This window comes from Artibeus jamaicensis, unplaced genomic scaffold (assembly GCF_021234435.1).
Source record: "Artibeus jamaicensis isolate MK-2021 breed Jamaican fruit bat unplaced genomic scaffold, CSHL_Jam_final contig_548, whole genome shotgun sequence".
In the NCBI taxonomy this organism is placed as follows: domain Eukaryota; kingdom Metazoa; phylum Chordata; class Mammalia; order Chiroptera; family Phyllostomidae; genus Artibeus; species Artibeus jamaicensis.
This window is the reverse complement of record NW_026521883.1, coordinates 20,498,142-20,614,988: the sequence shown is the minus strand read 5'-3', so window position 1 is coordinate 20,614,988 and position 116,847 is coordinate 20,498,142. Positions and strand designations below refer to the sequence as shown.

At 39.4% G+C, this 116,847-nt stretch overlaps 1 protein-coding gene and 2 non-coding genes across 3 annotated transcripts; 1 reads left to right on the top strand and 2 right to left on the bottom strand.

Moving 5' to 3' along the window:
- Nucleotides 1-16,618: 16,618 nt before the first annotated feature.
- LOC119057640 (U6 spliceosomal RNA) lies at nt 16,619-16,725 on the bottom strand. Its single transcript, XR_005084121.2, has one exon. It is a non-coding gene; the product is annotated as a U6 spliceosomal RNA (small nuclear RNA).
- Nucleotides 16,726-29,405: 12,680 nt separating this feature from the next.
- Nucleotides 29,406-93,612, top strand: AP4E1 (adaptor related protein complex 4 subunit epsilon 1). Its single transcript, XM_037156504.2, has 21 exons — nt 29,406-30,145; nt 31,972-32,043; nt 34,186-34,309; nt 39,006-39,079; nt 40,127-40,248; nt 42,482-42,641; nt 44,222-44,388; nt 48,715-48,788; nt 55,408-55,530; nt 55,632-55,741; nt 60,261-60,400; nt 61,541-61,653; nt 61,765-61,883; nt 68,228-68,530; nt 70,367-70,481; nt 75,855-75,978; nt 79,978-80,236; nt 85,769-86,311; nt 87,494-87,684; nt 89,392-89,549; nt 90,556-93,612. Exons 1-21 carry the CDS (start codon nt 29,996-29,998, stop codon nt 90,714-90,716), a joined length of 3,402 nt encoding a protein of 1,133 aa, XP_037012399.2. The 5' UTR covers nt 29,406-29,995; the 3' UTR covers nt 90,717-93,612.
- Nucleotides 52,961-53,104, bottom strand: LOC119057638 (U4 spliceosomal RNA). Its single transcript, XR_005084120.2, has one exon. It is a non-coding gene; the product is annotated as a U4 spliceosomal RNA (small nuclear RNA).
- Nucleotides 93,613-116,847: the final 23,235 nt, after the last annotated feature.

Genomic DNA, 116,847 nt, shown 5'->3' with positions numbered 1-116,847 from the left:
TAACTACCAGGTCAGCTTTTAATTCCTGAGACATAGACAGAGTATTAGGCCTACTTCCCGAGTGGGCAGAAAGCTCTCCTTCTGGAACAGCTGTGTTGCCGTCCTGTGCAGAGGCAGAAAGATGGACATGGAGACCATTCAGAGTCCCCTCCGGCCCATCAGAAATGGTGGACATATTAGTGGGTGGTTTTTGTGATTTCAAAAATCCTGCAGATTCCATTCCCCCTCCTTTTTGTGCCTTTGTGCACGGTTGGTTCTACTGTAAAGCACCTCAGAACCACAGGGCAAACATTCTGAGCCAGCAGCTTGTTAAATGCAAGGTCTCTAGAAGCCACACTGCTGTGTCACTGCATGTGGAGAGCAACCATTTTAAAGTAGCTGTCAGGTAGGTGCAAGGACCAGCACAGCAAAGGGACAGAACAGCCTCTGTGGTGCCCCCTCCTGCAGCCATTCCGATAAGAAGTGTGTTCCTGTCAGGAACCCGAGCAGGAGCTCTGGCCAGGCGGCCTCTGTTTGGCTGGAATCCTGCCCCAATTTAAGGGTCGGATTGCAATTCTCCCAAAAAATTGCTCTGTAATAGGCTGCATTGCAGGAGTTGAGAATTCCAACAAAGCACCAGAATGTCTGTGATAAGAGAGCTCTTTGTAAATTAAGGAGAAAAATAAAGGACATCAGCATAATCCTATCTCTAAGCCAAATCTAGATAATGTTAAAGGACTTCCAAGTAACAGTATTTAACTCCGTCTTTGCCAGAATACAGGAATCTGCACTGAAATGGAGGTGTCTCTTTTTCTCAGCAAAGCAAGCAGCAATACCTCATGAACTTACTATTTACACAGTGCAAAAAGGAGAAAAGTGGAAGTCAAGGCTAAGTGGAAAGACAGCAAGGAAGTGACCCCCTCTTGATGCCCCCAAAATGGTAATGCCTGTGTTTGCTGCAAGAATTTTCTCAGCACCACCAGCACCTCTCCCCGCCTCACCCCCATGACCCTCACTTTCCTCCTTCTAGGCCGTCCATTCACGGCCCTTGCACACACCCCCAGTTGGGTCACCCCTTCTTCCTCTCATAGTGCTTGCCTGACAAAATTCTAACTCATTAAAATCAACTCTGCCTGCTTCCCACTTAAAAATGCTGTCTAAAAAGATACAGCCATGCCAGCTGGACTCCATTAAAATTCTCAATCATGAAGAGCCCTCTGGCCCTCTGTGCGATCTGGCTATTCCGTCCACTGCCCACTCCTCCCTGATGGCTAGTTCACACCTGCTGCCCCTTTATACTCACCTTGCTTACTATTTCCTTACATGAATAATCAGGAAACTTCATGTGTTCCCATTACCCCAATTCCTCCATGACTCACATCTCTTAAGCCCTTGGAAGTTGGGGCTCAGCATCGTGTTCATGTTCCTACTCTAGTCATTTACCTAAAGGGCAGAATAGTTACTAGAGGCTAAAACAACCTGAGCCCATCAAGACAGCACTGTTCTGGTTCTGCTCTCTGGTGGCACTGCCCCTTTGCTTGTGTTGCTGTATCTGTCCTGTCTGAAGCTTCCATAAGTGAATGTAAGCCAATCTAAATTGAACTACGGACTGAGTGAAGGTCCCTACACTTTCTGCTCAACTTTTGGGTCATATGCCTCCTTGAGCCAGCCCTGAGAGCATGCTAAGTGTACGGACTGCTTTTGTTTTTCCCTGCTGTTAACCATTTCTAGTTGCCACCCAGAACCCTGCTCCAGGTTTGCAAGTGCACACCCCCAGGCTAAGGTGGGACTGCATAGGACAGTACCTGTATAGAGCTGCCACTGAGAGCCGAGCGCTGCCCTGCTCTCTGCCACCTCTCCTGATGTCCGCCAGAGGAGGAGAATTTGGTGGGACTTAGAAAAACAATATTGGGTATATTCACACTAGCTACCTTTGTCAGTATCTGTTATGTGCCAGAAGCCTTACATGCATTAGCTTACTTAATTCCCACAACCATATTCCAAGGTAAGTTTCATTGTCCTTACTTTGTAGATGTGAATACTCTGCCACCTCTGAATCTTTGGTTTCAGATTTCTAGGTAGCACTTTCTCTTGCAAGAATACACTCTCCCCACCCCACCCCCAGGTACAAGCAAGAGGGTTGCCTAATCCACTTAAATTCAATTACAAAGAAAAGAGACATTACCTCCACCTCCAAAGTAACAAAACAGGCAGAGATAAAGCACAGTCTCAGAAGTTAACAACTATGTTACCAACAAGAACAACTAGTCCAGTTCTCAGCTGGGCTCATCTGTGTTTAGGTTTCCTCAAACTGCTCTAGTGACCCAGGGAGGCTGAGTTTCATTCCCTGTAAAGGGTCCAGCTGGTTCATTTCACCCCGAGGAAGGGTGACATTGATGAGTAGTCGAGTTTTTACCTCTTCCTACATGGAAAAACTCTCTAGCTTTAAAACATTAGCTTTTCCTAAAACACCCCTGCTTTAAAAAAAAAATCTTATAATTTGCGGGCTGCTATTGAAATAACTGCATCCCAAAGATGAGAAGACTGACATTTAGAGAAGCTTAATGTCTTGCTCAAGGTCAGCCAGGACCTGAGCCCAAATCTTTAGAGATATATATTCCATGCATTCTTCACTATGGAACACTGTAAAATCGAACCACTCTAAACTCACAAAGACGAGTGAGACACATTCCTCAATAAGGTCCCAACGTTGAATACGCCCCTGTGTATTTCCCCCCCTCCCTGTGGAAAACAAACTAGCCCTGAGTCTCCATGTGACTACCACTGAAAAAATAAATATTGATGAAGTCTACCTCACTGGAGCTTAGAGTGGTAAGCATACTTTAGATATTACTTATTACAAATTCATCATAAATTTAAAGTATAAGGAAAACCAGAATAGCCCTATTTAAAATAAAAAAGTGCCTTTAGAGAGATATAATGTATTTTCATATACCTTACTGATAAATTTATTGAGACAAAAATTATTTTAGAATAAGATGTCTTTGAGGCCACACTAGTCTTTTTATATTAATAGCAAATTAATATATGAAATATATGTTTGGATAAAGGTAAAAAGCTTATTTTATGAAGACTATGAAAATACAATGAAAGTTTTGGCTTTCATACAAGGTTTGAATTTGTTTTGTAGATTCTTCTTTATAATTAGATCTAGGGTTTAGATGATCTCATGTGACTTTATAAAAATAGAAGTTTTAGCCAAGCACTGACAGGCAAAATATAAACAAAAACCTTTTACTTCAGGGACTAGCCTAGCTATAGTTTTAGCTTGGAAGTTCAGTAATGCATCTGCACATACATGGTAATTAAATCTAGCTTCTAACAAACCTAAGGTTAAATTTTAATGACTTTATAGCTGGATAATAAATTGTATGTAAATGAGTCATAGATGGAGACCTTAGTTTATATAAAATGTCAAAAGACAGTACCGATTGGTATAGTACAAAGAAAAAGGGCCTTGGGAATGTGGTCTAACTCTGCCACCAAGGGCCCTCAGCCAGACCATTTAGCTTCTCTGGGCCTCAGTTTCCTCACTGGTAAATATAATGGTTACATGTGGTATTGTAAGTAACGTGCGTATAGTGCTTCATTATCCAAAGCTTTCTTCTGCATGGTCTACCTTAAAGAATTAAGGTAGACCTTTACTTCCTGTGAAGTAAGGACAGATTATTTCCCCTCATTTTACTGATGAAGAAATTCAGGCTCATAAAGGTACAAGTATGTGGCCAAAGGCATCCCATTTGCAGGTGGTAGGGCTGGGATTCCAAGGCACTGCCCAGCAGGCCTGCCACCTCTGAAAGTCCGGTGCGCTGAAGTCGCCTTTAGTCATTACTTGATTATAACCAGACTTGTAAAGCCCCTTAAACACTATTCAACAGGTACAACATGTTCTCTAGCCTACAGGGCTGAATGCTCTTATGATTCCACTGTAGGAGGATCCAATTAAGTGCTAAGTTAATAGCCAACTTTATAGCCAAGCTAATAAGAAAAGCCACATTATACTGGCTCCATCTTGTCAGGCTAGGCACTTTTAAGACCTCGTGCTAACTTATGTCCCCGGGTTTTTGTTGGAACCTCTAGGTTACTGTAAAAAAACAATGCTTTTTTCCAGTACTCTGTTCTCACAGTAGTAGCCTGACCCCTTGTCAAGTGAACAATGCCTAGTATTCAACAGTTTAAGAAACGATGCTAGTTAAGTGTCTCTAACTTCTTTGCTCAGATATCTGATGCCAGGGATTTGTAAATCCTAAGAAGCCATCATTTCAGCAGTCCTTGGTTTCTTCTTGAAGTAAGGCCAAATATTACATTTGCAAGGCACATCTTTGTACTTTTCAAAGGACTTTCACATCCGCTATTTTGTTTTATCCTTATTAAAATGCTAATGTGTAGGCTGAGGTTGTTCTCTGTGGTCTCTAAATAGCTATTCATTTATTTAGTCTCTGATTTTCTGTCTGCTTTTAGCCCATTGGGCATTACAAATGTCAAAGAATGAATACAACAGGAGGGTCACAGAACGTCCATGAAGAACAGTAGAGTGTGCTAGTCCCCCCCCCAAGGTCAGTAGTGCAAGGAAGCAGCAGTGACAAAATACAGCAACATGTGTTCCAAAAGTTGTAGGTCAATTTAAAAAATATAACCTGGGTTCAGCAATCAAATGTGCAATCTGAAAGGTTAAGAGAAAGTTGGTAGGAAGTGGCCCAAAATATCTGGGGAGCAGAAATGCCAGTAACACTTTAAGAGAAGGAGGCCAAAATAAATTATTTTTAAATTAATTATCTTTAAAAAGATAAAATAAATAATTGAACACAACTTTACCCAAACCCATGAATGGTCAAAGTAAGAGAAGAGAATGTGGTGTGAGGTTAACAGGTATCATGGTTCAATCGATAGCCCTTTTTATAATAAAGTTTAAAGATGACTTGAAAGAGTTGGCTTTGCCCTGGCTGGTGTGGCTCAGCGGACTGAGTGCCAGACTGAGAACCGAAAGGTCATGGGTTCAGTTCCTGGTCACCAGCCAGGTCCCCAGTTGGCGGTGTGTGAGAGGCAAACCAATAGATGTTTCCCTTCCTTTCTTTCTCCCTTTATTCCTCTCTCTCTAAAAGTAAATAAATAAAATCTTTTTTAAAAAACAGTTTTTATAAAGAGGAAACATATGCTATATGTATTTAGGAAAAAATATGTGAAGGCATATATATATTTTTTTTATTAGCAGCAATTGTCGAGAGAATATTTATTTGTATGGACCTTAATGTGAACTCATACAGAAGTTTCCAAGTGTTCTTGAAATATGTGAGAGTCTTCTCTTTCATAAGACAGTAAGCTCAGTCTCTTTTAAAAATTCCAGCTGGAGAGCTACTGATCTGCTTGTAAACTACTGTCCCTTGAGACATTTTTAAGTCAGCATGTTTCAATCTCCAGCCCATCAAAATCTGGCTGTGTGTCTTTCTCATAAAATCTGATGGATGAGGGAGAAGGAAGGGAGTAGTGAATAAGATCCAGAAGTAACAAGATGGAGGATAAAATATCATGGTTGTATTGAACTTACCCAGAAGCAGAGCGAGGAGCATTTGAAGTCTAATGCTCTTCATAGTGTATTTCAGAATATTCAGGGCCTCCTCCCCATTTCACCTCTGGAAAGGCTCCAGAAAAAGCCCAGTATGATTTATTGCCACTTGGGGACCTATCCCTGGCTCTGGGGAAGGAGTTGTCCTCATCTGTCCACTCTGAGTGCACTTAAGTGGCCACCTAGTGACCGGGTTGAGAATTGCAGCTTTGCTACAACGGGAAGTTTTGTCTGGATTCAGATGTGCAATGAGAGAAAATCTCCCTAACTGAGACCGCCTTAACGACCCACTTTGCAAGTCTGTCTCCTGGTCCAGAAGCATTTCTCAGAGAGCCTTAAATTCTCATATTACCTAACCGGGGTCACCAAGGGGGTAAGCTGAAATTACATAAACTGGAACATATAAACATAGTTTTTAAAAAATCAGTGGTATTGTTTTCGCTGGTCAAACTTTTAAAATAAGTCACCAAAGAGCCTTGTTAAGTGCAATTATGCCATAAAGTCAGAAATGTGAAGGTAGGCAGACTTGAGACATTGATCCCAAGAATGAGGAAACCGAGGCTCCGAGAGGTGAAGAGGAGAAGTGCTGGGGAAGGGAAGGTGGACAGGACACTCTGTCTGGAGGGGAATCGGAATCAGAAGCAGGACTGCAGCAGTGCGGTGGCGAGCTGAGCAAAGGGCCTGCTTGTACCAGACCGGTCCACGGGGGACACTGGGCTCCATGTAAGTCAACACACTTGAGAAAGCACTCAGAGTAAACAAAATGCGATACATCTGTACAGTGGATTATTATTTAACTTTAGAAAAAAAAGAAATTCTGACATATGTTACAACAGGAATAAACCCTGAAGACATTATGCTACGTGAAATAAGCCAGTCGCAAAAAGATGGTGCTGTATGATCCTGCTTATACGAGTTTCTCAGAGATGGAAAGTGGAACAGAGGCCACCAGGGGCTGGAAGAGTGGCAGATGGGCGTCAGTGTCCAGTGGGTCCCGGGTTTCAGTGTGGGCAGATGGAGCAGTGCCGGTTTCAGTGGGCAGATGGTGGTGATGATCACACAGCACTGTGAGCATACTTAATACCACTGAACTGTACACTTAAAAGTGGCTAAGAAGGTGAATTGTGTGTCATATATATTTCACCACACTGATTTTATTCCTTTTTTTTCCTTATCACATTTTTAAGTACACAGAAAACAATGAGAATGGACCAACCACGGCTGCATGCAACGTGACATGGAACTTTCACAATGCTGAAAGACGGAAGCCAGACCCAAAAGGGTGCAGACTGTGTGCTTCCCTTAAAAGCCAGGGTAGTGGTCACCTCTGGGGAAAGCAGAGATGGGATAGCATGGGATTCCAGGTTCTAGTAAAGCCTCATTGTCTTAATCAAGGAGTGTTGGCTTTGTAAACATTAGTTGAACTTACGTACTTACAATTTGTGCAGTTTTCTATGTGATGTTAAGCTTCAGGTTTTTGTTGCTGCTGATTTATGGGACATAGACAAACTAAAGGGGAATTGGTAGGATAGTGAAGGGTCTTGAAACCTTCCTAGGAGGAAAGGCTGACTGTTTTCAGGATGGTCAGAGCAGTTTGCAGTCTTCAAATATGTGAAGGAGTGGCATGCAGAAGAGGAAGCTGACTTTGCTTGCCCTACCCATGAGGGATAGAACTTGGGGGGGGGGGCAGAGGCAGAGGAGGACAGAAACAGCAACATCATAAAGGATGCTTCAATTTCAGGGTTAGAATGGGGTCTCTCAGGAGATCACACAGTTAAGCAGATTAAGCACTGACTTCCAGGGCAACTGTAACCGGGTATGAACCCTAGCTCTGCCCTTTACTTGGACTATGTCACTCTATGGAGTCTCAGTTCCACACCTGTTACATGGGGCCAGCACCAGCTCCCTGGCTGGGCTCCTTTCAGGCAGGATTAGTGATAATGTCCACGATACACCTAGCACGGTCTTTGGCCCATAGGAGGTTTTCAATAAGTGGTAGAAATTACTTTTAGTAGAAAATTAAGTAGAAGGTAGATAACACCTCAGTAAGATGCTGGGATATGTATTCAATAATTGGTCTCTTTCAGTCTCAAGAATTTATGATTCTTTGTAACTTTTTTGTAACTTTCTCAAGATCACATAGCTACTAAGTGGCAAGGCCTTCTGTTCCTGAGATCAATCCACCTTAGTGGGCTTCCTTGGGCAAGGGGGTGAGCGAAAGCCATTGGTTAATCAGTTCATCTCATCGGCAATTGGCCCCAAGGAATTCTGAGTGTGGCTGGAAAAGTTCAAAGAGGGGAAATCCTGGAATGGTTTTAAAGTTGTGGGCTGTGAATACACAGGCTTGAGGATACCAGGAATGGGGGCGGGGGGGGGGGAGAATGGGGATATTGTTTTTTAAAAGTGGATTAAACAAACAAAAAAAAAAATGGAAGACAAACTTAGCCTGTCTCACTATTTTTTCAGGGTCTGGCTCTTACTGATTGAATTACAAATCACAAGAGATAAATAAAGATGCTACTTTGAAAACCAGTTTCCTTATTGGCTAGGAAAGCAATACATTCCATCCAGATAGACAAGAAAAACCTGGGTTAGTGTAGCACCCTGGGTTACCTTTTCCCAAAGCCTTTTTCTTACCCTGACTCTAGGCTTCTTAATCCTTATGTTCCCCAAAGAAATGATTTGCTGGAGTGGGGCTTCTCAGTTTTACACAAAGACTCCTTTCCTGACCTCTGTCGAATATTCATTTTTGCCCTGGAAACAAGGAGCGGCCCTGTGACCAGAGACCTGAGGAAACAGACACCTAGGAACAGTCTCTCTTTGTTTCGGGCCTTGTACACTCTAGGCAGACTCACTCTTGGAACTTGCTTATTCTCTACGGCTGCTCAAATGTTTTATCTTGGACCATACAACTTTCATAGTGTATGAAAAATAAATGGTATGAATTTAGCTTGCTATAGCTTTGGCCTTAATTAAAGGACGGAAATACCAGCAGCTTCCTCTTGCAAGTAGCAACTTATTTTAGCATTTCCCTTGTTCAGACTAAAACCTTTGGTAAAAACCAACATCGCAGCCCAAGCCCACACCAAAACCTCAGATTTTAGTCATATGTCTTGCAAGGATGTTACATCATTTCTTAGTTTGCTAAACGGAGACATTTCCTAAAACACAGACCCACTGCCAGAGTTTGCCTAAAGGATTTGGGAAGATTTCTCTTACTTGCCTACCCCATTAGCAGGTTCCACGGCCCACTGCCCTTGGACGGTGGGCCTGTCCTTTTCACAGGCAGAATACAAAGCTGTTGGTTGTCTCATTCTGACATCCCAAGAAGCCCCGAGTGGACGATGTTAGGCTCCTGAGGAAGTGGTGGCACCCTCAGAATGAGAGATTTGAGGAAAGTGTAACAAAAGGACTATTTACAAAGGTAAACAGGGTGAGGGAGGGGACGAAGGACTGGATAGTATCCCAGCAGTTAGTAGCTGGAGCCAAGGAAAGGGAGTCGTTAGTTCCAGCAGTGGGTTCAGACTTTTGCATCAGGACCACCTGGAGGGCTCGTGAAAGCAGCATGGCTGGGCCTCCCCCCCCCCCCCCCCGCCCGGAGCTTCTGCCTCAGTGGGGTTGGGGTAGAACTGGTGCGTTTGTGGTTCTCACAAACTCCCTGGCGACGGTGAGGGAAAGCAGAGTTTGCCACCCCAAAATGTGCTTTTGGGGATATTCATTATTATTGTTGTTATTATTATCCTCACCTGAGGAGATTCTGTCATTGCTTTTAGAAAGAGGATGGGAGAGGGAGAGAGAGATGTGAGAGAGAAACATCGTTTGGTTGCCTTCTCGTATGAAGCCCCAACTGGGGATGGAATCCACGACCCGGGAATGTGACCCCATCAGGAATTGAACCTGTGACCTTTCAGTCTACAACACAATGCTCCGACTAACTGAGCCACACTGACCAGGGCTAGGATGTTGATTATTTTAAGTTGGTTATTCTTAGGAAACAAGAAACTCAGGAAGAACCTTGACCCTCTCCCTTACCTGCCTAAAGCAGTTTAAATAGAGACCTTACTCCAGGGAACTATGAAGATAAACTATAGTTTAATATAAACTAAATGTGATAGACAGGGAGGGACCTAACAAGGTTGATCAAAGTTCTCTCTGTGTCTCAGTGTTAAAGATGGCCCAGCAAACATTTGTTTACCAAACTCAATTGAATTGCCTTCCTGCTCTTTGAAGTCCCAAACTACACCACCCCCTTCTCCTTAGCTCAGGATGTTAATTTAAGCCTCAGCTGCCTGATTTGTCCTCTGCCCCATATTCTTATGGAACCCTTATATGTACATACACAATAAATTTGGTTATTTTCTCCTGTTAATCTGTCTCATGTTAATTTAATTATTAGACCAGCCAGAAGAACTTAGGAGGGTAGAAGGAAAATTAATTTTCCTCCTCCACAAGAGCAGTGCTGCTGACGTGGGAGAGAACTGTGTGGAGAAGGCAGTTTGCATAGAGCTACACCCTCCACAGAGAAGTGCAGCCCACTGAGGAGGGTGCTGGGGAAATCGAACCCAGTCAGAGGAATAGCGCCCTCTGCAACCCCTTCTGTTGCTGCTCATTGAACAAACTCAACCAGCGGCCAAAAGGCGAGGGAGCCCATTGGTTCAGTTCAAATCAGAGTGGAGAGTGGATCTGGAGGAGCAAATGGAAAATATCAGCACTTTCACATCAAAATCTCTGCAAGTACCTTCTCCTCACCAATTTCTACATTATGCTACATCCCTGCCATGTTTTCCAGTGTATGTCAGCCTTCACTTACAAGATACACTGTGATTCTCACAGTGAACCTTGATACTTACGCTCACTTACAAATGAAAAAACAGGCTCAAAATGGTAAAGGCTGCACATTGGGTAAGCTGGGACTTTAACCCAAGTTTTCTTGGTCTCAGTTTGGGGCTGTTCCCACCACTTCACACTTCAGCTACGAGGGAATCTGGCAGTGACACTGGTCTCTTCTCTTCAGGCTCCTGCAAAGCTGTCTCTTCACCCTCCTGTGCAGGCCCCTCAAGCTACGTTCTCTTCTGGGAGAGGTGGCTCCCTTCCTACCCGAGGAGCTCAAGGGATTTGCTGAATTTAGTCTCCCGCTGGAATGATTTCTTTGAGTTATTTCCTGGTTTTCAAGGTTTTCAGTGACAGGGCTACTTAAAATCTTGACTTGGGGTCTTTGAAAAGTGAAGTAAGTGCAGGGCCCATTGGAACACTGAGAAAGTTCCCATGGTTTCCTTCTGAGACAATCCCTGCTTATCAAATCTAGAGTCTATCTCTTCTTCTTGTCCAGGATTAGGTAGACTATTGGGAAAAGTCCTTACACAGATTTCCTGGGAACTGGATTTTTAAAACAAATGTCTGTGGGAAAATACTCTCCAAGTAGAGAGGGGGCTCTGTTTTTGCCTCTACTTATTTCTCAAGCTCCTTGGGGAAAAGAAAGTACTACAGGTCAAATCTTTTTACAACTGAGCTCCATGGGACTGTGCAAATACATGGTATGGATTGGTTTTGTTTCATTGACGAAAGCTGGAATTAGGTAACATAAACAGTCCTGTGGGACTCTTGGTTAAAGATTTTCATTGTGAAGCAATTTGCTGTGGAGGAATTTACCTGGTAAACATAGATCCCCACCAACTGATGTTTTCGCCAGGCCGATTCGGAGTGGGGACAGGAGTGGGGAGCAGGAGTGGGAAAACATTGTGTACACAGTCTGCTGGCTGGCAGTCAAGGCAGAGGAAAGAAAATACAGGCAAAGGTCTGTGTGAAACGGGAATCTGAGTCACAGAGGGAGAGGAAGAAAATAGCATGTGTCATTCTGAAAACCCTCCTCTCAGGGCAGTTTCTTTTGGCTGTACCGGCTGCCTCGCCCCTGGAGAGGCAGGGGCCTCACTGGGCCCTTCCTGCCCTGCCGCATTTGCAGACTCAAAAGGAAGCCACCTCCAGGCAAATTGCTTCTCCTGTCCAAGGAAAAATAAAATAAAAGGAAATTGAGTGTCCTGGTCTCTCAAGAACTTGGGTTGGGTTTTGAACAAACCCAGAGTGCCCTGCCATCAGGGGCTGAGAATGTCTACAGTCACAACTGAGGCTTGTTCCTCTGGCGCCCCCTTGGGCCTGAAGGTAGAACTGCGTTCTTTAAAGTTGCCTAAATCTCCACCGTTTCAGTCCCTGGAACTCTGTCCAGTTTGTCTCCTTTTCTAGGCCTTGCCTTTCAGCCTGGAGAATCTCCTCACCAGTTTCTAGCCATTACCAAGGTTCCTCTCTTGAAGGTTTTCTCTGGTCGCCCAATTGACCCTCTTCAGTGTATTAATATTTCTAAACAAATTCTCTCTCTTTCCATTTCTTTATGTATCTCTGGTCGCTAAGTCTCAGAAAAAGCCTGTAGCAAACTGTCAATCAATAATGGACACAAATACTTGTATATTTCTGAAATTCACTAAAAAATTTTTACAGTTTTATTAAAATGTAATTTACATACATTAAAATTCACCAATTGTAAGCAGTCAATAATTTTTAATAAATTTATGGTGCTATGCAACCATTGCCACCAATGTGTAGATTTAGAAAATTTCCAAAATCTTATAAAGTTCCCTAATGAGGATCTGCAATCAATCCTCATTTTCACCTCCAGTTTCAGGCAGTTACTGACCTGATTTGCCTTTTATGGTCACATGAAACAAAATTATAAAATATGGCGTGTTTTGCAATTGGCTTTTCCACTTAATATAGTGTTTTTGAAGTTCATTCATGTTATAGCATATATTCATGCTTTATTGCTTTTTATGGCTAAAATAGTCCATTGTATGGCTATACTGAAATGGAAAAAGCTGACATTTGTGCTGCCTGTTACTGTCAGAACCAATAAGTAGAGATAAGGACTAAATCTTTACCGGCACTTTATTCAGATGCTGGTGATCTGAGAAGATGGCAGGTTATGTTCCCTCAAAACCATACTGACATCTTATCTCAAACTGACCTTTTTATAAGGAGAAGAAAAAGGTAGGTAAGGGGTTGGAAAAAGGTTAATCAGATAAGAGTTGCAGTCCAGTCATGACTTCCTAGTATTTATCTACTAATCACCAAGTCTTTTTCTGTGACAGATGTTCCCTCCCTTCAACATAATGGCTCAGCTACCTTCTCCATGGCTTGCAGACCCCCAAGGGCACAAAGGTTGAATTGGTTGCCCACCTCCTGGAGTCACATAGGACGGGCATTGTAGTACCTGGAACAGCAGCTTTCCACACACATTACTCACTTAAACCTATCAACTGTAAAGCTAAAATCTTTCACTCTTGAGTTCCCCTATCAATACCACATTTTGTTCATCCATTCATCAGTTGACGGACATTGGGTTGTTTCCAGCTTTTGGCTATTATGAATGGTGCTGCTGTGAACATTTATTTACATGCAAGTCTTCGTGTGAACATATGTTTTCATTTCTCTTGGGTAGATAGCTAGTAGTGGAATTTCTGGGTCATATGGCCATTTTTTTTAGCTTTAAAAAAAACTACTTCCCTGACCGATGTGGCTCAGTTGATTGGGTGTCCCAGGAAAGTGAAGGGTCACTGGTTTGATTCCCAACCAGGGCACAGTCAGGGAGTGTACGACAGGCAACCCATGGATGTTTTTCTCTTGCACATTGATGTTTCTCTCTCTCTCTCTCTTCCCCTCCCTCCCATCTTTCTAATAAAATAAAATAAATAAAAAATAAAATAAAATAAATTACCAAGATTTTTTTTTACAGTGTGGCTGTTCGTTTTACACTCCTGCCAGCAATATATAAAAATTTTCCCATATCCTCTCCAGCACTTGGTGTCATCTGTCCTTTTGGTTACAGACCTAGTGGGTGTGTAATGCTATCTTATTGTGGCTTTAATTTGCATTTCCATAATGACTAATGATGTAGAGAATCTTTTCAAGTGCTTTTTAGTAATTCATATATCCTCTTTGGTGAAATGTACATTCAAATATTCCACTCAATTTTTAAATTGTTAGACTTCCTATTGATGCTAAGAGTTCTTTGTGTATTTTGGATACAAGTTCTTTACCAGATACATAATTTGTAAACATTTTTCTTCGTCTGTATCTTGTCTTTGCAACTTATTAAGAGTATCTTTTAAGGCACAAAAGTTTTCATTTTGATGAAGTCCAGTTTAGTAGTTTTTTTTTGTGCAAACTGTGCTTTTGATACCATATTTAAGAACTCTACCTACCCCAAAGTCATAAGGACTTTATCTATGTTTTCTTCTAGAACTTTTATACGTTTACATTTAGATCTAAGACCCACTTTGAGTTAATTTCGTCTATGGTGTGAAGTAAAGGTCTAAGTTAACTTTTCTGCGTATGGATTTTGAATTGCCCCAGCATCATTTATTGAACAGACAGTCCTTTCTCCATTGAACTGTCAGCTAGTTCCTTGAAAATCAATTGACCATAAATGTAAGAATTTATTCTGGACTTTAAACTCTGTTCCATTAATATATATGCCTATTTTTATAGCAGTACCATGCTGTCTTGATTACTGTAGGTTTACAATAAGTTTTGAAATTGGCTATTGTAAGTCATCCAGCTTTGTTGTTCTTCTTCAAAATTGTCTTGAATATTCTATATTAAATTTATAATCAGCAGAGCACACATTCTTTTCAAGTGCTGATGGAATACTCTCAAGGACAGAACACATGTTTAGCCACAATACAAATCTTCATGCATTTTAAAAGGCTGAAATCATATACATATGCATTTTTCTGACCACAGTGGAATGAAACTAGAAATCAATAACAGAAGGAAAATGGGAAATATGTAGAAATTAAACAACATACACTTAACCAATTAACAGGTCAAAAAAGAAATCACAAGGAAGATTAGAAAAAATACATTGAGATAAAAGAAAATGAAAACATAACATACCAAAATTTATGGGATACAGAAAAACAAGCTGAGGGAAATTTATAACTTTAAATATATACATTAAAAGTGAAAAAGGATTTCAAATCAATAACCTTACTGTACATATGAAGGGCCTAGAAAAAGAAGATAAAACTAAACCCAAAGCTAATAAATGAAAGATCTGAGCAGAGATAAATACACTGGAAAACAGAAAAATAGTCAAGAAGTCAATGAGACCAAAATGTGTCCTTCAAAAAGATCAACAGAATTGTCAAACTAGATTGACCAAAAAAAAAAAAAAGAAGGCCAGGAAAACTAAAATAAAAAATGAGCCCTGGTTGGTGTGGCTCAGTGGGGTGAGTGCCAACTTGTAGACCAAAGGTGTCTGGTTTGATTCCTGGTCAGGGCTCAAGCCTGGGTTACAGGCCAGGTCCCCAGTTAGGGTGTGCGAGAGACAACCGATGTTTCCCTCCTTCTCTTTCTCTCTCCTTTCTCCTCTCTCTAAAACATAAATAAATAAAATATTTTTTAAAAGAAGAAATGAACAAGGGGATAGTACAACTGATGCCACAGAAATAAAAAGGATTACGAGTATACTATAAACAATTGTACACCAACAAACTGGATAACATGGAAGAAACAGATAAACCCCTGGTAACACAAATACTGAATCATAAAGAAACAGAAAATCTGAACAAAACCATTATTAGTAAGGAGACTGAATTAGTAATTAAAATGTCGCAACAAAGAAAAGCCTAGGATCAGGTGGGGTCATTGGTGAATCTACCAACCTGTAAAGAGTGAACATCAATCCTTTTCAAACTCTCTCAATAAAAGAGGGTGTACTCTTGTAAACTCAAATCAGGAAACTGGCATTACCTGGTACCAAAGTCAGACAAAGACTCTATAAGAAAAGAAAACCACACACCAATATCTCTCCTCAACACTGATGCAAAAATCTTCAACAACACACTAGCCAACCGAATTCAACAGAACATGAAAAGAAGGATACACAATGACCAAGTGGGACTTATTTCTGGAATGTAAGGGTGGTTCAACATAGAAAAACCAATCATTGCAATACACCACATTAACAGAAGGAAGTAAGTAACTCATGGAGATTTAATAAAATTATAAATATGGTTCTATTCATGCCCGCCATTTTGCTATTTGTTCTCTATATGCCACATTTTTGCTCCTCTTTTCTCATGTTTAATAAATCTTTTCTTGCATCTCATTTTAATGACTGCGTTTTTTCCTACATTTTTGTTATTTTTACGTAGTTGTGCTAGAAATTACAATATGCACCTTAATTTATCACAATTCATTTCAGATTAATAGTAGCTGGGATAATAGTAATATTCCACTGAAATATAGAAACTTTGCTTCCATAGAGCTCCATTTACTGCTCCTTTCTTTGTGTAAATATTGTCATGCACATCGTGCTTACATATGTTATAAACCCAACAATACAGTGTTATGATTTACTTTACAAAGTCTTTTCTTTTTTTTAATTTTTAATACATTTTATTTAGTTATTTTTCAAGTACAGTTTGTCTATTTCTCCCATCCCAGCCTCCCCGGCCCCTTGCTCCCACCTCCCTCCCATTCCCACCCCCCTTAGTTCTCGTCCCTGTGTCCTTCCTATTTGTTCCTCCAAATGCCTCCCCCTTTTTCCCCTTAACTTCCCTTTCTTCTCCCCTCTGGTCACTGTCCCCTCGTTCTCTATTTCAGTGTCTTTGTTTTTTTTTTTTTTCTGCTTGCTTGTTTGTTTTGTTGTTTAGCTTCCTGTTAAAGGTGAGATCATATGGTATTTTTCTTTCAGCACTTGGCCTATTTCACTCAGCATAATGCTTTCCAGTTCCATCCATGTTGTTGCAAAAGGTAGTAGCTCCTTCTTTCTCTCTGCTGCATAGAATTCCATTGTGTATATGTACCACATTTTTTTGATCCATTCATTTACTGATGGACACCTAGGTTGCTTCCAACTCTTGGCTATTGTAAATTGTGCTGCTATGAACATTGTGGTGCATAGGTTCTTTGATATTGATGTTTTAGGATTCTTAGGATATAATCCCAGCAATGGAATTGCTGGGTCAAAAGGCAGGTCAATTTTTATTTTTCTGAGAAAATAAAAACATGGAACACTTCACGAATTTGCGTGTCATCCTTGCGCAGGGGCCATGCTAATCTTCTCTGTATCGTTCCAATTTTAGTATATGTGCTGCCGAAGCGAACACCAAAATCTTTTCTTTTTTAAGGGACTTTTAAGAAGTAAACAGAAAATATATATCTATAGTATTTTATAGTTACCCAGATAGTCACCATTTTTCTATGCTCTTTGTTTCTTTGTATAGTTTGAATTACTGTCTGGTGTCATTTCATACTATCCTGAAGAAATTTATTTAGTATTTCTTCTAGGGCAAGTTTGCTAGCAACAAACTCTTTGATTATGTTGAAATGTCCTTATTTTCACTTTCTTTTTTTTAAACAGGAGAAAAGCATAAACATTTATTTAATATAAGTTTTGCATGACATGGAAGCCTTCAAAAGAAAAGACCTTCACTTCCATTTTTAAAGGTTTGTTTTGCTGGATATATAATTCTTGAATTTTCAGTTTTTGAATATATTACTTCACTGCCTCTGATAAAAGGTCAGTCAGCCATTAATTGAATTGCTTCTCTCTTCTACATGATGAATTGGTTTTTTCTTGCTGTTTTGAATATTTTTTGTGTGTTTTTTTAAATCAAATGTGAGAAGGTTTTCATATAGGGAACCTATCTTCATGGAGTGGCAAATGTAACCCAACCCTATCAGAAATTGATGGGCGTGAGTCGGCACACAGGGGCCAAGCTCACAGATCGACTTTTCCGTAAGAAATCAGGCCTGCGTTATACCTGGGCTGCTTTGAGGCTTGCTCTTGCTAAAACTCCCTCCTCACCGTGAGTTGAAGCAGAAAATGCTTAGTACATATCTTTAAGGTAACTTCCTGAAGTCTGTGCTGATTCTCCCAAGGACAGAGTATAACCAAACCAATCACTCTTGCTGTTCCCTTGACTTGCAACATTTTTCCTTGTTAATCTGTAGGAAGTTATCCATAACATCCTTTCCTTTGTCATCTGTATAAAGTAATCACCTAAAGCAAACCTGAGCATAATGAATGAGAACCTTCTTTGATGTATGCTATTAGAAAACCAGTAAAAGCCTGTCAGGGAAGGGTCGAGGCACTCTCTCTCTCAGAGAGTGGCCGTGCTGTCCCTGTTCCTCCACAGGACTTCTGTAGTCCATGTGAATTTGTTCATTGCATCTACACCACCACAGACACTACTGGCCAGAGTCTGCATCATTTTCAGCCATTATTTCTTTATGTATTCTTTTTTTAATGTTCATCTTTTAAAAATATATTTTATTGATTATGCTATTACAGTCGTCCCATTTCCCTCCCTTTATTCCCCTCTACCCTGCATACTCCCTCTCAATTCCCCCCTTAGTTTATGTCCGTGGGTCATACCTGTAAGTTCTTTGGCTTCCCCATTTCCTATGCTATTCTTAACCTCTCCCTGTCTATTTCGTACATACCATTTATGCTACTTATTCCCTGTACCTTTTCCCACATTCATCCCGCCACCCCTGCTGATAACCCTCCATGTGATCTCCATTTCTGTGAATCTGTTCCTGTTCTATTGTTGCTTAGTTTTTGTTTTGTTTTGTTTTTAGATTCCATTATTAACAGCTGTGAGTTTGTTGTCATTTTACTGTTCATATTTTTGATCATCTTTTTCTCTCAGATAAGTCCTTTTAACATTTCATATACTATGGGCTTGGTGATGATGAACTCCTTTAATTGACCTTATTTGGGAAGCACTTTATCTGCCCTTCCATTCTAAATGATAGCTTTGCTGGATAGAGTAATCTTGGATGGAGGTCCTTGCCTTTCATGACTTCAAATACATCTTTCTGGCTCCTTCTTGCCGGCAAAGTTTCTTTTGAGAAATTAGTTGATAACCTTATGGGAACTCCTTTGTAGGTAACTGATTCCTTTTCTCTTGCTGCTTTTAAGATTTTCTCCTTATCTTTAATCTCAAGTAATGTAATTATGATGTGCTTTGGTGTGTGCTTTCTTGGGTCTGACTTCTTGGGGATTCTCTGAGCTTCTTGGACTTCCTGGAAGTCTATTTCCTTTGCTAGATTGGGTAAGTTCTCCTTCATTATTTTTTCAAGTAAGTTTTAATATCTTGGTATTGCTTTTCTCCTGGCACCCCTATGATATGGATGTTGGAACGTTTAAAGTTGTCCTCGAATTTCCTAAGCCTCTCCTCATTTTTTTGAATTCTTGTTTCTTCATTCTGTTGTGGTCGAATGTTTATTTCTTCCTTCTGGTCAAAACCATTTATTTTAGTCCCAGTTTCCTTCCCTTCACTGTTGGTTCTCTGTGCATTTTCCGTTATTTCACTTTTTATACTCTTCACTTTTTCCTCTATTTTGTGGCCATACTCAACCAATTCTGTGAGCATCCTGCTTACCAGTGTTTTGAACTATGCATCTGATAGGTTGGCTATCTCTTTGTCACTTTGTTGTATTTTTTCTGGAGCTTTGATCTGTTCTTTCATTTGGGTCATTTTTTTTGTCTTGTTGTACCTGTTGTGTGGTAAGGGGTGGAGCCTTAGGTGTTCACCAGGGTAGGGCAACCCGTGCTGCCTTGTGGTGCTGTATGCGGGGGAGGGGTGCAAGAGGGAACAATGCCGTTTGCTCCACTCTCTGCTGGCTTTCAGTCACTTTCCCCAAAACCCACAGCAAACTGGGTCCTTCTGGTGCTGATTCCCAGTGGGTGAATTTCTGTATGTTTTAGGACCCTGTGGGTCTCTCGAACAAACTTTCATGTGAGGCTGGGAGTTTCTCCCACTGCTGCCTCAACGCCCACAGTTTTTTCCACTCAGAGGTTTTGAGGCTTTATTTCCCGGTATTGGGTTGTGTGGTCTGTCAAGTTCCCCAATTGTTACTCCCAGTTTATCTGCATGCAGATGTGGGGCTACCCGCTCTACCAGCCACCTCCTCGCCCGCCCCCATCCTCTAGTCGCTGCCTTGCGTCTTCTCCACCTGACTGCTGGTCTCTGCTCCACCTACTGGTCTGGCTGATTGCTTCTTCTTTAACTCCTTGGTTGTTGGACTTCCATACAGTTGAATATTCTGTCAGTTATGGTTGTTTTTTGTTTTTAAATTTGTTGTTGTCCTTCTTTTTGCTGTGCGAGGAGGCATAGTGTGTCTATCTATGCCTCCTTCTTGGCCAGAAGTCTCTTTATGTATTCTTTTTTTTTTAAAGATTTTATTTATTTGTCTTTAGAGGGGAAGGGAAGGAGAGAGGGAGAGAAACACCAATGTATGGTTGCCTTTCATGGGTCCCCTGCTGGGAATTGGCCTGCAGGGAACCGGCCTGCAACCCGGGTATGTGCCCTGACTGGGAATCGAACCTCGACTGTCTGGTTCGCAGGCCCGCTTTTTATGTATTCTTATTACACCTTTTTCTTTTTCCTCTTCTTGTGGGGCTCCTATTACATGTATGTTGATGTTCTTGATGGTATCTCAGAGATCTGAGGTTCTGTTTATTTTTCTTCATTCTTTTTTTCTGTTTTTAAGATTAAATAATTTTTATTGATCTATTTTCAAGTTTACTGATTATTTCTTCTGCCATATCAAATTTGCTTTTGAATTCCTCTAGTGAATTTTCAAACATAATTTTCAACTTTTTGATGTTTAATTCTTTAAAAAAATAAATTCTATCTCTTTATAGAGATTATTTAAGTCATTGTTGTCATATGATCTTTTAATTCTTTAAACATGATTTCCTTTGATTCTTTGAACATATTTATACATGCTTTGAAGTTTGATAAATCCATTATGTGGGCCCTCTCAGAGACAGTCACTATTAACTGCTTTTTTTAAATGAGTATGTGTAATATACCTTCCTGCTTCTTTGAAGATCTTATAGTTTTGGTGTGAAAAGATGGACAGTTTAGATAAACTTCTGTAGCAAATTTGGTTTCTGATTTTTACCCCCCCAAATAAGTTGTGTTGCTGGTTTTTCTTTGGTAATTTGCCTGGACCAAGTCCACGGATCAGTCTCTCTCATTGTGTGGTCAGTGAGGTCTCTGGCTTTCTAAGGGTCACCTTTGTGTGTGTAAAGCTTAGTAGTTGGCCAATGATTGGTCAAAGGTTGTGCTCAAACACACAGAAGCAGTGATGACTGCCATCCTCTGCTAACAGATGTGCATGTGGTCAGGGGAGAACTTCCACAGTGTAGGCAGTGTTCAAGTCTGCCTGACTTAGTTTCCAGTGGGTCCTGTTGTGTCTCCTTTGTGCGCATGCAGCCTCTGGTTCCTGATCTCCCTTTTAAATTACTGGCTAGTCTGTGGTCTATTGTTTACCCCAGTCGGATCTGTATCCCCCAGGTTAGCAGATGTACCTGGATTCTTCACACTGGTCTCTAAATCAAATGAGCTCCCACCAGCAGTGAAGTTGGTTTCATAACTTGCTTTGTTCTGGTAGATCACAGCACCAACCAAACTTGGAGGGGGTGGGGCATGGAGGGGCAGCCCCACAGAGGAACGCCACAGATTCCCTCTGCTTCGATCTAATGTGGAGCCCTTTTTCATGCATTGACACTTCTCAATTTGTTGTGTGCCTTTGGTTGACTTCTAGAACACTAAAATGAGTGTTCTTGATCCTTCTGTTTTTCAGTTGTTTTCCACAGAGATGACTTGCTGATCTCCTTTCTCCTTCATGTGAGAAGTCCTGTCCTGAATCCATTGTTTTGTGTTGCAGTTTTTTATGAGATACTAGATTGTGGTTTGATTTAAAAAATTCATATTTTGCAAATGTTAGGGAAATGCTTAAACAATATTAAATAGAGTTATTATAGGACTTCACAGGGTCATGACTATGACCAGATGCACTTCACATCTCTGAGAGCAGGGTTGTGAATAGAATACAAGTGTGCAGCATTGTCCAGTTAATTTTGCCACAGATTACCTTTTATAATAAATATCTATTAGTGACTTAAACACTTGAAGAACATAGGTAAATCCTGGGATCAACTCTTTAGACCTTGCGACTATACAGGGTGGGGCAAAAGTAGGTTCACAGTTGTGAGTGCACAAAACACAGTTTGTGATCATTACTAATACTGTAGTATTTTCCATATGAACCACTATAAACCTATTTTCATCCACTCTGTATAGGAGATTGGTCACAGTAGAGATGGTCGTCAATGGGAACTTCTTTAAATTCCCGCTGATTTACGAATAGTACTGGGGAACAAATAACCAGATGCCCTCCTAGGACCTCTTTCTCCTTATGATTCTTCCTCTGGTTATGCTTTAACCTCTGACACTCTCAGCTACCACTGGTCCCATATCTGAGGCAAACCCATATCATCTACCCTGACAGAAAAGGTAGAACTGGGCCTTGAATGGGCCTCTGAGTTCTTGATTCATTGCTTCTTCCTGAATAGTTTTACTTTATAAAATTAACATATTATTTTCAAAAATTCTTCATTCTCCTTGCAGGTATATTAAATACCTACAAGTATAAAGACACACATACAGAGTGATAATAATTCCACCATACTAGGCAACCACCTTTAACATTTGGGTATTTATATTTTTCTCTGTGTACTGTTCTCTCCCACTACATGCCTGCTTTAAGAAATGTACAACAGGTGCTCATTAAGTGTTAGGAAAATGGTCGTGAATGCCTGATCCCTGCGCTCGAGGGGTATCCAGCTTAGTGAGTGAGAAAGACTTTAAGTAAATAGGGCAAATAATTTTATATCGACCAATTGTGAAAAATATGAGATTGACATGTATTTTGGTTTCAAGTTTCATCAATATAAATAGAAACCACCTTGAGGGTCCTTACTATCAGAAAGTTGCAAAGAGCTTACTCAGAATGATATAAAATTCTTATCTGGAAATTAAAAACTCAGAAACTCGAGGTGTTCAAAGCAACACCTACTCATTAATAATGAAATCAGATAATAACAGAATATAGATATAGGTATAGATATAGATGTAGTCTGTCCAGAAGGTATCCATCCACATAATATGAAAAATAGAGACATTTATTGAAGAAGATACAAGATACAAGAAACACTGTACACAGGACAATGACACCTCAGTCCCCTTCAAAGTAGGCTCCTTGGGACCTCACACAGTTCTCCCAATAGCCATCAGCTGCCCTGTCATATTTTCTTGAATCTCATTGATGGTCTGAAGTCTTTTCCCTTTCAAAGGTGATTTTAGTTTTGGGAAAAGCCAGAAGTTGCTGGGTGCCAAATCTGGGCTGTGGTGGGGCTGAGTCATCTGGGGATCTGATGTTTCACCAAAAAACTTTGCCGTGATCCATGAACAGTTGCGTTGTCGTGATGAAGCTGCCAATCACCAGATGCCTGTAGCTGCAGCCTTCTGAATCATTTGAATAGTTTTCACAGGGGAATGTTCAAGCTTAACGGAAAATTTGACACAGATGCATTGCTCTACTTATTCATTTTGAATGTGAAAGCCACACAATACACATGCTCACTCAAAGGTATCTACCACCCCCACTGACTGGTACAGTGAAGTCATCATTGTTCATGAGTGATCATTCCTGCCCACTCTCCTTGGCTGCCGGTTTACACTGATGTCATGCAAACTATTCTAATTACATTAACAATGGCTAGACTTTTTCCAGACAGACCTGATATATGTTTCATAAACTGTTTTCTTCACTTATATCGGTGTATCATGAGTATCTTTTATGACATTACATATAGGTTCTGTGCTAGAATTGAGAATAACAAAAACATGCTCCTATCCTTGAGGGTTGAGTTCTAACAGGGGAGAGAGACAGGTAAATAGATCATTTGAATTCAATTTTACTGGAGGTTGTATAACAGAAGGTGTAAACCTGGGGCAGAGATGGCTTCATAGAGGAACTGTTGTCTGAGTTCTCTTTTAGAGGATAAACAAGAATTTTCCAGTTAAGAGTGGAAGAATATTCCAGATAGTTAGTGTGTGCAAAATCATGAGGAGTTAAAAGCTTGGTATATTCGGGGAACTGTTGGCAGCTTAATATCACTAAAAGAAAAAATGCTAACTTAAGTCTAGTAGGTGAAGAGGTTAGAGAGGTGGATGATGGGAAAGTTATCAAAGTCCAGATCTTAGGAGTTTGCATTTTATCCATTAGACTATTTGGAACTGAGAATAATATGATCAGATTTTTAAGATAGAAAGCTCACTCTAAAGGATTAGTTGAAAAGAGAAGTTAGTAATAACGGATGACCAATTGCAATCTCTTTTATAATAATCCAAGACAGGATGAAATACTAAAACAAGTTGGTGGCAGGGAAAATGGATAAAGGGGGTCATATTAAGCACGTTTCTAGGGGTAAATGAAGGCAATTTAACTAGAATGGGAAATCAGGATCATTGGGAAAGCTGACAAGGGCTTCGCAGGGAAAGTATTGCCAAATGCTAAACCCAAAGAGCAAGAGGATGAAGAAACCTAAACAGAGTTTAGACATTTAAGGGGCTGGGAACAGAACAGATGACTTGGAGCCTGGGAGAAAGAATCTGGTGGGGGATGAGGGTGAGAACTGGATGGGTCTGTGTGTGGCCTGGAACTCCCCTTTCAGGTGGCTCCCAGGCAAATTCCCAGGATGGCACGGCAACTCTGGAGTAAGTGAGCATGAACAACTGTTGTCTGTCTTCCACAGCCCCATCCAGCGAGGGCAGAAAGTTCCAAAAGCCATGTTACATAAAAGAATGATTCCCTGGAGGTATACACTGGAAAAAAGTGGGCTGAATTTTCTGTGGACATGGAGTTGGAACCTAAGGCTTTCAGAGAGAAGGCTAATGTTAATGTAGAAAATATTTCTGAAGAAAGAGATTATAGTGGTTGCCTTTAGGGAGATCAAGCGGGTAGCTGGGGGATGGGAAGGGATAAAGACTTTTCTCAGTATAAATTTTTGTACATTTTGAATTTTTAATAAGGTGAGTTTAACATCTACTCAACATAAAAGATTTTTTTAAAGGAAGGTTAGGAAATATACTGAAGAAAAAAAATTCTGCCCTGACTGGTGTGGCTCAGTGGACTGAATGCCAGCCTGCAAATCAAGCGGTCACCAGTTCAATTCTTGGTCAGGGTATATGACTGGGTTTTGGGCCTAGTCACCAGTTGGGGGCACGTGAGAGGCAACCAACTGATAATTCTTTCCTTCTCTTTCTCCCTCCCTTCCCCTCTTTTTGAAATTAAATAAATATTTAAAAAATTTTATACCCTTTAACACATCTGTATGTATTTCCAAGTGAGACAGCCCTACTTGGAAAGTTTGTGGTGAGGCTTCTGATATTCTTAGGGGAAATAAACTGTTATAATTTGTCCTCCTGCTGTCCTAGGACCACTGCATCTTCTTAAGGTACATGCGCCTCACTCAGATGCTGAGTCACTTCTCTGCCCTATTTTTAGCTCAGCGAAGCCACCCTCCTTCCTGACTGGAAGAGACAGAGGAAATCAAGTTCTAGAGGGCGTAATTTAACAGGTTCAATCCCTGAGATAGTATGGCATTCTGAGTGAAATTACCTGCGACAGAAGTAAAGATGGGAAAAGAAGAAGGAAGAATCTATATTTATGGGAAAATGGACAGTTCAAAATTATAAGCTTAAAAGAGAATATCATACCCCCTTCATTTAAGAGCAGGGCTTGGAGCCAGAGTCCCCAACAGGAAGCCACAGGCCACCACTTCCCTGTCAGTGCCATGGAAGAGTGGGGGAGGGGTGGAATGCTCCAGGCTCAACGTCTAGCCTTAGGGCTACAATTTCAGTTCTGCTCCCAAGCTTGTGTGACTTTGGTCAAGTGGCTTCCACAGTCTAAGTATTGGTACCCTTTTCTACAAAATTAGGTGACTAGATGGGTTGATGACCTCCCAATTTTCTCCCAGTCCCCATCCTATAATTCTAAATCATAGAAAGTCCTGCTATACAATTTTATAGCTTTTCCTATCAGGAATTTCACTTCTGGGCTTTTGACATTTGTTTCTTGGCTGTATTTTCAATGTTTAGCTTTACAAAGCAGAAGCTAAAGGAGGAATGGTAGGAACTGGTGAGAATTCAACTATCATTGTGTCTGGGTCACTGAGTAGGAAGCTCTGAAAGTTGCTGCAGCAACTTCTTCATAAAATGATCAATTGGAGATAATTTGTCTCTTTTCTAAATTGCTCTTTTCTAAGAACTCCTCTGTCTTTTCTTGCAACCATTCACCTTATCCCTAAACTCTTTTGTTGTTGACTGGCCTATACTCATATGCAATTGATGTGAGTGAATAATAAACATAGTGATTATTTCAACACATAATTGAGCACCTACTATATATGACATAAGCAGTCTTCAGACTTTGTGATCTCAGGACCTTCTACATGCTTCAAAATTACTGAGGGCACCCAAAAGCTCTTGTTTATATGGGTTATATCTATAAATATTTACTAAATTAAGAAGTAAAACTGAGAACATTTTAAGCTATTAATTAATTCTAAATTAGCACAATAAACCCACTACATGCTTACAACATAAAAAAAGTAAAAAATAGCTATATATTCAAAACAAAAAAAATTTAGTGAGAGGAGTGGCATTGTTTCACAATTTTGCAAATCTCTTTATGGTCACACTTAATATGACAGTGGGATTCTCATGCTTGTTTCTGCATTTAGTCTTCTGCTTTAGGGTTTGTATTAGTTTCCTGGGGCTGCTGTAAGAAATCACCAGAAAGTTGGTGGCTCAAAACAATAGAAATGCATTCTTTATAGTTCTGGAGGCCAAGACAAGTTTCACCCAGCAGAAATCAAGGTGTGAGCAGGGAAGTGCTCCCTCTGGAGGCTCAAGAGGGAAAATTCATTTCTTGCCTCAGCTTCTGGTGGCTGCTGACATTTCTTAATTTGTGGCTGCATGGTTCCAATCTCTGCCTCTCTGTCTTCACCTCAACTTCTCTTTTGCATGTGCTACCTAATCTCCCTCTGATTCTCTCTCTCTCTTTTTGATTTATTTATTTTTTATTGAATTTATTGGGCTGACATTGGTTAATAAAATTATATAGGTTTCAGGCGCACAATTCTGTAATCCTTCCCCTGTATATTGGATTGTGTGTCCATCACCCTAAGTCTGCTCATCTCTTATAAGGACTTTGTTGTGATGGCACTTGGGACCATTTGAATAGTCCCGGATTATCTCTTTATCTCAAAATCCCTAATCACATCTGCACAAGTTCTACTTTGTGAGTTAACATTCAGGAATAAAGCCTTGGGACTTGGCTTTATCTTTGGGAGCCATTATCAGCCTAACACAGGGTTGTTATTTTGTTTGAAGTTAACAAAGAAAACCTGGTCTCATATAGATACTGTAGTTCAGGAAAAACGTCTTCTAATAGCCTTTTCAAGTAATTGTGAACATTCTTCTTTGATATAACACCACAACTCAACAGTAAGTTGTTTGTTAAAGATTTGTTGCAATGTGGAATTTGAAAACATGGGTGAACTTTTGGTGCTGGATTATATTAAAATCATTGGTCTGCAATACACTTTCAATGGATATTCAGTCCACACATAATTTTATAACATCATACATTGATCATTTGGAAAATATTGATCACTGAGTTATACAGATCTTCCAAATGTTAACACATTTAATTACACATTATAAAATAATAACATTCATTAACATCACCAGCAATCTTGTCAGAACATTGGAAAGTTATCAAATTCCTGGTGGTAGATACACATTTTCTAAAATTCTAATTTTCATGTGAAAACTTGAATTTCATCAGTGGCAACAAATGCCGTCATTTCTTTTTCTTGAAGTGCAGACTGGCTGTCCATTTTCAAGAAGACCACTGTTAGTTAACCACTATTTCAATGGAAAATTAGGTTGCAGGAAGAAAAGTGGCTTTTCAAGTCAAACAGCTGCACAAGTATTTTCCTTGAAAAACTTTTGTCGTGCATCAGAACTGCTCTATGTGTTCTTTCCATTTTTCACACACATTTTTAAAAGAAATGTCCTCAAGGATGGAGATTTATTGAAATTAAGATTTCTTACTGTTTCATTAAAGATACTCTTTGGCGAAACTAGATTTTTTTTTTTTAATGTGAGTGTGCAGTGGTCAAGAGCACGGTTTGGAGCCTCTGCCTTGGTTTTGTCAAGGTGCCAGTGGTTTTCATACCATTAGTGCAAATAGAGTAGTTGTTCCGGGATAAACTATGAGATTTAAAAAAATTGTTCAATTCTTTATTTCTGCACCCCTGTGTTTAGGGCCAAGCACTTATACGAAGGATCTTCCTCAAGAATTAGTTGGTGCTGACACTGGATAGATACAAGCAAAGAGTGAGTCTAGTCAGCTCTCGAATTATATAATTGTTGCCCGTCTGGAAGGCAGTATAATTCTGCAGATGAGATGGCAACTCGGTCTTTGTGTTTGAAATTAATTTTCTAAGGTGGTGAGCGGCTGCATCTTTGGACAGCAGCACAGCCGTGATTTCTTCGTCCAACTTTCCCACGCGCAGGCGTTCACTGAGTCCCGCGCGGGCTTGAGCAGGGTCTCAGCTATTGAACGCCCTTCTCCAGTCAGTGCCACACACTAATTTAACCTGTAAGATGCTCCAGCGGGCTTTTCATTTCTAGTTTGAAAAGTGGTAGCAAAAAAGCTTTGGATTTTAAAGATCTTATCTGAATGAAGATCTCATGTCTAAAATATTAAGTTGCCTTTCCTTTAAACTGAGGTCTCAAAATGATTCCTCTACTTAATTGGCACCAAAATAGTATTTGAAAACGTTCTGTTGGTAAGACAAGATAAAGCGAATTATTAGCATCTCTAAGACCAAGGAAAAGAAAGGAGCTTTCGTTCCGCGTTCCTTGTTCCTTACGTCTTTGCGGTTTCAGGCAGATTCTTCCCTTTATCCTAATGAGAATCCTTTTGATGCTGATACCAATCAATATCACCTCTTTCAGCATCTTTAGATGTAGGAGGGTTGAGAAAGCAAGTTGTCTAACCCCTCTTTTGTAATGCAATGATTGATCCTAATTTTTTTAATTGTAAACAAAAATTCATTTTAGAATAAAATATTAACGTCTAAAAGAGTAAGTTTTAGATAATATTTAGAAAAGTTTTCAATAAATTTAAAACATTCTCGCAAACCAAATCAAGAAAACGTAGCTTTTTCTTGTGTTTCTGCCCAGGTACAAGGACGACCGTGTGTTGGAGATGAACGGAGACTACCTATCAGTGAAGATAGCCCATGAGCACACACTGGACGCACTGAACACAAAGTGAGCTGATCTCTGAAGATGCACACATGCATTTTCTAAACCTTAGAAAAGAAAACACAACAGTACTCAAGCACACATTCCACCCGCCCATAGAGCGATTGTATGCTCTCCATTCTCTTACAAACTTCTCCGGACACTTTCCGAGAGGGTGAGCGTAAAAACAACAAACAGCATTTAAGAGACACGAGCACAGTTTTGATTTCGTGGGTCCGCGGCCACGCTTTGAGAACCGCTGTACCGGTTTCTGTCCTGGGTAGAAACCGGGGCAGCAGCAGCGGCTTTCCTCTCCATAGGAAGGTAAATGTTTATGGGGTGGCGCCGGGATGAGCTCTACAACGGGAAAGAACGGCGCCCTGACGGAGAAGAATAGCGACACCCACCCTCCTGTGTCTCCTGGGCCGGGGGTGTGGGGTGTGTGTGTGTGACCTTTGAACTGCCGCCCTCCTAGTAGGAGGCGGGGGTGGGGGGAGGGGCAGGGCCTGGCCGACCACTTCCCTTCCTGGCTGTTTCCCAAATCCCAGGAGAAGAGGGTGGATGAGAAGCGGCAGAGTCGCCCCTATGCGGCGAACTGCGAACCCGCAGGATGGACCCGCAGGACAGCAGTCACTCAACACCAGGTCCCTAGCACCGCGTGGACCTGGCCAGCGAGGCGCCGCGGCCGCTTCCCTCTGGTCCTTCGGGGTGTGGCGGATGGAGGGGAGGTGGCAGACTGCTTGTGGTCCCTCGGACAGTGAGCGGTGGCCGAGTGGGGGCCAGAAATCGGCACTTTTTCTGTCGGGCAGCGCAGAGCCGGCTAAACAGAAAGGGAAACCTTGGAGGATGAAGTGTAAGTGGGACACGTCCGAGTGCCTACCTCAGGAGGACTGACTCACAGATGCGCCAGACCCCCGGATGCCATTGAAACCGGTCCTGTCCGGTTGGTCCTCCTATTCCTTCTCAGGTCGGATTCCGAGCCCGCTGTTCGAACGGCCTCTCGCACCACCACGGGCTCTCGCGCCCTCCCGTGGCCTCTGTTGAGAACTACATTGTGCTCGTCAAGGACGGACACGAATAAAGATTTCTTCTTCAAACAAACAGGAAGTGCGTACGGAAGCCGAGCAGGCGGCGGGGCAGCGGCCGGGCATGAAGCCGGGCGGCGGCCGAAGCGTGGGCGCTGGTCGCGGCGATGAGCGACATAGTGGAGAAAACACTGACGGCACTGCCCGGACTCTTCCTGCAGAACCAGGGGGGTGGCGGGCCCGCGGCCGCCAGGGCGTCCTTCTCCTCGCGCCTGGGCAGCCTCATCCGCGGCATCACCGCGCTCACGTCCAAGCACGTAAGTGCCGGGCCGCCAGGAGGTCGGGGACACCCAGGGAGGCCCCTGGGCTGCGAGGCGCTGGTCCCGCCGCGAGCCTACGGGGCCGGCCTTACGGCGGGGCTCGGGGACGGCCTGTGTGTCGGTCCATCTTTGCGTCTGTCTGGAAGTGTCACTTTCCTGCCCTACTGACAACTCGGAAGGCCGGGTTTCCACAGTCGAGGGCCAACTCAACTGTGGAAACCAGCTAGGGACCTGGTGTTGAGTGACCACGGCTGTCCTGCGGGTCCATGGGGGTCAGGGCGACACTGACCCCCATGATCTGCGGGCAGATCTCTTTAACGTTTGAACTTCCATTATTTCCCGAGCGTTGGAGTAGGAAGTACCAATGCAAAGTTCATAGGAGGTTTTGAGGATTAGATGAGACCTCAAGCAGGTGACAAGGTTGATAGAAGTGTCAGCATTCACCTTCTACAAAGTTTCTTTCCTTACTCAGGTTCTTCCTCTCCCCGAGTTCTTTCAACTGCTAAATGTCACACGCGGGACCAGACCCTGCCTTCTGTACCTGTTGTTGAATATCTTCGGGGAGATGGAGGCTGTTAGTTAGACCAGTGGGCAAAGAAAGAAGGATTAATTCCTCCAACATGTAAAATTTGCAGAGTAAGTCACTGCCTCAGACGGACTTTGAAAACGAGTAGTTATTTCACAAGTTATTAGGTTCCCACAGACTTTTGGTAGCTGCACAGGTTGTGTAATATCCTGATTCAAAACTCCAAAGAATTTGTATCTTTAAGAGTCATGTCGTAATTAGTTCAGAAGATATATACGGAAGAGGTTATATGTTAGACACGGAGGAAACAGAAAAACACATTATCTTTTCCCAAGGAATTAGTCATTCATCTTGGGCTTGTATAAGCAATATACAATCTAGTTAAGTGCCAGGAGAGAAGAAAAGACAAAGCGAGAAGGTACTCTATGTGTTTAAAATGTTTTTTCAAAACAGGTAAGATGATGCTGTACTGGGGAGAGTCTGCTTCACATTCAAGATTTATTTGTGAACTTACTATTATTTGTCCTAATATTTTGTCCTTTGCTAATTTTTATGAGATGATGAATGAAATTTAAAAAATAGTTTTGGTTCCAAATTGCAGTTCGAAACTGTATATAAGGTATCTGTATGTGGCATTATTTTACCAGTAGTTCTGGATTAGCCTCCTGCTGGACATCTGCTAATTCAACGTGTACGATTTAATGATACCGTTCTATTAGCCAAACATGAGGCCAATTATCAAGTGCTTTTAAGGAGGTAAAATATAATGCAGAGAGTAGAAGTGACCACCTTGGTGTATTTGTTGTTTGTTAGACAGGTGGCAGGTGGGGGAAAGGATGTAAGGAATAAGGAGGAAAGGATAGGGAAGAAGAATACAGTGTAAGGGAAAGACCAACTTCTGTTTCTGCCTTCTTACCCTATTTTACTATTCCATGAAGACTTTTTAATTTTAAGGGAAACATGTGAGAACCTTATCGTGGGCCAGTATATGAAGATTTTCTTTTCTTTTTCCCCCACCATTAATTTTTTTAAAAAACATTTCCTGCTGAAATGTCATTAAGGAGACAGTAACTGAGTGAAGAAAAGAGGAAGGCGAGTTAGACTGGAAACATTTATTCTTTCCAGGAATGATTCTGAGTGTTGGAGAAATGCCTTTAGGCAAATCTTAGCACATAATTTTTATAACTCTCCTTTAAAATGTTTCTTTTATTAAAATGTTATAAATATTTTCCTTTTAGAAATACTTAACTGTTTTGAGAGAGTTTATTCATGCTTTCATATACTCTCACTTTTTCAGGAGGAGGAGAAATTAATCCAGCAGGAACTGAGTAATCTGAAAGCAACCGTCTCTGCTCCCACAACTACGCTGGTAAGTGTGTACAGTCAGTGCCAGCATATTTGGGCTTTCAGATCTGTCCACTGTGGACTCCATAGTGACACCTAATTGACCTCTTGCTAAAATCCAATTTATAGTGTTCACAGTCAGTTACGGATGGCAGCAAGTCAGACATTAACTTGAACCTTTTATTGTTGACTGGTTGCACCAAGCAAGACTTGCTTGGCTGCTGTCAGCTTCGTGCCAGTGTGGGAATAATTACATAAATGTGGCAATGCTCCTGGGACCCCAGTGCTGATCTTACTGTTTTAATGTTGTACCCTAGGGAAAGGTGAGTACATATCATTTAAAATAATATTTTCAGCCCTGGCTGGGTAGCTCACTTAATTAGAGCATCATCCTATACACCAAAATGTTGAGGGTTTGATCCCCACTCTGTGAGCATAGGGGAGGCAACCCATCAGTATTTCTCACTCACATTGATCTTTCTCTCTCTCTCTCTCCCCACTTTCCTCTCTCTTAAAAAATAAAAAATAAATAAACATATCTTCAGGTGAGGCTTTAAAAAAAATGTTTTCAGGCCTGAGTTGACATATTGTGGATCTCATTTTATTGTTATACATTTTGGAGTATGGGCTGACTGACTGACAAAGTGGAAAAAAAAAAAAAGGTTTTCTTGCTGTAAAACCAAGTATATTGCCCAGCAGCTAATCAGAATCCAGTTTTTAAAATTGGTGTCATATAATTAGATTTTTCTGAACAACATTCATTTCATCAACTTTTCAGTGAGTAGCTGTGATATACAATGCAGGTCATTTGTAGGACTGTTCCTATATGGTTAGATTAAGCCCTAGTTTTTTTTTCTTTCCTAATTTTAATGTGGTTTCACATAATGAAATTTTTCCAAGCAATATTTATTCAGCAAAGATTAGTGAGTGTCTTCTGTAAGTCATTGTGCGAGTGTTCTCCCTCCTCCTCTAATAAAAATAGTGGGTGATCACTTTGCACGAGTACATGCATGTACATGAATAACACTTGTAAAGTCTGAGGAAATCTGTATATTACCTTTTATGATCACAATGTTATGTGGGCGGATGAAACTTCAAAGCATAACCTGATATATCTCTGTGTATGTATGTATATATGTTTGTGTGAGTGTATAAAATTATTGTGCTTCATGGTACTTGATAGAAATGTTAAGCAACCCTGGCCAGCATGGCTCAGTTGCTTGGAGCGTTGTCACCTACAACGGAAAGGTAGTGAGTTTCATTCCCAGTCAGGGCATGTGCCTGGGTTGCAGGTTTGTTTCTGGTCAGGGAGCCTATGAGAGGCAACCAATTGATATTTCTCTCTCTCTTCCCCCTTCCTCTCTCTTCTAAATGAAGAAATGTCCTTGGGCGAGGGTAAAAAAATTAAATTAACTTCAGCTGTTTAAAAAACAGTGTTAAGCAGAATGTTTTCCTCTTTTTACTTTGTTAAATTTCTATTTTCTGTAATTGGCGTCATTAAATATAATTTCTCTTACTGCCAAGTATAAACCTGGTTAGAGCAGAACTGAGACAAATAGAAGTTAGGAAGGAAGATTTTATAGTTGTGGCCATCCAACTCTGGACATGCTTTACAGAATACTATGTCCCTGTGGTGGTCACGAAGAGGTTGGATGAGTGTGTTGGAGGATGGTAAAGAGAATTCCTGCAATGGGGAATGTACTCATCTAAAAATAAGAGCATAGTAATGTATGTAATATAATTTTAAGTTCATAATGACTGTTGAAAATCTCTGAGATAAATGTTAAAAAAATCAGGGTAGATACTTAATAGCTTAAACGAACAATTTCACCGCTAGTGAAAAAGAGTGAAAAGAGAAGCCTTTTGAAGGAGGGCTTCCAAGATCTTATTGTATCAACTTGTTTTCTCAGTACTTAGTAGTCTTATCATGCTAATGAATTACCTTGTATCACTTTAAACACAAGTAACCTGAATTAAATCTTCTTCCCCTAATATTTTCCTATGGCATCTTTTTAAATATATATGTATTTATATTTATATTTACTTATTTATTCCCCCCCCCCCCAGTTTCAGGATTAAATGATTCTCTTGTTAAATGATTGCAACATAATAAAAAAATTAGAACATTCCATTTATTTACACAGTTACTGGACATTTTGCTTTTCAGAAAATGATGAAGGAATGTATGGTAAGACTTATATATTGTGAAATGCTTGGATATGATGCTTCCTTTGGCTACATACATGCAATCAAGTTGGCACAACAAGGAAACCTTCTAGAGAAAAGAGTAGGTATGTATGTATTTAAGACTTAATATTGTCCTTAAAGTTCTAGCTACTGTATAAAATGAATTATGGTGGGTATATAGTATGTTTTTTAGAATATTACCTTGTAGTTTCCAGAGCTTTAGGAAGGTAATAGTACTTCAAAAACTCAAAGCTTATAAAAAAGTCAGTTTTCCTAATTTATAGAGAAAATTAAAGTTACAGAGAAGACGATAAATTGCCTGCTTTTGTGATGGTGGTTTGATGACTGTATATATTTTTTCAGATTCATTAAACTATACACCTAAATATGGGTGAGCCCCAACTGGTGTGGCTTAGTTAAATGTCCCGCAAAGTCGGGGATCGCTTGGTTGATTCCTGGTGTTGGAGTGTGCCTGGGTTATGGGTTCAGTTCCAGTTGGGGCATGAGCATTATTTCTCTCTCACATTGATGTTTCTCTCCTTCTCTTTTTATCGCCTTTGCCCTGTCTCTAAAAATAAATAATAAAATCTTTTAAAAAATGGGTGAATTTTCTCATATGCAAATTATTTATATCTCAGTGAAGCTAATTTAAAATGTCTAACCTCATCAATTTAATGATCAGAAAATGTTTATAGAATAAAACTGAAATTGATTTGAATAATTTTAGTACTCACCTGAGCATATGTTTATTGATTTTTAGAGAGACAGTAAGGGAGAGAGACAGAGATAGAGAAACATGATGGGTTGCTTCCCCTGTGCACCCAGACTGGGGATTGAACCTGCAGCCTTCTGGTGCATGTGACAACTCTCCAACCAGCTGAGCCACCTGGCTGGGGCTTGACTTGAATAATTTTAAATATCCTGAACTTAGTTTCACAAATGTTAGCTATAAGACTTAGAAGCATCTTTTTAAAATTTTTGTCTCTATAATCATCTTTTCGGGCTATTAGGAAAAATCCTTTCAAGGATTTACTCATATAGATTCGGCTTTAAGTCAGAATCCCAAGACACTTCAGAATAATACAGGACTAGAACATGGTCTTTATTGAAAGGGGTTGATAGTGTTGTGTTGTCAAGGATCAGCATTCTTCACAAGTTACACTGACTTATGTGGTCAGATGATGGGGTGGAGGTGGGAGATGTCTTGGCAAAGATTCTCTGATTGTATGCGCACAGTATTTCAGTTGTTGCATCTCATTCCACCCAAAATACTCTTCCAATTCTAGACTTGTTTCATTCTTCCCTCTAAGCAGAATGTCCTCTGGCATCCTGTGTCTCCCTTTTCATATTTCAAATCACGTTTGAACTCGTCTGTGATCATTCAGGTGGCTCCTACCATCTGTTATCTTACAGTGTTGTCTTTTCATATAGTAATGTTTTAGCTCCCAAACTAATTCTAAGATCCCTAAAGGCTGGAAATTTTGACATCACTAGATAGTCAGTAAATATTAGCTGGTTGGTAGTGTAGTTATTTTGCACAACTGCTTCTGTATTTTCCTTCTTTGAATTTCATGTAATGTTTTTTTCATTTTCAGTTTAATTTCCTTTTTAAAATATGTGAAATGTTACATGGTTTAAAAGTTAGGACCTTTTTATTGGTATAGTCAGAGAAGTCTCACATTCTCATCTAACCCCTCTACTCGGTCTGCTTCTTCCCCTATAGGTAACTATTTTCATTAGTTTCTGATTAATTTTTCTATTCTTTCTTTAAAACAAAAAGAAGCAAATGCATGGGTACGTACACACACTCTTAAACAAAAGATGGCATACTGTGCAGATTATTCTACACCCTATTTTGTCATTTTCATACTTCAGTTTTCATTGGGTGGATGGGCATATCATAGTTTTTTCAGGCAGGTACGTATTGGTGGACATATGGTAAATAATGTTGCAGTGAATAACCTTGTACATGTATTATTTCATAATTATGGAGGCTAATCTTAAAAGAGACTTCACCGTAATTTTTACTGAGATTCATGATCTCCCCTGTGGGGGAGCTTTGCCTGCAGAACCCTCCATCCTCTGCAGAGAAGAATAAGTCTACCAAGACATGATCTGCTTTGGGAGGAAAGGTGGCTGATCTCTTAAAGGAGAAGGACCAGGAACCTGTTCCTCAATGGCTTTTATTTGGTTTAATTTGCATAGGAATACAGGGTGTATACGTAAAGCTCATCAGTCATTGTCACGGAGTAATGATCAAACAATGGATAATATTCAGAGAACTCTGAGGGCTTATTTTGAGTCAGGGTCAGATAGCTAAAGGGCCATAAAACTTTGGGGAACAAACTCATTTCATACTTGGACCCTTATCAGAAAACAGGACATTCCTAGCAAAGCAGATTTCACAGGATTTTATGCATTCTTTCTTAGGCCTGACTGCCCCTAGAAACTGCCCTTTTCCAGCATAGGGCCACACCCACCTCTGTCATTGTTTTAGGCTTAAGTCAGGTAGGAGAAGTAAAGCAGCCAAGAAATTAGGAGACTTCTCGAAGAAAGAATGAGGACTCAGGCTATGTCAAAGCCGAGGGGCGAGGGTCCATCACCCTCTTTCTCCATGGCCCCCTAAGTCCTTCCCTGAGGGCCCCCTTGTGACCAGGCCTGTCTTAGGTCATCCCTCAAGGAATCTTACTTATCATTGGCTAATAAGTCATGCACTGGGGGCCAGGCAGGGTGGAGTGAAGTGGGCGTAGGCAGTGCACCTGCCAGGGAGATAAGCTTTGTCTCCTTAGTGGCTTATGGTCCCAAGGTCTCTCACTCAGCCTTAGCCCTGGGGGGGGGGGGGGGGGGGGGGTTACAGCTCCTGAAACCAGGCAGGGTGGTTCCCTACACTTCCCTAAGAAAATACTGCCAACTACAGAGACATATACCTGCAGGTATCATGTTCTTTATGTGTGCTAGTGAGTGGAAGTTGTTTTTTTATGATAGCATTTAAACCTTTTACACGTCTTCCTTTGGTACTTTTACCTCATTAACTATCCTGAGATTACTAAGGCTAGTTTTGGTGCTTTCTCTAATGAAGAGTGCCTTCTGCTTTTTTATGTTAGTATTGTTAAATAAATAAATTTCGGTACCCATAAAGTCGGGCATTGTGTTAGGTCTTTATCTTTTGAGATAGTATTTCATTGTACAGCGGAGAAAACTGAGGCTAAGAAAGGTCAAGTCACTCGTCCCAGGTCATAGTGCTAATGAATGGTGGAGCCAGCATGTGAACTCAGGTTTCTCTGAATCAAAGCCTGTGTTCTTATGCTACACCTCACTCTCAGTCATAGCAAATATACTCTATAATCATAGTTGTTATTCTTTGTTTTCCTGAAACTGTTTTCATTTTTGTTTTGGTTGCAGAGTATCTTTTTCCCTGTTTCCCGATTGTCAAAACAAGAATTTTTTTTTTTGTAACAGAATTAACAAAAAAAAATGTCTGTTACATTTTTTGTAACAGATCATCTCAGAATTGAGATGATCTTTGGATTAGCTTGTTGATATTGTACTTTCATATTGGTGACTACGGTGTGGGTGATTGGTAACTTAGTTGAACAGATGAGTTCTTAGAAACCTGATAAGACCTAACATTTGCTTTAGTGCTGTCTAGGGTTTTTCTCATCTCTTTCTTGGCTCTGGTTAGTTCTTTTTTCCCTTTCTTAATTGTGAGAGTAATAGCTCTTCTCTGACCTTCCATGAAGATGTTGCAGTGGATCACACTGCTACTTGGTTGTGAGAACAGAACTTTCTACATTTCCCCCGTGTTTCCTGATACAGACAGTGTGGACACTGGGTAATGATGGGGATGGATAATATTAAAGTCCCTAGTGAAAGAATTGAGAAGAATGAAAAACAATGAAGGTGGGATTCGGGGAAAGGGCCTCAGGTAGTCTGTATGGAAAGACAGAACAGCCTAGGGGTTAAAAACAGGAACTAACTCCCGCTGGTTGGGTTTTAGCTCCACCATGCACTAGCTGTCAACAGTGGGCAGTTGCTCTTTTGGGGCGTCAGTAGGGTTGTGAGGATTAAAGGAGGTGAGACTTGTACTGTGCTTGACTCACAGTAACTGTCTAACAAGTTATCAGTATGAAGGGTGGCAGGAAAATGACATGAAGCATCTGTATTCCATGTACCTGGCATTTGTCTTCGTATGAATGTATTTGCTCAATCCTAAGATGTACTTTTTTTTATGTTTTAATATGGCTGAAATAACAATGCTTACTTAAGTCAGTGAATACATTTAATGGAGTAGACAGTTTTTTTCAACAACTGTTATTCATTCAATAGTACATTGAGAAAATAAGGTATTGTTGATACATGATTTACATCATATGGCTTGGTTTTAGGTGGTAGCTCATTCAAAACCACAATTAGCTGATAGCTCACTATTACTTATAGCAGCTGTTAGTTTTTAAGTAATTCTGTGTTTTGCTGCAGGATAGAAAATGTTTTCATTGATTGTGTTGAGATTTGCATAGAACATAGAAGTATATTCCTAATGTCATTTTTAACTCTAAATGGGTACACATAGCCTGTTTTCTGTTTTAGGTACATTCCATGAAATATAAATTCTGGAAGATTTCAGGATGAGGAGCACCTGAAATCTTCCTTAATAAATGTTTTGAACCTCATATTTTGCAGTTGATGTTTTATATTTACCTATAACTGGTATCTTTGATACTTAAATTTTGGAATATATTATTGCTTTGTGTAACTTCTTGGGAAATGTTATAATGAGATTTTCCCCCTCAAATTTTACAGGTTACTTGGCAGTTTCTTTATTTCTACATGAAAGTCATGAACTGTTGCTTCTCCTTGTGAATACAGTTGTAAAGGTATGGTATTGTGTGTTGGTTATCATGAAGTCTTAAATTATTTCTGCAGGCATCTGACATTTTTCCCAGTCATACTGAATTAGATATTTTTGGAAGAAGATAGGATTATAGAGTGGGCTTAGAAAGATCTTTTAGATCAGTTTTCTGTATCTGTAAAATAAGGCTGATAATAGAACTTGACCAACTTGTGAGGGTCAGATGAAAAATACTGTGTGAAGTAGTAGTTACTATGGCTGTTGTTACTGTTTCATTTGAAAAAGCAGCGTCAGACTTAGAACTGGGTCTCCAGACTATTTCCATGCTCTTGTCTGTTTCTCTAGAATCTGTTCTAAAGGGCTAAAACTGTAAACTGAATAATTTCAGTGTTTTAAGTTCTAAAAGTCATTTTAAAGGAGCCTGGAGTATAGAATGTACAGATAATACAAACACAATTTAATCCATACAGTATTTTTTCTGTTAAATTTTTAATCAGAGTTGGTAATGAAGTATAATTGAACTGTTGGGCTTTTTCATGTTTATCTGGTGTTGTCTGCGGATTGTATGTGTGTGTGTGTGGGGGGGGTACTTCCTGAATTTTAAGTCATGTGCTCTATTAAGATTACTAGTAGCTTTAATTTTTTCAGACTTTCAATAACACATTTTTAGTTCCTATTATGATTTATAAAATTTGTACGTATGTATGAATGAATGCATGCATTTTATTGTATGTATTTGAGAACTACTTTCTTTTAAAGTTCCATACATAGTATTGATTAACAGGAAAAAATTCATAAAATTGGTTTGTTATTAGTTTAGAAAAATTTTAAAAGCTGTTATAAGGAGACTCCTTTGGCCAGTGGCAGAACAGAAATATGGTTTCCTTTTGGATCAGTTGGTTTCTGGCTGTGTTTATCTATTGACTCTGTTAAGGCAAATGAAATAGGGATACTCTATAAAATAAAGTTAGTAGAAAACTGTTAAGTATGTGGGACCATTGCAGTGTTGAGCTCGCTACCCCTTATTTTGAGATTCACACTGAGTATTTCCTTTGCTTTATAACTATGCCAGGACCTGCAGAGCACTAACCTGGTGGAAGTGTGTATGGCGCTTACTGTTGTCAGCCAGATTTTCCCTCAAGAAATGATTCCAGCTGTTCTTCCATTAATAGAAGATAAACTTCAACATTCTAAGTAAGTAAATTCTTTTTGGATAGGTGTATATACCGTATATTTCAAAACAAACATTTATGCACAAAAATTGATTATAACTAAATGCTACCAAGACAGAGCATAATCTTTGTCAGATAAAATGCAAAAATCCCAAATAACATTGTCCTTATTTTTACGCGGGTTTAGAAGAATATTAGGCAGCTTTCTAAAGTGAAACGGAGGGACAGCGAGGATATTAGTGTCAGGAATCCTTGGCTTTCTCCCACTTCTGCCGCTAACCAGCAGTGGTCCTGGTTTTCCCTTGGCTGTAGGGGTTGGCTGAAGCCACGGTTCTCACAGTGTTTGGAATAAAGTGAAATAATGGAAAACATTTGGGAAATAATTCAAGTGTTATGAGTGCACAGATCTTCACTGTTTTGGGGATGCTTTTTTTTTATTAAAACTTCAGCATTTGAATTTTGTTTTAGAATATGTCCTAATAATCCTTAACTTACAGTATTTTGATAATCTTATAAGGTTCCTTAAGTCCTTAGTGCTTGGCTTATTTTTTCGCCACACTGGATTTTGTTTTTGAACACACCCCTTAACTTTGTGACCTTTAAAGCTCAGACTTGTTGTAGTGTTTTGTTCTATCAAGTCTGTATTTTGAACAAATGATGGGTATTGATAATTAATTATTAGAGATAAAATAATAGCTTTTCTTAGATAATTATAGGTTGATCTGATCATAGCAGAGCATATTTTTATATGAAATTTCCATACCACCATTCTTTTGTGGTAACATACTTGCTGAATCTGTGTGAAATTCTTCTGAGAATTGATTTTTTTTCTTATTGCTTCCCATTTACCCTTTCAACTTTCTTCTCATTGCTTTCCATCTACTCTAATTTTAAATCTTGGACTCCCCATCTACTCTAATTTTAAATCTTGGACTCCCCTGTTTTCTACAAGTTAGAGTTTTGAAGCTCTGTTTCTGCAGTGAAGGCTATCTCTAATTCCATGTTACAGAGTGACGGGCTAGAGAATATGGGACAGCACTGCAGGTATAGGGATTGGACTTGACTTCGAATTTCTGGCTGTGTTTCAGTGCACCAGATGTAGAGCCTGAATAGTGCTCTTGACAAACGTGTCAGTGCCATCACAGAGGTACAGACCTCGCATTCCTGAGCCTGTTCAGAGTTTGTTTTTCCTGACCTCGTTTACCTGTTCTCTCCCAGAACTAATACTGGTTAATACCCAGAGCTATACATTAGGGTGTCGTTTATAGTCACCATAGTATTAATACCAATGGCAAATTCATTGTTACTTCCTTCTATGTGAAAATAATTTTGTATCATGGTATCGTTTGCCTAGAAGATAGTAAGTTGCTTGTTAGTGGAATTTAGCAGAAGTTAGAGAACCATTTGTTAGGAATCTTACGAAAGAGATCCTTAAGTAGAACACAGGGTGGCATTGAATAATCTCAATGTTGATATTATATGATTTTAAGAAACAGCAATACATAAAAGTAAAAGTAAACACTTTTGTGACATTTGCTCCTGCTGTGAGCAATGCCAGCAGTCCGAACATGAGTTAGGTAGAAATGGCATAAAAGAATAATAAGGAATATGTATTCTTGGAAACCACATTATGAGCATAGATAGAATAGCAACTCTATTTTTACTTCATGTATGCTACACATTATCTGCGCTTTTCCTCTTCATTGTAATGAGGCAAGGAGAGGAGTAACATTGTTAACTGTGAATCCTGTACTTACCTGCTCCCTTAAAATATTTGGAGGATGCTTGTCCATGATATAAAAATATATATAAAATGCTAGAATGTTAAAGAGACTTTTAACATTAATAAAAAAATTCTTTAATATGACTAGCTGTAATTATACTTTACTGATTTAAACTTACTATTGATTCTTTTCCCAATTGCTATAGATATGGTTTCAAAATAGAATTAGGGAATTAAGGAATTTATTTTTCTTGTTCTGGTTTCAAAAGTAATATATGCTTGTTAACAGAAAATTCTATAATTAGATAAATGTATAACTTGGGCAGTTAAAGTCTCTTGACATCTTACCTCCTAGAGATACCACTTTTTATAATTTGGTGTATTAGAATAAAGAAATTAATGATAAATGTATAATTTTTCTTTTTAGATTAAGGTGATAGCTGTTATATTGAAGTCATTTGACCCATAATCTGTTTAAATTAAATGCCTGTCAATTGAGATGGTTTGTTTAGATTTCATTTTTTATCTTTAGGGAGATAATACGAAGAAAAGCTGTTCTGGCTTTATACAAATTCCATCTCATTGCTCCCAATCAAGTACAGCATATCCACATCAAGTTTCGGAAGGCACTTTGTGACAGAGATGTTGGTGTCATGGCCGCTTCCCTGCACATATACCATAGGATGATTAAGGTAAGCTGGACATTTCAGCAGGTACTAAGTGGTTGTCAGACAACTACTTATGGATTATAAGTTTGGAATTTAAAAACCTCAGATTTTTCAGTCAAAGGCATAACATTTTAAGTTTTTATTATTGACTTACAAATAGTAATTTTTGCAAGTTGTTGATAACATGAGTTGTAAGCGCATGACAATTATTCTTTTTTTAATGCCTAAAATTCCTTCATGTTACTCCATAAACATAGAAAAATGGTAGGTAGGAAGGAGATGGATATTTATAGATTTGTGGGTTTTCATGCAGTAATAGTCTTTTATGCAGCCTTGTAGAATGATGCATAACCCCTTGTAGAAATGAGGAGAGCCCTTAGAGGTTGCACAAGGTGTGGACTACAGTGTCAATGCCATACATCAATACTGTGTTAGAAAAGCTAGGAGGGTTAATGGTGTAGTAAAAAAATTTTTTCTAAATGGAGACATGGGTTTATACTAAATCAACCCCAGTGTGTTGCCTGAAACTTTTTATCAAAGTACATGTTTGTGAGGGATCTCATGAGTACCTCATAACGAAATGGAAAATGCTGTTGAATTCAGTTTAAAATTATAGAACTGAAGTTATCTTCACTTTTTTGCATTGTGTTCCAAAATAGTATGATACAAATAGATATTTGATGTTATATTTTATTCTTTCTCTAACATTTACTAAACTTTGAAAGAGCTATTATTTCCTTTCTAAAAATTTGTCCTTGATCTACTGCATAATAAAAATTACAATGATGAGCCCTGGCTGGCATAACTCGGTAGATTGAGCACGGGCCTGCGAACCAGAGTATTGAGGTTCGATTCCCAGTCAGGGCATATGCCTGGGTTCCAGGCCAGTTCCCAGCAGGGTGATGCATGAGAGGCAACCATACATTGATGTTTCTCTCCCACTCTTTCTCCTTCCCTTCCCCTCTCTCAATAAATAAATAAAATATTTTAAAAATTACAATGATGAATCTTTATTTTGAGCAATGTGTATTTAATTTCCCCAGTCCAAGAGATTAGTTGGATAGTCAAGGTGCACTCATTCAGAAACAGGAACATATTTAAGTATTATAGGGTAAATTAGTTTTTAGCAGACAGATTCACTGCTTTAGGAGGGCTTAAATGTTTGAGTAGTCCTGGGTGTGTTCTGTGCTTTTCCACCCAGAACAAATTTGGCTCGTTTACATGAGAAGTCTTTTGCAAACAAAGTTCAGAGATTGCAAACAGACCTAAACTTTCATCAAAACTAGAGATGTTACAGCCCTGTTTCAGTATGCCAGTTTTTTACTTTTTGATTTAATTACTGGTGTTGACTATTAAAGGTTCTATATAAGATGTAATTATAAGAACTTTTGAAATGTGGTTATACTGTGTGTGAGAGCAAGTAGGGAATGGTGGATGATTCAGTTTTGGATCTAGTAGCCAGAGCAGTTTCATCGTGGAAGGGACTTCTAAGTTGGTATGTATTAAGTTAGATCTATATGGCATCCAACTCTTTTTTATATGTATTAAGACATGGTTTTTAACAGAAAAAAAATTTTGTTTTTTGTTTTATTTTTTGAATGTAGGAGAATTCATCTGGATATAAAGACTTGACTGGGAGTTTTGTAACAATTTTGAAGCAAGTGGTTGGAGGGAAGCTCCCAGTAGATTTCAACTACCACAGCGTCCCAGCACCATGGTTACAAATTCAGCTCCTGAGAATACTAGGACTTCTAGGGAAAGATGATCAAAGGTAAACTAAGTAAGTGTGATAGCCTTAGGCTCTGGTCACCTGGAGGTTTTAAGATAAGCCATCTTCTCCCAATGCTTAATTGGCTTTCTAGTGATAAGTAAACCACTTTATATAAACAACTTTATTAGAAGTCTATATATATATAAAAAAAAAAAAAGTAGATAGATTCAGGTTGCTGGGATAATCCTGGCCCTCTGCTTATCTAAATCCTGCTCACAGTGAAATGTCCCTCTGAAGCTTTATATCTTCTGTGAAGCTTTCTTAGTCATTCTAGTTGACCTGTTGGGAAATTTTCTGTCAGGGGCCAGACAATAAATATTAGGCTTTGTGAGCTGTATGTTATCTGCTACTCAGCTCTGCTGTTGTATAGCTCAGAAACAGCCATAGACAGCATATAAATAAGTGAGTGCAGCTAATAAAAGAAAACTTTTTATGGACTTTGAAACTTGAATTTCATAGAGTTTTTGTGTTGTGAAATGTTATTATTTTGATTTCCCCCCAACCATTTAAAAATGTAAAAGCCATTAATAGCCAGCAGCCGAATAAAAATAGACAATCAGCTAGATGAGGCCTTCACACTATAGCTTGCTGACTTATGCTCAAGTTGGATGTGAACATTTTACCTTCTTAATTCATTTGTTTGATTCAGCCAATAATTTATATTAAAATTTTTATGGGTGTCTTTCCAATTACACACACACACACACACACACACACACACACACACAGTAACTTTTTATTTTGCCTGTAGATTTTCAAACTTACAGGAAAGTTCTAAGAATAGTCCAGGAGCTCTCTTTTACCTTTACTAGATTCATTAATTATTTGCATTTGCTCATTCTCTGTATACGCATGTGTGTACACATTTTTATTTTTAATTTTTTTCTAAACTGATAGCAAATCCAGCTAGTTCCCTTGAGAGCAAGGACCATGGCTTGAGTCTCTGAACTATTTGTCTTAACAAAATATTTGCTCACCATTGTTCTGACTTTATGTGATATGGTTCTCTTTTATGCAGTAGGATTCATCTATATTCTAATTCTTAGCCTAGCTTTATGAAAGGATTGGCCTCTAGGCTGTTGCTCCTAGTAACGCCTTGTCAGCGTCATGCCAGCATCCATTTGCCCGTGTGCTCCTGATAAATGCTAACTGGGCTGTAGCACTCTTGGTATGGCTCTTTACATTTTTCTGTGTTTGTGAACCTCAACCCCTGATTGAAACCTGCAGTGAAAACCTGGATGTCATCGAGAAGACCCACACGCATTAGAAATGTTTACCCTAATTGTATTTTATTTTATATAACCCATCCTATCTTACTGTGGAGCTCTAGTTGGAGTTCCCTGGAATTCTCTTTTAAAACCACAAGTTTTGTAGTAATGCATCCAGACCTTACTGGTCTCAAAAGACACAGTGCTATCATATGTTGTCAGAAAGTGAAGTAACTTTTAAAAAAAATTTTTTTTAAATATATTTTATTGATTTATCATTACAGTTGTTCTATTTCCCCCCTTCATTCCCCTCCACCCTGCACACCCCCTCCCCCACCATTCTCCCCCCTTTAGTTTATGACCACGTGTCTCAAGTTCTTTAGATTCTATATTTCCCATACTATTCTTACCCTCCCCCTATCTATTTTCTATCTAACCATCTATGCTACTTATTTTCTGTACCTTCTCCCTCCTTCTCCTTCTCCCACTCCCCTGTTGCTAACCCTCCATGTGATCTTCATTTCTGTGGTTCTGCTCCTGATCTAGCTGTCCTTTTAGTTTGCTTCTGTTTTAGATGTGGTTGTTAATAACTGAGTTTGCTGTCCTTTCACTGTTCATCTTTTTTATCTTCTTTTTCTTAGGTAAGTTCCTTTAACATTTCATATAATAAGGGCTTGGTGATGATGAACTCCTTGAACGTGACCTTACCTGAGAAGCACTTTATCTGCCCTTCCATTCTAAATGAAAGCTTTGCTGAATAGAGCAGTCTTAGTTGTAGGTCTTTGGTTTTCATGACTTGGAATACTTCTTTCCAGCCCCTTCTTGCCTGTAAGGTCTCTTTTGAGAAATCAGCTGACAGTCTGATGGGAACTCCTTTGTAGGTGACTGTCCCCTTCTCTCTTGCTGCTTCTAGGATTCTTTCCTTCATTTTCATCTTGGCTAGTGTAATTATGATGTGCCTTGGTTTGTTTCTTCTTGGGTGCAACTTCTTTGGGACTCTCTGAGCTTCCTGGATTTCCTGGAAGTCTATTTCCTTTGCCAGCTTGGGGAAATTCTCCTTTATTATTTGTTCAAATAAGGTTTCCACTGGTGGCTGTTCCTTTCCCCCTTCCGGTACCCCTGTAATTTGGATGTTAGAGTGTTTAAAGATGTCCTGGAGGTTCCTAAGTCTCTCCTTATTTTTTTGAATTCTTGTTTCTTCATTCTTTTCTGGTTAGTCATTTTTATCCTCCTTCTGGTCCACTCCTTTGATTTTAGTACCAGTTTCCTTTCTATTACTATTGGTTTCCTGTGCATTTCCATTCATTTCAATTAGTTTAGCCTTCATATGTTCCTCTAATTTGTGACTAAAATGAACCAGTTCTGTGAGCATCCTGATCACCAGCGTTTTGAACTGTGCATCTGAGAGTTTGACTATTTCTTGGTTGCTTAGATTTATAGGCTCTGGGGCTCTGAATTGTTCTTGAGCCATGTTTTGATCTGTTCATGCCTCTTAGGTTAGAGGAGCGGAGCCTTAGGTGTTCACCAGGGTGGGGGCCCCCAGGTTACTGGTTTCTGATGCTGTATGTGGGGGTGGGGTCAGAGAGGGACAATGGCGGTCCCCTCTGCTGCTTCCCGCCGCTGGGGCCTGCACGGTCTGTCTTGCTGCTCGCTCCTTCACTGATTTATGCTGGCGCACCTGGGTTGCTCGCCTGGGTCGGTCTGGTGGATCTTTCCTGCCCGCCCCTGCTCTGCTGCTGGCTCTTCCCCTCTTACCAGTTTTGCTGAAGGGTTCGTTGTTGTCAGACTTCCGTGTAGTTCAATTTTCTGTGGTTTGGCTGTGTTTTTGTTGCTAAAACTTTGTTGTTTTTTAACTTGGTGTGCAAGGAGGCGCAGTGCTTCCACTTACGCCTCCATCTTGGCAGAAGTCTCGTGAAGTAACTTTTTTTTTAATTCTCTCTTGAGGATATGTTTGTTGATGTTTAGAGAGAGAGGAAGTGAAGTAACTGAGGCTTTTAGTGAATTTACTAAATGCACTAACTTACTATCTTCCTTCTTTCGCGGATGAATTTGGAGAATACACGCAAAGTTGACTAAAAGAGCGCTTACCTTCATCTTGAGCAGCTGTCAGTCTCTTTCGTGTCTGCAAACTTCTGTGACTATTTGGTTCCTTAGTTTACTGTGTTCATTAGATTCCACATAAAAGTGAGATCATGCAGTATTTGCCTTTCACTGACTGGCTTAATTCACTTAGCATAATATTCTCCACTTCTATCCATTGTTGTTGCAAGCTGGAAAAGTTTCTCCTTTTTCACTGCTGTGTGTAGTATTTCATTGTTAATTTTATCTTTTTGCTTGTTTGCTTTACAGTTTACTTTCTCTGCAAGACTACTGTGTATATTCTATGTTGAGGCAGTTTTTATTTCTATTAGGGTTTTTTGAATTTGTAAGACATACAAAAATACCAGCTGAGAAGCCATAGTTTTCATGTTGGCATCTTGGAGGGGACTTTTCTAGGCGGGAGGATGAATACTACAACTCTGTAAAGCGCTGCATTTTCTCACGGCATCCACTTCAGTCCGGCTGTTGTAACAGTAATCAGTGATCATAAAGACATAGGAGTGGTATTTTCTTATATTTCACATATTTAACATAAATGAAAGATAAAGTTTTCTTTCTGAAGAACTCAGTGCTATTCATAGAAAGAGTAGTATTCGAATACTTTAAAACTTAAAAAAATTATGTGGTTTAAATACAGATAATGTACTGTTTGGATATGTGAGGTATTACTGTAGTAATTTGAAACAGGTAGAAATATTTTATTCCAAAGAAAATGATAAAAGATAGTATGTTCAGTTGAATAAAAACCTGATTTGTAAATTAGGTGCAGGTTGAGGAAAGAGTTGATCGACTTATGTTTATCTTCATTGACTAGTAAACTTTGATAAAGCAGGACGTAACTCATTAAAAAGAGCAAATGGAATCTGTAAGAAGTGAAATTCCCATAGCTTCATAAAATGAAATTTTTTCACTTCTTTTCTGTAGATCCTCAGTTTTAAGGAGAGAGAAGTTTGAAAAACTGTGTTTTATTGGGTTATAATACTATAATTCTACTGCCAATAAAATATCTTTTAAACAGGACAAGTGAATTAATGTATGATGTTCTTGATGAATCCTTACGAAGAGCCGAGTTAAATCACAATATCACATATGGTAGGTAATGTGTAAATACTACTCTAATGACTAACAGTATTTTTTAGTAGTATAGCTGAATCTGTGTTAGAGTATTAAACATTCCAATTGAATTTTATATGTCAGTTTTTAAGGTGATTCTTTGGGTTATTATTTTTCAGTGGAAGCATTAAATAACTAATAGAAATAATTTGAACTTATGGCATTCTTTTAAGTGTTGACCTAATTTCATTATTATATTTGTCTCTCTTTTAATACTTTCTTTTTAAGAGAAATTATCTCTCTATTGAAAATATTTATCAACTTAGTAGACCTGTTCCATACTTAATAAAATAGTTCTTAAATACATCAGTTAGTCAACTAGTTGTCAAATATTTCTTAGCTTTCTGTTATTTGTCGAGTACTGTGCAAGATACTTGGAATACAGCTGTGAATAAAACAGTGTTATCATTGCCTCAAAGACTAGATAAATACAAAGGGCCGGGTGCTGTAAATGTTATAAAGGAGAATTACAGGGTGCTGTGGGAGAGTATAGCAGCTAGTCTTAGGTGAGGGGGAGAACAAGGAAGGTGTTTATGAAAAAGTGATATTTAAGAACACAATTGAAAGTTGAGTATGATATAGATAAGGGTATATAGGATGTATATGTGGAATAATAGCATACTATTTTTTGAAGAGACAGATCTTTATATATAATGTTATATAATTTAAAAAGTAATTTAGTGATAAGAGACAAGAATACATTGGGGGAGAAGAGCGGGGAACTCAGAAAAGTAACCAAAAATACTTCCAACTTAATAGCCAGAGGCAGGAACGATTAGTTCTTTATCGATCAGTTTGAGAAAGCTCTGTGAAGAAATTGGGATATTTGGAGATGTTTACAAGGTAGAAGTAAGACAGTTTGAATTTTGCGTGTGGTGGAGAAGAGTAGGAGAAGAGGCACTGAGAGAGACTACTCAAATAAGTTGTTTCTTAATCTGATGAAGTACTGGGAGGAGCATTACTGGTTCTTTTAGATACTGGTAAACCGCAGAAATGTAGGGTAGTGGGCAGAAATTGAACTAGTTTAATTGTAATAAAAGTACTTGACAAAGATGCAGTAGGAAGAAGGAGGAAGGATTGCATTGGGTTAGTAAATTTAAAAGGATAGATTTACATTTTGCATGTGTGAATGGTGATTAAAGGCAGTAAGAGTGGTTTATTCATTTCTCTAGCCAGTATTTATTGAATTCCTACAAAACAGAACTTTGATTAGTAAACTAGGTACAGCTAGAGGAAAGAGTTGATTGACTTATATTCCTCCATGCTGAGTGTGGGAGATTAAAGGAGGAATAAGGTAGACACAGCCCTTGCCCTTATGAGTGTATAGTATAAGAACAGTTGATATTATGTAGGATCCTTGCTATTGTAATGAGAAGAGTAGGGGGCCGGAGGTGAGGATGGCAGTTTGGCTCGGGTTGTTGGAAGGTCCTGAGAAGTGTCAGAGTTTTGGTAGGTAGCTAAAGTAAGTTAAAAGGTGGTGTTTGAGATGTAATCAGTGTATAGGATAAAAGTTTGAAAGCCTCTTGAGGACTTTTGTTTAAAATTAGTTAAGAATCTTGTTTTTCTTGTAGAAAGTTTTTTGGGTTTTTTTTGGTAACTGCATTTCAGCTTTAATTTTTTTATTTTTTTTGAATAGGTAATATATGCACATGGTTCAAAATTCAAAAGGTACAAAAGGGTATACAGTGAACAGTAAGTGTCCCTTTGATCCTTATCACCCACCACGCAGTTCCCCTTTCTAGAGATGGCCACTGTTATCGGTGCCTTTTGATTGGGAGGATACTGTATACCCGATGAAATATTTTCCCCCAGGACACCTTCTCTTACTCAGATGGCTGGCACCAGGCTGAGTGCCGTCAGCTCCAACAGTTTGTTTCTTTGTAGGCCATCAGTCCAGTGCTTCACTGCCACAGACACCTGACAGTTTCTGTTGTTTTGTTTCCTTTATTCATCTTTCCATCATTATTGTTTTATCCCATATTTGTATTGCTATAATTTGTAGGTAACATTGATTTTACCAGTAGTAGAGTATTCTCTAGTAATCTCTAAATAAATATTTTGTTACTTAAGAATGTGAATTTTAAATTATAAACTTGATAAGGGAAGGGACTGTGTCTGTCTTATTCGCTAGCTTATCCCAGTATGTGGCACTGGGTTAATCAGTGAGTAATATGTCTTAATTGAATGGAAGGAAGAGAAAGTCAAAGTCATTTTACTTCTGTCAGTTATCTAGGTGATTGAGTTTTAGTCTTAATACTTCCTAAACTGTATTTTTTATGAAAGTTCCATTATTATAACTTTCTTGTCAAATCAAGAAATAAATCACATCAAAGAGATTTATTGAGTATTTCCTATGTGCCAGGCTTTGTATTAAAGTGATGTAGAGAATATGAAGAAGTATAAAATGTAGTTTTTGGCTTTAAGGAATTTATAATATATTGGAAGAGATAACTTAATTATGAAAGCATAATACCAGTATAAGGCAGAACTTGAAGGGGTGGTACAGGAAGTAAGTATGGAAGGAGTTCTGAGGTGGTAGTGATCATTGTGATTTATTGATGTAATAGACTGTAAGGTGGGTAGAATTTGCATGGCCAGAAGGGAGGTTGAGGGGAGTTCTGGAAGAGGCAACATGAGAAAAGGTGTGGAAATGGAGATATTTAGAACACTTTCAGAGAACATTGACTCACCAGCCTGAGTGGATCATTCATAGTAAGAGCAGTGGAAAGGCCATGATATGGATGGAGGTCTTTGCATGGCAGCCAAATGAGTTTGGACTTCACACTGTATGAATCTGGAGGTGTGGGAGATTTTTTTGGCAGGGTACTGAGAAGATGAGAATGACATTTTTAGTAAACTAGTAAATTGGGAGAATTATATAAAATGGAGTACAAAGGACACAGAACCATTAGAAGTAGATAGAGGTACCTTTCCCTCTTTTTTATACTAAGTATTCCTAAAAACCCTGGACATTAAATGCGAAATAAACACAAGAGTCTGAAGGGTGGAGAAATAAAAGTAGGCTGGTTAGGGACCTCGGGACACAAGGCACAACACCACGGTGAGTACCTTGGGTTTTTTTTCTTGCCTCACATTCCCCAAACTGGGTACTGGAGAGTCAGCAACCTGGAAATGCCAACAGGTACAGACAAAACAACCCTAGAAGAAAGAGCAAGAGCGAACTAGCAAGGTAGAAAATGTTTAGAACAGCCCCTCTATTCCAGCCAAGCACCATACAGAAAAAGGTATGAATCTACCCACTATAGCAAAAGCTTAGTGGAGAACCTAGATTTCCTCCCTCACCAGGTATAAGAAGGAGCCCCAACCCTCCTAGTGGGCTGGTGGCAGAGAAGCCCAAGAGGGGAGCAGGAATTTCATCCCTGCCATGTGTTAACAGGGGCACCCTCTTGCAATGTCAGTAGAGATGATGTGGGAAGCATGTATTTCACAGTATCTGGGAGCGGGTAGTGACAAGGTACCCTTCCCCCTCTTTGCTGAGAAGTTAGAAGGAGCTAGTGGAAAGTCAGGGCAACCTAGGGAGCAGTAATGAGGCACTCCTCCCTCTCCCAGGCAGGACAGTGTCAGCAGATTCCTGCATCTCCCACCTGCGAGAAGCCAGGATTCCCTCCTCAAAGTGTCCAAGTGGGCAGAGCGAGCAGAGACCCTGGACTTGCACCCCTGTTAGGTGGTGCCTCCATCTCTGCCAGAGTGCTGTCAGTAGATAGATACCCAACTTATTTAAAATTGAAGTCTAGTCTGAAGGGTAAGATAGCAGTAAAACTTCTTTGTGCACATTCCAACCCAAAGTATTTATGGTAAACCCATGGTGTCACAGATGTTAGAATGTTACTAAATTTTTAATTTGGGAATTTTTTTCTTGGTGATATTTTAGTGAGGACCTGTGTTCCTCCAGAAGTGTAAAGTTCTGTGTTTAGAAATCCTCAGAAGTGCTTTTCATTTAGCCACTGTAGAGGGAAGACAGCAGAACGCTGCTTTTTTACTCATGAACTTACATTCAGACTTTCGCAGAGTTGGAGAATAAAGGGACTTACTTCTAGAAGGGAAAATAATTTAAAACTCCATTAAGTTCATTTTCAGCTAATTTACACCAAAGTCAACCAGCAAGTACAGTTTTTAAACTATTAATTTTTACCTAGAATAGCTTTCCACAAATCTTATGGTAATCTATATATAAAAGTTTAGATTTTAGAAGAGTAATGAGAAGTTTTTTCAGTTAGCAATAATTGTGCCTCAGATAAACCTCATTGGCTATGATACTGCCACTGTGCAAAGCTGAGAAGTTTTTTTATAGTAAAACAATTTGATAGCAAGAGAGTTCTGAATGACAGGAATACATAAAGGCAAATATGTCAGTTATGATAGAAAATGGAACATCATAATTTTAAATCTTGCTTAGGATTGTCACATTAGTTTAGGGTTTGGCAAACTTTCTGAAAAGGGATTCAGATAGTAAATATTTTAGGCTTTGTAAGTCACATAAGTTTCTGTCACAGATTTTCCTTTGTGTTTTTGTTTGTTTTGCTTTGTCTTTACGACCTGTAAAAAATGTAATTATACACCTGAAAGTAATATAGTATATGTCAATTACATCTCAATTTAAAAATGTAAAACCCATTCTCATTTATAGGCTTGCAAAAATAGACTGAGGCCTGGATTTAGTGGTAGTTTGCCCACTCCCGCCTTAGTTGATTATTGATTAGTTAAGACTCTCTTTGTTTAGTTCATAAAGTTGCAAAGTCAACTTGTTTTATAGAACAGAGTAAAGACATTTTGTAGTACAACATCTGAATATACAAAGTGTCTTTTTAGGTTCAGTTAACTTTGTATGTTTTCCTTTAATTAAAGTCAGTTCCCTTCTTTTTAAAAAAATTATTTAGTAATTTGAGGGAAGAGAGAGAGAGACACACACACACACACACACACACATCAGTGTGTTCCACTCACCTATGCATTCATTGGTTGATTCTTTGACCTCCTGACTGGGGGGGTCAAACCAACAACCTTGGCATCTCTGGACAGTGCTCTAACCATCTGTGCTACTGAGCCAGGACCCAGTTCCCTTCTTTTTGTTCCTTGTGATTTTGTTTTTATTGGGATGTAGGTGGTGGGTCACTGTGGGTGGTTATACCCCACCAGGGTACCACTGTCCATTCTGATCTTCCTGGGAGAGGCTTGTACATCCAGTACAAATCTCCAGTCTCATAGAAGGACAGCTGCTCTTCCACTCATTCTTGAAGCTTCTCCCCAAATACACTTGTGGGCACCTCAAAGAAGCAATCAGTTTGTGAGGCAGTACTGCATGTGTTTGTCAGGTGTCTGGAGACGCAGCCTTCGTTCTTGGCAGCTGCTCAGCCAATGAAGGTGGAGTGGAATGAGTCCCATTTTGAGGGTATTACCCCTTGTTTTCAGGGTTCTGGAAACTTGGTCCCTTTGCTGAGCTCTGGTGGTCACTCAGACATCAGAACTGACCATCCAGTTTCCTTCTTAATGAGTAATTTATATTTCTGATTTCTTTTCTCTCTCCTTTTATAGAAAGGGTATATATAAAGTTTTTACACAGTATTTATGTATGCCTCAATTGATGGGCAGTTTATTGTAAACCATAGCTAGTTGAATATTCAGGATCTATCTATACTGTATACAAAGTGTCTGATTGTTATGTTTTAAGCTTTTGAAAATAGAGAAAAAGTGTTTTCTATCAAGGACACTTGGTAGAAATCAACTCGTATTAGAACTGTTTTTAAGTCTGATGATTCTGTCTCCCTCCTCATACTGGGATTGCATAGGACATGCGGGCTTAATGGTGCCTCAGTGATTCTCCTTTACCATGGCAGAGCTCCAGCTCCCGACTCATGCATGCTCTTTCAGAGAGTTTGGAAAACAGTTTTGGTGTCCACTTGGATCATGTGTCAGAGTTACTAGATCTTTGACTGTATGAGAAAATCATATTGAACACTATCAGGATGTTCAGTAGATTATTGTATATTCTACGAGATTAATTTTAAAGAAGTAACTTGGAGGTTTTTAAGCAGTGGCTCTACTTTGAAATCAATGCTAATGCATTTTGAAGTGATAATATTAGAATAAATCACATACAGTTTTTGTATACAATTGGTAGAAATAGCCTGAAAATAAATTATTTTAAAGCATTCAAGAAGTGTTGGAAATACCTATTTATGTAGGAACAATGAATATATTTCTTATGTGTCCATTGGAATGTGAGCTTCTTGAGAGCAGGGTTCCATCTGTTTTGTTCATTGCTGTATCCATAGTACTGGGACAATGCCTGGCACATAGGAGGTGTTCAGTAAATACTTTGGCATGAAGGAATGTATCACTTTTATCTGTTACTATACATAATTGCCTTTAAATTATACTGTGGTGACATAATCCTAATAACTGTGTAAGCCTGAAAGTAGTCAAGTTCGAAAATTGTATCTTTGAAAAATTTCCATAAAAAGATTTTGACAAAAACTGGCCTTCCAATTTGTTTTGTTATGAGTTCTACATGTTATGAGATATGTTCTTTTAGTGTGCCTTAACATGATCCCTGATATTTTTATGTTTTTTTCTCTAGCTATTCTGTTTGAATGTGTACATACAGTCTATTCTATTTATCCCAAATCAGAATTACTTGAGAAGGCTGCCAAGTGCATTGGAAAATTTGTCCTATCACCTAAAATAAATCTCAAATATTTAGGTAAGATGATTGTTTTTTTTTGCCAGAAATTACAGAGAGCTTTTGAAATCTGATTGCTCCTTATTTCAAGTCACTTAGTATAACGTGATCTTTGTTTTCAGGACTGAAGGCTCTTACCTATGTTATCCAGCAGGATCCCACCCTGGCTCTTCAGCACCAGATGACAATAATAGAATGTTTAGACCATTCTGATCCCATTATTAAAAGAGAGGTAAACTGGTATTTTGAATTGTGTATGTGAAGTGTTGTACTTTTTAAACTTTTTGTTGCTATTAATAGAGATTAAAGTGGTGGGCAGTGTGTATGAGAGTGTGCACATATATATTTTAACTCTTTTTTAAAAAAGATTTTATTTATTTACTTTAGACAGAGGGGAAGGGAGGGAGAAAGAGAAGGAGAGAAACATCAGTGTGGGGTTGCCTCTCATGTGCCCTGAACTGGGGACCTGACCTGGCCCACAACCCAGGCCTGAGCCCTGACTGGGAATAGAACTGATTTTGGTTTGTAGGCTGGCACTCAGTCCACTGAACCATACCAGCCAGGGCTATATTTTAACTTTGAGAGCATTTTATTCTTTCTACTATAGTTTAAGGAACTTTTCTAAAATATTTTGTGTCATTATCTACAGGAATGATTTTAAATTACAAGTTGGAAGAGTTAGGTCCAATTACCTATATGGACTTACCACTATCTTTTTGATTCAAGAATTGTATCAGTAGAAGACCTGGATTGTATTCCCAGTTCTTTCTTTTAGTACTATTTTAAGGTGCATTATATAATGATTAATAATTTTTCATTATGCTCTGAAACATCTGTGAAATGGGCTAATGCATTCCCTATTACATATGTAGGAATGTTGGAAGAATAAAAGCATTCCTAAAATGATTTTAGCTTTTTGAAAAGAAAGTATAATTTATTTTAAAAGTTTTCAGCTTTTTCCTTTTGTAAAATTGCTTGGTTTTCTATATAAGCATATCTGTTAATTCTCACATAGAGAAGTCACTCTATACCTTAATTTAAAATGCTATGTAGGACCTATTTAAGAAGAGTGATAGTTTTATTTAATTTTAAAAGTAATAAAGTTAAAAAGACGTACTAAATGTTTAAATTACTTAATGAGTTAAAACTATTTTTTGAGAGAATACCGTATTGCATTAAATGTAATTTTTAAGAGATAAGATTATGAATTTTGAATTTTAAAAGGTATTATTTTTGAAACAAAACTATTTTTGGTAAGTTGCCATCTGCATGTGTGTGTGTGTGCATGCACACATTTTGCATTAATGTTTTCAGTCTTCAGAAATTATCTTCTTCGAATGAATCTGGGAACTTTATAGATGTACTAACTTCTCTCTGTAGGCATTGTAGAAAATGAGAAGGTACCAAGGGACAATAACATATGATTGTACAGCTCTTCAACTTTGAACAGATATAGAGCATTCATTTTTTTCGTGTTGGTGACTACTAAATTGGACGTGGTTGACTTAGGTGCAGTTATCGTATTGTTATATTTAATTATTGGGCTCTCATTTAAAAATCAGAGTCAAAGGGAAAATAGGTGACTATTAAAATGATCTGTTCTGATATGTTCGGCCTAGTACCTGCAATGAGAAAAGTAGCTTGAATTTAAAAAAAAATTTTTTTTTATTTTATTGATTATGCCATTACAGTTGTCCCATTTCTGTCCCTTCATTCCCCTCCACCCTGCACACCGCATCCCCACCATTCCCCCCCTTTGGTTTATGTCCATGTGTCACAAGTTCTTTAGATTCTATATTTCCCCTACTATTCTTACCCTTCCCCCTGTCTATTTTCTACCCATCATCTATCTGTGCTACTTATTTTCTGTACCTCCTCCCCCCTTCTCCTCCTCCCGCTCCCCTGTTGCTAACCCTCCATGTGATCTCCATTTCTATGGTTCTGCTCCTGATCTAGCTGTCTGCTTAGTTCACTTTTGTTTTAGGTGTGGTTGTTAATAACTGTGAGTTTGCTGTCCTTTCACTGTTCATCTTTTTTATCTTCTTTTTCTTAGGTAAGTCCCTTTAACATTTCATATAATAAGGGCTTGGTGATGATGAACTCCTTAAATTTGATCTTATCTGAGAAGTGCTTTATCTGTCCTTCCATTCTAAATGGAAGCTGTGCTGGATAGAGCAATCTTGGATGTAGGTCTTTGGATTTCATGACTTGGAATACTTCTTTCCAGCCCCTTCTTGCCTGTAAGGTCTCTTTTGAGAAATCAGCTGACAGTCTGATGGGAACTCCTTTGTAGGTGACTGTCCCCTTCTCTCTTGCTGCTTCTAGGATTCTTTCCTTCATTTTCATCTTGGCTAATGTAATTATGATGTGCCTTGGTTTGTTTCTTCTTGGGTGCAAGTTCTTTGGGACTCTCTGAGCTTCCTGGATTTCCTGGAAGTCTATTTCCTTTGTCAGATTGGGGAAGTTCTCCTTTATTATTTGTTCAAATAAGTTTTCCACTTGTTGCTCTTCCCCTTCCCCTTCTGGTACCCCTATAATTCGTATGTTGGAGCGTTTAAAGATGCCCTGGAGATTCCTAAGCCTCTCCTCATTTTTTTGAATTCTTGTTTCTTCATTCTTTTGTTTGGTCATTTTTTTCTTCCTTCTGGTCCACTCTTGATTTGAGTCCCAGTTTCCTTTCCATCACTGTTGTTTCCCTGGACATTTTGCTTCATTTCACTTAATTTAGCCTTCATTTGTTCATCTACTTTGTGACTAAAATCAACCAGTTCTGTGAGCATCCTGATCACCAGTGTTTTGAACTGTGCATCTGATAGGTTGGCTATCTCTTGATCATTTAAAAGTATTGGCTCTGGGCCTTTGATTTGATCTTCTGATTGAGCCATTTTTGGTCAGGTCGTGCCTGTTACATATGAGGGGCAGAGCCTTAGGTGTTCACCAGGGTGGGGCAACCCAGTCACTGGGTTGTGATGCTGTATGTGGGGGTGGGGTCAGAGAGGGGCAATAGTGCTTGTTTCACACTCTCTCTCAGATTTTGGTCCCCTCCGCTGCTTCCCGCAAGCAAATTGCGCCCTTCTGGTGCTGGTTCCTAGGTGTGTGGGCTTGTGCACCCTCCAGGACCCTGTGGGTCTCTCCAGCGAACTCTCTGTGAGCCTGGGAGCCTCTCCCAGCACCTTGACCCCCAAAAGTTTTTCCAGTTGGTGCTTTATTAGGTTTTAATTCCTGGTGCTGGTGCCCTGGTTTGCATGGTCTGTCTCAGTGCTTGTTTTTTTTGCCTGGTTTATCTGCTCACGAATGTGTCACTGCGGTCAGCCAGATGCCTTGCACCCTCACTGGGTCTGCCCGTTGCCACCCCACGCCCGGGATCTGCCAACTGCCTCCTGAGCGCCTGGGTTGGTCCAGCTACTTTTTCCTGCGCCACCCCTCTCAGCCAGTCACTGACTCCACCCCTCTTACGGGTCTGGCTGAATGGTTCATTGTTGTCAGACTTCCATACAGTTCAATTTTCTGTCTGTTTTGGTTGCATTTTTGTTACTAAAACTTTGTTGTCTTTAAACTTGGTTGTGCAAGGAGGCACAATGTTTCCACCTATGCCTCCATCTTGGCCGGAAGTTGTCTTAAGTCAGTAGTTTGAATTCTTTGTGGAAGATACTGAGTATCAATGGTGCCTCAAGAAGTCACTGCAGTAGGCTCCTCAGTGCCATTGTTACTTCTAACTTCTATTGGTATGGCAAGAACTTTGGTCCTTGGGTATGGACTGACTTGGTGCTTGGGGCTGGGATTTCCTTTTATCTGGTTAAATTGCCTTTCTTTTATACAGGGAGAAGGAAGACAAGAAGGAGCTAACAGCAAAGACCTCTATTCATGCAATTCCTACTACCATACCTCATTCAGTCCTAGAAATGCTAAATTTCATGGTGTTAGAGTAGGAAATAAATTTGGTGTAGATTATCTAAAAATATGTAACATATAATTTAGAGTCTACAGGGAGCACGTCTGAAGCAGCTTCTTAAATTGAAAGCTGTTGATGGGGGAAGCTATATATTTATAGACTTTAAATAGAGTTAAGGATTAACTGAAACAGCTTTTTAAAAAAATCTTTCAAAATCTGTTATAACTTTGTACTTGAAGTCCTGGCTATGAGGATTGAAAAATTAGGAAGGACCTGAAGAATATTTTGAACAAGCTTTGACAAGTAGGATATATGGAAATTCTCTTGCTGCTAATATTGTTGATCTTAAAACACCAGTATAGGTGTTGCAACACTCAGTATTGCCCTTGGTCTCATGTTGATTTCTGAGAACTGTGATGTTTTTAGAACCTTAATGTAGGGCCTTAGAAAGCCAGCCAAATGGGAGCTTACTTTGGTACTGGTGTTCCTTCATCTTACTTGAGGCAGCAAGACGTATGTTCCTCAGCACTGAGAGAGTAGCTGTAAAACAATTCTTGGATACCTGAGATTCTTGCTATGCTTTGAATCATTTAAGTCATCAGCCTTTGTGCATTCATCAGAGGCCCTTTGCCCTTAGCTGACTAACCCACTGACATCCTATTCCCTGTTGTTTGGGTGGTATTTATTTCTAACAGTTACCTTTATTAAGTTCTGTGCATTTCTTTAGCACCTATTAACTGGCCTGCTCAGGTGATCTACGTAAAGTGAAAGAATCAACTGCATTATAAATATATATGTTACTGTATTTATTGGTGTTATCATGCATAATTTTATAATACTCTATATTTTTCTTAAACAGACTCTGGAACTTCTTTACAGAATTACTAATGCGCAGAATGTGACAGTGATTGTGCAGAAAATGCTTGAGTATTTACATCAGAGCAAAGAAGAATATGTTATCATCAATTTGGTTGGCAAAATAGCTGAACTGGCTGAGAAATATCCTTTGTTTGAACCATAATCATAAAATACCTTTAGTTATACAGTAATTTTTAAATGATTGGTATAGATATGTTCATGTGCAAATTGAGTTCAGAGGCCTAGCAATAACTTCCATTCCTGATGTACGAGCCTCTCTTGACAAAAGCAGGAATTTGTGTAGACTTCCTAGGGGATGGCTTTTTTCTTGGCTCTTTTCATGAATGAAAAGGTATTGGTCAGTATTGTGAGCAAGAAAATACAGGAACTGCTGCTTGATTTCTCTGTCATTCCCTCCTTGTCTTTGATTTCTAGATTCTTTTCTGAGTAAAAGTTCTTGCTGCTGTTTTTTTGGGGGGGCAGAATCAGGATGTCAAAATTTATTCTTTACAGGGGTTGGCAAAAGTAGGTTTACATTGTATGGAAAATAATACAACAATTAATAAATAATAATACAAGAATAATCTCTGTGTTTTGTGTGCTTGGTTTTGCTTACCCCTGTATTGTTTATATTAGAAATTGTCACAAGAAAGTATATAGTTGGGAACTGTATTCATGTGTTACTTTCCTTCACATTAGTTATTTACAATTCAGGGGAACTTCTATAGGTCACAAGGATATTCCATTCTTTTTTTTTTTTTTTTTCAAGATGTCTGTCTTAAAGCTAAGAATGAGTGAATACTGTTAATCAAATTATGTTGGAAATTGCTTTAGTTCTAGCCAGTGCCACAGCTCTGGCCAGCATAATGACAGAGTATTAGAACTGAAGGGGAACAAACTAGCTGGAGGTTAAACAACTTACTTGTCCCAGTAGACACAGCACAACATTGAGTCTCTCTGAAGTGAATATCGTTTTTCATTATTTGTCTGTAATTCACTGGAGCATTTCTTTCAAATATTTTACATTTATTTATTGGATGCCTGTTTGTACAAGGCAGAGTGCTAGATAAAGCAACTTGAATTGTTTTAAATTTATTAAATAAGATTTACTGAGCACCTATTTTATATAAAACTGGAGTACAGAACAATTTATTAGCAGAAGTTAAAGGTAAAAATGCCAAACTAGGATGAATTGGGGCTTATTTTTAAAAGGTTGATGCAGAAAGGATAATTTTAATAAGTGACATTTGGAAGTGTACTTGTTCTTAACACTGTGGACACATATGCTCCTGATAATGCGTGGTTTATTCAGACAATGAATGCTGTGTTTTCCGTGGGAGGAGATGTAATGCATCCTGATATTCCCAATAACTTCCTGAGACTGCTAGCGGAAGGTGAGTAAACTATTGCATTTTATAAAGTAAAGATTTTAAAATTAAATGTTTTATTACAGAATTTTTAGAGAATTTAATGGAAATTAAAATGATATATCAACTTCTTTGTAGGTTTTGATGATGAAGCAGAAGATCAACAATTAAGACTTTATGCAGTTCAGTCTTATCTCACTTTATTAGATGAGGAAAATGTGTTCTATCCACAGAGATTTCTTCAAGTTATGAGTTGGGTGAGCAAAGTACATTCAGTCATAAATGTTACAACATTCTTTTTTATAAAACTAAATACAGTATATTTCCTTCAGAGGTCATTCATTTCTGCTTGGCTAACTCCTTCAGCTGTCAGTTTTCCCCCAGTGATGGCCTTCTATCACTTAGCTGTTTACTTGTCTGTTCACTCTCCCTGGCACCTCAGTTGTCTAGTCTTTTAAATTTGGGTATTTGTTGTGTTTCCTTTGTGAATCTATATTTGAATGTGTGAATACTCATGTATTTATGATATATTAGTTAACAATTGCTGCAAAATGTTACCACAGACTTAATGCTTAAAACAACATAAATGTATTATCTTATAATTTCTGTGAGTCAGGAGTATAGGCATGTCTTAGCTGGGTTCTCTGGGTCAGGCCTCTTAGGGTTGCAGCCAGGTTTTTGGCAGGGGCTGCTGTTTCATCTGAAGCTTGACTGGTGAAGGATCTGCTTCCAAACTCAGAAATCAGTTTCTTTGGCTCTAAAACTGCAAGTTTGAAGTTCATACTGTCAATTGTAGGTTCCTCGAACAGCCTTTTAATTTCTTGTTATGTGGGCCTTCTAACATGGCTGTTTGCTTCATCAAAGCCAGCAAGGGAGATCATCTGTTTGTAAGATGAAAGTCAAAATATTATGCACAGGTAATTTGATCCCATGTAATCACATACCTCTCATCACCTTTGTGTATTCTTTCTTGTGTATATGGCTGAGCACGTCTTTATGGGGGAAATTTGGAGAAGTGCAACTACTGGGTCATAGGATATGCACATTTTAATTTTTTTTAAAGATTTTATTTATTTATCTTTAGAGGGGAAGGGAAGGAGAGAGGGAGAGAAATATCAATGTATGATTGCCTCTTGTGTGTCCCTGCTGGGAACTGGCCTGCAACCCAGGCATGTGCCCTGACTGGGAATCGAACCGCGATTCTTTGGTTCGCAGGCCCGGGCGCTCAATCTACTGAGCTATACCAGCCAGGGCCACACTTTAATATTTTAAGTTTAGCCCAAACTTAGCATGTTAACTGAAATTTTATCCAGACTTTTATGTAAGAATTTTAATTTTCTCATCTATGGGACAGTTGAAAGACTAGTATAACATGTACCCCTGTACTTGTCTTCTAGATTCCCAGGTATCATTTTTAATCAACTTTGCCTTAATGTTTCAACACCTGTATCTAGGTCTACTGGTATACACAGTTCGTTTTGCCGAACCATTCAGAATTGAGTTGCAGACATCATGACACTTTACCCCCCCAAAATTCAGCATGAATCTCATAAGAATGACATTGTTCTAGATAATGATAAAACTACTATTGTAATTAAGAACTATAACAATAATTTATTAATATCACATAGCATACAGTTCATATTCAGATTTATTTAGTTGTCCAGAAAAATGTTAGGGTTGTTTTTCTATCCCTCTGATTCTAGAGCCAGTCAGGGCTTACAGATTGTATTTAGTTATGTCTTTTTAGTCTTTTTAAAATTTTATAATGAGCCTCAGTTTCTTTTCGTTTGTTTCCATAACATTGATTTTTTTGGGATGAATACAGTTGACTTATAGAATGTCCAGCATTTCTCAATGTGTCTGATTATTTCTGGTTCAATTAAACATTGTTAGCTAGACTAGTACATCAGCAATGTTATGTACTTCCCAGTACATCATATTAGGATGCATATAATTTCAGTTCCTCCAGTTATTGGTGATCGCAAGTTTCTTTTTTGGGGGTGAAGATGTTGACCTTGAGATCTGTCCATTTAAAGGTGCATTTTCTCCTTAGTAATTTATACCCTATCTGTGAGGTGATTCTGGGAAGCTGTGTGAATGTTTCTTCCTCAGCTCTTGTTTTAGCATTGATAATCCTTGCCTAAATGGGTTATTGTATTCGGTGGCCTTTTTTTTCTTCCATGAATGTGACATATTCCATATATTTGGAGCATTTTTATTTCTTTCTATAGTGTACAAATCCTGTACATGTTTTGTTAGCTTTATACCTAAGTATTTTATTTTCTTTAGAGCAGTAATGTGTGTATGTATATATTTTAAAGGTTTTATTTCTTTATTTTTAGAGAGAGGGGAAGGGAGGGAGAGAGGGAGAGAAACATCAATGCCTCTCGTGCACCCCCTACTGGGGACCTGGCCTGCAACTCAGGCATGTGCCCTGACTGGGAATTGAATGGGTGACCTTTTGGTTCACGGGCTGGCACTCAATCTATTGAGCCCCACTAGCTAGGGCATATTTTTAATATTTTTTTCTGTATGTTTGTTGCTACTAGTATGTACAAATGTAACAGATTTTTATATTTTGGCCTTGTACCCTGCAATCTTGCTGAAGTCACTTATTAATCTAGGGTGTTTTGTAGATTTCTTGAAACCTTGTCAAGAATTTTTGCATCTTTGTTTAGGAGGGATGTAGGTCTGTAGTTTTCATATTTTTCTGCTCTACATACTTGGTTTTGATATCAAGAGAATACTGGCTTCATAAAATGAGTTGAAAGTGTTCTTTCCTCTTCTGTTTTCTGGAAAAATTATGTAGAAGAGAGTTGTTTCATTTTTTTTAACATTTTATTTTATTTATTTTTATTGATTATGCCATTACAGTTGTTCTATTCCCCCCCTTCATTCCCCCCCGTCCCCACCATTACCCCCCCCTTTAGTTTATGACCATGTGTCTCAAGTTCTTTAGATTCTATATTTCCCATACTATTCTTGCCCCCCCATCTATTTTCGATCTACCATCTATGCTACTTATTTTCTGTACCTTCTCCCCCTTCTCCTCCTCCCACTCCCCTGTTGCTAATCCTCCTTGAGATCTTCATTTGTATGTTTCCACTCCTGATCTAGCTGTCCTTTTAGTTTGCTTTTGTTTTAGGTGTGGTTGTTAATAACTGTGAGTTTGCTGTCCTTTCACTGTTCATGTTTCTTTAACTTCTTTTTCTTAGATAAGTCCCTTTAACATTTCATATAATAAGGGCTTGGTGATGATGAAACTCCTTAAATTTGATCTTATCTGAGAAGTGCTTTATCTGTCCTTCCATTCTAAATGAAAGTTTACTGGATTGAGTTATCTTGGTTGTAGGTCTTTGGATTTTATGACTTGGAATACTTCTTTCCAGCCCCTTCTTGCCTGTAAGGTCTCTTTTGAGAAATCTGCTGACAGTCTGATGGGAACTCCTTTGTAGGTGACTGTCTTCTTATCTCTTGCTGCTTCTAGGATTCTCTCCTTCATTTTAATCTTGGCTAATGTAATGATGATGTGCCTCGGTGTGTTCCTTCTTGGGTGCAACTTCTTTGGGACTCTCTGAGCTTCCTGGATTCCCTGGAAGTCTATTTCCTTTGTCAGATTGGGGAAGTTCTCCTTTATTATTTGTTCAAATAAGTTTTCCACTTGTTGCTCTTCCTCTTCCCCTTCTGGTACCCCTATAATTCAGATGTTGGAGTGTTTAAAGATGTCCTGGAGGTTCCTAAGCCTCCTCTCATTTTTTTGAATTCTTGTTACTTCATATTTTTGTGTTCGGTCATTTTTTTTCTTCGTTCTGGTCCGCTCCCTTGATTTGAGTCCGAGTTTTATTTCCATTACTATTGGTTTCCTGTGCATTTCCTTTCATTTCAATTAGTTTAGCCTTCATATGTTCCTCTAATTTGTGGCTAAAATCAACCAGTTCTGTGAGCATCCTGATCACCAGTGTTTTGAACTGTGCATCTGAAACTTCGGCTATTTCTTGGTCGCTTAGAAGTATTGGCTCTCGGGCTTTGAGCTGTTTTTCTTGAGCCATGTTTTGATCTGTCTCCGCCTGTTACATATGAGGAGAGGAGCCTTAGTTGTTCACCAGGGCGGGGCCACCTAGGTGGCTGGTTTCTGATGCTGTATGTGGGGGTGGGGTCAGAGAGGGAGCAATGGCGGTCCCCTCTGCTCCTTCCTGCACTGGGGCCTACCTGGTCTGTCTCACTGCTCACTCCTTTGCTGGTTTATCTGCACGCAAATGTGTGACCATGGTCAGCCAGCCACCTTGGGCCTTCACTGGGTCCACCCATTTGCTACCCCACACCTGGGATTCGCCCTTGGCTGCCTGGGTTGGGGGATCTTTTTTGCCGGACCTGCTCCGCTGCTGGCTCTGCCCCTTTTACTGGTCTAGCTGAGTGGTTTGTTGTTGTTGGACTCTGTATTATTCAGTTTTCTATGGTTTGGCTCTGTTTATTGTTTCTAAAACTTTGTTGTTTTTAGATTTGGTTGTGTGAGAAGGCAAAGTGTTTCCACCTACGCCTCCATCTGGGTGGAAGTCCTGAGAGTTGTTTCATTTTTAAGTGTTTGGAAAATATCCTGTTATCTTTCCTGTTACTGATTTCTAGGTTGATTCTATTGTTAGAGAAAATACTTCCTTTAAAATTGTTGAAGGTTGGCTCTGGCTGGTGTGGATCAGTGTATTCAGTGCCAGCTTGTGAACTGAAAGGGTGCCGGTTTGATTCCGAGTTTTAGAGCACATGCCTGGGTTGCAGGCCAGGTCCCCAGTTGGAGGTATGTGAGAGGCAACTTATTGGTGTGTCTCTCGCACATTGATGTTCCTCTCTCTCCCTCTTCCTCCCTTCCCCTCTCTCTAAAAAGTAAGTAAATAAAATCTTTAAAAAAACAGTTGAGGTTTGATTTATGATCTATGATATGGTCTGTGGGTTCTTGAAAAGAATGGGTATTTTGTGTTGTTGGATCGTCTGTTCTATAAATGTCGATTAAATTCTTTTGGAGATGGCACTGAGACAGGGTGTTGAGATTAATCATGTGACCTCTACTGACACTCTGAAGGGGTGGCCTTGTGGCTGAGCAGTGGCGAAAATCATGAGTCTCCACAGGCTTCCCCTGACACCACCCTAGCAGAGAGGGGAAGGAACACCTCTTTATGCCAGGTGGAAGTAAAGTGCAGGCTTTCTGTGTGGTCTTCACGGACACTGCCGAAGAGTGGGCCTCTACAGCTTGGTGGGGGTGGAAGTCCTCACCCCCCACTCGGCCTTTTCAGACACCATCCTTGTGGGGACTTGTGGTTCCTGTGACAGCGTGGTAGGGTTGAAGTCTTGGCTCTCCACTCTGTCTTTGGGCTAGGGTAGGGCTGCAGTTTTTTCTGTGTGGTACTTGACTGGAGTTGAAGGATTGTTGTCTGAAAGTTTTCTGTCTTCTTGGCTATTTAGCTAAAGGAACAGGCTTTTCCTGGCATTTTTTTGTTTGAGCCTATTGGTATTTCCAGGTCGTTGGAAATACCCCAGTCTGGGGTATATGAGGCAACAGATAACTCACTGTATTGTTCCTTAGGTCCCAAGGTCCTTAGCGATATGCCTTATTTTTTCACCTTTCAGAGTCTCTCTGTGTGTGTTTTATGTATGACATCAAGGGTTTTTAGGTGTATTTAGTGGGAAGAATAGGAGGAAAATGCTTTTACCACCTTCTCACACATATTAATTCACTGATTTTTGAATTGGAATTAAGGTGACATGCTTTTCTAGAGAGAGAACCACTTTTATTAAACCACTCAAAAATGATCTTCCTACTTGGGGGATCGAAGTTAATGAGTCCTGCTTCTTTTTTGTCCTCTTCTTGTGACTGACTAGCTGTACGTCTTCCCTTGACTGTCACCTCTTCTCCCTTTTTTCCTTGTTGCTGCCACAGCAAAGATATGGAAATGCCTCACAAACACAACTTAGGAAATGTCTCGCTCTCCATTAATTTCAGTTTACTGTGATCTTTAGAGCAGTAGGATTATATATCACCTGGATAAGGTAGGTGTGAGAAAAAGGATATGTGACATGTCAGCAATAGAGCAGTGTTCCTTGAAGTTCATGGATCACCTCTCTGAATCAGGTGATGCTTGTTCAAAATGTATGATGTAGATTATCACTGAACATACTAAATCAGAACATCTTTGGTTAAAGCCCAGACACCTGTATTTTAATGAAACACTTCAGATGATTCTTATGTGTATTAGCATATGAGAACTACTCATTTAAATGCTTATTGGAAAATAATAACAGAATATGAAAGTGCTTTTAAAACCAACAGCCAAAACTGGAAGTTCAGAAGAAATCTAACCTGTAAAGATGTCTGTTTTATATATTGTTAGTGCTAAAGATGTGGAAAACATTTTTGTATTGGTTCCAGTTCTTCACATAATTTTGAACCTAAAATGTACAATTGTATCTTTAATAATTTCTTTACCATGAGAATGCATGTTTAGTCTAAATTAAACTCACTTCAGCAGTAGCCACTTTGTTTAGATCTCCCAGTGTAGTTTACTGTGTAACTTGATACTTGTATATAAACATCTCCTTGTTTTACTCATAGGTATTAGGGGAGTATTCCTACCTCTCAGATAAGGAAACACCAGAGGAAGTTATAACCAAGTTGTACAAGTTACTTATGAATGACTCCATTTCTTCCGAAACAAAAGCCTGGTTATTTGCTGCTGTGACCAAGTTGACGCCTCAAGCACACTCATCTAACGTTGTTGAGAAATTAATCCAGGAATTTACTGTGTCTTTGGATACTTGCTTGAGACAGCATGCATTTGAATTAAAGCATTTGCAGGAGAATGCGGAATTTATGAAGAGTTTGCTTCCAGTTAATAAAAGTTGTGAAGACATGGTGGTAAGACATCTGTGTTCTATCTTTTTAAAAACTGCATAATCCCTAAACAGAATATATAAAAATACTGTTTCTGTAGCACTTGAGATGAAGATTAGAATTTTTCTCATATTAGTGTGAGAGAGAATTTGAGAGCTTCAGTTTAGTAGTGATTCTAAATAGTCAGGAATTGAAATGTGTTTTTTCTGGAGAACTTCAGTGAAGGGATTTATAGTTTTTGACAATCTCTTTTAATATGTAATAAATCAGAATTTTTATCTCCTTTGAACTTCTCTGTCATTTTATTATATTACTCTCTCTGAGAATGTAAAATATAGCTTTTCATTTTATTTTCCCCTTCTGCCATCTAAATTCTTCACTACTTTGGAACCTGACCACCTACCTTGCTTTCTCCCACCCCTCTTAACCCCAAACACTCGGTTACTACTCACTTTCTGACTTTGTACTAGTCACTCCCTCTGATTATTGATATAAATCAGAAAACTTCCAAAAGGAAACCAGATTTGCCCCAATTTTTATGTGTTAGATGTCATGTAGTTGATAAAGAAGAGAGGGCGGGCAGTATTCCACTAATTCTGAATCAGATTTTCATGACTTGTATTATTTTAAATCTTGATTCATTAGTTCTTTCCATAGCTCATTAAAGACAGAGGTAGACATGTGGTAGACATTTCAGAGACGTTCATGGAAATGATGAATAAATATGCTACATATAAAATTAAACTATGAAATAGCTACACTTCCTGTTTTTGCCAAGAGTCTTGTTGAAACTAAACTTTTCCAAATTCAGATTGTGACATGCCACTTAAATGTTTGAGAGTTACCTGCTATTCTAAATTATCTGGGCTGTTTCGAACATTTGGCTGAATCAGGAGAAGCAAGTGTCTGGTTTCTGAGGTCATCACTGCTATGTCCTCCTGTGTATATCTCATTTTCCTTTCTCTCCTTACTTTTTCTCTTCTCCTTTTCCCCTTACTGATTCCTCATTTCTTTTTCATTTAAATCATTCTCTTGTACTTTTCTATTCCTGCTGAAATTAAGTAGTTTTCCATAGATTTGTGAAAAAGCATTTTCAGGTAGAAAAGAATTGAATAGTTAAGGACACTGTGGGACACCAAATGATAGCTTCCCAAGAGGTCCACATTTCAATCCCTGGAACCTGTATGTATGTTACCTTACATGGTAAAAGGTACTTTGTAGGTGTGATTAAGTTAAGGATTTTATGATGCAGATTATATCCTGTATTATCCAAGTGGGCATGAGATAATCAGAAGGGTCCTTAGAAAATGAGACAAGAGTTCAGTGAGGAGAAGGCAACATAGCAGTAGAAGCAGAGATCAGAGTGATGTGGCCATAAGCCAAGCATTGCTCAGAAGCTGAAGTAGACAGGAACTTACTCTCCCCTCGAGCCTCCAGAAGGAACTAGTGTTGTTAGCACCTGATTTTATCCCCCAACAGCAGGAAACTAATACAGATTATAGCTCATAGCGTATGTATCTTCTCCTCTGGTAGGTTACAAGTCTCATGAAGGCAGGAACTGTGGCTTCCTTCATCTCAATCACAGGACCTAATTTGATGCCCTAATATATTGGATGCTCAAAAATGTATTCCTCAATGCAGTGAAATTAATAATAATTGCAAATGACTTTGCTGAGTGATTTGATTATAGATGTTTCAGAAAACTAGAAAGTTAGGTAGCACTTTTGGAATTGAAGTTCTTTTTTTCCCCTAAAAATTGTTTTTAGGGTATATATGGGCTAAAAGTAGATACACGAATGTATAGTCTATTGTTTAGGTTAAATTTTTATAATTCCTAATTTTTGCTTCAATTTGATACAGGTAGACGCTTCCTTATCTTTTCTGGATGGTTTTGTGGCTGAAGAACTCAGTCAGGGGGCAGCACCTTACAAACCTCACCACCAACGGCAGGAGGAAAAGCTTTCTCAGGAGAAAGGTAATTTTGTATAAGTTTATAAGCTAGATTAAAGGGACATCTGGTTTTATGCATGTAAGTAAGTAATTGAAGATATTTACTGTTATTTTCCCTCCTTAACTCTGTTTGTGACTTGTTTACCATGCTTAGGCACCATGGCAGAGGGCTGACAGATATTAGTGTGCACATGTCTGTGACAAAGTTTCAGAAGAAACTCAGGTTGCTGGGGACTAGTGATTTTTTATTTTCATTATAAACAATCTTGTGTATCTTCAGTGTGTTAGAACACTTCCTTCAACAAAGTATCTGATCGGTGAAGTTCGGGACAGCTAAGAAAAGAAAGAATAAAACTATATTTAAGTAATGTAGGCTGTCAGGGAAAGGTTTCTGTCATGATTTTAAAAAAGAAAATTACTGCGATATTTGGATGGTGGATGGGAAGTATGCCTGTGAATAATAGGAGACTGTTCAGTGTTATCGGTATAGGAGTTCAGAGTGTTAATACTGAACAATTTATTGCTGAAAGGTCTTTTTTGCTTCTAGTCATCATTTAATGCTTTTGTTGAGTACTGAGTAGTTTCCAGGCTCTGTGCTAGGCATATGAGTACAACTAAATGGCTGATCCTAAAAGGAGACCAGAAGGTATAAACACTAATAATAGGGTTGATGTTATCTTTTTTAGGAGTATTTGCTCTTTTAAAATTACTGACGTATTATTTATCACAGCGATACCAAATGGCCTAGAAAATTCAATTTTCTTTCAAAGGGTAATCAGTTTCCTTCTCATTAACTCCTCATATACAGGGGTGGGCAAGGTTTTACAGTTGTGCATAGCAAAACACAGTTTATCCTTGTATTACTATTTATTAATTATTGTATTATTTTTCCATATGAACAACTATAAACCTCTTTTCCCCACTCTGTATTGATAAATTATGTGAGGGGGAAAAATTAAGTTTTGAAGTTAAAATTGCCCAATCTGTGACTCCAGTGCATATAGAGGCCTTATGATATCCAGAGTGGAAATCTGGAGTTCCAGAGTGGGAGACGTGGTCCAGTTCCTGTATTCCTTATTTTCAGTGTGTCTGGGACCATCAGTTGTTACTACTGCTCCTCAAGGGTGGGGTAAGGAAGGGGAGGTAGGACAAGGAGCCTAATTCCCGGCACTGCCTGTCTCCTTTCTTAAAATAAGTTCATTGGCTGAGTAAATATAATAGATAGTCCTGGAATTCCCCAGCTAATGTATTCCTTTGCCAAGTACTCTTTTTCCCATAGAACCATCATTATAAATGGGGTTAAGCTCTCAAATTAGGCTCTTCCCAAATCTATTTTTCAAAAGTTCTCTAAAGTAAAAATTTTAAATTTCTTGAGCTTAGACTTTCTGTTACATCATGGAAAAAGAAATCAGTTATGAGACAGGACATAACAAGTGCTTAACAGATACTAAAGGAATAAGCGATACAATTATATATCTTACAGTTGGACTGGCTATAAGACAGAAAATACAGAGTATGGGAAAAATAGGTATTTTTGACCTAAAAAGTTGTTAATTCTAGAATCCTTCAAGTATCAATCATTTCTGATACTGATCTTACTTGATATTTTTATAAGTCATTTGCAGAGAATAGTAGTTAAATGTCACTTTTATGAATGATACTTAGCTGTCTTGGGTAGAAAAATGCCAGGTTTATAATAAACTTCAGGTAACTATTGTAAGACACTAAGAATTGGCAAAAAAAAAAAACCCAAAACAGATGGGATGGTAGGGAACAAACTTTTATTACCAGTTTCCACCCAAGAAAAGCATTTAGGAATCATTGTGGATTATTCTATTAAGACAATATTCAGATATGTTGTATTTGAATATGTTGTAGCCCCAATGTTAAATAAAACCAGAAATAGCAAGGGGAAATAGCAGTATAATCTCCTGTGTACAGAATTCTGGCTTTTAGAAAACCAGATTAAGTTAAAATTACTAGTCTCTCAAAAACAAATTAGCAGCTGGGCATAACCAGAGAAGTAGAGCCAAATAATTGAACATAAAGAAACTGCACTGTAATGGCATAATCAATAAAATATATTTTTAAAAAGGATTAAAAAACACGAGGAGAGGCTTAGGAACCTCCAGGACATCTTTAAACATTCCAATATCCAAATCATAGGGGTGCCAGAAGAAGAAGAGGAAGAGGAAGAAATTGAAAACTTATTTGAAAAAATAATGAAGGAGAACTTTTCCAGTCTGGCAAAGGAAATAGACTTCCAGGAAGTCCAGGAAGCTCAGAGAGTCCCAAACAAGTTGGACCCAAGGAAGCACACACCAAGGCACATCATAATTACATTACCCAAAATGAAAGATAAGGAGAGAATCTGAAAAGCAGCAGGAGAAAAGGAGACAGTTACCTACAAAGGAGTTCTTGTAAGATCATCAGTTGTTTTCTCAAAAGAAACCTTGCAGGCAAGAAGGGGCTGGAAAGAAGCATTCGGTCATGAAAGGCAAGGACTTACCTCCAAGATTACTCTATCCAGCAAAGCTGTCATTTAGAATGGAAGGGCAGATAAAGTGCTTCCCATATAAGGTCAGTTAAAGGAGTTCATCATTACCAAGCTCTTATTATGTGAAATGTTAAAGGGACTTATCTAAGAAAAAGGAGATAAAAAATATGAACAGTAAAATGACAGCAAACTCGCAGTTATTAACAGTGGAACTTAAAAAAAAAACAAAAACAAACTAAGCAAACAGAACAGGAACAGAACCACAGAAATGGAGAGCCCATGGAAGGCAGGGAATGGGAGGGGGAGGGAAGGGAAAAAGGTACAGGGAATAAGTAGCATAAATGGTAGGTAGAAAATAGACAGGGGTAGGTTAAGAATAATATAGGAAATGTAGAAGGTAAAGAACTTACATGTGAGACCCATGGACATGAACTAAAGTGTGGGAATGAGGATGGGAGGGAGTGTGCAGGGCGGAGGAGAATAAAGTGGGAAAAATGGGACAACTGTAATAGCATAATCAATAAAATATATTGAAAAAAGAAACGGCAGTATAAGGTAACATGAAAGAGTGTTGAGATTGTAACTGGAGTTTTGGGGGGTGATTGCTTTGTAGTGTGTACAGATGTCAAATTATAACGTTGTACACCTGAAACTTATATATTAAAAAACTCGAAAAGGAGTGTAAGTACAATCAAGCCTCTGAAGTCATGAAGTATACAAACAGATTAAATATTGAATTTCTTACTTTGCCTGGGATAGTTTGTATTTTATCTTTCACCTCGGTTACTTTCTATAACTTGTGATTCCCAAGGACTCTCGCTGCCTTCAGTTCATGCTTCCTCTTCTGCGTGAATTGCCCTTTATTTCTAGTGAACACCTAAAAATCTTCGGCCCTTCTCATCATTCACTTCTGTAAGGATCTTGGGAATTTTTCACTAAAGAATAAAAATAATGTGGTTTGAACTTCATTCTCAACCTTGAAGCAAGTCTCACCTCTAATTTTGAATTCTTTTTCTTCTTTGCTTAAAATACCATGCTTACTTACTCTTTGGCTTAAACTCTGTCTTGTGCACAGGAAACATTTCTGAACTATTCACTTTTACTGGAAGTGTTAATGCAGAGGCTGGATGACCTGCTGTCGCAGAGGCTATTAAAAAGAGGCCAATGTAGGAGAGAAGGTTAAACTAGGTCGTTGAAATGCTTAAAATGAAAGGACATTTTAGGTGAAAAGGACCTTAGAAAGATTTGGACAGGTGGTTTCCAAATATGATTGTGAGTCATAATCACAAAGGAAGTTTTAAAATAACGATACAGGGTTTTGAGCCCCATTCCTACAACTTCTGTAATCTAAGTCTCTGAAAGCTTGGCTGTATGTACAAAAAGGTCTATGGGTAATCTGTGAAATCAGCTTGGTTATGGCTATCAGACCAGCATTTGGAGACTGCTGACTACTCCAAACTCTTCTAAGAAATTAGGTCTAATTCATTCACCTAGTTAACACCTGGCCTACATCAAGAACTCAGTTCTCCTGATTACTAATCAGACCATTACTTTTTTTCTATTACACATTGATTCCTCTTCTGTGTCATTCATTTCACTAACACACAAACTTTTATTTAATGCTCTTTGGATTAGGTGCTGTTTCTTTGGAGGAGGCAGTATAATTGAGTAGTTGAGAGTGAAGTTCAGGAACCAGAGTGTCTGATTTCTTTTCTGTCTGTATCATTTCCTATCCTTGTAATCTTGGGTAAGTTTGTGGCAAACTCTTTACCACAGTTTCTTCACTTGTAAAATGATAATAATTACTAGAAGTTCACATTTATATATTCTAAGGTACTTTTTATGATTTAAGAAGGTCCTTTATATTATAATCCAGACAGATCAAAAAGATATATATGCCAGTTAGGTTTAGGTTTATTTAGCTAAACATATTAGAAAACAAATAAACACAGTGGGACCTTATGCAAAGCAGAAGGTTATTATTACTCTTTTCCGTTAAAGATATTCGTAAGTATACAGCCTAGGATTGATGTGGCTTCCTAAATATAGAAGAGGAAGGGAGAGAAGGAAGATTTCTTTTTCCTTTCAGGAAGATTCCTTTCAGAGGTTGCTCACAAAATGTGTGTGTAATTTCATTGGTCAGAGCTCAAGTCAGATGACAAAGAAGTCTGGAAATGTCATCTTTTTCCTGGGTGGCCTTGTACCTAGCTAAGAATCAAGGGTTCTGTTACTTAGAAAAAAGAGAGTGGATATTGGATTCTATTCTTCCACAATAGCTATATAAGTTTTCATGACTCTGATCGACTTCATTTGGGTATACAGCTCCAAGGAATCTGAACCTGAGTAAACCTTGTTCTTCGTCAGTAAGGGGGATTGCACCTTGAGGGTTATGTCTGTCCATATGGTACAGGACTGTGCCATTTTGTTAAGCAAAAATGAGGTCATCTCTTCATTCGCAGCTTCTTAAGCATTTTTGCATGAGAGCAGCAACTTTTCAATAGATCTGGTTTATTAGTTGTTTTTCCTAATTGAATTCTGTTTTAACTTCTAAGGAAGGTAAAATAAAAATGAAGGGCTGTCTTTGATCAACTAATGGTATGGAGTAGAATTAAATAAATCATAGCTGCTTTGTTACTATTAATATAAATATCTGGTTAGATTGTCTCCCAAGTCCTTTCCAGTTTAAAAATTGTCACTGGATTCTCCAATTATTTCAGTAATGAACGGTAACTTTGATAATTTTTGCTTTCTAAAAACTAATTTTTGCTTTATTTTAAATATGAGCCTGTGTTACTGTTTTTTTTCATTTTTGATTAAATCATCCATTTATTTATTTAGTTATTCGTTCAACAAATATTTACAGGTTTCTAAAGCATTTGTGTTATTGTTTTAAAATTCTAGTTCTCAATTTTGAACCATATGGACTCTCCTTTTCTTCATCTGGCTTTACTGGACGACAGTCTCCTGCTGGCATTTCTCTGGGTTCAGATATATCTGGAAATAGTGCTGAGACAGGTCTGAAAGAGTAAGTTCCTTTTCATTCAAATTGAGAACATGGGGGCATTTAAATGTTTTGAAATGTGGAAGAGTTCCTGAAAGCTGAATTTTGTATGGGCTGTTGTTTTAGTTGTTTTTATTTATTACTATCAAAGTGTTGATGCTCTACAGTATATCCTTACACTGTAGGAGAGCTTACTTATTTCCAAGACAGCATAGAATGTATGCAGGCTTTATACATAGTAATGATGTGTGTGTTATTATTACATATTATATGTATATGTATATGCATAAATATATGTGTGTGTATGTGTGTGTGTATGTGTGTGTGTGCGTATTTTAAAGAAGTTTATCAAAATTTACATACCCAGGTGAGTTTTGAGCATATAATTCTATATTTCTCATAATCTACTTTCTGTAAAGATTGACAGGTGTAGAGATGAACATAAAATAAGGTGGTTGACTTCACTTAAGAAGTTGTGTACTTTACTCAAAATGCTTTTAGAGCTTCCTTCCAACCACCTTGAAAGTGGGTGATACATATGTCTAAATGTCTTACATGCAGCCAGACCTTCACCCTTTTAAAGTAGATTTTCATTTTGGAAATATGAATAAATAACTTTAAGAAGAAACATGGTTAAATTAATAAAATGAGATAATTATGCAAAGTCCCTCATATAGTCGAGTACATGGTGATTGGTAAGTGGTAGCTGCTATTAATAGCCATTCCCCCCCCCCAAAAAAAAGTCATTGTCCTCATTATCATCATTATCCAAAAACTGAATTTTTCAGATAAAATTTCTGGTTAATCTGGATGACTTTGGTTGTTATCTTTTTATGATATAAAGTAAAGAAAATGGCTTTCTTATTTGTGTAGGAGTTTCTTCTAAAAAGAGTTCAGGTGTTTTGAGTAATGGCAGCATTGTTGGAATAAATGTGATAAAATCTCAAAGGTGACAGCTTTAAAAGATGACGTTTGAATTTTGAGTTTTCATATTTTCATTAAGAAATCAGTTACCTTATTTTATGTTCATCTTGGTATTTGTTTGTCTTCCAGGGAGAGGGTTATAAGAAGTATTTCTCAGAAGAAAGACACACAGATTATGAGGAATATAGGATAATATGTTGCATGAAGTAGCATAAGTTCAAATTTTCTTTCTTAGCCTTTTTCCCCCAGCTTTGTGGATACCCAGACATTTAATTTTGGTGTTCCAAGCATGGGAAATAGATCTGGTTTGTAGGCATGTGGAGGTGAACGCTGTTAAGTGCCTCAGATAGGGAACTGAGGGGCAATGGAAGGAGAGATAGGATCCTCCAGACCCAAGGGGGAAACCCAGTTCTTTTTACCTGTACAGCAGTCGACAGCATCTGCTTTTTAGTATTGAACTAGGAATGGGAAACTTGACAGGGTCTTGTGCATTTTATACACATGTACTTGCTACCCTCAGAGAAATGACATTTGGCAAAGCAGTTAAGGAGTTACACATATGCTGTATTTCCATAAAATGGAATACAGGGGGTGAATTTAAAATGCTTTTCCAAAGAGGACCACAGCGCACACATTATTTTAGATTAGGAACCTGTGTGCTAATTGGCAAGGTCAATCAGCTTTCGAGAGGAGATGGTCACTCTTCTGTAGTCTCTGCCAAGCTGATAACAAGGTAGTAGTCAGCCCCATTTAGAATTACTCACCTTAAGCCTTACTATAGACACAGCACCCTACCTCATATGGGAATTTCTAGAGCTGAGTTAAAATATATCCCTAATCTTTTGAAGGTTGATTGGCCAGAATTTACTTCTGTTTGAATGGTCTAATTCACAATAATGCAAAGGTATACCATATAAAACCACAAATTATGTTTTTATTATTGTCAAAATCTATACAAAGATGAGTCATGTTTTAAAATTCTTTTACAATATGTTTCATATCATATTTTATATATGAAGGCCTTATGCTGCTCTCTCATCCATTTTCCTGTTTTTTAGACTGTCTATATAATGCATGACAGAGGCAATTCATGTTGATAATAGACATGTTATGCAGATGAACTTAGCCAGAAAAACCTTTGAAATAGCTCAAGGCTACTTTCAGGTTTATTTTCCTTCCCCTTTCCCATTTTGCTTATTGTTGTGGGTTGGGTTTCCTGAGAAGCACACAGTATGCTGGAATTTAGCATGTAGAATAGTAAGGAGTTCCCTTGGGCTAATACCTATGACAGGAAGGGGAAAGAGACAGGTTTGGGTAGAGGAAGAAGTTAAGATGCAGTGTAGTGCCAATGGCACCTTTTACTGACTGCATGGGGGGTTCTGAAGCTAGAATGGCCTTCAGAGTTGGACGGAGTTGGGCCAGAATGGGTGAACAAGGCTCTGTTCTTCTATTCTTCGCTCACTTCATGTAGGCTGCCCCTGGAAGGGGCATTATCTTCGGTGAGGTGGCCCTCTGCCTCTCAGACAGCCCCTGGGGGTGCTGCACTGCCAGCAGTGGGGACTGGAAAGTCCTTCACTGAAATCATGGAAATCTGGATGGAGCATCCAGGTGTCCAACACACCTGCTTTTTGTTATTGTTAAACTAATATTTGAATCATTTATTAGTAAAACTTAGGGACTTGCTTTTTAAAAAAAAGTCACTAAAGGATATGTGTTGGTAAATGGGGTTATAGAAACACTATTCTACTGTGGACATTCATGAATCTGTGTGAACTGCTGCTGTTGAGCACCCTAGCGATGTTGGGTGGCACTGGTGGCTCCCATGACCACTTTTGGATCTGCTCACACAGGGGCAATCTGTTTTCTTCTAAGGGGTTGATAGATAGGTTTTTTTAAAAAACACCTTTTTAGAAAACTCTTTGGTACCTGAAAGAAAAGAAGAAATGAAGATATTTGTAAAGGACCATTTAGCAAAATTTGTTGAGGAGCAATGGACTTATTCTTTGTAGGTCATTTTTTATTAATGTTCAGATTTTCTTTCATCCAATTAGTACTTAATAGCATTAGTTCTTTACTCAGTATGAAGTATATCTACCTAATTTTGTTTCTGGCATAATACAGAAAATCAAATGGGTCATGAATCTAACAAAGTAGAAGGGAATAATAATCAATACAGACACTTCTGAGTCTTTCTTTTAGATTCATTTCATGATCTGCCTATCTTGTAGGACAAATTTTTAAAATGCTATTTTGGACCATGACAGGGCTACTTAACTGAGCCAACTGTCGAGGACACATAGTTCTTACATAAACACAGTGGAGGCAATCTTTGGCTGTTTCAGCCAGCACTTAGTGGTTATGTTAGACACTCCAAATTCCTAGCTGTGACTTTTGGGTGAGTCCAAATTCTAATCACTACTTTAAGTCGTCTTTACGTGGGGTATAAAACCCTCCTAATCCTTCATGCTTTTTCCAAAAATCTTAACTTTTTTCTTTTATAGATTATACCTCATTTCATTTTTATAAAAGTACATTATAATAGTTGAAATATAGCTAATGTTCATATTAAGAAAACCTTTTACATTAAAGGTAAGTTTACACAATGGAGTAGATATGAATGTTTTTTTGTTGTTTGTTTTTGCTTTCAACTGGATTTTATTTATTGAATTTATGTAGGATTAATTCTTTCATTGAATGATTATAGCTAAGAAACATAAGAGTCATTTCTCATCAGCATGAGAGTCTTTAACTCATCAGAATTAAAAATATTTTTGAAAAGTCAGTGGGGTAAAGGAACTGATTTACAGTAGTTCTATTTTTGAATAACTTATTTAAGCAATTAAATGAAAATTAAATGATCTGAAATTTAAACTAATTCTAGAGTTCTGTTGCCTTAAATTCTTTGGCATAAGGGGAGGGGGAGGTTTTCTGTAACTAAATTAAAACCTAGAGATCTAGGTTTTACTTCCGGCATGTGGAATACAATATAAAAGCTGTTTCTTAAAGGCCATGGCAATGATGTGTTTTTATAAATGCACCAAGAAAGTCATTACTTAGCAATTACTGAATTTGACTTAATTTCATTATCAATCTCCTTAGGACAAATAGCTTGAAGCTGGAAGGTATAAAGAAATTGTGGGGGAAAGAAGGCTATCTTCCCAAGAAGGAAAGCAAGACTAGTGATGAAACTGAAGTTCTGCCTGTTCCTCAAGAGAGTATAACAATGGAGAACGTAGATCAAACTATAACAAAAAAGGACCAGTCTCAAGTCCTTACCCAATCCAAAGAGGAGAAAGAAAAGCAGCTGCTGGCATCATCATTATTTGTTGGGCTAGGATCAGAAAGTACAGTCAACTTGGTAAGTAGCCAGTTATATTCCTCTGAGAATCTGTTTCCTGTTTCATATGTAAAAACCTGGCTCTATAAAAACTGTTGGCCATCATCTATGTACATGGTGGGAAATGGCTTTCCCAGCTCCAGACCCACCAATGACATGCCTTTATATTCCTGAGAGAAAATCTAACTGGCTTAGCTTGAGACAAGTGGTCTTTCTAGTCTGTCTAGTCAGCTAGGGCAAGGTCAGGGCCCCCAAAAAGTTACAGATATAACCAGGGGTATTCTCAGTGGAGTGGGTGGAAGGCAGTTGTGGGGGGCGTGGGGGAGGGCACCTGATGGAAATACTGTCAGTAATAATAGTTCCACAATACTGATTTGCTTGTGGAAAAAGTATTTCTCAAAATGGTGTTTTTAATAGTGAAAAATAGGAATCAATTTAGGTGACTAGCAGGGGAATGGGTACATAAATTATATTAGCTCAGAATATTACTCAGCCATTAAAAAGGGAAAAATACTGCATTGTAAAATAGAAAATGCTTATGATAAAAACAGAAGATAAAATTTTATTTACATCTTATCTATAACTGTTAAGAAGATAAAAGTGTTTCGAGACTGACAGAAAGTATACAAAAATAAAAACTTTTCAGGCATTATGATTATGATTTTCAAAAGTTTTTATGTTAATATGTTATTCTCATAGTAAAAGAATGAAAAATTGTAGTGAAGGACAGTCACTATTTTTGAACATCTGAGAATTCCATGTGATTTTCCATTTGGTAGCCTGATAAACCTACCTAGTGCAAAACTGTGACTAGAGATACATTTTCTTCAGTTTAACTTCAGAGCTAGGGCCTAGCTCTTTCATCTTCTTTCTTGGTGGAATTTTCTCTCCATCCCTGTCAACACTAGGCCAGACCGTAGGCTGTACTCTGCCTGTGTCTCTCTTTTTCCAGATCCCATTTCTTTCAGACTTGATACTCATCCCCTCCTAAGAAAAAACAAATTCAGCTTAAAAGTATTATTACTAAGCAATGTATCGTAACGCCATCTCACTCAGCATTTGCAGTTCAACAGCAGATCTTGGGCCTTTGAGTTGTTCCTGCAAGCTGTGGGGAGGGGACCAGTGAACGCTCGGACACGGATGGGGCAAGTTCTCAGAGTGCACCCCAGTCAGATCGCATTGAGGTCACAGTGGTCCCAGGCTTATGTAGGGCCCTGGTTTGTGAACCTCCTTGCTGGTATTGAAGGATTCCTCCCTACTCCACAAGTGCACAGAGTGAGAGACCGTCTCAGCAAAACATTCAGGCCACGAAACTAAGTATCACACTTTTTTGTGGTGGGCTTGAAATCAGAAATGTATGTAATTAGGATGTTTTTCTATGTCTAAATTAAATTATTTAAATTATGCTAAATTCTTTTGGGGTTACACCTTATATGTTTCCCCTCAGCAGTCACTAGAATAGTTTTTTTAAAAGGAGGTTATTTCCCTGTTTTATGGAACCCTGAGTCTGTGAGGAACTTTGCTGTTACTCAGATGGCATGCAGAAAGTGGGGAAAGCAAATGAACACAGAATTAGCATGTATCCTCCAGTTCCTCAACCCCAACATTTAGTCTGTCTCTGGGCTGAAGCAGACAGCGTTTCAGCTCTTACTGGATATGCTCCATCTGTACCGTGACTCCTTTAAAAATTTAATGAAAATATTGGGGTGACATTGATTAATAAAATCAAATAGGTTTCAAGTGTACAATTCTATAATATGTCATCTGTATATTAATTATACTGTACCTTCACCACCCAAAATCAGGTCTCCTTCTGTCACCATTTTTCCTCCTTTACCTTTTTCTACTCCACCTGTCTTTTCCTCTTGTAGTCACCACACTGTTGCCTGTGTCTTTATTTATTTATTTATTTTGTTTAATCTCTTCACCATTTTTACCCAGTCCTCCAACCCCCACCCCTCTGACAGCTGTCAGTCTGTTCTGTGTGTCTAGGAGTCTGTTTCTATTTTGTTAGTTTATTTTGTTCATTAGGTTCCACATATAAGTAAAATTGTATGGTACTTGTCTTTCTCTGACCGGCTTATTTCACTTAGCACAATACTCTCCAGGTCCATCCATGCTACCGCAAAAGGTAAGCTTTCCTTCCTTTTCTATGGCTGAGTAGTATTCCATCATGTAACTGTACCACTGCTTTTTTACCTACTCATCTGCTGATGGGCGCTTGGGTTGCTTCCAAATTTTGGCTATTGTAAATAATGCTGCAGTGAACATAGGGATGCATATATTCTTTTAAATTAGTGTTTTGGGTTTCTTCAGGTATATTCCCAGATGTGGGATCACTGGGTCAGAGGCTGTTTCATTTTTCAATTTTTTGAGGAATCTCCATACTGTTTTTTATAGTGGCTGCAGCAATCTGCATTCCCACACCCTGGTCAACACTTGTTTATTGATTTATTTATGGTAGCCATTCTGATAGGTGTGAGGTAATATCTTTAATTTTCTGGAATTTTAATATTAAATTTTAATATTAAAATAATTATTTAATAATTTTATTTACTGATAATTTTAATATCAGTATTAAAATACTGATATCTTTAATTATCAGTAATTTTAATTACCGTGGTTTTAATTTTTGTTCCTCTGGATGGCTGCTTTTGTGTACCATTCCTATTCCCTTACAATTTTTCTAATGTTACAATTCTCAGTTACATTGATCAAGGGCTATGTTGATGTATTTCACTTTAACTGGTTTGTTTTTTTTAGGTATGTGGTCCACTCTTAGTTAATATTTATTACACAGTTCACTCCAAGGGTCAAGGGTTTTCTTTCCCCCACCTTTGCCTTTTTTTCCCACCTTCATTGCTGAAAGACATTTTCTCACCCTGGCTGGTGTAGCTCGGTAGATTGAGCACCGGCCTGCAAACCAAAAGGTTGCTGGTTCATTCCCAGTGAGGGCACACGCTTGGGTCTCAGGCCAGGTCCCCATTGGGGGCGTGGCATGCAAGAGGCAACCAATCAGTATTTCTCTTTCACATTGATGTTTCTCTCCCTTTTTCCCTCCTTCCACCTCTCTCTGAAAATAAATAAATAAAATCTTTAAAAATTTTTTTAAAAATGAAAGACATTTTCTCTGGGTAATGAATTCTAGATCGACTGTTTCTTTTATTTAAGTAATTTAATGAAGCTGTCACTGCACTGTCTTCTGTCTTGGGTAGCTTCTGATTAACAGCATATTAGTGCAGAAGAAAATATTAAACTTAGACAAAGTAGTAGAAACTATCCAAAATAAAACACAGAAACAGAAAGAAAAGATAAAACAAACAAACCGGGAGCATCTGTGACCTGAGGAATAATACTGAGTAGTCCCCTATGTATTAGTCTCCCCTTACCCATGGGGGATGTGTTTGAAGACCACCAGCAGATGCCTGAAACTGGGGACAGTACCAAACCTTATGTATACTGTGTTTTTTCCTATACATACATACATACATATGATAAAGCTTAATTTATAAATTAGGCGCAGGTAAGAAATTTAACAACAATAAGTAACAACAAGCGAGAACCATTATAACAATATACTATAATAAAAATTGTTTGACTGTGTTCTCTGTCAGAATATCCCGCTGTGCTGTATTCATCCTTCCTGTGGTGATGTGAGATGAAAAAGTGCCAGACCATCCCTTGCTTGCAGTAGATGTCTTGGTATCACTCGTTTCAGGGGGTCCCTTGGCTGAAGTAGTCGTATAGGCTCAGTGCTTTCTGGTGCACCATGCTGCCATCATTTAAAACATGTTTCTATGTCTTCCAGCCTCAAATTTAATACCTTTTCTCTTAAATAAGTACTTATCACTGACTATAGCCGTAACTTTTGCAGTTTGTGTTGCTGCAGCAAAACTAGCACAAATTTCTTTTTCCTTCCTCGGATAGAAGATTTGTTCTTAGCTACCTCAGCATATGATTTTTTTATTCCTTACTAAGTTGAGAACTTTTACCTTTTCACTTAAAGGAAGCACTTCACTGCCTCTCTTTGGCATATTTAAATTGCCAGCATCACTACTCTTGTGTTTTGGGGCTATTATTGAGTAAAATACGGGTTACCTGAGTACAAGCTCTGCACTGTAGAGTCAGGTGATCTGATAACCCAGACGGCTACTAAGTGACTGACAGCTGGTTGTCGTATCACCAATGATATACTGGAAAAAGGGATGATTCACCTCCTGGGATGTTCGGAATGGGACAGTGAGGGATTTTTTTATGCTACTCCGAATGGTGTGTAGTTTAAAACTTATGAGTTGTTTATTTCTGGAATTTTTCATTTAATATTTTTGGACTGTGGTTGACTGGGTAGCTGAAACTACAGGTAACTGAAACCATGGAAAACGGGGCGGGGGGAGTACTGTGTGTCTAATTGAAGTCCCAGGGCTACTGGTGTGGAGGTCCTTCCCCCACCCACCCTCACTTGCTTTTGTGTTGAAACAATGCTCTTGTTTGATGACTTCTAACTAGAAAGGTAGGAGACAAACTTATCTGCTGAGAGTTGGAAGAGATGTTGGGACTTGAGAGAATGAGAGGTGTGAAAAGGGGGCTAGAGTTCTGGTTCACCAGAATTATGTGAAGGATGGCCACATCGTGTTACAGTCCCCGGAGGATGGCAGCATGGACTCGGACTCAGAGTAGTGCCAATCTGCTCTACCGATTTTAGAGAGAACTTTGAGAGGCAAGGGGACACTTATTTCTTCTTACATAGATTTACAGGAGGATTAGCTCAAGGATGGAAAACTTACTGTTCCTATCTCTTGAGTTTGTAGCAAACATCACTGGTCAGTTACAGAGCTTCTTTCCTCTGTGTTCCAGTCAGCCTTTCTTGAGGTCAAATCAATTTGTCTTCCCTGCTTATTTACTCACAGGCCATGATATCATGATTATTGTAGATTACTGAGTCAGAGTTTGAGCCATCCCTGTATTTGAGGATACCCTACCTTCTATATGACAACTCTAGGAACTCAAAAAATAGCTAGGTTTCTCACTGTTTTTAGTTTGTGCAGTTCTGTACTATAGTATTCTGATATTAACAAGTTTTTAGAATTTTTCACAATTGACTTTTTTCTTAAGAGAGAGAGGAAAGGGGGCAGGGGAGAGAGACAGAGAGAGAAAGAGAAACATTAATTTGTTGTTCCACTTATGTATTCATTGGTTGATTCACGTATGTGTCCTGACTGGGGATTGAACCCACAACTTTGGCATAATGGGAAGATGCTCTAACCAACTGATTTCCTAGCCAGGGCCACAGTTCACTTTTTTAATGTTATTTCTTTTCCTGATTTTATGTGTTTTTAAAGAGAAATAAGATTTAGCTAATAGTTCAAAGTTACACATAGCTGTCAGAATTTCAGGACTTCAATTATTCATCTCTGATTCTTTGTGAATCTGTGCTTTATAGTTAGAACTTTAGCAAGTTAGTAAATTGATCATTTGAAATTATAGAAAGACATTTAAAACTCATGACTAGAAGAATTGTTTCTTTTTCTATTATTATTATGTTTTATTTTCCAGCTAGGAAAAGCAGATACCATCTCTCACAAGTTCAGAAGGAAATCAAAAGTTAAGGAAACCAAAAGTGGAGAAACAAGCAGTGTTCATAATATGACCTGTTCTTCCTTTAGCTCTTCATCAAATGTGACTTATGAAGAAGATTATTATTTGGATGATTTGCAGGATAGAGAAGACAAAGAACTAAAGAAATTTACCCTTAGTTCAGAACTTTTGGATTCTGAATCATTGTTGGTTGAGAAACTCTCAAACTGCAGGCTGTCTACACCTTCTTTGTTTGCTGATAACAACATGGAAGTTTTTCACCCCCCTCAATCCACTGCAGCCTCAGTTGCCAGTGAAACCTCCTTAGCTTCTTTGTTGGAAGAAACTACTGAACACATGCATTCAGATCTTATGGAGGTCTGTAATAATGAGACCATATCAGTGTCTTCTTACAAAATTTGGAAAGATGATTGTGTATTGATGGTGTGGTTAGTTTCCAATAAGAGTGGTTCGGAATTGAAAAGTACTAACTTAGAAATTGCTCCTGCAGAAAATTTCAAGGTAAGACCATGAATGGTTCATTATTTCTTCCTTAATGTACAGTGCTTACTTAGTGTTTCTGCTGTTGGCTCTTTTGATGGTTTATACATTTCTTTACAAAAAAAAGTAAAAGATGTGCCAGGTTTTTTATTATTTTGAGTAGAGATGAATTATTCAAAGGGGACAAGGAAACATAATAAAGATTGTGCTGGGGAAGGCTATAAATACAGGCTGGGGAAAAAGTAGTTTACAGTTGTGAGTACACAAAACACAGAGTTTATTCTTGCTTTATTAGGTATTAATTATTGTAGTATTTTCCATACGAAAACTGTAAACCTACTTTTGCCCCACCCTGAACAAAGTGAGTTTCAATAGAACATAGTAGCTAGGAATATAGACATTTGACTCAGAGCGCTTGGCTTTGAGTCTTGCTTCTGCTGCTTATTAGCTGTGTTACATGGATCAAGTTATACACCTGCTTTGTGCCTCAGTTTCCTCACATTTAAAGTGAAGATATTAATAGTGTGTGCCTTTTCATTATGCTAAGTGCTCAGACATCACTTGCTTCTGCCTTAGCTCTAAGAGATTGCCATTGTGATTTCTGGAAATATGCCAGTTGCATCCTTGGTGGGGTTATCATGAGATTTGACCAGTAAGTACATCAGTATTCCACAAAACTGACTCAGTTTCTATTACAAGCTCAAATATGTTAAATGTAATATTATCTGGGCCTGACCAGGGCAGAAGTTCCAGACTCTAGATGTGCATTAGAATCACCTGTGAAACTTAAAATGACAAAATCCAATTCAGTTGCCTGAGCTCTACCACCAGAGCTTAAACGTAGAGAATGAGAAAGGAAGACACCTGTATGTACCTGTTTTTTAACTCTCCTAGCTTTAAAAATCTGGTGCTAGCCAGGACTGAGCGCCAGAAGACTAGAGTTTAATAATCTCTTTCGTAAAAAAATTATACAGTTTTTCATTGTAATAATATTTGTTACATATTTTTGACCTATGTACTATTATTTTTTCATTATCTGTACTAGTGACTTTTTTCCCAGTGAAGTTGTCAGTCATCATAATGGAGTTTGTTATTATCACAATCCTATGCTTTGATACCACTTCAGGTAAAGAGAAAATTGGTATTCATGTGGTAGTCTGTATTGATCCCTTCTTCAGTACTTTCTGTTGCTTTTATTTACAGATCACTGAGCAGTCTGAGTGCTGCTTGCCTGTCATAGAAGCAGAGAACACCAAAACCTTTCAATACAGTGTGCAGATGGCGGAACCTTTTACAGAAGGGAATCTCTCTGGTTCTGTAAATTATCAAATGATGGATACTCATGTTGTTCAACTCAACTTTTCAGTAAACTTATCACTATTAGATTTCATTAGGTAAATATTTTCTGGAATGCTAATTCAGGTTACTCATTCATCCGGCCTATTTTCTGGACAGAAGTACTACTAGGTGCTGTGGAGTATAGCAGCTCACAACTTGACACGGCCCTATTTTTAGGGAGGGGACGTTGAACAATTGTATAAATGTATACATAATTGTCAATTGTGCTTTGAAGAGAAAATAAATGGTACAGTGTTTGATTATAATATGAGACATGATTTAGCTTGGAGTTGGTTAGTGATCCGGGAAAACTTCTGAGAGAAACTGAGATTAAAGTAATGTTTAAACTGAAATAACTTTAAAGATTCTGCATGACCTTTTTATTTTATTATTTTTTTAAACATGCTTTTTTAAGATTTTATTTATTTATTTTCAGAGAGAGAGGGAGGGAGAAGGAGAGGAAGAGAAACATCAGTGTGTGGTTGCTTCTCACGTGGTTCCCACTCGGGACCTGGCCCGCAGCCCAGGCCTGTGCCCTGACTGGGAGTGGAACCAGCTACCCTTTGGTTCGAAGCCCGCGCTCAGTCCACTGAGCTACACTACTCAGGGCTTGCATGACTTTTTTAAAAACTTTTAAAATTTCTCTCATTTGTATTTCATTAATTCTTTCATAAAATCTGTTTATTGAGCTTCAGAGATCTGCAAGAAAATTACACAACAAAGTTATTTAACTTTTATTAGACATACAGTATTTAGCATTACACTAGGTACTGTACAGTGTTACCGAAATAATTGAAAACAATCTCTTACCTTTCATTTTGTGTAATGAATGTACGTACTGTATTCAAACATTTTTGAAAAACGAAGGCTGCTTGAACTGGTAATGCAGATTACCAGTTATTATCTGTAAAAGTTTTTAAATTACCACACATCCACTTTTGTTACACTACTGCAATTTTTATCTGCTCTTTAACATTTTTTAGTAAGAATGTGTCTATTAATCTGTCATAAAGTATTTATACCCATGTTGCTGTATAAGAAAAACTTACATTCTTTGACTAGGAGGTGTCTCCCATGGTGAGCATTCATAACCTGAAGAAGCACAGTATATATAACACAGTTCTTATGTGTATATTAATAAAGTCCTCTGTATCTTTAAAAATATTTTTCTAATTATAACATCAATATATTCATATTATAAAAATTCACATGCTGTTAGAAAAGTGTAAGTAGAATATGAAAGCTCCCTATAATCCCAACTTCAAATAGCACATTGTTAACTATTTGATCTTTAGTCTCATGGACCATTTTTAAAATACATTTGCTAAAATCTTTCCTCTTGGTCTAATTTACTTAAGGTGCTGAGGCTTTGTATTTGTACTGTTCTATATGACTTTTGATAGAGTGTCTCATTATTTCTTAATCCAAAGTGTTCTTGAAAGGAAAGTTTTATATTATATTTGAGTGATTTATGAAATTACTTGGTAAAATTATAATGAAGTCACAAATACTCATAAAAAGAGAGAAGGAGGTGATTTATTGAAGAAACACTTGAATTTTAATAGCATGTTTTTTATTACTTTCGTCAGGTTTGAAGATGATGGTTAGCATTCACATCCTACTTGGTTTAAAAATATAAGTTTTATGGGACCCAGATTTACAATGTTTGTTTTGTTCCTGTGATTTACTTGAAATGTATGTTTATTTGTTTAAAATCATTTCATTCTTTTGGACATCAATCTAATTTTAAGAATTATTTTCAGACCACTGAAAATATCAACTGAAGACTTTGGCCAACTCTGGTTATCCTTTGCCAATGATGTGAAGCAAAATGTGAAAATGTCAGCATCCCAAGCTGCCCTGCCTGCTGCCCTAAGGACACTGCAGCAGAACCTGAGACTTCATGTTGTTGACATTATAGGTGCGTGGAGTTGTGAAAGGCTGTCCAGTGTTTACAAGGGCTTTCCCACAGCCAGAACACAAGTCCGCTCTTCCAGGTGTCAGATTTCTTAGAGCTGTATTCCCTATTACTAGTGTCTTTTAGATTAGTGTGTTCAGATTTTATTGAAGAATTTCTGTAGTAAAATGTACATAACAAAATTTAGCATTTTAACCCCTTTTAATCGTATAATTTAGTGGCATTAAGTACATTCATGTTGTTGTGTAGCCATTGCCACCATCATCTTCTGAATTTTTCTTCTCCCCTAAACCAAAACTTTACCCGTTAAACATTAACTTCCTATTTCCTTTCCTTCTCTAGCCCCTGACACCCACCATCCCATTTTCTGCCTCTATGAACTTGTTAGGTACCTCATGTAAGTGGTTTCATAACAATATTTGCCCTTTAGTAACTAGCTTATTTCCCATAGCATAATGTCTTCTAGGTTCACCCATGTTGCAGCATGTGTCAAAATTTTCTAATGAATACTATTCCATTGTATGAATATACCACATTATGTTTATCAGTTCACCTTTTGATGGACACGTGGGTTACTTCCACTTTTTGGCTATTGTGAATAATGCCACTGTGAATGTGGATGTACAGATAATCTGTGTTCGAATTCCTGCTTTCAGTTCTTTAGGTTATATGCCAGAAGTCGAATTGCTGGATCATATGGTAATTCTATACTTCATTTTTGGAGAACTTGTCATACTGTTTTTCACAGAAAGTGCACCATATACCTCCTCACCAGCAACGCACAGGGTTCAAATTTCTCCACATCCTCCCTAACACTTGTTACTTATTTATTTTGATAATTGACATCCTCATGGATGTGAAGTATTTTGTTATGGTTTTGATTTGCACTTCATTAATGAGCAGTGATGTTGAATATTGTTTCATGTGCTTATTGGTCATTTGTGTATTTTGTAGAAATGTCTATTGAAGTTCTTTTGATTAAAGAATTTTTATTTTTACTGTTTCATAGGCAACGAAGGGCTGTTGGCCTGTCAGCTGCTCCCATCCATCCCCTGTTTGCTGCATTTCCGAGTTCATGGTGACGTATTGGCCCTGTGGTTCAGATCCTCCTGCTCTAGTCTTCCTGACTATTTACTATATCAGTGTCAAAAGGTGATGGAGGGATCCTAGCAGAAGCTCTTATTTTACTCCATCAAAATAAATGGTTTACATAGATAAACTTATTTACCAAAGTAAAAAGAACTCATGGTACTTACAATGAAAATGGGGATAATTATGAGTTGTGGTTTTATGTGTTATCTTTATGATTCCTGATCAAGAAAGATCCCCGAGAAACTGTATCCCTAACATTTTACTCAGGATTGTACAGTACGTTTGGGTCCCAAAGAGTGACCTAAGCTAATGTTATAAACTGCTAATGATTTATATATCACTTAGTGTAGAGGTACTGAAAATATTTATTTTGTTATAAATAATTTTATAGCAAATATACTGTACTGCTAGCTGATTTGTAGTAAAGCCAGGTCTGAGTTCTCTGTATTATTGGAGGGGAGACATGGGATTGATAACCCCAGACCTAATTTGTTTTGGCTTTGGAATGCAGTGTATGCTTTTTGGTAGGCAAGTCATTACTTTTAATTATGTTGTGCTTAGATCAGTGTTGAACTAAGTTGGCCCTGCACACACTTAGTTCCAGAGATCCACGAGCATGCTGGATTTGGGGGATCCAATCTGTAATACAATTTTTATTATAAATCACTTGTTATACATAATTGCAGATAATTTGGCTACAAAATTTGTTTTCCATTAGCATTTACTTTTAAAATGAAAAGTGAATCACTGTATTCTTACATTAAAAACTCAATCATTTACAAAATAATACCACATGGATACAAAACCCACAAGAACACACAGTACTAAAGCAATCATATAAAAGGACTTTTTAGTTATGGCAAATATGTCAGTCAGTTACCATTTTGGTTCTTTTAGTAAGTTAAAATTTGTGATTAGACTATAAATGGCAAAACAGTTTTTCCTGGCCTTTAAATCCACTAATACCCAGAGGATGCATACGAAGCAGTGAGTCAGTATACCATACAGGCTCTTCAGTAAAATAAATCATTCTCATATTATAGTTGTGCCTCTGTGCCTCTGTCAGAACTATTATCAGCCTAATATGAATGATCAACCAGAGTCTTAGATTGTACATCAATGTTAAAAACTGAAATTGTATTTTATAAAATCTTATGGTGCTGTGGAAACATTTACTATTTTACTTTTTATTACACTTCACCATGGAGACTATTCAGATAATATAGCTTTAAGTCATTGCACTTAATACTGTGGTTAATTGATACTGTTTATCACCCGGGTGTGGAATTCTGGCTTTAGGTTATCCCAGTAATCATACTGGATGTAAAAGATACTAAGGGGATTCCCAAGAGCTAATAGATTTCATTAGTCATTTGTGTTTAGTGTATTCCTTCCTAAAAAACAGAGCATTCTTTTTTAAAATTGATTTTTAAGTTATTCATTTAAAAAATGTAATACCTTGTTACTTTAATGCTTTTAAAAACACAGTGCAACCTTGCTGTAAGAGCAGTGAAAAGTGACTGGAATTTCCTGTGTAGGTTTCTCCTTTTAAATAGAAGATGAGATTCATCCTCAAGCTCCCCACAGGGTCAGGGTAAAGGGAATGTGCTGTCTCTGCAGGTGTGGTGGACACTGGTGATGAGACTCATCAAGTTTCCTCTTTATTCCTACCTTTGTCAGCAGTACCCCCACCCCACCTGCTTCTGCTGTTACTCTGACAAAGAGATGGGAAGTGCCCTCTCGGTTTGCAGTGTGTAGCAGAAGAGGTGCTCCCAATTTTTTGTGTCCTTATTTCCATGTGTTTGCATGGTTACTGAGGCTGGGTTGGGTATAGAGCAGTGGATGTAAGGAGCCCAGCAAGCTCATGGACAGCTTATCTGGGAAAGATTACACTGAGCTGCTGCTTCGTTACAAGGGCATTCATGAGTGGCTGCAGCAGCTGTCATGAGAGAGATGCTTGGCCTATAGAGTTGTCTAATTGTGGGAGATGCGTAATGGTAGGTTTGGGCTAGGAACATGATTTTGAGTCTTCCAGGGGGAACTCGGTGTCACTTCTTTCTGAACCCACAAAAAGTAGGGTTACAGAACTTCTACTGAAATGTTCAGTAGAATGTTTACATTTTTAATATTTTTGTGATTTTAAAAATAATAGTAGGAAAGAACTTCACAGCAGTATATATTCTGCCTAAACTAATTAATGTTTTAAGTTCTAAATCAGGCATCACCAACTTCTTTTGCATTGTAGGAGACGTGACTATAAACTAGGGGAATGATTACTGTTGGTAGGTCATCTTCTTACATTGAAGTCATAATTTTGTCAAGAGAAGGGACATCATCTGGAATAAGAGCTGGGGGGAGGGGTTACTCAGCTGTGTGAGTTCTGTACCAGGCATCTTTGCTGAGAACCCGGGTGGCAGCAAGTGTGAACTAGGGAGAACAAAGGGAAGAGAGCAAAGTCTTCAGAGCAGGTGGAAGGAGAATGATCAGGCTCCCACCAGAGTAGTTTCTGTGGAGGCAGGCAGATGAGGCTCAGGGGAAAGTGGGCCCAAGTAAGGGTCCCTCTAAAATACTGGAGATGGAAGCTGAGCAGTTACCAAGTGCTATGTGCCAACTGCGCCAGCCACAGCAAAGGCTTTGCAGAGGAGCATATTTTAAACAATGTTCTTCTTTCATCTAGCAAAACAGTTGTGGTAAAAATGCAGTGTTTTATTTTTTCTTAATTTCATATCAATAATATTTTAAAATATTGAGCTATTTGTCTTAATTTTTATGGATAAATGTCTTTGTCTCAAAATTGTGAGCCACTAAAAGTGCACTGAACCTGTTCACATGTCTTTAAGGTCTTTTGCTGTGTTAAAATTTTAGGAGGGGAAAATGCAAATTATTAACAAGCATTAATTATTTTATTTTGAAGTTGAATTCTGTAATTTGAAGTAATTCAGTTAAATATGTAATAAATGCAAAGTGAGCTATACTGTTCTTTGGTCTATATATTCTTTATTATCTAAATAACTGAATAAGTAGTACTATTCAGTAACTTGATAAGCATTAGCTAAAAAGAGCAAAAACAGCCCAGGCTGGTGTAGCTCAGTGGATTGAGTGCAGGCTGCAAACCAAAGGGTTGCTGGTTTGATTCCCAGTTAGGGCACATGCCTGGGTTGTCCCCAGTACGGGGCGCATGAGAGGCAACCACACATTGATATTTCTGTCTTTCTCTTCCCCTCTCTCTAAAAATGAATAAATAAAATATTTTTAAAAAAGCAAAAACAATTGGAATGGGATGAAAAGAGTAATTTATTCAAAGGCCCATAAGAATCTGGTCTAATTGGTTGTTAAAAATCAAGAACTGCTATTTTTATATTAGGTTCTGAGGGAATTGTGGGCTTCAGACAGGTCAGAGTATGGATTGATCCTCAGGTGCCTGTCCATGTCCCCTTCTTTCATTCTAGTCTGACCAGAGCATCCCAGAGTTCTGTTTCCGTATTTTTTAATTATAGTTTATTGATTATGCTATTACAAGTTGTCCTGATTTTTCTTTCCCTTTCCCCCTTTGGCCCCCTCCACCCAGCACCCCCCCCCTCAGGTAATCCCCCCATCATTGTTCATGTCCATGGATCATACATATATGTTCTTTGTCTATTCCATTTCCTATACTGTACTTTATATCCCCACAGCTATTCTGTAACTACCTGTTTGTCCTTCTTAATCCCTTCACCTCTTCATCCATGCTTCCCTCCCCCTCTCATCTGATGACCGTCAAAATGTTCTTCATATCCATATAGCAGTAGAGCTGCTATGACCCCAACTTAGTAGTGTGGCCTAATGTAGCATGTGTCCTGTAGGGTCCAGTAGCCCAGCCCCTTCTCACCCAAGCCGGTTACTCGAGGTGCACCCTTCCTGTGGGCTGAATACACCCTCCTCTTGTAGTTGAGCCTTGGTTGCTGTTGGCAGATCAATGGGAGGGATTTACACAGGTTAGTTAGCTGCAAGGTTTGGCTGTTGGCAAGGTCACAGCCCTTGCACCACTTGTTACCAAACTTCACCCTCCATGGAGGATCAAATGTGTAAGGGCTGGGTGGTGGTGCCCCAACATGGTCTTTAGCTGCCCACTGGGTGCTCTGGTGTTTCTTAGGTGGTTCAGGTCAAACTCAGCCCCCACCTGTGTTTTGCTCAAGGTCACACTGCTTGAGCTATAAAGTAGTCTGAAATGGCTGCTACTCGTGCTGGGCTTGGAGATTTCTAGGTAAAGCCAAGCTGTGAATCTAGGCTAGCTGCTGCTAGTGCTGGGCCTGGGGCTCACTGAGGCCAGCTATTGGTTGTTTTGAGAGGATTTAGGAAGTAGTGCTGCAGGAGCCAAGACCAGCTATTCATTTGGAAAAGCAGCTTGGGTAGGTCTGTAAGTTGGTGAGACCGAATCTCTGGGGATCTCCAAGGTGGACCAGTGTTAGCCAGGTTGATGGAGTCTCAGATACGGTACCAGCCTCTGGCTCAGTCTGGATGGATGTGGGTTTCTTCAATCTGTAGCTGTCAGACTTCCATTCAGCTCAGTTTTTGATGATTCTGAGTGATGGTTCTATATTTTAAGAGTCTCATGCTCTACCAACTGAGCTAGCCGGGCTGTTCTATATTTTAGTTGTAATTTTGATGTGGTCGTGCGAAGAGGTAAGCTATGTCTACCTATGCTGCCATCTTAACCAGAATGTTCCAGAGTTCTGCTTCTTTAATGCCCTCTCCTTACAACTGCCTTGAGATGGAAGAAACACAGTAAGTCAGATGGAGACTTAGTGACCAAACACTCTGAATCTCCTGGCCATCTCTGTGTTGTATATCCTAAAACACAGAGCTAGGTCAGAAATGGCCTTTACAGCTCACTGTATATGCCTCTTATGGGCTATAATGTATAGCAAGAAAAAAAAGAGTTCTGAGATTTGAAGCTCCATCTTTGGAGCACTGATGGTTTAAATGCATCAAACTCACTGCAGTACTTGAAAAGAAAGGGGCTCTTGAAAGGAGGAGTGGCCTGCAGCCAAGTGGACCAGGGTTAGCGATTGAATGAAAGTTAACTGTTTATGTGTGTGCATATTGAGAGAGTGTGAGCTTTCTGTGGTTAGGAACCATCTGTATATGTTCATGTCCCTTTTGCCTGGTACATAATGGGCACTTAGTAGTAGGCAATTGGTTTATTGGACAAAGGACTAAAGAGATCTGTCCCTTCAGAATGAGTTATCCGAAACCAAGTAATATCTAAGGATTGATTGTAGCTCTCTTAGAAATAAAGAGATCTGATTTGGTTCACAGATATGTCAGTGGAAAAGGTTCCTGTGAATACAGCTTGTGACAGTTTGGAGAAAGGAAACATGATTGCTTGATGAGACCCAGAGCAGTCTGAAGGCTGAGACCTGCCATTTAAGAGATCTCTCTTCAAATATAATGTGATTATGGATAGAAATTTTGACTTGGAGAAGGGGGACTTTTCTAAATTATGGCAGATGTCCTTGAAGTTTTACTGGTCTGGAAAAACTGGTGCTAGGACAGAAAGCGGTAGGTAGTTGGCGAGTGAAGTTAAAGACAGGGAGCTAATGGATATGGCAAGGCAGACTTACCAGCTAAATTAGCATCACCTCTTTGTTTAGAAAAGTCAGCTCTATGATAATGGGAGAGACGACTATATTGACATTAATAAAGTCAATAGTGTCAGGAAAGGAGGGAAAGAACAGGTCCTCTGGGCTAAAGCATCAGGAAGAGGAGTTATTTAAAGGAAATGTGTTTCATTTGTATCCCATGGGAAACTTTATGGTAGATGTATGAATCCAAGAGAGGAGGGCACCTAAGCAATGAGTCTCGGAGAACCCCGAGAGCTTGAGGATGGTCCTGGCAATGGGGAAAATACGGATGATTTTTCCCAACTCATGTTGACAGAATGAGTTGCTCAACATCGTAAGTTGCTGGGAGCACCTGTAACGCTGAAAAAAAACAGTGGGCCCTTTTAAGTGGTTGCAGTCCAACTGTGGGCTTTGTTCCAAGGGAAGGAATCAATTTACTTTTATTATTTTAAACTGTTTTCCTAAGTGGATGAGTACTTTTCCTTCCCCAAAACCTTAAATTGCCAATGTGACTAAATGGCTGACCTCAGGAAGTTTCTCCCTAATGGGGTCTGGCAGGACATGTGCCAAATGGACAGAGACTGGAGCCCAGAGATTATTTGTATTTCACTGAGGAAAAAGTCATTAGAAATCTATTTATTGTACATCTCCCCAATCCCCTTGTATTATGTGACAAGTAGGAACAGAGGCAAGGTATAGATGTTCTTAGGGAGGGGCATTTGGTCTGAACAGTTAGCATGTACTTTAATGAAGGTGAGGGCAAAACCAGTGTTTGGAACAAGCTGGTCCCCACTGATCATAGATATCAAGGTATAAGAATTGATTTTTTTATTAGTGGAACCTAATCAACAAAACAAGTGAGCAAAATATAACCAGAGACATTGAAACAAAGAAAAAACTGACAGTAACCAGAAGAGAGGGGGTTGGGGATAATTGGGGAAAAGCGGGAAGGTCATCAAGGAACACGTGTAAAGGACACATGGACAAAGCCAAAGGGGGTTCGAGGGTGGGAGGTGGGCATGGGTGGGGCCAGCAGGGGGAATTGTGGGGGAAAAGTGGAGACAACTGTATTTGAACAACAATTAATAAAAAAAATTAAAAATTGATTTTTTCATCTTACTTAACTGACCAAAGGTTGATGTGGTTAAATAGAAGCTTGATTGTGAACTATGGGAAGATGAAGTGATTTGAACCCATACATTGGACCAGTCTTCGTCTACGGAAGTGATAAGAGTATCTTTTGGTACTCATCAGGAGCCTTTTCCAGTACACCTGAGTTTATGCTAATGAGGTGACAAGGTGAGGCCTCTACGTAGCCTCAGAATGAGGTTGGTCACCAGAAGGACCAAGTGCCTAGGGAGTTGGAACTTTCAGCCCCAGCTACCGATGCAAGAAAGGGGAAGGTTTGAGGCTGGAGAGTTAAGTTGTATAAAAATCCTGAACAGTGGGATTTGATGAGCTTCCCTGTTGATGAAGGCATCCACATCCCAGGAGGAAGGTGCATCCCAGTTCCGTGGGGACAGAAGTTCCTGTACTCAGGACCCTTCTGTTTCTCACCTGATGTACCTCTTCATGTGGATGTTCATCTCTAACATTTATAATATCCTTTATAACAGACTGGTAAATGTAAGTAAATGTTTCCTGGAATTCTGTGGGCCACTCTAGCAATTAATTGAACCTGAAAAGGGGGTTGTGGGACCTTCTAGTTTATAGCCAGCTGGTCAGATGCACAGGTGACAACCTGGACTTGGCAGCTGAAGTGGAAGTAGTCACTGAACCATCTGAAGTGGGACTGAGCCTTTAAGTTGTAATATCAGTGCAGTCTCCAGGTAGATCGTGTAAGAACTGAGCTTATTTGTAGGACACCTAGTGTCATATGTCTGCTGAGAGAAGTAGAGAATTGCTTCATGGTATGGAAAAAAGTATCAGTTAACAAATAAAAATAGTTTATATTTAGAAGTTGTAATATGCATATTGTAAAATGACTACCACAGTCAAGTGAATCCATCCATCACTCCATAGTTACTTTTTGTACGTGTGGTGAGAACACATGGATCTTAGCACATTTTAAGTATAAAATATGGTATTACTAACTATAATTACCATGCTGTCCATCAGACTGGGGACCTTTTCAAAATCCCATACGTAAATCATTAAATCAGGGGCTATGACGGGTGGAACCCAGGCTTCAGTAATGTTTAAACTCCACAGGTAATTGCAATGCACAACCACGTTTGGGAACGACTGTTTAAGATGCTGTCTCACCCTACCATTCTTCAGTGGGGTTGTTTGTGTTTTTTCCATACCCTTTCCTGCAGTTGAAACTGATTAAAACTAATTCACTCTTGAGTGTTTGGGAGGTTAAATAATGGCATTTTTGGAAAAATTGGACAGGTTTTGGGGAGGAATCTTATGTGAGTGTATAAAAAGTTGTAGTTCCTGGGGAGATGGTGGCAGTAGCAGTTAGGGTTTGAGTTTCTCTGAATCTCTGCATATAAATGGGCAGAGAAACTAGATGGCAAAACCAAAACTCACATGAAGTTTTTGCTGCAAAACTAAGTGACAACGTGGCCCCCATGGGCCTCAAAATACAAGCAGGTGGGTAACAAGTCACCAAAGCCAAAATGCATGCATTATTTGGATCTCTGAAGGAGGAAGCAAAAGGAAACAATGGTTGTCTAATAGACCTGAGAATAGCCAGCAGGTCTCTGGAAAGCCCAGTGGGTCAGTTCGAGGTTGGCATCTGAAACTGGACAGGATTTTGCACAATTCATAGGGAATGTGTGCAAGTCACAGTAAGATCTGAAGCATTCTATACCATACAGACTCTTTAAACTAACTAGTTATGCTTCTCTTCTAGAGAAGGACAACATACTGAGTAGAACCTGCTTGGAGAAGTATCAAAATTGAGCAGGATATATAGGCTCTGATGTCATATTGTCAAATCTGATTCCTGGCTCTGTACCTTTGGGAAATTTGTACCTTTGGGAAAATTACTTCAATACTCTGTGCCCCAGCTTCCAGTCTGTATAGTGGGGATAATAAGAATACCTTACAGGACACTGAAGTGAGGTCATGCACATGGTGGTCTGTGTGGTCGTGGCCTGTGAGTTTCTGTGTCAGTTTTTAACACCTGAGAACAATGAAAGAGGGGGCAATAAAGATAAAGGAAAGAGAGGGTCCAGGCAAAAGTGGGAAAGTTTAGCAGGGCCAGACAATATCAGAAAGCAAGTTGCCATTATATTTTAATATGATAGGGGGGAAAACACAGAAACAAACTTTGTAAAGTTAGAAAACTTTTTCTGAATCATGCCTTTAAAATACTTAGGAAAACTAATTTTATAGAAATAAAAACAATAAAAAGACACCAGAGTCGAATCCCATACAAATTCTATATTGGGAAGAGGATGGATGGAAGAAGAAGAATAACAAATTAGAGCCATATAAACTCAGATGGATTGAAGTGGTGGTAAATATTCAAAGAAAATGTCAAATATTGAAGACAGGCAAAGCAGGTCCAACATATGGATTGTAGGAGCTTCTAAAAGAAATTCAAAGCACAGAACCAAAACAACTATGGAACACGATAATTTCAGGAAACATTCTTAAAAGTGCAATTTTAAAAAATGAGCTGAAACCAGAAGGACCTGAGGATCTCAACTGACAAACACCAAGACAAGATATTCTAATAAGAGTACAGAACCATTTTTAAAATAGAAAAAAATTTCTCAGCCATCTAAGGAAAAAAAAGCAAATGACTTACAAAGAAAACTTAGATAATTATCAGACTTTTTGACACTTGCTTTACACATGAAGAAAATAGAATAATACATTTTAGATACTCCAGAGGAGATGTGAACTCTAAGGACTTTATACTGAGAAAAACTGGTGTAGATACAGTACAACTGAAAAATAGGGGGAAACAGAAAAAGCATATGTATAATTTAAAAAATATTTTTAGTAATTGGTAATGATAGTATTATCTAAGGCTAATGTGGAATAAAACAAACAAGTAATTATAGGGTATTTCAATTTCATCACAATCTGTATTTTGGAGACCAGGATTCTCTGCAACAAAGTAGACGGTTATATGTAGTTCTCATCTTGTATTAAGGTTACCCCCCACCCCCGCACTAACCAGAGTATGGTCCTGAATTACTATAACACCATTTCCCAAACACAGGCTTCTCAGAGAAATGGTTCATTCTAGGTAGGTCTGGGGCAGAAATTATACAAAATGAGCCTGAATGTCTTTTATTCCTGGTAGTAAAGAACCCATCAAAGACTACTGAAGTCATAAGGAAGGACACGCAGTAGCTAACTTGAAGGGACTCCCCTGGTCAAAAATGATGTAATTTGGATGGAGCCTTGACCTGAGGTGGTGAACAGTACAGTGTACAGGTATGGTATTGTAGAAATGTGCACCGGAAGCCTATTTAATTGTTAACCAGTGTCACCCCAGTACATTCAGTAAGAGGGAATACATACATAAATATTTTTTTAAAACCCAGAAAGGACTGACTTTGAGCTTCAGTGGAGGGTTGTAAGGAATAAGTTCATTGTCTTGAAAACTAGCAAATGAAGAGGTCAAATCTCTGGTTAGCCACATGGCAGATGAAGAGAAGCATTTCTTAAAGTATTCCTGCTGATACGTGACAGCAGGTGATAGAGTATCTGCGCTGTGCAGTGTGCAGTGTGCTCCGATCTAGGCATTGAACACCAATCAGTGACTGCTGCCGCCACAAAGAAAGGCAAGCAGATGTTTTGGTCTCTTGATGAAAGACTACAAATCACCTATGGTTTTATCCAAAGTGGTAGAATAATGTGAGTTTGTTTAGGTCTTTAGATAGAATTGCCAGCTTGTAACAATACAGAAGACAGAGGAGTAAGTTTAACTGCACCACAAGTTTGCAATTAGCAAAATTCAAGACTGGAAAATTCTAGAGGCCAAATAGCCTGGGTTCTTCAACAGATAAAGAAAAGAAAGGCATGAAGAAGAATTTCAGATTAAAACAGACATACCAAGTTTCTAAAAAAAAGGGCAAGTGTCTAGGGATGCACAGTTGGGTATTATGGTTTATTTTACAGTTTTAACAAAGGGTTTTCTAAAAAGCTGTAGGTCATGAGAAGGCCCCTAGTGTTGAAGTCTGTCATTTCCCACAGTGACCATTGTTTCTGGCCCATTCGATTATTAATCTACAGTAATTATAAGATTTTAGTCTATGTTGCATGTTCTGTGGAGGAGATGGGGCAGCAAGCCTGTCACTGCCTGTGAGAAGGACACACACATCATGCTTGGCTGTAATTTTTCTCTTTTCTAAAGACTTTTCATCCTGAACCAACCCCAAGATGTGATAGTTCTTTGTCCAGCACATTCTATTCCTCTCTCCTTTCCCTTCCATTCTTTGGTGATGTGATGTGATGTGAGCAAGCAGAGGTCTTAGATGTGTCTGTGGCTTGGTTGGCTCTCGGGTAACTGTGATCCACCGTGAGGCGATGAGGACCTGGTAGCCGTGGCTCTTAGCACCGTGCCCTCTCAGTTTCACCAGGCGGCCAAAGAACGTCCAGGGAAAGTCTGCAGAGAGGAGCCACGGGCTGGAGGAAGCTGGAGTTTGTGGGCAACGCAGAGTTCTTTTTCCTGTCAACCTCCTTGGACTGTAACCTGAATTAAAAATAAGTCTTGGGTTGTGTTAAGCCACTGAAATTTTTGGCTTTGTTGGGACAGCTAGCATTACCCTGGCTGATACCACTGCTTAGGACCACGCTGTCCAGCGTGTTAGCCAGTGGCTCCGTGTGGTAATTGAGCACCTGAACTGCAGCCAGTCAGAATGAGATGTGCTCTAAGTGTAAAACAAAGATCTAGTACAGAAATGTAAAATGTTACAAATTTAAATATTAATGCTAGTACAATTTTAATATTTTGGTATAAACCAAACTATAATATTGAAGTTAATTTTACCTGCTGTTTACTATTTTTTTACTATGGCTACTAGGAAGCTTAAACCAACCTATGTGACTGCATTGTATTTCTGGGGGACGGTCCTGTTGGGGATCTAATGTTCAGTCAAGTTCTCAACTTACAGTCCTGCAAAGATCAAATCTAGAGAAAACAGTCAGTGATTGTTATTATATCCCTTCCTTACTGCTAATCCTAACCTTAAATCCATTCTCAAACTTTAATGGCAACTCAGAACTATATCTTCTTAAAAGGAAGAATTTTTCTTCTGGAAGAACATTTTATCTATTCTTGTCTTTGCCCCTTCTATTTTAACATCTGTGTCTGAACTGCTATTAATGTGTTTTGCAGTTCACATATAATATTCTTCATTTCTAGAGCTTCCATTTGGATCTTTTTTATATCTTCAGTTTCTCTCTTTGTCATGCTTATGTTTTCTTCTACTTTCTTAAATACATGCAGTGTATTTGTAATAGCTGTGCAAAGGCCTTAGTTGGGTAATTTCAGCATCTTTGTGATTTCTGTGTCTGTTTCAGCATCCAGAATGCTAACCGTTATACTGCGGGCCCTGCATCTGTTTCTGTTTATGGCATTTTCTCCTGGTTATTGGTAATATTTTCCTGCCTTGTTGTATGTCTGGTAATTTTTACTAGATACCAGACACTGTGACTTTTACCCTATTGGGTGTTAGATTTCACTATAGTCTTTTACATGGTGTTGGAATTTGTTCTGGTGTGCAGTTAAGTTACTTCGAATCAGTTTGCTCCTTTCAAGACCGGCTTTAAGCTTTATTATGCCGGGTCCAGAGCAGTCTTTAGTCTGGTGCTAATATACCCCCACTAAGGCAAAAAATTCCCATTTCCTTCTGGGAATGCCACTTCTGTCTCATGGCGGCACTGTGGCTTGTGAAACGTGTCCTGTTTCCATCCCAAATTCTAGCCATCCTGGCCTCCCTGAACTCTTAGAAATCTTCCTCCCTATCTTGTGCCCTGGGAAATGCTTCTAGGCAGTCAGCTGGAACAGTCCAGGACCTGCCTTGGCGTCGTTTCCCTTCCCTCAGGGAAATCAGCGTCCTGTGCTGAATATTTTTTCAGTGCCTAAAAAGATCATGATTTCATATAATTTCTGAAGTTTCTTAGTTGCTGAAGGCAGGAGGGTAAGCCTAGTGTTTGTTACTCTTGGCCAGAAGAGGTGGTATCCTAGCCAGGTTCTAATTTCATGAAGGACACATTCCTGCTCTATTCTGGGAATTCCTGAGGCACTTGATCAAAGTCCATATAGGATTTGGAAGGAAGAGATAGGTATTACTGTGTGTTGATACAGAACCCTTCTCTGCATGTTTTAGGTTTGGCCAGATTATTAAAGACATAAACCTACAATCAGAGAGTACAATTACAATTGGCAGTGAGGTGCTGATTAAGAAAGTAGAGTGGAGATGACCCAGCAATTGCACTGTTGGGAATATACTTTTAAGAATCCTGAAACACCATTTCAAAAGAACTTATGTACCCCTATGTTCATAGCAGCGCTATTTACAATAGCCAGGTATTGGAGAGAGCCCAAGTGTCCATCAGTAGATGAGTGGATTATAAAAATGTGGTCCATTTATACAATGGAATACTACACAGCAGAAAGAAAGAAGGAAGTCCCACCTTTTGGGACAGCACAGCTGGAACTGTAGAATAGTATGCCAAGTGAAATAAGCCAATCACTGAAAAACAAATACCATATGACCTCACTTATAACTGGAATCTAATGAACAAAAGAAACTAAGGAGAAAAACAGGACCAGAGGCATGGAAACATGGAACAGACAGAGAGTTGTAGGAGAGGGGGAGGGAAAGGGAAAGGATGGAAGGAAGGGGAAGGGACCAGCTGAAGAAAATGTATAAATGACTCATGGACATGGACAATGGAGAGGGGATTTGACTAAGGGCGAGAGGGGTGGGCCGAGTGGAGGGGGGTAAAAGGGAAAAAATGGCACAACTGTAATAGAATAAGCAATAAGAAAACATTTTCAAGTATGGTGGAGTAGAAAAGGATTTGTAGAATATTCCTATCAAAATGAAGCCTTTGAAGATTTGCATTTACAGACACGGCCCACAGGCCAGGAGGGCTCAAGCAGAGGCCTTTGCTAGAGCAGCCCCAGGCTGAGAATCCTGCTGCAGGCCACTCTGAGCTGAGCTCTTCCTAGCATTGGGAGTGGTATTTGGGAATGTTCTTTGTGGGAGAATGCTGTGAGCTTTGACTACTGATTTATCTGTGTATAATGTATAGTAGGGGTTTTTCTGGAGGAGCAGGGGAACGGGTTCTTATTTCTTGAAGCTTCCTGATGGACGTGAAACTTAACAAAGGTTAAAAATATCAGCTCCTGGGCTGTCCAACAGAGTCTTCCCTCCCAGCCTCTTCCTCTGGTTTCAAGTTGTCTTTGTCATGCCATGGATCTGATCAGTATGGGCATTTTTGTTAGATATTTTTTAAATGAAGTTAGTCTTTAATAAATTATTTCTTGATTTAAGAAATACTATTACTTGTCTGAGTTTCTCTTGTGAAGTTGGCTACCAAAGTCATGGCAGGTGAGTCCTCTGTGCATAGACGACCTGGAAGGGAACGTGCCATCACTTCCTGGCCTGAGATCAAGGCACCCATTGCCATCAGCCATATCCCTCCTACCTTTGGATTTAAGACTCAGCTTCAGAACCCCTCCCACCAAAGCGCTGCAGCCATCCACTACTGATTAGTCTGAGTGAAGCCTGTTTGCCCTCTCTGTCTTAAGGAGCACATAGTGTGTTTAAAATACCAACCTCCCCGACAGAGGGTTCCCCACTTGCAGACTGCAGGTACCTCCCAGCCTTATCTCTCTGTATAATATATCTGTCTACAGTGATTCTTTATCTCTAATTAAATCCATGCAGCTGCCAGGGAGAATTAATTTGTCATCGCAAAAACAAGGAAACACTGAGTGCCAGTGGGTCAGAAGCTGTTCCAAACACTGCCATGGGCTTCTTTCCTCTAGTCCCTGAACACAGCTATTATTTTTTATTTATTGATGAGGAAATTGAGGCTCAGAGACCTTAAGTGACTTGCCTGAGATCACACAGATGTATAGCAGTAGAGTTAGTATTTAGACTGGGACTTTATGCTCATCCTTAAATATCCTCTGCCTATTTTATTTCATTTTTTCTCTATTTTCTTCCACACCTCTTGGCTTTGGTGAGGAGCAGCTGGCCCTTTAGGAGTTGTGCCAGTTAAAAGGTGCCATAACTTCTGTGAGCAGATTGACAAGCCTGTCTCTGGGAGGATTCTTTTTCTACTAGAGAGACACATTTTGCCTTTTCTTTTTTCTTGGTTACTTACACATTTGAAGCCATTCTGAATGCTGAGTGTTCTAAAGAAATTTGTTTTTATTTTAAATTAATTTGGCATTTGGGTCAGGAAATTAAATAATGCTATGATTATTTAATTGGAGCAGGTAACTGCGAAGGCAGAGGAAAACTATTTTCAATGAGTTAATCATTGATGATTGGTGATTCATTGGTATTTTTTGTATTTTGTATTAGAACAACCATCACCAAAAACAAGTGATCAGAATACACACACAGGTACATGTATAATTGTTTAATGAAATAAATGTGCTTGAAATTATTAACTCTTTTACTTATAGATGTAAAATACCTTTTAAATTAATGAATTATTTCCGCGACATCAACTTGAGACCCTCTGAATATAAAGTTTCTCCATTAATGTGCCCTGACTTCTCGCAGCAGAGCATACTGTGGGATCATCAGACCGCCAGCTCCTGGGCAGAGTGCTGGGAGCAGGCCCAGGGCTGCGGGACTGGGGCTCAGGACGCGTGTCTCTACCGGGGGCAGGGCCAGCTGAGGCCAAACGCGAGGCTTTACTGTCTGGGCCAAAGGGGGCGTGGTTGCCAGTACCAGAAGCCTAGAGAGGAGAGGAAGCAAGCACCAGTTGTCACACCAGGCTCCCTGTGGTTCTCCCCTGACCCTCCACTACAGGACAAGGGGTGTGTAACATGTGAGGGTTCAAATTGAGCCATATCCTCAGCAACACTTGTTATTCTCTGTTATTTTTACTGTACCCATCCTAGGGGTGAAGTGGTATCTCATTGTGGTCTTGATTGCATTTCCCTAATTGTAATGATGTTAAGCATCTTTTCATGTGCTTAATGCCATGGAGAAATGTCTGTTAATCCTTTACCCATGTTTAAATTGGGTTACTTGTGTTATTGTTTAGTTATAAGTTCTTTATGTATTCGGGATACTAGACCCTTATCACATACATGGTTTGCAAGTGTTCTCCCCATTCTGTGGATTGGCTTTTCACTTTCTTAATATTATTCTTTGAAAGCATAAAAGTTTTTATTTTTTATGAAGTCCAGTTTATTTTTGTTTGATTGCTTGTGCATTTGGTGTCATATCTAAGAAAATTTGTTTAATCCAAGGTCAGGCAAATTTTTCCTTCTGAGACTTTCAAAGTTTTAGCTTTTAAAAAAGATGAAAATTCCAGGACATATGCTAAAAAGATGGGATGCCAGGACAAGTGTATCACAGTTGTCCCTGGCAAACCATGAAATACAGTCTCCCCACTTCAGATGGACTGTGGGAGCTAGCTGGGGTAGGGGAGGGCAGGGGTAAAGTTCGGTAAAATTCTTTATGTACAGGATTTATGTTTATATAAATAATTACTGTGTTAATATTAACAATTTATACAAGATAGGGCAAAAGTAGCTTTACCGTTCACATGGAAAATAATACAATAATTAAGATACAAGAAAAAATTATATTGCATATTCATAACTTTAAATCTACTTTTTTATTTGTTACCTTTCTTTTATGTTTATTAAAATACTTGAAAGGACCCAATGTTGCTCTGATGCCTAATTGGATCTAGACTGAGTACCATGGGGTACAGTGGCTTTCTTTAACCTTTTAAATGATCTGTAAGAGCTTTGCCCCCAGGCTGGGAGTTCTGAAAAAGAGGGTTACATGGAAGTGGAGGTCAGAACACGCCCAAAATCTACTTCAAATTTTATTCACACCGGATGCCTTCGCTCCTAAGTACAGACACTATAACATTGCCTTTGTTTCTTGGCCCCTCCAGCCCTACGGGTTGGTGGAATTTGGGTTCATGGTTATTGCCAATCTCTGGGGTGCGTTACTGTATCCTGTTAGGCTTGTCAGCTCTTTCATTGACTGGGTAATCAATTCCCTGTACTGAACACTCTCAATCTGAGATGCCTGGAGTGTTGTTTTCCTGACTGAACCTTGGCTGATTCAGACCTCTCCCTATTTTCTTTTTGTCTTAATCCTTGAGTGCTTAATGTTGCCCACTTCACCCTCACTCCATTAGAACAGTCTACGTAGGGAACTGAGCCACCCTTTACTGGGTTTTCTGTATTTCTGTGCTGTGTTTGAGCTCCAAAGCAGTGGGGTTCCAGCTCTGGTGGGGATAATGAGAACAAGGATAGAAGTGGGAGTCAGTGCACAGCTTTGTGGGTCCCCAGCCATCTCATTGCAGCTGAGACAGGACAGGGTACCACCTGAGAATAGCAGAAACCCGCCACCCTTTACCTGGGCAGATGACAGTAACCCCTTTACATGCAGCCTTGGCTGCCTCTCTCCAAAATCAGCCTGCTCTTCAACTGCCATCCAGAAATCCTCCATTGGAGGGGGAGAGAATAATGTCAAGGTGACCTACAGGGACAGATTCTTTCAAAGCCCCAAAAGCAGCCATTACCCAAAATAGGCATCCCACACACTCATTTATGACTTGCCATAAATACCAGCACTAGCAATATTATCTTCCTATGAGGAGTTGACATCATAGCATTTTAGAAAGTTACAACATCATAAATATCCACGAATAGGTTGCTTCATCTGCTCACATAACTTGCCCGCTCTATCAGAGTTCTGGCCAATTTCAGAAATCTCCATGTAAATACATGAATATAATGGTAAGAAAAAAAATGGAAGCAGGACACAATGAGGTCAAGCGTCACATTTAAACCACAAATATTATGATAGAATATGAAATTGTTTTATGAGTGCTCAAAGTAAACCCTTTCTGGGGACGGCAGGGCGTTACGTGCCCAGCCGCCAGTCCAGGGGGAGAGAGGACGCCTAAACAGGGAGTGCAGGGAGCAGGCGTCTTCGGAATCTCCATTTCGTCTGGTTAATGGTGCCCATCTTTATAACAGATGTGGCGGTCTCCTGAAATACTAGACCCAGCACATCTTGTACATGTAAATTTGATACTTTTAGAGTAACATAAAATGTTATTTTACAACACTCTGCCCTGTGACATGGTGTGCCATACAAGAAAATTAATTCTGAAATGGAGTTGGTGTCCCTCTACTGTCACTGAAAGTCATTCAGATGAAAGCGAGCAGTGCAGGTCTGACCCTATGAAGGTGTTAATTACGAGAGCAATTATGGAAATGGGCTAACAATTATCGATCACGAGAGTGGTCTTTAAAAATATGCCTAGGGTATGATCTGTGATTCTCTTCTTTCCTGGAGCCTAGAATCCTCTTCTGCTCCCAGATACTTTTCCAGTTATTTGGGACTCTGAGGAACTTCCTCGATGCCTTTCATTCCTAGATCTGTTGTAGGATTGGAGCAAGCAGATTTCAGGTTGGGGAGGTTCAAGTCTAGTTCCTAAGGAGCCCCTGTGGGGAGGATTCAGCTCCTCTTTGAATGCTCATGTTGTATAGATTGATGATAGGATTTGAATGTCTGTGCTGTATAGGTGACTTGGTGATAGGGGTTGAATGTCTGTGCTGTACAGGTGACTTGGTGACAGGATAGATTTAAAAATGCTGCTGGTTAGTGGTTCACTGGCAATTGACTTCCTTTCAGAGGCTTACAGTGCACTCAGTGATGTTATTTTCGGGAGGGTGTTGGAGTGAAGGTGGTCAGGGTGTTCATTTGGGACTGAGAGGAACACCTAGGTCTGGCACACTTGATTCTCCCTTTTCCTGAGACTTCTGTTCATCAGGCAGGAGATGTGGCTTTGGAGAGCGGGCGTCTGCCATATAATCCACTTTGGAAGTAAAGCAGCAAAAAGGGGGAATGAAAAAAAACCCCACTAGTGTGCCATTTAGTCTAAGAAAAAAAAACAAAACCATACCTTGTATCTCACCAATTTCTTAGTAGCTCCGGGCTACTTTGGTTAGTTAATACGTGACCAGTATCTTTGAAATGCCTCCCCCTAGAGTTTGTTCTCTCTCGTCCTGGTTTCAGTGGAAACTCAGCAACCTCTGGGCCCTTTTACAAAGCACAAATGGGGACTTACAAAGAAAAAAGACAGAGTTAGGAACATTCACAAGTAAATACACCCAACAACTGAGGTACAGGGCATAGGTAAACACACTAGGTGTGCGGAAGATTTGAAGGCTGAAAGTACGCACACAGTGAGCTCATTATAGAACCTGGTAGAACTCAAGGAACCATTTCTTAGATAAACACCCTTATTCAAATGCCACAGACACACTGTTTCCCTAAACAGAGAGACTTGAGGCCCAGCAGTTTTTATGCTGGAGCAAAAGATCTGGGTCAGAACCAAAGTTTTAAAGACTTACTGAAGAAGTTCAGAGATTCACTGGCCAGCAGCCAAGTGTAGTCTGATTTGTTTGCCTTTCCTCTGGGAACTCACAGGCGAGTGAGGAATTGGCCAGCCACCACTTCGAGGGCCACCCACTCCCCTGTGAGCCTTTTCTCCCTGGGCATTTACAGGCTGGGGGAGGAGAGCCAGGGGAGCCCACTCCTTACAGAGGCCGGGTTCAGCAGCCCAGTCTAGTTTCCTCTGGGTGAAGGAGCCGACAGTCTCCCCTCACATCAACCCAGTGTGTTAATTAGTCCACAATGAGACCCGCATCATTCAGAGGGTGAGAGCAGAGAGGGGAGAGGAGCCAGGGGAAATGTCACTTCTCTCCACTAGTGATGGTCAGAGGACCTGCTCCAGGCCCAGAGGCCTCACTCGTGGCCCGTGGGCTGGTTTTCCTTGTTCAAGTTGTAGAGATGTTAAGTTTTGTCAAGAATCTTTCAAGTAATCCTATTGTTTGTAGTTAACTTGGAATTTGGGAAATTTCTCAGTAGGCTTTTACTTCAAGAAATATATATGTATTTTTTGTGGTTTGGGGAGTTAAAAATAAGGTGATTGTACACCCACACATGTGTACACATACACAAACACAGCATCAAAATCCCTCTTTTTCTTGGGATTTTGGTCACATTGGGAGAAAATGTGAGAGTATATGTGATAGCAAAAAGGTAGTTGAAAGATTTGGAGAGGTGAGTCTTTGGTTCTCCCGGACTGGGGAGTCCTTGCATTTGGCCTGTGACCATTGTTGAGCTGAATTCACTACGTCTTCAATGGTCTGAACACTCATAGCAGGAAAATGGGTGTCATACATGTGTACAGGTGATGGGGCCCCACGTGACAGGAGACTCAGAAGGGAATGTGCAGAGCATTCTGGGAGTACTCACGTGGTGGAGTAAGAGGCAGTAGGAAATCTGTCTCCCCACCTGGACAACAATTGCACTGGCAGAATTTGCCTGATGCAACTATTTTGGAACTCTGGGGTCTATACAGTAAAGCTACAACATTCAGGGGAAGGATCAGGTGGTTAATTTTGGTCCATTTCAGGTCCTAGATAATAGCAGCTGCTTACTCCCTGTTCCCATCCATGTGGCAGGCGGCTGTGCACAGTTTCCTGCATACAATCTGCAGGAATCGGGGTGGGCGGAAGGGACCGTGTCCTCAAATGTGGGTTCTGGTCAGTGATCGCCGTCTCTGATGAGAGATGCAAAGAGGCAGGTGGTCATTGTCGCTGCACCTCCCACGGTTGTTGTACGAGCTTCACCTTCCGGCTGATGTGACTTCCAGGGGACTTAAAGAGCCAGCATCTTCTCCACTTCATAGTTTTCATTTTTCCCATTTAGGATGTTCAAAAGCAACTGCACCGATGGGGATAATTAGAAAGTGACTGTGCATGCCCAGGGAAAGGCACAGGCCCAGGAAAGACCTGAAAAGACCTCACATTTATCCCTCAGGCAGGTCTTTATCACAGGCACAGCCTACAACAATAAAATAAGGACAACAGAAATTGAACTGGGAACCTGGGAAGGGGGAGAAGCTGATGATATCCAGAGTTACCACATTTTTAGATCCAAATGTCTGGCTTTCAACAAAAAATTGTCAACCAAGGATCCTGTCTGGCAAAACTCCTTCAAAAGTGGGGGAGAAATTAAGACATTCTCAGAAAAACAAAAGTTGAGGGAGTTTGGTATCACTAGACCTGGCCTGCAAAAAAAAAAAAAAAGGTGGGGGGGCTCAAGGGCATCCTGCAACGTGAAATGGACGGGTGAAGAAAGCAAGATCACAATGAAGGTAAATACACGGGCAATGATAAAAAGTAGTAGTATTGTAATAACTATTCTTTTTGCTTTCTACATGATTTAAGAGACCAATACATGTAAAAGAATTATTAATTTGTGTTTTTGGACACATTTGAAAAGATATAATTGTGTGACAGCAACTGAAAGGGAGGGGACAGCTGGAAAGGAGCAGAGTTTTGGTGTGTCACTGAGGTGAGCGTGCATAAATTCAAATTAAAGTGTTATAGCTCAGGGACCTTAAAAGTAATCCCCATGGTAAGTAACCACGAACAAAATCGCTATAGAACATAGACAAAAGGAAATGAGAAAGAATTTTAGTATTTCACTACAAACTATCAACTATGCACAAAATAAGAAGTGTAGGAAATGAGGGACAAAAAGCTATAAGGCATATGGAGGACAAGTAGCAAAATGACAGAAGTCCCTTCTTGTCAGTAATTACTTTAAATGTAAATGGATTAAACTCTCCAATGAAAAGGCAGAGATGGACAGAATGGGAGAAGAACCTGTGACCCAACCATCGGCAGTTGATAAGAGACTCCCTTTAGATCCAAAGACACAAAGAGATTGAAACTGAAAGGGTGGAAAAAATGTTCCATGCAAGTAGCAACCAAAAGGGAGTAGGAAAGGCTAAACTCATAACAGACAAAGTGGACTTAAATCCAAAAAGGTGACAAGAGACATAGGATGTTACATATTAATAAAAGGTTCAAAACTGCAAGAAGACATGCCAATTATAAACATTTATGCATTTAATGACAGACCATCAAAATCTATGAAGCAAAAACTGATGGAATTGAAGAGAGAAGCAGATGATTCTCCATTAGTTGGAGACTTCAATATCCTGCCATCCTTACACTTAGATGAATCCACCTCCTTGTAGAGACTGCCCATTAAGAGGATAATGAGACAGGTTTGTTTTTTTTTAATAATGTAAAATTTCAAAAAATAAGAGGCTTCTCGGGGATGATGCATTGGATGCTTGAGGCTCAACCTGGTTCTGCACAATGAGTCTGAGTTACACATCACTGGGATTTGTTCTGAATTCACGCCCATAGCGCAGTTCCAGTACTGAGAAACTGCTCTGTGTGGCATGTGGGAGTGGGAAAAGAGCAACTTTTCTGTTGCTAGTAAGGTCTGTGCGGGCAGAGGGAGGTGGGAGCTAAAGGGTACCAGGTTTCTCGAGCCGATGAAGGTGTGTTAAAATTATGGTTATGCTTGCACACATCTGTGAGTATACCAAAATCCACTGACCTGTACACTTTAAATGGGTGGGTTGTATGTTATGTGAAATATATCTCAAGAAAGCTGTTCATTAAAAAAGGTGAGTTCACAGCACCAGGTTGCGTGGTGAACACCGTGTAAAGACACGCATGAGAGGCGTTTTAAAGAATGCTAGTTGCACATGAGAGTAAGGCTAGTGTTCCTTCAGTGAGAGAATGTGTTCACCACACTGGGGTACATGGAACACACTATGTAAAGACATGTTAAAAATATTTCAAACAGTGGGGGAAAAGATTTGAGAACCCCATAAAATGTCCCATTTGTTGGGAAAATGACCTTAATATACTTAAACCTAATTCTGATCATTTCCCATGGTATTTGACTCAAATCAGTAATGACTTCTTCATGACTTTGCTTATTACCCTATCTCTGTAGAGATGTGTTACTGGGGTTTGACCTTTTGCTTGGAAATGTAAGTGTTTCAGCAGAGGGTCAGTCCTGATCTTGACTCCCAGCAGCCACCTGCTAGGCTGGGGATTGGCTGACCACCTGGGCCCACATTGTACTGCTCACTGGTCTTTACGGATTGACTTTTCCCTGCATTTTCTGGCTTAACACTTTTCCCATCTGAAATCTTGAACTTAGACCTACGGTGAAAAGTACTGAAAGGGATCATTGAGGAGTCATTCCTCAGTCTACTTGAAAGCTATTACTTCATTTAAATTATGAACAGCTTCCCTTCTAAGAAACCCGCAATGAAGAACTGGCCAGACCTTCTCTCCTGTGGTGCTCAGGACGTGGAACTGTGGGACTGGAAGGCTTCATGGAGACCTTCTGCAACTGTTTTACTCTTGAGGAAACAGGCCCAAGAGGTGAAGTGTAAGGAAATCACCGGGTACTGGGCAAGATAAGACTAAGTCCAGTAATTCATGGCTTGTTCCACTTTTTGTTGCCTATGAAAGCTAAAAAGAAAACAAACCCCCAATTATTCATCTCCCCTGTCTCCTCAAACCCAACCATCTATTTCTAAACTCAAGTTGCAGCTGTTGCTGAAACAACACAGGGTGGCAGCCCATTCCTATCACTGAAGAAACATGACCCTCTCGTCAGGGAAGACATTGCCCTGCAGGGTAGAAGGAACCCAGTCACTCCCTCCACTCCTCAGGGCCCAGCCCGCAGGCTCTGCCTGCACAAGTGCCAGAGGCTGGAAGAGCGGTCTCTCCCTCCGAACGCAACCTAATTGCTGCCTCCCTGCTAGCCCAGGCACTCAGCATTCCCAGTGCCAAGCTCTGGCTCCCGCCCAGCCCCTTCTTGAGGTGGAGCCAATCCCCAGACTCCCTTGTCCCAGGAACCGGTCCAGAAAGGCCTTAGCAGTCAGCAAGGAGGAGCTCTATACGGCGGCCTGGGGGGTCCGGCTGCCCCAGCTCGTGCTGCCTGGGTGGGCGGCCAGGACACCTCCTCTGTAGAGACCTGCCCTAGCTCAGCAAAGACAAAAAAGGGAATGGACAGGTTAGTGCGGCCCTGAGGTGCCGATGAGGGTGGGGTGTGAGACACTGCTTGCTCTGGCTAACCCCTCCTTCTGGAACTGAGAGGAGCTCTGAGTGCCACATGCCTTACTCGTCAGTTCAGCCAGATATTGAGCTCCTGGGATGCTGGAACCACTCACACTCTGGACACCCGGGAGTCTGCATGCCAGCAGGTGAAGCTGGAACTGGGGCATTGTGGGCCAGTCCAGGCGATGTTTCTTCTTCACAAGGAAGCTTTGCAAACCCTCTCCACTATTCCCTTCCTCAGGAGCAACAGTGCTGAGTACATCCAGTGATGGCCTCCCTGTGCCTTTGAGATTTATTATTTAGGATTGCCAGAACAGGCTTGTCGATTCTTTGGTTTATGTATGGTAGCTCTACCTGACCAGTTTTCAAAGGACAGGCAGAACACGCAGGAGCCTGCCTCTCTCTGCAGCCAGCCTCTGTGTTCCCAGGTACACGTTTACCCTGCAGCTTTTGAAGCCCCACCAGCGAGTCACCATGAAGGGCAGGCTGGCATTCATTCTCTACAAGCCTATACTTCCATGTATTGTAGTGACATTTCTCAAAATTGAGAACTCACAGATGCCCAGCTATGCCTGCCGACCCCTAGGGTGTGCCCAGGCCTAGTTAGAGAAGCACATTTAGTAAATTCTTTTCTTTCATTTGAGTTGATCCATCAGCATGAGTGACATTGTAAACACAAAGAGGAACTCAGACCCTGAAGCCAGAAGGCCTCATCTGGCTATATGGTCATCATCCCCACGTGATTCAGAAGGTACTGATAATGATTGTGATTTTTTTTTAAGTTAGAATGAAAGAAAAATCTTAAAACTCCTTTTGGAACTCATGGGCTCTTCCCTTTCCGGCTCACCCACCCCAGAACTTTCGGGGATTCCTAGATGTCACTTTAAAGAACAGGGTTGTGGAAGAGTATTTCCTCCAACGAGCAAGACCTCCCTCTCAGGAAAGAGCAGGAGGTGGGCCTGGGCCAGACTGTAGCCCCTATAGCAGGGTCAGACTAACGGAAACCCACTGGCCACAGGGTTCTGAATTGGGAGGGCCTTGGCGCCTCCTCCAAGGCCATCTGATTCATGACTCTTGTCCATATCCCACCCAGTCCATTACTGGACAGCTCCCGCTAATGCAATGTCTTGGCAGCCAGTTGGCTGATCTAGAGTTTTCCTGGACTGGTTTTGCTCTTGACATCTGGAACCAGATTCAGTTTAAAAAAAAAAAAAAAGCCCCAAAGATATTGGGGCAGAGAGCATGCAGGTCTGATTTGAGCTTGCTTTCTTTTTATATGTAAGTGAATACAAGAAGTTCATTGGAGCAGTCAATGAGTGTACTGATTTGCTTCTGAAAAAAGTACAGATGGGCAAGATGGGAGTTTGGAGGAGACGCACAGATGGAGCGGTCTTTTCATTTTGATTGTCACTGAGCAGAGACCTGGAGCTGCTGAGGGTGTCGGGGCTCACAGATGCAGACTCACAGGGAGGAAGAGGGATGCGGACAGGCACGGGCAACAGCGGCAGGGAATGTGTTCCTGCAGGTTCAGATACATAGGACGCATAACCAGGGTGGGTGGGAACTTCAGCACCTGGTGTTCCCCGTGGGGACAGAGCTGAGTGCTCGGGGCTGGCTGAAGATTCCAGATGACAGACAGGCTGCTCCTGCGAACCCTGCCCCCTTAAAGAATGAGTCCTGTCTGCTTCGGGTTTGCTCAGCCAGGCAGCGCTGTCTGGTTTGTGTGGGGCTTGATCAATTGAGTGATTGTGTACTGCTGCTTGTTGGAAATCAGTTTTATTTTGGGTGCCACTTACATGTAAGCATGCGCATGCTAACCTTGTTTTTGTGGGTTCTTGCTGAAAATTTTATCCAGAGTTCTGAGCGAAATGCACATCTGCTAGCCTGTCACATTGTTTTCCAGCTCGAAAAACTTTTTTGTTCACTACATTGCTATGTAAAGTATTTGAAATTTGTTGCCTTTTCATTTGGTTGATGAAATTCGACAGTTACTTGAATTTATATGTCAATGTAGGTTGAAATGGGTACACAGGGCTGGTTTTGGCTCTGTGTAAAGGAACGGTGGGTTACCTCTGCCTGGGTAGCCCAGCTCCCCCAGCTGCTGTTGATAAGCTTGAGATACACCCGGCTGGCCTTGGAATACAGAGAGCCCCTTGACTGCCTCAGCTGGGGAAGCCTAAGGTCATGGGAGATGTCTGCTGTTGCCCTTGCTGAGACCTGCTGGCGGAAGTGCTGATCTTTCTCTGAGTGGAACAAGGATGACGCAGGTCCTGTAGAGACTTGTGGGCTGTCAGAACTCAGCCCTCCTGTGCCACCACTGCTTGTGTGGTGGCTTGTGGGGCGGGGAGGACCTGCAGTACTCATTGGCTGGGAATCCCGCCTTCTTCCTGGCTGTGTCTTAGACGGACAGAAGACAGTTCCACCCATTCTTCTTGGGTCTCAGTTCTCTGGATAG

Bases quoted from the DNA above. Each gene is read 5' to 3' on its own strand.
- AP4E1 (XM_037156504.2), top strand. From the start codon at position 29,996: ATGAGCGACATAGTGGAGAAAACACTGACGGCACTGCCCGGACTCTTC. The intron at 80,237-85,768 runs GTAAGTAGCCAG...TTTATTTTCCAG, and splicing joins CAGAAAGTACAGTCAACTTG to CTAGGAAAAGCAGATACCAT. The intron at 89,550-90,555 runs GTGCGTGGAGTT...ACTGTTTCATAG, and splicing joins TCATGTTGTTGACATTATAG to GCAACGAAGGGCTGTTGGCC.